The 144,179-nt window shown below is 39.5% G+C and overlaps 5 protein-coding genes and 1 pseudogene across 7 annotated transcripts in view; 2 read left to right on the top strand and 4 right to left on the bottom strand.

Moving 5' to 3' along the window:
- The window catches only part of LOC122752825 (olfactory receptor 1361), a 16,367-nt gene extending 9,979 nt beyond the window's left edge, over positions 1–6,388 (top strand). The window contains 1 exon segment of the mRNA XM_043999762.1: positions 6,180–6,388. Coding sequence (XP_043855697.1) covers positions 6,180–6,388 — 209 coding nt within the window.
- An 89-nt stretch (positions 6,389–6,477) lies between these two features.
- On the top strand, positions 6,478–8,383 carry LOC122735845 (gap junction gamma-1 protein-like). The gene is made up of 2 exons (XM_043977647.1): positions 6,478–7,376; positions 7,916–8,383. The coding sequence occupies exon 1, from the start codon at positions 6,478–6,480 to the stop codon at positions 7,285–7,287; it is 810 nt and encodes a 269-aa protein (XP_043833582.1). The 3' UTR covers positions 7,288–7,376; positions 7,916–8,383.
- A 17,415-nt stretch (positions 8,384–25,798) lies between these two features.
- LOC122735886 (gap junction gamma-1 protein-like) lies at positions 25,799–29,108 on the bottom strand. The gene is made up of 3 exons (XM_043977731.1): positions 28,976–29,108; positions 27,868–28,809; positions 25,799–26,055 (listed from the first exon to the last, which is right to left on the bottom strand). Exons 2-3 carry the CDS (start codon positions 28,778–28,780, stop codon positions 26,048–26,050), a joined length of 921 nt encoding a protein of 306 aa, XP_043833666.1. The 5' UTR covers positions 28,781–28,809; positions 28,976–29,108; the 3' UTR covers positions 25,799–26,047.
- A 15,724-nt stretch (positions 29,109–44,832) lies between these two features.
- Positions 44,833–86,023, bottom strand: ZNF200 (zinc finger protein 200). Of its 3 annotated transcripts, XM_043976969.1 has the most exons (6): positions 85,627–86,023; positions 81,449–81,916; positions 79,459–79,817; positions 77,478–77,569; positions 77,015–77,144; positions 44,833–52,760 (listed from the first exon to the last, which is right to left on the bottom strand). In XM_043976969.1, exons 3-6 carry the CDS (start codon positions 79,703–79,705, stop codon positions 52,012–52,014), a joined length of 1,218 nt encoding a protein of 405 aa, XP_043832904.1. In that variant the 5' UTR covers positions 79,706–79,817; positions 81,449–81,916; positions 85,627–86,023; the 3' UTR covers positions 44,833–52,011. The 3 variants fall into 3 exon arrangements, with proteins under 3 accessions (XP_043832904.1, XP_043832905.1, XP_043832906.1); XM_043976970.1 differs by lacking the exon at positions 81,449–81,916; XM_043976971.1 differs by lacking the exons at positions 81,449–81,916; positions 85,627–86,023 and adding an exon at positions 80,742–81,124.
- LOC122735427 lies at positions 44,839–45,636 on the bottom strand (annotated as a pseudogene).
- A 10,887-nt stretch (positions 86,024–96,910) lies between the features above and the next one.
- On the bottom strand, positions 96,911–130,875 carry MEFV (MEFV innate immuity regulator, pyrin). Its single transcript, XM_043978141.1, has 10 exons — positions 130,596–130,875; positions 121,637–122,449; positions 109,566–110,005; positions 103,828–103,923; positions 102,142–102,372; positions 100,946–100,968; positions 99,205–99,320; positions 98,971–99,003; positions 98,414–98,446; positions 96,911–97,688 (listed from the first exon to the last, which is right to left on the bottom strand). Exons 1-10 carry the CDS (start codon positions 130,873–130,875, stop codon positions 97,144–97,146), a joined length of 2,610 nt encoding a protein of 869 aa, XP_043834076.1. The 3' UTR covers positions 96,911–97,143.
- Positions 130,876–144,179: the final 13,304 nt, after the last annotated feature.

The raw sequence follows: 144,179 nt of genomic DNA, 5'->3' as shown, positions 1-144,179 counted from the left end.
AGAAGTTACTTCAATGTTTGCTTCCCATTATAGATGGCTCAGATTCTCCTCCCCACCCCTACTCTCACCCCCATCTTCATTACCTTCAGTTACTCTCTTTAGTTTGACTGTTTGGCCATGATGACTTTCCCCACTGATAAGCTCACCACCAGAAATCTTATCATTACAGAAATGGATAAAATTTTGATATTCAACCTTTTCAGCACTATCAGTTGCCCCTCTTCTCTGATTGGAGGGCTGGAGATTGGATCAATGAACTCCTTCTAAGGCCTCCTGTTATAGAGGGCTCAGACTTTTCTAGCTAACATCTTTTACTATCTCTGAATTCAACTTGATTATTTCAACTTGATTTCAATTCAATGAAAGTCATGTCTCCTTGCTGGGTGTCATCTGGTGGCCCCACTCCCCTCTTCCCCCCACCTTCTTCCTCTTTACCTCTTTCTCTCCTCTGACCAGGAGGGGGTATAGATTCTGGGATCCAAGAAGGAAGGATGTCAACACAAGTGGAGGATGACCCAATTCATTTGCTTGGCTTCTTTTCTCCAAATTGGAAAAATCAAATAATTCCAATTCCAGGAAGGAGCAAAAAAAAAAAAAAAGCACAATCTAGACTTCTAAATCCAATTGAAGTGACTGGTGAAGGCATAGATAACACTCTTCAATTCTGAAAGCAGCACAAAGAGTGATAACTAAGACTTGATGCTATTGAGTGCTAAAAATCTCTATGTAAAGATGAGACTCAGACTAGAGCTGACTTTGTTGATACCCCCATAGAGAGCAAAGCTGCAGATCACAGTTGCAACACATTAATATTTTATAAATGAATAGTTTTATTGAGAATTCATATTTTTATTTCAAGTTAATTTCTAAATATATCCTTTTTGCTCCTCAACCCATTAAGCCTTTTTTTTTTTTTTGGATCAGGGCAATGAGGGTTAACTGACTTGCCCAGGGTCACACAGCCAGTAAATGTCAAGTGTCCAAAGTCAGATTTGAACTCAGGTCCTCCTGAATCCAGGGCCCATGCTTTATCCACTGCGCCACCTAGCTGCCCCTAAGCCATATATTTTAACACAGATAACAATAATAATGATAATATCAATAAAACAAAATATACAAAATAGCACTTTTCATGATAATAAAGAATTAGAAGCAAAGTAGATGTCAAAGCTTAATCCTTATGATTCTGAGTAGTAGGCTGCCTAAGCCCAAACTCCCTAACCAGCACTCCCTGATTCTTTATACCTATCCATGTCAGTCCTACCCTTTCAATTCCCTATCCCTTTCTTCCCTACCCTTCTCTTTCACCCTTTGCAACCCCAGTTCTATTGTTAACAAATTATCTTCCATATTGGGCCTGTGCCTACACCCCTGGAATGCTAGCTCCTTGGGATAAGGACTTAAATTTTTTAGAATATATATACAGTATCTGACACAATATGCACCTCATCATTCAACTGAAACTGTTCTCTCTAAAGTTACCAATGATCTCCTTTTTTCCCAACAAAATATTTTATTGTTACAAGCTACATGCCAAGTGATAGAAATAACATAGTATTAATAATGCCTAGCATTTGAGATAAGTAGCTAGTATTTTTTCCATGCAGAAATATTTCTATATTAGCTATGTTGCCATAAAAAGAAAAAAAAAGGGGGGGCAGGCCAGAAAAATAAAGTGAAAAAAATACTTCAATATGCACAATATGTTCATTATTTCTCTCTCTGGAGGTGGATAGTACTTTCTATCTTGAGTCCTTTGGAATTGTCCTGAATCATTGTATTGATTAGAGTACCTAAGTCTTTCACTGTTATACTGTTACTGGTCTTTCATTGTAACAATATTTCTGTTACTCTGTACAATGCTCTCCTGGTTCTGCTCATCTTACTTTGCATCAGTTCATATAAGTCTTCCCAGGTTTTTCTGAAATGATCTCTTAATCATCAAATCTAATGACCTTTTCTCAATCCTCATCCTTCTTAACTTCCCTTTAACCTTCTTCCCCTTAATAATTTTTTTCTCTTTAGGTTTTTGAGTCACTGCTTTCATCTGCTTCTCCTAGCAATCTGACTATTCCTTCTCAGCCTCCCTTGAAGAATCTTCATCAATATCATGACAAAATCATGAGTATACTTCAAGACTGTCCTGGGTCCTCTTTTCTCCATCAACTATTTTACTTGGTGATCTCATCAGTTACTATGGATTCAATTATCATCTTTATGTTTATGATTCTCAGCTTTGACCTTTCTTCTAATTTCCAGTCTTGCATATACAATTGCCTCTTATACTGAACTGGATATCCTGTAGACATCTTAAACTCAACAAAATTATCTTCTCCCAACCCAACCATCCCCTTTTCTTAACTTTCCTAACACTGTTGAGGGAACCATTATTCCCCCAGTCATCCATGCTCTTGGTGTTATCCTTGAGTCCTCTCTCACTCTCTCTCATCCAATTTGTTGTCAAGTTCTGCCAGTTATACCTTTGCAACTTCTTTCTTCTTAAACTGCCATCTCCCTGGTACCAGTCATCCCTTTACACCTAGACTACAGTCATAAATTGCTAGAAAGTTTCCCTACCTCATTTCTCCCTACCCTAGTCCATCCTCCACTCAGTTGTCAAATTGATCTTCCTAAAGTACAGATCTGACTATATCAACCCTCCTAGTCAATAAACTCCAGTAGCTCCCTTTCACCTCAAATAAAATCCTCTGTTTGGCTTTTAAGGCCTTCATAACCTGGTACCTTCTTACCTTCCCAGTTTTCTTATACTTTATTGTTCAGTCATTCAGTCATGTCTCTTTTTTTTTTTGTTTTGTTTTGTTTTTTAGTGAGGCAATTGGGGTTAAGTGACTTGCCCAGGGTTACACAGCTAGTAAGTGTTAAGTGTCTGAGGCCGGATTTGAACTCAGGTACTCCTGACTCCAGGGCCGGTGCTCTATCCACTGTGCCATCTAGCTGCCCCCATGTCTGACTCTTAATGATCATGTGGCCCATGGGGTTTTTCTTGGCAAAGATATTGAAGTGGTTTGCCATTTAGTGGATTAAGTCAAACAGAGGTTAAGTGACTTGCTCAGGTTCACACACTTAGGAAGTGTCAGAAGCCAGATTTAAACTCAGGCCTTCCAAACTCCAGGCCCAGCTGAGCCATGTGAACTGCTTCATTATACCTACCTCATTATGGTTAGCTCTTATACCTCACTTCACTCCATATAGTTTGGGATCTAGGGACATGCTTCTTTCTTGTTGTTGTTCAGTTGTATCTAACTCTTCATGACTTCCAGCCAGGGGATTTTCTTGGCAAAAATACTGGCACAGTTTGCCTATTCCTTCTCTGGTGTGTCCACATTTTACAGTTGAGGAACTGAGGCAAATAGTGACTTGTCCAGGGTCACATATCTAGTAAGTGTCTAAGGCTGGATTTGAACTAAAAAAGTCCACTTCTCTATCTACTGTACCATCTAGCTGCTCAAGAACATGCACTTCCTTGCTATTCATCACACAAAACAATTCATCTCCCTACTCCAGACATTTTCACTGGCTGTACCCCATGTTTGGAATTCTCTCCCTCATCTCTTTCACCTGGCTTCTCTGGTTTCCTTCAAGTCCCAGCTAAAGTCCCATTTTCTTCAAGAAGCCTTTCTGAGGAGCAGCTAGGTGGCGCAGTCGATGGAGCACCGGCCCTGGATTCAGGAGTACCTGAGTTCAAATCCGGCCTCAGACACTTGACACTTACTAGCTGTGTGACCCTGGGCAAGTCACTTAACCCCTATAGCCCCGCAAAATTTAAAAAAAAAAAAGAAGCCTTCCTAATACCCCTGAAGACTAGTGCCTTCCCTCTAAAATAATCTCCGAGTTATCCTGACTACATCTGGTTTGTACACGGTTGTTTGTGTGTTCTCTCCCCCTCCCCCAACTTTTTGTTGTTGTTTTGTTTTTTTTAGTGAGGCAATTGGGGTTAAGTGACTTGCCCAGGGTCACACAGCTAGTAAATGTTAAGTGTCTGAGGCTGGATTTGAACTCAGGTACTCCTGACTCCAGGGCCTGTGCTCTATCCACTTTGCCATCTAGCTGCCCCCCTCCCCCAACTTTTTAAACCTTTCTTTGTATTCCCAGTGCTTGGCACAGTGACTGGAACATAGTAGGTGTGAGAAATGGGTAATTGTCTCCTCTCAATGTGGATATAACAGTCAGTCAGTCAGTCAGTCAATACTTGGCTGACCTGTTTGTAGGACAAAGGGCTCAGATCCCTGCCTCCCCCTCAGGTTAGCAAGGTCGCATGGTTCAAGGAGCCCTGGTCTCAATAAGGTCCGCTCCAGAGTTGTGTCCATATAAGGAAGTATAAGGTCCACTCCTGAGTTATGCCCACACAAGGAAGAGGGGTAGGAATACTTAGTTCTGATTAGTTTTTGCTAGTAGATTGTAACCCTTGAGTAATTGGACCATTGATGAAAAAGGGGAGGGTCCATTCGCATTAGGGACTAGGGTATAAAATGGCCTGTGAGCCCCCTTTCTGGGCACCCACTAGCTGCACACTAGGGTGCCTCCTTCTCATGAGAAGAAAATAAAGCCTTTGTCACTTCACTGCTGAGTTCCTGAGAATTATTGAGAAGAGGATGGATTTTTCCCTCATAGTAGGCATTTCATAAATGCTTGCTGACCGACTGACTCAATAAATCCTTGCTGAATCTAGTACAAATGAATCATGTGAATAAAATGGGAGCTCTGCAAAAGGAAAGAATATTTCCATCTGGGAAGATGACCAATGGCTTCATAGAAAATGAATGCCTAAGGGGGAGGATGAAGCCTGCTTCAAATTTCAAATATGAAACAGAAAATGGGGAGTCTAATTTATTACTTTATAAATCCTCATATTCTGTAGCCAAAGATTTTTGTATTTCCCCATCCTTCAGCTCAGGCTCTCCCAGCTTACTGTGCTCTGGGCTGTGAAAACTAAAAGAAAACTGAATTACTGTTTAATCCAGGATGGTTCCAGATACTTTCCCTAGGTCCAGGGGGTGGAGGGCCTTGTTATATGAAGAGTAATTTTGATCTACTAATTCACTATATGCACTCTGTGAATTTGAATGAAATTATAGATTTTTCCAAATGCCAGAGTAATTTCTGAGGAGGGAAAAAAAGCACGTAAGGGAAGAGGAGGAATAAGAAAGGGAAGGAGACAGTAGGGGAAGGGGGCAAAGGTGAGGGAGGAGGGAATGAAGACAGAAAGGGAGAGAAGAGAAAAGGGAAGGTGAATAGGAGAATAAGAGGGAGGAGAAATGCCTTCTTAACCTTCCAGCCTCAAGCATTTCAGCTGATCCTACCTTAATCATTCCAAAATCTCTTCAGGAGAGCAAACCAAGCTACTTATCTCAAGGTGTGAGATGAGAACTACATTTAGTCTCAGTCCTTTCCATAGCAGGATCTGAGCACGAGGCACCAGTGTGTAATAATCTATTGTTTGTACATAGTTGTTTCTATGTTATCTTCCCCATGAACTCCTTGAGAGTAGCCTTTCTTTCGTCTCCCTACTTCTTAGATTGCCTAGCACACACTATTCAATAAAAGCTGGCTCTTCCTCCAGCAACCCAAACCAAGCTTGGGAGGGAGGGGCAATGCGCAGGACCCTGCCCCAACCTCCTATCCTACAACCCCTAGCGCCTCTCAGCCCAGGATTTAAATTTTCCCGCGGATCAGAGCTAACTCTATTCTCTTGGTGTCTCTTTCGAATCTCGGATTCTAGGTGAGCCCGGGGGCAGGAAAGATCAGATTTAGGGTGAGAAAGGCAGGGAGAGAAGCTGTTCTGGGAAGATAGGAGTGGGAGAGAGAGGGGAAAAGGGAAAGAGGGAGGGAGCTGAGTGTATTCGAGGGGAGGGAGAATGTGGGAAGACGGAACCAGAAGAATGAGCTCTTCTTAAACAGTCTAGAAAATGGGCCACCGCACAGCTGTTGGGGTTCCTTGAGGAGGGCTGAGTTGACCTTATTGTTTTCTGACCACTACAATATTTATCTTTGCCCGTTGGGGAACTCATTGTTTGTCCACCTTCCCTGGAGTTGGATCACGCGGGCCGTGCCACCTCTACCCGGGTCGCCTCCAAACGCCTTCTAGAGGGAGGTGGAGGAGGAAGCCTCTGTCTATGGTTGCTGATGCTGGTCCACTCTGACCGCTTGTTTCGGCTAAGGACACCACAATCCCCGTCCCTTCTTTCCGGTTCAGCTTCAGCACAGCCCCCCAAATCCAAACCAGCCTGACTTGGAAACTCGGAGCAGAGGGCGCAGGGGGGCAGAGCAGATCCTGGGTTGGGGAAGAGGGACCGAATGCAGAGAACAAGTAAAGGTTGTGGATACGGGAAGGTCGGAAACTCGGGGTTTCGGGCCCCCGAAAATCTGAACGGTCTAAATCGGGGTCCCAGGACTCCCGTGCGTTCCTCACTCGCTCCTCCGCCCTCAGGTAGCGCAGAGTAATTAGGAAGATCCAAGATGAGCTGGGCGTTCCTGACGAAGTTGCTGGAGGCTGTGACCCAGCATTCCACCCTGGTGGGGAAACTCTGGCTGTCCGTGCTGGTTGTGTTCCGCCTGGTGCTGCTGGCCGTGGGCGGGGAGGCCATTTACCGGGATGAGCTAAGTGGTTTCTCCTGCAACACAGCTCAGCCGGGCTGCGAGAACGTCTGCTACGACGCCTTCGCGCCCCTCTCCCACGTTCGCTTCTGGGTGTTCCAGATCATCCTGGTCACTGCGCCCACTGTGTTCTACCTGGGCTATGCCGTGCACCATCTCTCCCGGCGCCAGACGACCCAGAAGCAAGAGGAGGAAGAGGAGGAGCCCATGATCCAAGAGAAGCCCCAGAAGTCCCCCGATGATGGAGCCCACGATGGTCGCGGGAGGATCCGCAGAGACGGGCTCCTGGGGGCCTATGTGGGGCAGTTGCTGGTGAGGTCTGCCTTAGAGGTGGGCTTCCTACTGGGCCAGTACCTGCTCTATGGCCTGGAGGTGCCTCCTTTCTACGTCTGCCGACGCAGCCCTTGCCCCCACACTGTGGACTGCTTTGTATCTCGTCCCACGGAGAAGACCATCTTCCTGTTGGTCATGTATGCAGTCAGTGGCCTCTGCCTCCTGCTCAATCTGATCGAGTTGCTGCATCTGGGCCTGGGTGGCATGAAGAAGGGTAAAAGCCCCCCTGCCCCACCTCCTCATTCTAAGCATCTCCAGCTGGAGCAAATGCAGAAACAGCTGCATCTGGTCCAGGAACGCCTGGACTTGGCTTTGCACACCTCTGGCTACAGGGCCTGACTATTCAGGCCAGTCTCCGTCCTACAGTGTATATGCTCAGCAAAACCTACATAACCAAGGCCAAAGAGAGGTTCCATTCTCTAACACAGGTATGTTTGAATTGAATCCCAATTTCCATTGAACTATTATTTCCCCCTTGCCTTCCTTTGTTCTTTCCTAATAATCTAAGCTCTTTTTAAAAATCCCCAACTCAGCCTATTCTTTTTTCCCTAAGGGGAGTTTTGCAGGCTTTGGGAAGGGAATGCAGGGGACCCGTAGAAGGGAGGGAAATAACAACTTTTCTTTTTATCATAAAAATATTTTATTTCCCAGTTACATGTAAAGACAGTTTCCAACATTTGTTTTCATAAGATTGTTCCAAATTTTTCTCCCTCCCTCTCCCCACCCCCAAAACCAAGACAGAAAGCAACCTGGAAATACCAACTATAGTATATGGCCAGAGCACTAGACCAGGAGTCCAAGCATCTTACTAAGAATCTATGTAACTTTTGGTAAATCACTTAACCTGAGAACTTCAGTTTCCCCTTGTAAATGAAAGCACTGTACCAAATGATTTCCAAAGTCCCTTCCAGCTCTTAATTTTATGATCTTTTTTCAATGTTATTGATGCTGGTTTTTCCCTTTGCAGATCTGTGAAAACTGGATTTACTATTGTTTACAGACTTTGATCTTAACTTGATTTTGGGAAGACAAGAGAACTTGGAATCTGAATTTTGGAAAAGGAGACCTAGAAATGTATCTAAAGGAAATGATGTTTTGTTTAGTTTTATTTTTAATTAGCTATTTTGTGACTGTCATCATAGGTGGTCCCTTCTATACTTCTCCAGGACCTGAAACCTGTCACAGTCCTCAAACACCACCAGATAAGTTACTGGGATAAATGAGCTATCTAGGATAATAGACCTAGAAATAATACTGAGAATTGGGCCCACAATGGTTACAGAAGAGTCTGCAGGGATGGGTTTAGGGGAAGGTGATTTGGGGCAGTTGCTGGTGCAACTTGTCCTATAACTGGATGTCTTTTGGTACTTAAGTCTGTAAGTTTTGTGGGCCAATAAACAGCTGTTTATATTAAATACTGTGCCTTGCCTTTGTTTTGGGCAGGAATGAATGTAAGTTGGAAAAAAAAAAGTCACAGAATTCCAAGCTGCCTTGTTGCTTCAGAGGTCCCTGCAAGGGTTTTAGAACCCAACTCAAAGCCCAGGTGACCATATCATTCTGTGCCTCATTTCCTTTTTTTTTTTCCTGATAAAAGTATTTTATTTTTTTCCAGTTACATGTAAAGATAGTTCTCAACATTTGTTTATACAAGCTTTCCAATTTCAGATTTTTTTCCCTCCCCCCACCCCTAGACAACAGGTAATCTGATATAGGTGTGTGTGTGTGTATATATATATATATATATATATATATATATATATATATATATATAAATAATTAAACCTATTTCTGCATTAGTCATGTTATAAGAGAAAAATCAGAGCAATGAGGAAAAACCTCAAAATAGGAAAACAATAGCACCAAAAACAAAAGAAATAGTATGTATCAATCAGCATCTATATTCCAGTTCTTTTTTTTTCCCTGGATTTGGAGATCCTCTTCCATCATGAGTCCACTGGAACTCTTCTGTACCATTGCATTGGTGAGAAGAATCTAGTCCATCACCGTAGATCAACACACAATGTTGATGATACTGTGTACAATGTTCTTCTGGTTCTGCTCATCTCACTCATCATCATCCCATGCAAGACCCTCCAGGTTTCTTTGAACTCCTTCTCATTGTTTCTTACAGCACAATAGAATTCCATTACATTCATATACCACAACTTGTCCAGCTATTCCCCAATTGATGGGCATCCCCTCAACTTCCAATTCCTTGCCACCACATAAAGAGCGGCTATAAATATTTTTGTACATGTTGGTCCTTTTCCCTTTTCCATGATTTCTTTGGGAAAAAGACCCAAAAGTGGTATTGCTGGGTCAAAGGGTATTGTGCCTCATTTCTTACCTAGCCTTAATCACTGAGGGCGGGTTGTTTCATGCAAACTGAGACCTGAGAGAAGCCTTAGCTTAAAAAGCAGAGCTCTCCCACTGCATCAGAGCCATGTCTGGTCTCATCTTGCCTCCAGAGGAGATAGACTGGTGACTTTGGGGAGATATGTCAGTGGTCCTCAAGTATTTGAGAGGCTGATTAAACACTGACTGACTCTTGCAGGCAAGTAGAAATTGCAAAAATGTAAAGTTAGTCCATATGAGAAAATGTTCCTAAGAACTAGTGCCTTCCAAAGGTTAAATGAGCTGGAGGAGGGGGGGGGGGTAATGTGAGGAGAGGTAGGAGAGGTTCCTTCCCCTTATTGGAAGACTCTAAACAAGTCAGGTGATCATTTATTTAGTATTCTGTAGAGGAAACATTTTCAAATGCAGGTTGGACTAGGTGGATGCTGGTATCACTTCGAACTCCAAAATTCTGAGGTTCTGTCATTGCCAAGTCTGCTTTTTGTCTCCTGAAACCTTTGTTTGGCTGCAGTGATAAAAACACTACAATTTCCCAAAGCCTTCAATTTCTGGCTTCAATTTCTTCATAATCTGCCTCCTGCCTTCTGAAAGTATCATTTCTACACACACACACACACACACACACACACACACACACACACACACACACACACACACACACACACGATTCACCAGAATGTAATGTCATTCAGTTGGAGTAGTCAGGAAGTTTCTCTGCCTAGTTTAGAAGTCCTAGGAAACTAGCTAAACCCTCCTATTATAAAATGAAATTTATTAAGCATTTATTTATTTATCTATCTATTTATTGCAGGGCAATGAGGGTTAAGTGACTTGCCCAGGGTCACACAGCTAATGAGTATCTGAGGACAGATTTGAATCCAGTTCTTCCTGACTCCAGACCCAGCACTCTATCAGCTGTATCACCTAGCATCGATTTAACTAAAATTTGTAGTGTTGAGGAAAGTAATGTGAAATAAACCTAGGAAGGTAGAAAGGAGTCAGGTTGTCAGTGACTTTCAATGGCAAGCTGAAGAATCTGTATTGCTTTGGGGAATAAAATGGCCAGGCTTGTGAATTAAAAAGATTATTTGGGGACTGAGTATCAATTGAAGTAATTAGGGTTAGGAATCAGGGAGTCCAATTAGGAGGTGGTTATAATAGTCTAGGAGAAAGAAGACAGGGGACAGAACTAGGGTGGGAGCCAAGTGAGTAGAGAGAAGGGAATGCTTGTGAGAAATGTAAGAAGATTTGACAATTGACTTTAGATGGGGTAGGAAAGGGTTAAAGATGACTCTATGATTGCCAACTCGGGCAACTGGAAGAATGATGGCACACTCGACAGAAATAGGGAAGTTGGGAGTGGGGCAGATTTAGGAGGAAAGATGAGTTCCATTTTGAATTTGAGATCTTTACGTGGCCACCGGGTAGAAATGTCCACCAGGGCTTAAACTCTGGAGAGAAATTTGAGCTGGATATGTAGTTGGGAGTCAAATGCATAGAAGTGATAACTTAAGCCATGCAAGATGACAAAGTTCCTGAGAGAGGATATAGAAAGAAAAGAGAAGGCCCCCAAAACAGCCTTATGGTTGGTTGGGACACTGAGGAAACAAATGAAACTAAGAATACTATCAGATCTGAATGAAAAGGAGCTGGAGAAAGTGATAAGGAAATTAAGGAATGTGTCTGGGAGGAGGGCCTAGTTGAAGGTCTCTTAATCCTGGGAGAGGTCAGGAAAGATAAGGAATCAGAAGATATCAAAATGTTATCTGGTACAACTGTGAATGACTTTAAGGATCCAAGATAATGCCAAAGGACTTGTGATAAAAAATGTAACCTACCTCCAGAAAAAAAGCTGATGGAGTCTGAATATAGATCTTCATATTTAAAAAAACACAACTTTCTTTATCTTGTAGGGGGTGGGGAATTCTGGTTTCTTTTGCAACATGGCTAATATAGAAATATGTTTTGTGTGGCTACACATTTATGCTCTATCTAATTGCTTACCTTCTCAAGGAGGAGGAAGGGGAAGGAGGGAGAGCATTTAGAAGTCAAAATTTAAAAAAGAAAAAACCTAAAGTTAAGATTTGTTTTGCATGTAATTTGAAAAAAATAATAAAATTTTTCACATAAAAAAGGTTAACAGATCTGCCAATCACTATTCATGATCTCTTCTTCTGTCCCTTACTAGGTATCTTCCCAGATAATACCTAATACCTACAGAGTATATCGAAGTTCCTGAAAGGATAAGCAGTTTCCTTTTTGCACCTAGTATCTGTCTCCTTCCAAAAAATCCTCCTACTATTTAGTTATAAATCTCCAGGGAACCTTCCCTTTCTCCTCTATATAACATTCTAGCTTCAACCCTCTTACTTCCTGAGGGTTCAGGGTTCCTTGTCCTCTTGAGATTTTTTTTCATCTAGGTAATGGGAAAAGAATCTCTTAAAAACCTTTTGCCACCTAGTCCCTACTTCTCTGGTCTCCCCTTCATTTTACTCCCCTTCATATGGGACCCTCTTGCTGTTCCTTGAACAAGACTCTGTCTACTGACGTCCAACCTTTTCCCTCAATGTTTTTCATCCCTAGGTACTCTCCCTTCTCACCTCTACCTCCTGTTTACCCAAGCTATCTTCCTGGTGAGAGAAATGAAGTCGTCATCATCCCCCCCTCCCGCATCCCCCCAGGAAAAACAAGATGGAAGAACTGAGGATTGTAGGAAGGGTCCTCAAGGCTAACAGAGAGGGAGTCTGGGTAAGAAAGGGAGATTGCAGGAAGGGGCCTTAAGGCTAAAAGATTGTCTTGCAGGTGCCCAAAAATAGATATAGAAGTAACTTCAAGGCTAGTAGTCTAGCTAGTCCAAGTGTGCCAAAGGTTAAAACTAGTCTGTACTGCACTTGTTTAATTAGCTCATGAATATTAAATGCCAACACCCTAAAGGTAGAGACTGCCACCATTTTCAAACATGCAATATATGTAATGGGAGAGGAGACATGTTTTTTGTTTGTTTTTGTGAGGCAAAGAGGGTTAAGTGACTTGCCCAGGGTCACACAGCTAGTAAGTGTCATGTGCCTGAGGCTGGATTTGAACTCAGGTCCTCCTGAATCCAGGGCTGGTGCTTTATCCACTTCACCACCTAGCTGCCCTTTTTTTGTTTGTTTTTTTGTGGAGGAGGGGAGACATGTTAAGGGGAAATATATAGAGACATTCTGGAAAGATTGTACACCTCTTAGTCCTCAACCAAAGAGGCAAAGAGGGGAGCGACCTTTGTGATAGGATTGGGAATTAAAAAGAGTAGTTTGCTGTGGCAAAGCTTGTCGTTTTTCTTTATAGTTCATGCCCATTCTTGCAAGAATGTAATGAAATTTTCATGTATTCACCAAAAAGGAAAAGTCCAGTATTTTTAATTTCTGACACTGGTTTCCAGATTCCTTCAAAGAACTCAAATTCTGACCTACTAGAGGCCTTTCCTTAACCCCCTTTAATGTTAGAATGTATGTGTGTGTCCCATACACATGTCCCATAATTACATAGTTGTTTGCAGGTTGTCTCCTTCATTTCTTTGCATTCCTCTTTGCTTAGTATAGTGCCTAGCACATAGCAGGCATTTAACAAATACTAATTGACTCGACTTCTTTCTATAAAATCTTCTGAATTTAGCAAATATCACACAAAACAAGTGTTTCCATAGATGTTGCAGAACTGTCAGGAAAATTTTTTAAGTCTGACAAAAGAACAAAAACAACCATGTTTCCAGGCTGAAGCAAATAGGTATATTGAGAGAGGGTTAGTCCCCCAACAAAGCCAATAGGTTTATTGAGAGAGTTTTAGTTTCCCAATAAATCTGGTCATCCAGGCGTTGGACCTGAAAGACCCAGAATTACAAAATCCATGGGTTTATATACGCTTCCAAAGTTACACTTGTACAGTATTTTATCATTAGTTGTGCTTCTAAAATTAAATCACATTCTTAGGAAATATGAGGAACTACCTAAATGACTATAAATGTCAGCATTATGATAACAACAGGGTGGCTCATTGTTAGGCCACTGGTCAGCAGCGTGAACTCTTTATAGGAAAGTATGCCACTCATGATTATTAAAATATAGCATTGCTGACTACTAGATCTTGTGATATTACCTAATGCTTGACATTGGAAAATTAGGAAATATGAGGAAAGACTTAACCTTTTGACCTCATGTAATCTAAATACAATAATATCTAAATATAATAAATCACAATTTGTAGTTAATATATTGATTATTATCTTAATCCAATCACTTATAACTATGGTAAATCTCTTATAATTAAGGGATGGGGAAAATCTCACTCACAGAACAGAAAGGATTGTACATTAAACAGTGATAATCATCATCAGAATTAGCATTTATATAGTACCTAGTATATGCCAGGTGTTTTGTAAATATGATCTCATTTGATCCTCTCAACAATTCCGGGAGGAAGGTGCTATTATTATCCCCATTTTACAATTGAGGAAACAGATTGTGATTTGCCCAGGGTTACACAACTAGTAAATGAATGGGAGCTGATTTGAACTCAAGTCTGACTCCAGGTTGGACACTTAGCTGACTACACCACTTAGCTGCCTACTTCAGAAATAGTAAATCTCCATTACCTAGAACTTGCTTTTTTTTGTGGGGGTGAAGCTATTGGGGTTAAGTGACTTGCCCAGGGTCACATAGCTAGTAAATGTCAAGTGTCTGAGGCTGGATTTGAACTCAGGTCCTCCTGGAAGTGCAGGGCCTTGATCTGTTCTGTCCTTTGCTGTCTATTCCTCTAGCTAGTCTATATTGCTGGATCCTTTAATGACAGATAAGGCATTTGGTTCTGCCTCTCTAGCATTTGGCCATATCCAGTGTGCAAAACACTAATTGCTGGGCTATCATTGAATTGTAGTCATGGAAGGAGTCATAGAGATTATCTTGTCCAATTGCCTGAGAATCATAGAGGAGAAATTGTTTATGGTCAAATAGCAAAATTTACTTTGGGGTTAAGAGTTAAGACCTCAGTTTCCAAATTCAGTGCTAATTCTGATGCAATATGGAGTCCACGGAAGAATTCTTTCTCCCAAGGCACCAGTAGCTAGTATCTCTGGAATTCTTAGCAGGAGCCAGAATATTAAAATGAGGACAAACTCTAGGAAGAATACAGTTTATCACTTGATCTTGATGCTTTAATCAGCCTATCTAAATCCTGTCCACTCCTTTTTATTCAATTCTAATCCCATTATTACTTGAAGCCCTCTTGGGCTTCCACTGATCTACTCTGATTTCCTAGGATATTTACAGTCTATAGCATATAATTTAGCGAACTTTTCTGGGTCTATTGTGGCTAAAATCACATACCTTACACTTAAAGTGTTAGTGTAGCTGGTTGTTGCTAACCCACATGTAACCATCCTACATGAATGAGACTCCACATGCAGGAATCACAATCTCATAGAATCTCAGAACTCGAAGGGCCCCCTAACTTGAGTCTCCCCAACTCGACAATCTGGCCTTTAAACAACTACCAGTTGATATACCTAAAGCATGGTTTTATCATGTCACTTGTTTGTTGAAGAAACTCAAATGACAAATAGTAGCCTCTAGGATAAAATGTAAACTCTTATGTTTGGCATTTAAAATCCTTAACAATTTCTCTCCAACCTACCTTTCCAGTCTTACTGAATTTTACTTTGCTTCACATATCCTATCTTCTAATCAAATTTCCCTACTAAGTGCTCCCAATGGCTGAGGTGGAACATTGATAGAATAGTAGACCTAGAATCCCAAAACCACACAAATCTGGGAGGAATAGCTAACATATTGGATGGTAGAGTAGGAATCCAAAACCATCTCAATATGCTAGGCCATTAGGTTGAATCTAATAAGATCAAATTCAGTAGCGATGAATTTAAAGTTTATACTTGGATACAAAAATAAACTTCACAAATACAAGATGGAGGAGGGGCATAGTGAAAGAGCGGTTGTTCCAAAAAATATCTGGGGTTCTTTGTGTACTGTATACTCAATATGAATCAGCAGTGTAAGGTAGCAACCAAAAAAAGTAGTGATCTTGAGTTACATTGAGGTCATATCTTCCAGGAATGGAGAGATAATAGTCTCACTGTACTTTGTCAGCATCAGACAGTTGGAGTATTATACTCAATTTTAGTTACCATAGTTGAAAAATAATGATGAAATGGAGTGTCATGAGAAAGGTAATCAGGGTGATGAGAGACTTTCCTAATCAGTCTACTGACTAACACAATAAAGTTTAATATAATTAGCTAGCTTAATACTGCACTTAGATCTCTTAGTCCACAAGTAAATTATTAAATAACAACACAACCATTTCTACAGAAAATAAATATCTAATGTAGAGAGATTTTATAGACCACATATTTAAATTCAATCCCAACAATCTAACCAAAAGAGAAAGCCAATAGAGCTCTTGCTGCCTAAAGAGTTGAGATACCACATAGTATTGTTGGAACTCCATTGTAAGTGTTCCATATGCTAAACAGGAGATCTTTCTTCAACTTGGATGAAATTGTTTGTCTCACATGAAGCAGATGAAATGGTGAATTGTGGGTTTAAAGATCAAATCTACATGATTTTCCATAAATGAAGTATATATATTCAGCTTGTCTTGTTTTCTGATGCAAATGACTAGAAGTCATGATTAAAGTTGCTTTGCTGTCAAAAATCTGTATTTCTGATTTGTTATGAGCATTAAGACAAGATTCAATATTTCCAAAGAAAGAAGCACAATGTATATCATGAATCACCTAGTTAAAGGGAGTGAATACTACATTCAAAACAAGCTCAACTCGGGGATATCTTCTTCAATAACAAAACTACCTCCTCAAACTACCACCTCTACTAAATCTGTGAATATAATTTTCATAGTTGGTAGGTATGTCATAACTTATAAACAGACAGTTTATAAACAGACAGTTGCTACATATTTTTTAAAATTTGAATAGAATTTTGTTTTCCAAAATATATGTAAAAACAGATTTTAATATCAATTAAAAAAAAAAACTTTGTGTTCCAACTTCTCTTCCTCCTCCATTCCCACCCCCCACCCACTAGAATTCAAGCATGTCAAAATAATTTATACATGAGTAGTCATGGAAAACATTAGGTTGTGAGAGAAAATAGTAAAAAAAAACCCCAAACTTCAGACTGAGGAATTGTCAAAGAGGAGAAAAATAAAATGGAAAAAGAATGTGTTTCCATCTGTTTTCAGAAACTATCAGTTCTTTCTCTGTAGATGGGTTGCCATTTTCTTTTTTTAATTAATAAAGTATTTTTTTTCCTGTTACATGTAAAGATAGTTCTCAACTTTTGTTTATACAGGCTTTCCAATTTCAGATTTGTCTCCCTTCCTCCCCTCCCTCTCCCCTCTCCTAGACAGCAGGTAATCTGATATAGGTTATATATATATATATATATATATATATATATATATATATATATATATATATATATATATATATATATATATGTATGTATGTATATATATGTATATGTATATATATATACACACACACACACACATAATAACATTAATCCTATTTCTGCATTAGTTATGTTATAAGAGAAGAATCAGAGCAATGATGAAAAACCTCAAAACAGAAAAAACAACAGCACCAAAAACAAAAGAAATAGTATGGTTCATTCAACGTCTATACTCCACAGTTTTTGGTTTTTTTTTTCTTGGATTTGGAGATCCTCTTCTATCATGAGTTCCCTGGAACTCTTCTGTACCATTGCACTGGTGAGAAGAATATAGTCCATCACAGTAGATCAACACTCAATGTTGATACTGTGTACAATGTTCTTCTGGTTCTGCTCATCTCACTCATCATCAGCCCACGCAAGACCCTCCAGGTTTCTCTGAACTCCTCCTGCTTATCATTTCTAATAGCACAATAGAATTCCATTACATTCATATACCACAACTTGTTCAGCCATTCCCCAGTTGATGGGTATCCCCTCAACTTCCAATTCCTTGACAGATGGGTTGCCATTTTCATAAGTCCCTCAGGGTTATATTGGATCATTGCCTTGCTGAAAATTACCACAAGTTTCCCAGCAGATCATCTTACACTATTGCTGCTATTTTGTATACACTACATTTCACTCTGCTTCAGTTCAAGTAGGTCTTTCCAGGTTTTTCTGATAGTATCCTGTTCATCATAACCTGTATATAGTACCTTAAACTTGACAGAAAATTTTCTTCATAATAGCCCAGCAAGGTAGGTACCATACATTTTGCCATTATAATCAATCATCATAACTATTTTCCTCCATCCTATTCCCTTCCCATGATATTTACTCTATTTTCTATCTTCTTTTTACCTATTCCTCCTCAAGTGTTTTACTTCTAACTGTCCCCTCCCTTGCTTTGCACTCCCTTTTTTTCACCCTTCCTTCCTTATCCTCTTCCCCTCCTACTTTCCTATAGGGTTAAATAGATTACTCTTCCCAATTGGGTGTGAATGTTATTCCCTGCATGAGCCCACTCTGATGAGATTAAGGTCTTTGAGCTGATTCTGTGTTCTAAATTTTCTTCCTTCCTCCCTCCCTCCTCAACTCTCCCTATGAAATCAGGCAATTCAATATGTCATACTTGTGCAGTAATGCAGAACATCTTCACCTTCCTTGAAAGTGTTTTGCTTTTTACTGCTCTCTCCCCCCAATCTGTCCTTCCCCCCCCTTATCTCCTTCCCCTCCCTCAGGGCAAAAATATATTACTATACCTACTTGAGTATGTATGTTAGTCCTTCTTTGAGCCAATTCTGATGATATTAAGGTTCATTCACTCCCTGATTCCTTCTCCCTCTTCCCCTCCCCTCCATAAGCTTTTTTCTTGTTTCCTTCATGTGAACTACCTCTCCCCAGACCATCTCTCCTCTTCCCCCTCCCCCAGTCTATTCCTCCTACATCTCAACCCTATTTTAAAGATTCATCATGGGTTAGTTAGGTGGCACAGTAGTCAATGCACTAGCCCTGGACCCAGGAGGCCCCAACCTTGAATCTGGCCTCAGACATGACACCCCACCCTGTCTGCCCCACAAAGAACAAAACATAAATGCTTTACAGATATCATCCCTTCATATTCAGTTCAGACCTGTGTCCTCTGTGAATTCCTTACTGAGATAGTTCTTATGAGTTGGAAGTATTATCTTCCCATATAGGAATATAGTTTGATCTTTTAATATTCCTCATGAAGTCTTTTTCCTGTTTACCTTTTTATGCTTCTCCAAGGTCTTGTATTTGAAAGTCAAATTTTCGATTCAATTCAGGTCTTTTCATAGCAAATGCCTGAAAGTCTTCTTTCTCATCGAAATTCCATTTTTGCCTCTGAAAGATTATACTTAGTTTTGCTGGGTACATGATTTTTGGTTGTAGTCCCAGTTCCTTTGCTCTCTGGAATATCATATTTCATGCCCTCCAGTCCTTTAATGTAGAAGCTGTTTTATCTTGCTTTATCCTTATTGGAGCTCCACAGTATTTGAATTCCTTTTTTCTAGCTGCTTGCAATATTCTCTCCTTGACCTGGGAGTTCTGGAATTTGGCTACAATATTCCTGGAGGTTTTCCTTTTAGGATCTCTTTCAGGAGGTGATCAGTGGATTCTTTCAATTTCTATTTTAGCTTCTGCTTCTAGAATATCAGGGCAATTTCCCCTCACAGTCTCTTGGAGGATGGTGTCTAAGCTTTTGTTTTGGTCATGGTTTTCAGGTAGTCCAATGATTTTCAAATGATCTCTCCTAGATTTATTTTCCAGGTCAGCTGTTTTTCCAAGGAGATATTTCACATTGCCCTCTATTTTTTTCATTTGATTGGATTTGCTTTACTGTGTCTTGGTTTCTCATAAGGTCACTAGCTTCCATTTGTTCAATCCTAATTCTTAGGCAGTTATTTTCATCAGACAGTTTTTTAATCTCCTTTTCCATTTGGCTTTTCTAACTGTTGACTTTTTTCTCATGACTCTCCTGCATTGCTCTCATTTCTCTTTCCATTCTTTCCTCTCTTTCTCTACATCTTCTTTCTATCTCTCCTACTTTCTCTTCAAAGTCCCTTTTGAGAGCTTCCATGGCCTGAGACCAGATCATATTTTTCTTGGAAGCTTTGGATGTTGGAGCTTTGACCCTGTTATTATCTTCTTCTTCTGAGGTTGTATTGTAGTCTATCTTTCCCCCAAAGAAGTTTTCAATGGTCTTCTGCTTTCTCTGCCTATTCATCTTGGTTTACTATTTCTTGGCTTTTAGTTCCTTCGTAAAATGTAGCGCTGCTTCCAGGACACATTGTTCGGGCTACAGTGCAGCCCAGGGGGTGATTGGGCTTCTTCTCAGCCTGCCTGGCCTATGAGTAATCAGGGCCACTTTCTCTTTGGCCTGGAAACAGAAGTCTGATTGAACTCTGATTCTCTATGGTCAGAAGCTTGGCATGCTTTTGCCCCTCCCCCACTGGCCACCACCACTCAATTCAGTCCACTGGTTCAGACCCAGGGCGCTTTGCCCCAACTCCAGTAGATAATGCCTCCACTTCACCCCTGCCTACCACCGAACCCCCTCACCAGTCCATGATAGGAGCCTCAGAAGCTGCTGGTGCTGAAGACTCTGATAGGCACTGGGAACACTCTCCCTGACTGGGTCCGGACTGCACGCTGAGCTGTTCAGCCTGATCAGTAGGTGATCAGAATTGCCCTCTTTTGCAGAGAAATAGTCTCACTCTGTTCTTATGTGCAAGTAGGCTGTTCTGGGTTTTGATTTTTTGCCGCATTATTTGGGCATGAGTGGATGGGTTTATCTGGAGCTTGTGGGAGTCACAGCCTCTCCTCCATCTTGGTTCCATCTCTCTCCAGTTGCTACATATTAATCTCATGAACCAAGTTCATAGTGATCAGGACTAGGCTTGACCCTGATCTTAACTCTCTCATGATAACATCTTGCTTCTTCTGGTCTGTGTCATCACACAGAGGGGCAGCTAGTGGTGCAGTGGATAGAGCACTGGTCCTGAAGTTGAAAGGACCTGAGTTCAACTATGACCTCAGACACTTAACCCCAATTGCCTTAAACATCCAAGGGCCATCTCTAGTTGTCCTGATGTATATCTTGTCAATGGACCCAGATGGTTTTGGAGGAGAGAGTGAGGTTGGTGACTTTGCATAGTCCTCCCTCACTTAAATCTCATTCAGTGCAAGCCATGATATTAGGGTGTCATGGTCCTCTTCATGAATGAAAGACAAACAATAACAACATCACACAGAACAGAAATTGAAATGCTGGCATACTTTTTTTTTTGTGGGGCAATGAGGGTTAAGTGACTTGCCCAGGGTCATACAGCTAGTAAGTGTCTGAGGCCAGACTTGAACTCAGGTCCTCCTGAATCCAGGGTTGGTGCTTTATCCATTGCGCCATCAAGCTGCCCCCCATACTTTTTTTTTATTCATGTAGAATCAATCATTTGATTTCTCCCCCTGCCCATAAAAGTCAATTCTTCCTTCTTTACTCAATTACAAGCAAGATGTCTTATAAACTTTTTGGTTAGTAATAAGACATCACTTGGCATTGTTATGAAAAGTAACACAACTTGAATATTTGTATTTCATTTCTAGAAAATTTCATAGATTTGAACCTTAAACTCACAGCTCATCATTTCATCTGCTCTATCCAAGTTGAACATCTTGATCCATTCTGGAGAAAGACATCTACTGTTTATAGCATAACAAACATTTACCCTGGTATTCTAACAACACTGTGTAGTTTCTCAGCCTGCAATTTTTGCATTTCATTTCTAACACTGAATCAAGCATGACATGTTGTTCCCATATAGTGTCCAAAAGTCAAAATTACCTTCTGGACTTGCATAAATTGATGATGAGTAAGATGAGCAGAACCAGGAGAACATTGTAAACAGTATCATCAACATTATGTGTTGATCAACTGTGATAGACTAGATTCTTCTCATCAATCCAATGGTACAAGAAAGTTCCAAAGGACTCATGATGGAAAAGGCTCTCCAAATCCAGAAAAAAACCACAAAAATGAACTGTGGAATATGGATGCTGATTGGACCATATTATTTCTTTTAGTTTTGGTGCTGTTGTTTTTATTTTTTGAGGTTTTTCCTTTTTGCTCTCATTCTTCTTGTATAACATGACTAATGCAGAAATATGTTTAAAGTTATTATATATATAAATATATATAACCTATATCAGATTACCTGCTGTCTAGGGGAGGGGGGGAGGGAGGAGAGGGAAGGGAGAAAAATTTGAAATTGGAAATATTTTTTTTGTTTTGTTTTGTTTTGTTTTTTTTTTGTGGGGCAATGGGGGTTAAGTGACTTGCCCAGGGTCACACAGCTAGCAAGTGTCAAGTGTCTGAGGCCGGATTTGAATTCAGGTACTCCTGAATCCAGGGCCGGTGCTTTATCCACTGCGCCACCCAGCCGCCCCCGGAAATATTTTCTAAACAAATGTTGAAAACTAAAACAAATAAATAAAATTTTAAAAAAGATACAAAAAAATTACCTTCTGGATCTTTAGTGGTAGCTTTCTGCTGAATGGTGGAAAGCTTCTCAAAACCACAAGCATGGATACTCTAAAGAAACACTTTTAGATTCATATCATCAAAGTTATTCACAGTCATTACAGTTGCTCTCAAAGATATCATCAATGTCTGTTCTGAAACCTACCACCATTCTTTAAGTTGAAACACTACTCCTAGGGACAAGTCCCCATCTCAGTGTTCCCTGGATTTAGGTAATGAAAGGAAAAAAAAATGCCACTTGGTACCTGTTACTGTATCATGCACAGGTTTTAGCTTCTCTGTGGGAGATCTGAGATCCCTTCTTGGTCAGGTATACAGATTTCTCCCTGCCCTGGAGTTCTCAGTAGTTGCTTTTTGCTGAATGCCATTCCCAGTGTCTATATATCTATCTCCCTATGCTGTGCTGGACTAGAAAAATGAGTTGTGATTTTGTTCCCTTAGATTTCCCAATCAGTATTCTGATTTTTCTAAAACTATTTGGAGAAGTTGTAGGGTTGGAGGAAGCTTAGTGTGTCTTTTCTACCCTACCATCTTGGCTAACTACTCCTGCCCTCAGAGATCTTTAAGTAAACCAACAAAAAGTGATAATTTTGTTTTCTCTTTGCCTGTGCTTATTCTCTCAATTTCATTTTTTTGTTTTATTGCTATAGCTAGCATTTCTAGCACTATATTAAATAGTATGGGTGTTAATGGACATCCTTGTTTTACCGCTGTTTTTATTGAAATATACTCTACCATATCCCCATTACAGATAATGTTGGCTCTTCGTTTTACATAGATACTACTTATCATATATAGAAAGATACACTTATTCCTATGCTTTCTAGGTTTAAAAAAACAACAACCCAGGAATGGACATTGTCTCATATTAAAAACTCTCCATTTATTGATATGATTTTTGTTGTTCTTAGTATTAGTATGGTCAATTACATTTATAGTTTTCCTAATATTGAACTAGCCCTGCATTCTTGGTACAAATCCAGCTCAGTCATTCTATATAATTTTTGTGATATTTTGTAATAGTCTCCTTGATATTATTTTATTTAAAATAAGGGATATTAGCATATAGTTTTTTTTTCTGTTTTGATTCTAAATTTTTTTTTTAAGTATATAGAATTAGTTCTCTCCTCTCAAATATATGATATATTTTGGTTTGTTTTTGCAGGACAATGGTTAAGTGACTTACCCAGGGTCACACAGCTAGTGTCAAGTGTCTGAGGCTGGATTTGAACTCGGGTCCTCCTGACTCCAGGGCCAGTGCTCAATCCATTGCACCACCTAGCTGCCCCCTCTCCTCTTTTCTGTGGCATTATTTTGAAAGTATGTGGACAGTTTGTGTCAGTAGCACCAAGGGTCACAGTCTTTCCTCTTCTTTCTTAAGGTACAGTCCTATATATCCATTCGACCATCCTGCTGACACAATTCAGCATTTTCCCTTCAAATCTAGCTCATCACATATTTCTCTCAGTCCAAGATACCATTGCCATCACTCAAGTTCACACCTTGGAGTCCTTGGTGACTCCTCCCTGTCCTTTAATCCCTTCTCACTTGGTGACTCATGAGTTCCTATAGGTTCAATGATCATCTCTATGAAGAACTCCAGCCCTGGATTCTCTTCTAAGCTCCAGTCCCACATCATCAACTGTCCATTGGACCTTTCAAACTGGGTATCTCATAGGCATCTCTCAACACATCCAAAATAGAACTCAATATCTTTTCCCCAAATTCACCACCAAACTTCTCTATGACTGTAGATTATACCCACTACCCTTTCAGTCACCCAGGTCTACAACCTTGTCATCTTCAATTCTGCATTCTCACTCCAAACCACCCCAAATATATGATCACTTTCCAAATCTTGCCATTCTTATTTCCAAAATAACTTTCTCACATATCCATCTCTCTCTACTCATAGGCACCATCCTAGTTCAAAACCATATCACCTCTCACATCCGTTATTGCAATAGCCTACTAACTCGCCTCTTTGCCTCAGGTCTCTCTGCCATTTACTCTATTTGCATCTTGTGCAGCTAGGTGATGAAGTGGACAAAGTACTGGGCCTGGAATCCAGAAGACTCATCTTCCTGAGTTCAAATCTGGCCTCAGACACCTACAAGTTCTGTGACCACGGGCAAGTCACTTAACCCTGTTTGCCTCAGTTCTTCATCTGTAAAATGAGCTGGAGATGGAAAGAAATGGCAAACCATTTCTGCTAAGAAAACCCCAAATGGGGTCACAAGGAATTGGAAGTGACTAAAAAAATGACTAAATGGGAAAACTAATGGGTCTCTCTGCCATCTGCTGTTTGTATCTTGTGCATGCCCATTTATGTACACATAAATATATGTGATTTCATAAATTTGTGTACATATAACTCCTCCACCACCATTAAAATGTTTTGTTGGGGTTTTTTTGTGTGTGGGGAAATGAGGGTTAAGTGATTTGCCCAGGGTCACACAGCTAGTAAGTGTCAAGTGTGAGACTGGATTTGAACCTGGTCCTCAAGAATCCAAGGCTAGTACTTTATCCACTGTGCCACCTAGCTGCCTCCCCCCCCCCCCATTAGAATGTAAGATTGCTGAGGGCAGATTTTTCCAATTTTCTCTTTGGTATCTTCAGCATTTAACACAATCCTTGGCACATGGTAAAGGCTAAAGAAATGTTTGATTTATCAATGGCCTCCATTCAATGAATTCTGAAGTCCTTATAAAATAGTCACCCTTGGTAAATGATAGGTGCCAATAATACATACCTTAGTTTGCATGAATTTAAACTGAGAAATAGATAGCCATAGGAAAGTTCAAGAACTAGGATCTGTGTTTACCAGCTTTGTCATCTTATGCAAGTCACTTATTCTGGGAGAATTCCTTATTTTAAAATGGGTAAGTGTATATAGGACATATTTTATCAAGTCAGATGAACTGAGATAACATATAAAAGGCATTTTGTCATTGTATAGTGATACAGAAATGTATGCCAATACTCCAAAGGATCTGTGGTCTTATCTATATGAGTAACTCCTTCCAAGGAGAAAGACAGAACTCCATGCATACCCACCTATCCTGTTAAAGATACACAAAAATATAGGTAATAATTATTTCTCCTGAGAAATTGATATTGGGCCTGTTCTGGAAAGAAAATATATTACTTACAATAATAGCTAATATGTGGTTTATAAAGCACTGTACACTCATTCTCATTTGATCATCATAGAAATGTTACAAAGTAAGCATGGCATACATAATTCCCATCATCTCTTACTTTACTGATGAGAAAACATGCTTGAGGTCACACATCTAGCAAGTGGTAAATGTGGAATTCAAATTCATAGCTTTCCCCCCCATTATTCATTCTAGTCTATTGTTCTTGCCAGGTTTGTGTGATGTCAGAGAACATCAGCACTACCTAAAGTGGACAGAATGGGAAAGAGCCCCACTTAGCAACCTTCTTCAGACTTCAGTGTTTCACACCCTACTTTATCACTCTATTCTGGCTTTTGTTTTTTTTTTTGTTGAGCAATGAGAGTTAAGTGACTTGCCCAAGGTCACACAGCTAGTAAGTGTCTGAGGCCGGATTTGAACTCAGGTCCTCCTGACTCCAGGGCCGTATGCTGGCTTTTGTTATGATTTAGTCATTCCCCAGCCACCCTTACACCTACTGATGGAAGAAACTGTGGACAGAACAAAATAAGTCTTTATTGGCATATAAGGTTTTCAGGCTTCAATGCCAAATGGCACCATATTTGGAGGGTAAGTCCCTGAGATGGTCAAAATTTCAAGTCTCCAGGTTTCAAGTTTCCAGGTCTATTGTCCAGTAAACTCAGTGTGTTCTGGGTGGTTATGGGGATGAGGTGGGAGGAGGAGGAGGGAGAGGAGTATCAAAATGAGGATGGAAAGAATGATCTCTAAGGAGAACTACAGTCAGAAGAAAGGTGGAAGGATAGGCCACCAAGGCCTTGTGACTGTGTTTGTGTATACATATGTACACACATACATGGGCATGTACATGTGAATACACATATATACACAAATATATGTATATGAAAGGATACAAAATGACTAAAAGATAAAGCTTTTATGGGTGGAGATTCTCAGGCCCTTAATCCTTGGGATTCCAAAACTCTCATTTCTCCCCATCGTGTGTGTCCAATAGCAGGTGAACAAGAAACATCTCCTGTAGGTCATAGATCTGTGGAAAATAAGATAACAGTAACAACACTGTGCCAGGAAGGGCTATCGATATATGACTTTGTCAAGGAGATTGAAGTTCCCCAATTGCTTTAAATATTTCATATTCAGTCTTAGAACATTAAACTTGGCCTTAGGAGACGTAGTTTCTATTTCCTTCTATCTTCAAACTCTTTGAGTCTGAATAAGTTATTTTATTCCTTCGAGGAACAGTAACCATCTGTAAAATGGCAACAGTAATCCTTGCATTACTTACTTCAGAGGTTCTTTAGAAGAAATTTTCTGTAATAATAGCAAATGATACCATATGGTTTTCAAAGCACTCTCCTCACAAAAACTCCATGGGAATATTACTATCTCCAATGCACAGGTGAGGAAATAGGTTCAGAAAGGAAGAAAGAATTGTTTAAGTTCACATTTTTTTTTTTTAGTGAGGCAATTGGGGTTAAGTGACTTCCCCAGGGTCACACAGCTAGTAAGTGTTAAGTGTCTGAGGCGGGATTTGAACCCAGGTACTCCTGACTCCAGGGCCGGTGCTCTATCCACTGCGACACCTAGCTGCCCCTAAGTTCACACTTGAAGTGAGGGTTAGGATTGAAATCCAGGTCTTCTGACATCAAGAAGAGTGGCTCTTCCACACTACCAAAATGTCATAATTGGACTACATAAATGTGAAATTTTAGTATTTCTATGTTCAGTGCAGAACATTAGGTGGTGGGGTTATGGAGGGTACACAAAAACCCCAAATCGCAGTCTTTAGGGAATTAGCATTGTATGAAAAAGAACAGATGGTGAGAGAAGTGGGAGTGGTGACAGGACGGGTAGGTGGAGCTATCTTTGGAAGTAGCAGCTAGGCGAAGTGACTGTCCTGGGGGCAAACTTGGAGGTCAGAAACACGGGATTTGAGTCACATCTCCGCTATTTACAAGTTACGTGCTAAATCTCAACTTCTCTGAGGTTAGTTATCTAGATAGTAGAATGACGGGGTCACAGATTTAGAACTGATAGGATCCTTGGAGGTCATCTAGTCCGTTGTTCCAGGTTCATTGTCCAGTAAACTCAGTGTTCTGGGGGATAGGGGAGCTTACACAATGGTCCAGTCCTCTCCTTTTGTAGGTGAGGAAATTGGGACCTAGGGAACCTAAATAACTTTTTTGGGGGGGCGGGGCAATGAGGGTTAAGTGACTTGCCCAGGGTCACACAGCTAGTAAGTGTCAAGTGTCTGAGGCCAGAATTGAACGTAGGTCCTCCTGAATCCAAGGCTAGTGCTTTATCCACTGCGCCATCTAGCTGTCCCGAACCTAGATAACTTGCAAGCAGTAGGTGAAAGAGAAGAGATTTAAATCTGTGAGTCCAAGCCAAGCCTTATTATACTCTTTTCATATAAGAAGCCAACCGAGGGTAGTTTCTTTTCCCCCCCAATTCAATTCAATTTGACAAGCATTTATTATGCGATGATATTTAAAAATGCACAGGGATACAAAAAACAGTCCCTGCCCATAGGGTGTTTACAACAAGAAGAATTTACTCCCTGGGATACTTTCAGACGGAAAGTAGAATGGCTTATTATGTCCGTTGGTGTTTATAAGAAACTTTCTAGCTAACTTTTCTTTTTCCCACCCCCCCCCAGGTAGTTTTAATAAAAGCACTTTGAATGACTTTAAGTCCTATGGGTTTGAGCACCAGAAGGGCCCCGAAAAAGGCAAGTAAGACCAAAACACACACACACACACAAAACCCCCAAAAAAGCCAACAACAAACCTCTTTGGCTTCACAAGAAGGGGGCCCTGGATTGAGATTCATCCCTACATACCTGTCTTGGAAATCCGGGCCTCTTTCTGGGCTTGGTTGTGCCGGTTTTGCTGAGTGGAGATAGCGTAAGTTGGAAGCTGATCTGAACAGTCAGGCGCTGTAGCCAGAGGTGTGCCCAGATGCAACGCCATGTCCATTTGCTTCTGGACCAGATGCAGCTGTTTGTGCATTTGCTCCAGGTCCAGTTTGAGACCCTTGGAATGGGGAGGTGGGGCAGAGCTGTATTCGCCGTTCTTCAAATTTCCCAGGCCCAGATGCAGCAACTCGATCAGATTGAGCAGGAGGCAGAGGCCACTGACTGCATACATGACCAGCAGGAAGATGGTCTTCTCCGTGGGACGAGATACAAAGCAGTCCACAGTGTGGGGGCAAGGGCTGCGTCGGCAGACGTAGAAAGGAGGCACCTCCAGGCCATAGAGTAGGTACTGGCCCAGTAGGAAGCCCACCTCTAAGGCAGACCTCACCAGCAACTGCCCCACATAGGCCCCCAGGAGCCCGTCTCTGCGGATCCTCCCGCGACCATCGTGGGCTCCATCATCGGGGGACTTCTGGGGCTTCTCTTGGATCATGGGCTCCTCTTCTTCCTCCTCTTGCTTCTGGGTCGTCTGGCGCCGGGAGAGATGGTGCACGGCATAGCCCAGGTAGAACACAGTGGGCGCAGTGACCAGGATGATCTGGAACACCCAGAAGCGAACGTGGGAGAGGGGCGCGAAGGCGTCGTAGCAGACGTTCTCGCAGCCTGGCTGCCGGGTGTTACACACGAATCCGCTCAGTTCGTCCCGGTAAATGGCCTCCCCGCCCACGGCCAGCAGCACCAGGCGGAACACAACCAGCACGGACAGCCAGAGTTTCCCCACCAGGGTGGAATGCTGGGTCACAGCCTCCAGCAACTTCGTCAGGAACGCCCAGCTCATCTTGGATTTTCCTAATTCCTTTCCACGACCTGTGGACCGAGGGGCAAGTGAGGACCCCCGTCTTCACCGCACTTATCCCCCTTCACCTTGTGCTGCTCCTCTTAGTACTATCCTCCCCCATCCCTTGGGGCCCCGACCCTCACGCTCCCAAGTCCTTCCCAGGATCCCAGGCCATTCCTTCGCTCCCTCGCTTACCTACAATCTCTTTTCTAGTTGCCCCGGGTGGTCAGAAGCCGGATTAACAGAAAGACGTGCAGGGAAAGCGGCAGGATTCGCGGGGGATTTCAGAGGGGTTCAGTGGCGGGAACAGATCCCCTTTCAAGCTGCGCCTTCCCTTTCACCACCCTCCCCCAACCCAGAGGCGGGCGCTGGGCGTCGGGGGCTAGGAGTCGGGAACAATACTGAGGCTTAGGAGTCCTGAGAAGGGGGCGTGGTGGAAGTGGCGTGTAGGGCTCGGGGCCAAAGGAGGCAGGGAAAAGAAGAGAGCAGAGGAGCCCGGGCGCTCGGCTCCCCATTGTCCCAGGCTCGGACGCCACTTTTGGAGCCTGGAGCCGGGAAGCTGCTTCAAGTTTCTCATCAGCCGCGGGGGCAAAAGAAATGCAGGAAAAAGATGGATTTGGGGGCGAGGCAATGAAAGAGTGTTCGCTCCACTCAGCAAGTTTTCACCCACCGACTCTCGATCCAGTCCCGCCTGCTCCCTCCGGCGCCCCTCCCTCTTCTCCCCCGGGCATGCACACCTCCTTTCTCCTTGAATTTTGTCCCAGTCCAGGAGCTCTCTAGGGTTGCTGCTGCGGCTGCCGCGGGTGGATAGATTCCTCCTTCAGATCCTCGGCCCCTCCCCTGGGGCTGGTTCCAAAAGGCGTCCACACCGCCCGGGTGGGCGGCCAGATTGGGTCCTGATTCGCCGAGGTCTGTTTTGGGTCCCTGGCCGAGATTCTGCAGAACCTTTGGATCCTACACTCAGAAATCAAGTACATCCCGGATTCTGGATGAATCGAAACCCACCCCAGATAATTAAAATTTGTGGAGCCAGGAACGTAGGGAAAGTGGAAAGAAATAAACCTTCGATCTGCAGACCAGGCTTTGAGTACGGTTGCTACCTACCACTCTTTTTTTTTTGTGTGAGTCAATTGGGGTTAAGTGACTTGCCCAAGGTCACACAACTAGTAAGTGTCAAGTGTCTGAGGGCAGATTTGAACTCCGGTCCTCCTGACTCCAGGGCCGGTGTTCTATCCACTGCACCACCTAGCCGCCCCTACTACCACTCTTTTTTTTTTTTTTTTTTTAGTTTGGCAATTGGGGTTGTGATTTGCCCAGGGTCACACAGCTAGTAAATGTTAAGTGTCTGAGGCCGAATTTGAACTCAGGTACTCCTGACTCCAGGGCCGGTGCTCTATCCACTGCGCCACCTAGCTGCCCCCGTACTACCACTCTTAAACTTACTTGTCCAATGCACTTCATATCCCTAGCCCCAGTTTCCTTCTCTGACATAAAGGATTGCTCTATAAGGTTCCTTCTAGCTCTACAATTCTTGTTAGCTCCTTGGCCTATGGTTTTAGGGGATGTGGGGCTCCCCTTCCCCTACCCACCACCTCAGGGAGATTCTAAGCAGGTAATGAGTTGCTATGTTTTATGATCTTTTTTTTTTTTTTTGCCTTTGTATGCATATAGAGCTGACTTCACCAATTTGTTTGACTTGACAAGGAAAAACCATTGCAGACTTTTCCATTTATTTGCCCACTCCTTGTTTTCTGGAATGTCAAATGGATATGATTCAGATTTTCCAACAGCATTGGTCCTTTCTATCTACTGTGATAGTGGCATAGTGGGATCTCACATCTAGACTATCAATAGCTATTAATTTACTGACAATTTAAAACAATGTGATTCTTAGTGTATTCTGCTAAGATACTAATGAAATATCCTACTCCTCCACCGTCCAGAAGGGGGCTGCACAGGACTGGAGCTATTTTGTATTTTCCTTTGTTTAACAGATTGCCATGGTAAAATAATTCATCATCATGTGGCCAGCCTACTTATAGTAAGCCTCTCTGCTGGTCCTTGGAAAGCAGAAATAGTTTTCTAAGGCCGTTAGCTGCATCCCATAAATGTTCATATATAGTATCATGGTTGTTCTCCTTAATACTTTTAAAATTTCTATGAAATAAAAATATTTAAGATATAACTTTGTTCTCTGTTAAAGACCAAAGTTTTTCTTCATACTTTATTCACTGATTACTATTTTTATTACATTATATTTTATAAACTAGTTAAGTTATATGCCTTTATGCATGTATAAGTTCCTTATACCCTGGAGCATGATCAATTTTTATTAAAGTCCTGCATATCTCATATATATCATATGCATATATGTGTAAAGAACACAATTTATTACTTTCTACAAAACTATATCATTTAAGTATTTTCTTTTTTTATTATCAACTTAAATATGGACATTTCAATATAAAAAGTCATGATTAAGATGGTACTTGAAATTGTACTTCCATTAGGTGTTTTTTAAAAAATGTATATTAAATTTCACATAATCTTAACAATGGTTCTGTTTGTGTGCATCCTTTTCTGAACTTCTGCATATTTTTTAAATGGCTCATTATTATTCTTTCTTATCTTGTAACACTATCACCATCCACAATTTCCTCCCAACCTCCTGCAAATAAAAGTTTGTGTTTTCTCATGGTCTCAGGCCTTCAGACCTACATTGTCATAAGAGGGAGGGCCAAGGCAAGAGTGAGTCCAGAGAGAGCCAAGCACCAGCCAAGAGAGCAGAGTCAAGAGAGCCAAGAGAATGACCCTGGCTAGGTCAAAGGTTTTATACTCTTTCCAAGGAGGTGGGTCATTATTATACATGGATTAAAGCTAATTGGTTAGTATCATTCAATTCCATTGGTTCACAAGACTTGAGGGTGGTCTAAATTAAAATGAACTCTACCGGTGATCTCTCAAGTTGCCTGAGGCAAAATCCATTATCTACATGAAGTCCTTCACTGAGCTAGACAAGAGTCTATCTCCATTTCTTTTGTTTGTCCCAGGCAAGAGCTAATCTTTCTGAAGTAGGGGGTGTGGGGGTGGGGTAGAAAGGACTGAAACTGATCTCTGGGTCCCCTCAAGAGATCCATAATTAATCATTATTTTTTCACAAGTTGTCCCTTGTAACAAATAAGTGCAGTCAAGTGAAACAGATCAGTGGTTGTGTTTAAAATGTATGTCTCATTCAGTACCTCTTTTCAATTTCTTCTCTCAAGAGGGCTTTCATGAGGATTATGAAATCATTATTAGTCATTGTATTGATCAGAATTCCAAAGTCTCATCTATTTATCTATTAATTAGTTTGCTCATTCATTTGTTTGTTCATTCATTCATTCATTTTTGGGCAATGGGGTTAAGTGACTTGCCCAGTGTGAAAAACGTTTTAAAGATTTTCTGAGACACAGCACTAAGATGTTATGGTCATTATGTAAAGTGTTCTCTTGATTATGCTCATGTCACTGATGCTGCATCAGTTCCTGCAAGTCTTTCCAAATTTCTCTGATTTATTTGAGGCATAATAAATTCTGCTCCAGTGCCTCATTTTAATTCTGCAAGAATCTATGTTCCAAGTGTGCTTCTCATAAATAACATTTTTATTTACTTTTTATCGTGAACTTAACAATGACCAACAAACAGATTTTTTAATATAAAAAGAACAAGAAAGAAGATTTATATGAAACTGTGAATTTGTTATGTAGGGCTAGGGGTTTTTGGTCTATTTTTACTTTAACCCTGCTTGTCTGTGTTCCCTTCTAAATTTCTAATCTCTCATTAAGTATTTTTTCTTTTTTGTTTTTAGTATCATCATTACCACCACCCCCCACCCCACCCCAAGAAATTTCTCCCTTATAATAAATAAGTTCAGTCACATAAACAAATTCATTTGTGTGTGCTCCATTGAGATGTGGGCAATTTTGCTGGTTGGGAGCAAAAACAAATGTGTGACTTATATACTAAAAACTCCAAGAATGCACCCTACTATGGACCTGGGGTACCTCATAAGTTTTCTGGGGGAAATCAAGGAACATTCTCCTTGAGAAGCTAAACCAAAGGACAGACACACCTAAAGAGATAGGCCCATTGGGTGCGGCTGCTGCTTTTGTGGTGTGAGGGTGACAGAGATGGCCCCAGAGATCGAAGCTGCATCTCTCTGAACTTCCCCCAACCACCACCAGTGGGGGACAGTCCTCCTCCAATAAGGGAACTTTCCACATTCAGATGATTACCCCATTAGACCGCCATCGGTCCTCTATAAAAATATTTGCCTGGGGGCAGCTAGGTGGCTCAGTGGATAGAGCAGCAGCCCTGGATTCTGGAGGACCTGAGTTCAAATCCAGCCTCAGACACTTAACACTTACCAGCTGTGTGACCCTGGGCAAGTCACTTAACCCCCATTGCCTCACTAAAAAAAAAAAAAAAGAGTACAATAGGGTTCCTTCACATTTATATATGTGAATTCCCCAATCGATGGACTCCTCAGATTCCCACTTTGCCACTTCAAAAAAGGTACATTTTTAAATATCCTTAGAGTTTGAGGACTCATCTTTCCTCTAATTTACCCTCCATCTAATTCCACCTTCTCCTGTCCCCCCTTTCCCTCTTATTTCCTTGTTGGATACAGGAGTACATTTCTCTTAAAGTATATTTCTCTACACAACTGTGTGTATTCTTCTCACCTCATTTCTCTTTGTGTAGACTTCAACTTGAGCATCCTAAGTGAGATAATTTCCCCTAATCTTCTTTTGTCTTACCCCCACAGAGATATATTTTTCTTCTCCTCTCCCAATTTATCAGGACATAGCAACTACTTCATGGCATTATTCTTGATTGTACATATTTCTGGTTCTGCTTATTCCATTTGCTATCAAGTCCTATTTCTCAGGATTCTCTGAAACTATCTCTTTCATAACTTCTTACAGGGCAAGACTACTCCACTACATTTATATACCATCATTTGTTTAGTAATTCCTCAATTTTCTAAGAAGTGATTTAAGACATCACCTTAGATTCTAATTCTTTGCTTTGTGTTTTGCTTTCCCCCTTTTAATCCTCTACTTCAGGATCAGGAAGTTTGTTTTGCTTCTATTTCCTCCCCAGTATTATCTTTCCTCTTAACTTTCTACCTTCCCATCCTCATTTGTTTCCCTGTTGAGTTTGGTGTATTTCTACACCAAACTTTGTGAGTGTGGGTGTGTTCAATCCTTTAATCTTTTCAGTGAAGAGTAAGGTTCATTTGGTATCCATTATCCCTACATCTTCCTCTATATTTGTATAATCTCACACACCGCAATTATGAAAAATATAAAGTTCCATCCTCTTCTTCTTTGCCCTTTCTGCCCTGATATATTACACCAACCCTCCTCTTACTTTCCATTCTTCAAACCATGAGAACAGAACCAACTTACCAGTTTTTGAAGAAATGAAGATTCTGAAGAATCTTGAAGAAATGTGTATTTCTTTTCCCCCTTTAGAATGTTAGCACTACATCACCTCACTCAATTAGTGAAGTATGGTTTTTTCTGTCTTTTTTTTTTTTTTGGTGAGGCAATTGGGGTTAAGTGACTTGCCCAGGGTCACACAGCTAGTAAGTGTCAAGTGTCTGAGGCCGGATTTGAACTCAGGTACTCCTGAATCCAGGGCTGGTGCTTTATCCACTGCGCCATCTAGCCGCCCCCCCTCAAATATGTTTTGAGAGAAACCTTCCTAGGTTTCTCTGTACTCCTGTGTTTGTATTTCAACATTCTTACTTAAGTCCTCTACTCCATTAAAGTTCCATCTTTAGGGGCAGCTAGGTGGCGCAGTGGATAAAGCACCGGCCCTGGATTCAAGAGTACCTGAGTTCAAATCCGGCCTCAGACACTTGACACTTACTAGCTGTGTGACCCTGGGCAAGTCACTTAACCCCCATTGTTCCACAAAGAAACAAAAAAACCAAACAAAGCTCCATCTTTTCCCCTGAAGGATTAGACTCCACTTCATGAAGTAAGTTGTTGGTTGTAAGCCTCTTTTCTTTCTTTCTTTCTTTTTTTTTAGTGAGGCAATTGGGGTTAAGTGACTTGCCCAGGGTCACACAGCTAGTAAGTGTTAAGCGTCTGAGGCTGGATTTGAACTCAGGTACTCCTGACTCCAGGGCCGGTGCTCTATCCACTGCGCCATCTAGCTGCCCTGTATGCCTCTTTTAATTTTTGAGATACTATATCCCAAGATCTCTCAGTTGTAGTGGAAGTTGACAAGTTTTCTGTGATCTTGACTGCGTTCCTTTTTTGTACTTAAACTGCTCCTTGAAATATATTTTTTCCCTTTAAAATGGCATTGATCGGGGCGGCTAGGTGGCGCAGTGGATAAAGCACCGGCCCTGGATTCAGGAGTACCTGAGTTCAAATCCGGCCTCAGACACTTGACACTTACTAGCTGTGTGACCCTGGGCAAGTCACTTAACCCTCATTGCCCCACCAAAAAAAAAAATGGCATTGATCCCTCTGTGGCATTGCTAAGACTTCATTTTGTGGCTCCTTTCAGGAAGTGATTAGTGCATTCTTTTTATCTTTATTTTGCCTTCAAGTTCCAATAGATCTGGCCAGTTTTTAGTGTAATTTCTTGACAAAATGTGCTCAGGCTTTTATTTCGTTTTTTAAAAGCATTTTATTATTTACTATTAAACATTTTTTCTTTTTTTAAAATTTAATTTCCAAATTCTCTCCTTCCCTTGCATCCCCTCTCACATTGAATGAAAAGGCAAGAAATATCAATTATACATGTGAAATCATACAAAATACATTTCCATATTAGTCATATTTTTAAAAAGAAAGCAAGAAAAAACACTGAGAAAATTATGCTTCAATTTGCACTCAGAGTTCAACAGCTTTCTTTTTTCATCATGAATCCTCTAGGATTGTCTTGGATCATTGCATTGATCAGAGTAGCCAAGTCTTTCACAGTTGATCATCATTACAACATTGCTGCTACTGTGCACAATGATCTTTCTCTCTTCATTTTGCATCAGTTCACATAGTTCTTGCCATTTTTTCCCCTGAAACCATTCCCTTGTCATTTTGGGGGTGGGGGGGAGCGGGGCTATGGGGGTTAAGTGACTTGCCTAGGGTCACGCAGCTAGTAAGTGTCAAGTGTCTGAGGTCAAATTTGAACTCAGGTACTCCTGAATCCAGGGCTGGTGCTTTATCCACTGCACCAATTAGCTGCCCCTCCTTGTCATTTCTTATACCACAATAGTATTTCATCATAATCATATGCCACAAATTATTCATCCATTCTCCAATTGATGAGCATCTCCTCAATTTCCAGTCTTTACCACTTGTAGAAAAAAGCTGCTATAAACATTCTTGTACATATAGGGCCTTTTTCTTTTTCCATGATCTTTTTGAGATACAGACCTAGCAGTAGTATTGCTGGGTCAAAGGGTATGCAGTTTTATAACAGTTTAGGCATAGTTCCAATTTTTTTCCCCAAAATGATTGGACAAGTTCACTATTCCACCAACAGTACATGAGTGTAACTATTTTTTCCCTGATCCCCTCCAGTATTTGTCATTTCTGATAGGTGTGAGGTGGTACCTCAGAGTTGTTTTAATTTGCATTTTCTAATCAAAAGTGATTTAGAATATTTTTTCAAATGACTACAGATGGCTTTAATTCTAAAAACTGCATGCTTGGTCAAAGGATATAAAGCATGCAGTTTTTAGAATTAAAGCTATCTGTGGTCATTTGAAAAAATGACACTCAGGTCCTCCTGAATCCAGGGCCAGTGCTTTATCCACTGCACCACCTAGCTGCCCCTAGGCATTTTTTTTTTAAAGAAAAATCATTGTGGGGGAGTCCAACAATTTTTAAATTATCTTTACTTGACTTACTTTCTAGGTCAGTTGGTTGTTTTTTATTATTATTAGATACTGTAAGATATAGAGTGCTACCAACCTGTTGAGAAAGATACTGCAGGGAAGCTCCACCATGTAAGGAAACCATGTGACTTTGGCATCCAGAAGTGAAGTTTGCTTGTGGGTCCTGTCAATCAGAGCTATCAGCCAATTAGCTTGGACCTGTGTGTGTGTGTGTGTGTGTGTGGACAGCCCTGTTTCTGGTTTCACAGGAGGCTTTGGGGAGAAGCTGAGGGGCGAACAGCCCTTTTCGGTTTGAGACTTGGGCTTGGCAGTAGGGATAGGTAGAATAGGGATACTTTATCCACATGTTTCTCTTTACTAACCCCTAATATACTTTAGTTAATTAATTAATTTTTTGGTGGGGCAATGAGGGTTAAATGACTTGCCCAGGGTCACACAGCTAGCAAGTATCGTGTCTGAGGCCAGATTTGAACTCAGATCCTCCTGAATCCAGGGCTAGTGCTTTATCCACTGAGCCACTTAGCTGCCCCCCAATATACTTTAATAAATACTTAATGCCCAAAGATTGGTGCTATATGTTTTCTAATTTAAGGCAACCACTCATTTGATTTTAGACATCATAGCTAGAATTTTAGGCCCTTAAAATACCTTACATTTTCTTCTATTTTTTCAATCTTTTGATTTTGTTCTAATATTTCTTGCTATCTCATAGGCATTATATTTTGTTTGATTTGTTCTAATTTTCAGGGAGTTCCTCTCTGGGGTAAAGCTTAGCACTTTTCTAAGCTACTTTTTCTCCTTCCAATTTTTTTCTCAGGAGTTTATTTCATTTTAAAATTCTTAAAATTTACAAATATAAAATTCAAGATAACATTTTTTCCCTTTGAGTTTGCAGTTATGAAGTTACTTTCTCCTACTTTGAAGGGGTCTAGATTTGCAATAATTGTTTTATGATGTCAATATTTTCATTCATCTTGAGCTATAGTTTCAAGTGGGGCTTTGTGATGAGGTCAGACTCCACCCCTTGCTACACTTTTCAGTGGGGATAGTCAGCCCTTCCTGGTCTCAACAAGGGACCCCTAGGCTTTTTCACTTACCTTCAACAGGATTAGTCCCCTCTGGATGTTAAAGGTTCAGAATTACGGAGCTTCAGAGCTCCCTCTGGTGCCTCAGGACAGTGTTAGTGACATCAGATCCCTTAGGCCTTTTTTGTCAGTGTAGGAGCACTGCCCTGATTACTGTCACTCCCTGAAGCTTCCAGAGTCTCCAACCCTGAGGATTTCTGGTCACCCTGGAGCTTTCTCAGGGGAGTTGTCCAATCTAGCTGGCTATTTGTCTTGTCTTGGTTTTATTGTGAAATATGCCTGTACTTTTGGCTTTGCTGGCACCTCCTTTCATAGGAAAAAAGTACACATTAAGCACTAATGCTGAATGCTAGAGATACAAATACAAGCAAAAAGTTACTGCCCTCAAGGGTTTCTATTCTAATGTGGGAAGACAATATGCAAAAGGGAACTAAAAAGGATATGGGGAAAGAATGAAAGCATCCCAGACAGGTTGTGGATCAGAAGTATAGAAAGTCAGAAACACAGCCAGGAAGGGATGAAGACTGGCTGGGAACCTAAAGGAACTCACCATGGTGAGAAGGGGGACTACACAGTAGAAGAAAGTTCCTTGGGGTCAGCTAGGTGGTGCAGTAGATAAAGCACTGGTCTTGGATTCTGGAGGACCTGAGTTAAAATCCGGTCTCAGACACTTGACACTTACTAGCTGTGTGACCTTGGGCAAGTCACTTGACCCCTACTGCCCTGGGAGGGGGGGGGAAGGGAAGTTTCAGGAAGAGACTGCAGATCTTCTGCATGGTATTAAAGTGCCTGGGAATCTCTGCTGACTTAAGGGGAGGAAATTCTGGGATGGAAATCAGAGTAGTTTCTAATTGAATTTCTTGATTATTAATTAGTAGGGTGAGACTAGCAGTCTTTTGCTATAACAAGAATGTAGGAATTGGGCAGCTAATGTGGGGAGTCCCATTTGTATTCCCTATATATCTTGGATATTGTGAGATGTTGATATAACATTAATTTCTGCCAAGCTGTTTTCCATTTTTCTGAGATTAAAAAAAAAATTTCTTATACAAGTACTTGGAGTCCTTAAGTCTTAATTATCACAATGATATGTGTTTAATTGCTTCTGAATCTTGTATACCTAATCTTTTCCACTGGTCATCAACTCTTCTATTTTTAAATAAGCAATCAATAATTCTGAGGACCATAATTTGGTATTGTAGTTTGAGATCTTGTCCTTCTAGGACTTCTTTCCCACTTTTTCCCCATTATTTTTCCAATTTGAGACACCCACACACAATGGAGGAGGAAGACATAGAAGGAATAAAAAATAAATGCTTGGTCATTAAAAAAAAAAGTTAATTTAAAAAAAGAAACAATGCACATGACTATAGAGAAGCATGTAAAGGCTTCTATGAACAGATGCAAAGTGAAGTAGAGCCAAGAAAATTATATAAACACTGATGACAACAACGTGTATGAAAATAACTGCAAAATAATCACAAATCAATGTTTCAAATTAAAATAAAAAAAAAACAAATAATATGTCTTCTACTGTTTTGGAGAGGTGGGAGAGAAAGATTTCATAGGTAAAGACCATTTCATTGCATATATGGTTAGGGTTTTTTTTTAATTAAGTGATCATTTTTACTGAATTTCCTTTTTTTTTTCTTTCTTTCTTTCTTTTTTTTTTGCAGGGCAATGGGGCTTAAGTGACTTGCCCAAGGTCACACAGCTAGTAAGTGTCAAGTGTCTGAGGCCAGATTTGAAATCAGGAACTCCTGAATCCAGGGCCAGTGCTTTATCCACTGCGCCACCTAGCCACCCCTTTTTTCTACTTTAAAAATAATTGTTATATTGAATGGCTGAAGAAGAGGGAGTAAGGTATATAGGAGGAAATTTGATCTATCTAAAAACAAAAGACATTTTTTTTTAAATTCACCTGGAGGAACAAAAGGTTTCAAATGGGAAAAATAATGGGGGAAGTGAGAAAGAAGTCCTAGAAGGACAAAATCTCAAACTACAAATAAGCACAGTGAAACAAAACAAATTCCTATATTGATCATATCCAAAAATGTGTTTCGTTCTGCTTATTAGCCTATTTCCTGTCTGTCAGAAGGTGAAAAACTTTCTTCATTTGTTTTCTGGAATAATGGTTGATCATTATCAGAATTCTTAAAACTTTCAAAATTGCCTTTTACAACATTAGTGTTACAGTATAAGTTGTTTTCCTGGTTCAGCTTACTCTGAAACAGCTTATACAAATTCTCCCCAGATTTCACTCAGTTTCTTCATATCATACACCATATTATATTTCATTTAAATACCAAAATTTGTCCAGCCACTCCTGAACTGATGGACCCATCCTTTATTTTCAATTCTTTGCTACTACAAAATGAGCTGCTTTTCTTTCCTTGATCTCCTTGGTCATAAAGGCAGTTAGGTAGAGTACTGGGTATGGCGTCAGGAAAACCTGTGTTCAAATCTGGCCTCAGACACCTACTAGCTATGTGACTCTGGGCAAGTCACCTAAGTCTGCTTCAATTTCGTTCACTATAAAATGGGAATAATAGCACCTGATTTAGAGTTGTGATAATCAAATGAGACATTTGTAAAGTGCTTAGCATAGTGTTCAATTCTTAGCTCTTTCTTTTATTATTTACTTTATTGATGAAAGTGTTTAGATCAGAGAAATCAAGCCTGTAAACTCTCAAGTGAGGCCTGAACCAGATTAAAATGTAATTGGGAAATGTTTAGCAAAACATTAAAATACAATAGAGGGGCAACTAGGTGGCACAGTGGATAAAGCACTGGCCCTGGATTCAGGAGGACCTGAGTTCAAATCCAGCCTCAAGACACTTGACACTTCCTAGCTGTGTGACCCTTAGCAAGTCACTTACCTCTCACCGTCCCACAAAATAAATGAATTAATCAATTAAAAAATACAATAGAATAGAGATAATATTAATTTGTGGTTTAGAGATATAAAGTACTTAAATAGTACTTTGGCTGCATAATAAGAATCCTGGTATATTGTAACACCGTCATCATCTTTGATGAAATTATTGTTTATGTTATTTATCCTTTGAATCACCCATTCTTTGGGATTATTTATTTCCAATTAATTTAAAAATTCATTTTCTGTTTCAAATTCTTTCCCTCCTTCCTATCCCTCTCCCATTGTTTGAAAAGGCAAGAAAAACAAGATCCACAGAAAAAGAAAGTGGGGAAGGGAGAGAAAAAAATGTTTTAATCTGCTCTCTGAGTAGATCTGCCCTCTATCTGATGGTGGAGAGCAGGTTAGGTCTTTCAAAGTTGTTGTTTTTAAATATTGGTATTACAGTATATATTGTTCTGATTCTGCCCACTTCAGTTTGCATCAATTTTTACCAGTCTTCCTGAGTTTCTCTGAAACCATCCCCTTTATCATTTCTTATAGCACAAGAAGATTCCATTACATTCATATGCCATAAATTGTTCAGCAATTCCCTAACTGATTGATGGGCATGCCCTCAGTTTTCAATTCTTTACCATCACAAAGAGTTGCTATAGTTTCGTACATATGGGTCCTTTCTCCTTTTCCTTGATCTCTTTGGGGCACAGGCCTAGTAATGGTATTGATGAGTCAAAGGGTATGCACAATTCAATGCTTTTTGGGGTATGGTTCCAACTTGCTTTCCAGAATGGTTAAAATTCATAGCTCCATCAAATGCACTAGTGGACCTGTTTTCCAACATGCTCTCCAGCATTTGTCATTTTCCATTTTTTGTCATTTTATCCAATCTGCGAGGTGTGAGGTGGTACCTTAGAGTTGTTTAAAGTTGTAATTTGCTAATCATTAGAGATTTAGAGCATTTTTTAATATGACTATTGATATCTTTGATTTCTTCCTCTGAAAACTGCCTTGTGTTTACCTTTTTATACCTCTTTTGACTCCTCTGTGTAACGATTGGAATGACGCCACCTGCTGGAGACTTACTGTAGAAGAGTTCCGCCCATGAAGCAAAGGTCTTTGAGGGCAAGACCAGGACTCTTTTCTTTGGCGTCAGGAAGTGATGTTGGCTAGTGGGAGGGGGAAGGAAGAGACTGGCGCTCTGTCTCACTCTTTTTCCTGGGGATGCTGGTGGAGAAGGGAGCAAGAAATGCGCTCTCCCTTTAATAGATAGGAATCTAGGCCTTTTCTTCTCTTTACCAAATTCTTATTCTCCTTAATAAATGCTTAAAAGTCTAACTCTTGCTAAAGCTTATAATTTATTGGTGACCACTCATTAGATATTTTAGACAGTTTAGCTAGAATTTTAGCCCTTAACAGTCTGTATGCCAGATTTTCTATTCAGCACTAACCTTTCCATCAGGAATGCTTGGAAATCCTCAATTTTAAAGGTCCATTTTTTTCTTTTATAGGATTATACTGTTTTGCTGGCTAATTTATACTTGGTTACAAGTCTAGATCTTTTGTCTCTCTTCGAATATCATTCCAAGCTCATTCCCCTTTATTATGGCGACTGCTAATCATGTGTAGTTCCTTGGTACTTGAATTTATTTCTGGCTACTTGTAGAGATTTTTCTTTGACCTGGAAGTTCTGAACTCTTAGCTATAATTTCTGGAAGTTTTTTATTTTGAGGTTTCTTTCAGGAGGCAATAGTACATTCTTTCAACTTACTTTACCCCCCCCCCCCCAGTTCTAAAAGTTCTAGTTCTTTATTTCTTCAAACATGGTATCTCTGCCTTGGGGAGGAGGGAGGGAAAGGTTATGGCTTTCCAATAGTTGAATGACTCAAAGTATCTTCTTCAGTGGAGTCTTGTTTTGCAAGGCAATGAGGGTTAAGTGACTTGCCTAGGGTCACACAGTGTCAAGAGTCTGAGGTCACATTTGAACTCAGATCCTCCTGAATCCAGGGCTGGCGCTTTATCCACTGTACCACCTAGCTGCCTCTCAAGTATCTTTTCTTAATCTATTTTTCAGATCAGTTGTTTTTGCTATGAGATAACTCACACTTTTTTCCCCCTCAGTCTTTTGATTTTATTTCTTGCTAAATTATGGAGCCATTAGCTTATATTTAGTCCATTTTTATCTTAAGGGAGTTATTTCCTTCAAGTTTTATACCTCTTGTTTCAAGCAATGAATTCTTTTTCATAACTCTCTTCCCTAGTCCTTTTTTAGTTTTGAAATAAGTTTTTGGCTTTTAAAAACTCTTGTTTGAATTCTTCCAGGAATTATTGTTGGACTTTTTGGTTCAAGCTGCATTTTTCTTGCAGCTTATATGTGTTTTTGAGTCACTTTCTTCCTCTGAGTTTGTGTCTTAAACTTCCTTGACACCATAATAGCTCTTTATGGTGAGATTATTTGTTTGCTCTTTCTTCCAGTCTACTGCTTTACTTTAGACTTTATGGTAGTGTTGATTTCTGCAGATTTTGGGGGATAGTGAATGCCTGGCCCAAGTTTCTGTCCTCCTATATCCTTCTGTTGCTTTCACAGCTACAGTTGGGGGTTTGTAGGCTTTCAGTGTTCCCAAATTGATGTCATCTGAAGCAAAGACTGTCTTCCTATTTTGAGCTTTGCAAGTTTCTGAGCTAGGTTTGGGTTTGCTGGCTCATCTCTGGTTGGGATTTCAGTAATCTATGGCTGGAGTCAGCCACTATTAGCCTTCTGGGAGGCTTTGAAAGTCTTGATTTACTAAACTACAGGTTTCCTTTAGGGTGGAACTCCTACCCTGGTCACACTTCTGTAAGCTTCCATTTTTAGCTGAAGTTCACAGTTGAGTGCCCACTTTGCTCCTGAGATCAGAGCCACAGAGCTGTTTGCTTCCAAACTTGTTCTTTGTTCCTGCTTCTTTCTACCACCCCTATTTGCAGATTGCCCCCTCAGTCTGACTCAGAACTGGGTCCTGGGCAATAGAACTTCCAAATGTCACTCACTCCTGCACTCTGCACTAGTTCAGGGATCCACTATTATCTCTTCCTACCCCAGTCAGTATAGTCTCAGCTTTCTTTTTCTATGTATTGCGATGCTCTGCATGCAATGGTGTGCTCCAGGTCAGATCCTGTCCCCAGTGTCTACAGACCATTATCCCATAACTAGCCTGGGCTAGACAAATGAGTCAATGTGACTTTTTCTTGGACTTCCCTATCAGAATTTGGTCTTATGCATTTTCTAGATCATTGTGGAGTATGATGAGGGAGGTGGGCAGTATTCCCTTTTATTCTGCCATCATGACTACATTTCTGTAATATGGTATCAAGGTTTTTCATTTAGGCATGAATTTCAGGGTGTTTTTTTCCTCTGCAACTTGTTATACTTTTGAGTCTTTTTACTTTGTTCTAATATTTTGTTTCATTGAATCATTTGCTCCATTCTATTTTTCAAAGTGTTCACACTAATTGTTTAAGTTTCTTCACCTTCTAAGTTGTTTCTTTTTTTATGTCCTCATATTTAATTTTATTCTTTTTTTTTTAAAGACTGAGATTCTTTTAAAACTATATATGAAGAGTTCACGGAAAACAAATTATGATCTAGATAGGGAGACCAAAAGGAATGCTTATAAATTAACTCATTTTACTCTATAAAATATAAAAGCTTTAACTCTGACAATATTTGGAAGCATAGCTATACATATTTTATTTATAATCTGTACTGTCCTAGCATACCAAAAGTACCTCTAATGAAATTAGAAATGAATTAACAAAATTTTTGTATCTCATTTCAAAATGTCCACAGATCCATCTCATCAAATATTAAAACAAAAACAAACATGCACACAATTGCAGTTTTCAAAAAGGTCTATTTTGTTATAGTTGGATAGCAATTTGATAGTTAAATACATTTAAATAAAGTATAAGTAACTGCAGTACTGTAGCATTGGTAACTAGATAACCAATTTAACTAGAAACCAACTAACAACAACTGTTTATAAAATACAGCTTTTGTTTGGCTCATCTTTTATTTCAAACATCCCTCTAGGAAAAAAAAAAAGCAAGCCACACTGGAAATATACTTTATGGCCATGTCTTCTGATATCTCTTCCCTAAAAGTTTCTTCGGATGTACTAAGCTTTCAACTCCAATGCAAGCCCAAGTTTGTGACCTCTATCTACTGAGGCAGTTTAAGTTTCATACTGGGCCCAAGGGTCTGAGTGTGGCCCACACACATTAAACTTTTGCAGAAATAGAAGCAATAGAATACAACTGATATTCATGGTAATATCAAAATGAATGTAAGTGGTACCTGATATCCAAGCTAGTTTTACAGAAATATCAAATTCATCATGTACTTTCTAATAAACTGAACCTTCAACTTCTGTTCTATCAATGACAATAGTGTGCAGCTGGAAGGCTCCAGTCTTATAACCCATTGCAGTCATTCCTTATTGACTATGATTTGGCACTAAGGTCGTTTAGTAACCAGCAAGCTGGCCTTTGTAACTATGTGAACTGTAGGTCCAGCAAAATCAAAGTCAATAATATAGTCAAAGTTTATATTTCCATTTGTGAGTAAATTTATTTATTTATTTTAACCACTTTTCTTAACTGGGGAAAGGTATTGTCAAATGTCAGCTCCAAAGCTTGACAAATCTAATCTTCGATTGCAATTTAAGTTCCCAAAATAATCAGTATTGCCTTTTTTTTTTTTTTTTTTTTTTTTGGTGAAAGACCGTGCTAACACCATTTATATTTGGTCTCTAACTTTAACTTTGGTCCCCTTAACTTTACTAGGTGAAACAGAAGATGAGAATTCCACTCCATTACATGACTTTGTTTTCACATCCAATTTTACCAACCAGAAACCAAATACTTAGTTGAAAATATCTCTGGCAACTTTCTCAAGGTCACAATGTAAAGGAGGAATACACATTGTCAGATGCTGACAAAATTGCTTATAAAATGGCATGGCAAGACTGCAGGAGGGGGTATTCCGTGCACTAGTGCTCTAGACAGCTGCTGAGGCTGGAAGGCAAAGTAAAGGAGATACCATTATTCTTTCTTCTGCCTACCAGAACACACCATCACCCCCTCCCCTCCAACCCTGCCTCATGGCTGCACTGTACTGGTCCAACCACAGCCACCCTCCAAGACACTCTTACCACTATGAGAATTCACCATTCATTTCCCTTCAGTAAGAATCTTCCTCCTGGATATCAAGAGGGCAGGAGACAGGTGAGGAAAGCAGGGATAGCAATCAGACAGTAGTTGAGAACAGCTGTGCTCAAAACGGTAGAGAATGGTGGGCATCCTAAGATGTTTCTTCCTTTTTTTTTTTTTTTCAATAGATCTAATTCCACTTTTTAAAATGTCTTGCTTTGTCTTGAATTGTTCTGGCCACATCATTTCTTTTTGTGAGGCATTACTTATATTTGTTGTGTACTCTATTTTTTGTGGACTTACTCAATTATTCTTTGGCTTCTCATAGCATCATATTCCTTTTGCTTCTATAGTTTGGGCCATTTGCAAATTGAATATCTTGCCTGTCTTACTTTTTTCCCTCCAGAAACTCCTTAAGTGCCCCTCTATTGTTCAGGTTTGCAAAGTATATTGCTTTGCATTTGGAGCTTGACTTCCTTTGCTTTTCAGAATATGGTATTCCATTCTCTCCTGCAATTTCTTGTGCCTATGGACTAATCTTGTCATCCAAATTTTCTTTCCTTTATAAATAAAGGTATTTCTTCAATTTGAAGGATTTGCTGTTAGTAATGGAAGTTATTAAATTTAATCATTGTGACTTGGAGTTTCAAGCACAAGTCTTTTTTTCTGAAGACAAGCTGATTCTTGAAATTGGTGTTTTTATTTTTGTCACGTTTTTTTGGGAGAGCTTTGATACCTAAGTTACCCCTATGCATCCTTTCTTCAAGGGTAAATTATATTAGTGTATATTTTACATGGCTGCCTTTTACTTCTTTTATGCCTGATTATCTTCCACTCTGGTTTTTTATTTTGTTTTAAACTGGTTAATCTCTTTCTCTTCTTTAGATTCCTAATCCTGGATTCAACTTTTTATAAATTGCTGAATATTAAAATTCTGCACTTAAAGCTATAAAGTCTGAACTACATTTACTCCTAATTTTTTAAGTGCTTTATTGATATCTCATCTTAACTTCATGATTCATTGAGTAGGTCCTATTATCATCCCTATTCCATAGTTGAGAAAACTGAAGTTAATAGAGGTTAAATGATTTGCCCAGGGTCATACTGCTAGTTAAGTGTCTGAGGCTGAATTTGAACTCAGGTCTTCCTGTCTCCAGGCCCAGCACTCTATCCATAGCACTGGTTTCTTCTTCTTGTTCCATGCTTTCATGGGAGTCCACAACATTTTGTATTTTGATAGACATCTGTTTACTTCTTTTTGAAGATTTAGTATTCATCCTTCCTTCTAACTTAGGATACTGTAAGTTGATTTATTTGCTTGTGCTCTCAAGCTTTTATTGACTAATTTTTTATAATACTTCATTCTTTTAAAAACTTATACCTTCCCCATTCTTAACTTTTTGAATCTTCCCTTTTGCAAGGTTACAAGGCTGCCTCAGTACCTAGATATCAGAGGATACAGGTTTTGCCAGCCTGTTTCCATACCCTGAGTATACCTTGGCAGGGCAGGACTGACTCCCCCAATTTCTCTCTGGCCTCTCCTTTTCTTCTTCAACTGGACTGTATCTACCTATCTTCTGATTTTTGTCAGATGTTGAAAAGGTGAAAAGGATGTTCAGGAAAGTCTTAGCAGTCTTACAGGTTCCCTTACCTAGGATTGGGGTCCAGTCAGAAACTCAAATTTTCAGCCCCTTCCTGCCATTTTCCCAAGCTGGGCAGAGTCCATCTGCCTCTTTATTTTAGAGTGAGAAGACAAAGAGAATTTGCTAATAGTCCCTGCAGTTGGAGAGGAGGAGAGTTCCTAATGAGTCCCCAATCCAAGCCTGCATGTTGGCCTGTCTCTACCACAAGTTTGGATGCTAGTAGGGAAAAGGTGTTATTGCTTTAAGTACTTGAATTCTCTAGTGTTAATTCATAAGTATTTTTATTTGGTCAGGTTTCTCTCTGTCCTGTTTATTCAACTATAATTGTTAGACATTTGTGCATAATTCTTTTTTGATGGGATTATTAAGACAGTTAAAGGGATCTGGAGAAAGTGACTAACCTGCTATCTTCCTCACTCTATAGTATTTCTTCACTGTAAAGTTTTCTTTTGTTTACTTACATCTCTAGCTTCAGTTCTTAAGATTGGGATTCAACATCAGGAGCAAGTTCTACCCTCACCCACATTCTTGGATGAAGTGAATGGGTCAAGGTGCTATGACACAGTGACAATACCACAGTCAATTGCCCTGCTATAGTTCTCCACAAGGTGGTGTCTGATTTCTGGTCTTCCTTCTACGATCCTGGCTTGGGACAAAGAGACAAGCCTATGGATAGGACCAAGCCCAGTCTTCAGCCTCAATCTCTGGCTTCTGCTTCCTGTTGGCCCAACGTGTATGCTGACCTCTATCTCATTTGTCTCCTTTCCCAGTCACCTACTAGGATCTCACTTTTCATCCTACACGACCCATTCCAAATCAGAGATCACTGCTTCAGACACCAAGAGTTCTGCCATAGAAGCTGTACATGTACATTTATCCTATTTAATCTCCTTAGGCAAGCACCAAAAGGGGTCTTTGTCCTCTCATGTAGATATAACAGGTCACTGGAGATGGATCTGGTTTCAGGTATCCTAGAGGACCCTGCAGCACATGCCTCCCATGTATCTCTGCCCCTTCTCCTAGGGGAGTCTTCTCAGCGTTGTCTTTGTCCTTGGCTGCAGCTGACAGGCCAGTAGTGAGATCCCATTGGCTTCGAGTTACCCAAAAGAATATCCATGGGCTTCTGTGCCATCTTCTTGTGTAGTCCTGGACTGGATGGAGGAGTTCACTAGTTTTTCTCTGGTTTTACTGAATCTTTGCTTTGTGACATTTTCTTTAATCTTTTCTAGGCTATTTCTCAGGGAAGGTGGGTTTGGCTGAAATCTTTCACACTGTTGTTTTTATCAGAAAATTAAGCAAGCTTTCCAACAATTTTGTTCAAGTCAGTAATTACCTTTATAGTTACCTGTTACATTCATCAAGTTATAAGAGTAATATTAATTCTCCTAATTTTTAGTGCAATGCTATCTTTTAAAAAATTGTTCACAAAAATCAATAAATAAGCATTTATTGATTACCTATAATGTACCAGGCACTAAGTGGTGGGGTTACAAAGAAAAAAGCAAAATAGTCCCTGTAGTTAAGGAGTTTTTTTATTCTAATGAGGGAATAGCATGTATAAGATAACCTTGAAAGGGAAGGCACTAGGAACTAGGGCAATCAGGAAAGGCCTTGCAGAGAAGTTAATATATGAGCTATGTCCTAAAGGAAACCAAAGACTCCAAGAGGAAGAGTTGAGGAGGGAAAGCATTCTATATAGTGGCCAATAGCAAGGCACAAACACAGGGGACAGAGCATTGTGAGGAAGAATATGGGTAGAACATAAGAATCCAAGAGGAAATAATTTGTAAGAAGACTGGTAGGGCAGAAGTAGTTTACATTTGATCCTGTAAGAAAAAAGGGAGCCAATGAAATTTATTGGGAAGGAGATATGACTTGGTTAGACCTTTATGATTATCATTAGCATTTGTGAAGAATGGATAGGATCAAGGCTTGAATTAGGGTCGTGGAGGATGGAGAAAAAGATTTGGCTGCTGGAGATGTTACAGACTTAAAAATGCAAAGATTTGGTAACTGACTGGATATGGATTGAGACTGACGACTTTGTGAATTTAGGTGATTGAAGGATGGTGATGACCTTAACAGCAAGAAGGAAGCTTGGAAGAGGAATGTGTTTGCTGACAGGAAGTGGGAAAATGAGATGTTTTGGAAATATTTAGTTTGAGATGCCTATGGGACATTCAGTTTGAAAAGTTTAATAGGTAGTTTGTGATGTGGAACTGGAGTGAAGGAAATTGGATAGGTTTAGAAAACAAAGATCTGAGATGAAATCCACAGGAATTGATTAGCTCATCAGATGAAATAGTATAGAAAGAAAATAGAAAGTCTAGGACAGAGCTTGGGAGAAACTCAGACTTAGTCTTGATATAGATGACAATCCAGGAAAGGAAATTGAGGAGTGGTAAGAAGAACCAAAGAGAGCCATGCCATGAAAAACTAGAGAGAAAAAAGTATCCAGTAGCTGTCAAGTGTCAAATGCAGAAGAAAGGTCAAGATGAATTGTGATTGAGAAAAGGCTATTAAATTTGGCAATTAAGAGATTATTCATGACTTTGGGGAGCAAAGTTTCAGTTGAGTGAAAAGGTTATAAGCCATATTACAAAGAAGAGAGGAAGTAGAAGCATTAAATATAGACTGTTTTTTCCAGGAAGTTTTGCTGAAAATGGAAGAAGATATAGAGAATGATATCTAGCAAAGATGGTGGGATAAAGTGAGGATTTTTTATTGATGGGGGAGATTTGAGTGTTTGTGAGCATCAGGGAAGAAAGACATAGACAAGAAGAAACTGAAGTTAAGCTAGATATAATCCAAGGTATGACCAAGACCCTATTTGCTTTTCTTTCATCTATTCAAATGATCCAAATGAGTATCTGACCTAATTTCTTTTTTGAAGTAGTGACATCAATTCCCACTTGGCCATATCCATCTAAACTTCTCGAATTCAAGTCCTAATCACCTCCCTTCCAAACTATTCGAAAAGTCTTTTAAGGCCTCCTGGCTCCTGTTTCTCCCCATCTATCATTCACAAATCTGCTCAAATAATTTTCCTAAAATAAGTTTGTCTATGTCGTTTCCCTTCTCAAAACCCTTTAATGGTTTCCTAATCACCTCTTGTGACAAAAATACAAGCTCCTCAACTTGGTGTTTAAGTCCCTTCACAGTATGGTCCCAACTGATCTTTCTATTATTATTTCAGATTACTTTCTTTCATGTAATTTCCATCAAACCAGATGACAAGTAGCTCTATCTTTTCTTTCTGTGCCTTTGCACAAACTCTACCCTATGTCAGGAAAGCACTCTTTCCTCAAATTTGCTTATTATATTGCTCATTTATCCTCAAAGCTCAGGTCAGTGGCCAATTCCTGCAGTCTTCCCTGATCATTCTCCAAATTTAGTGTTCTCTCTCTTCTCAAATTACTTTGTTTTTATATATTTATGTACATGCTGTATCCCCCAGTGGAATAAAGGTTCGGTGAGGGCAAAGACTGCCTTGTTTTTTTGTCTTTACATCCCCAGCACCTAGGACAGTGTCTTGCATGTAGTAGGTACTCAATAAATATCGACTGGATTGAACTGTATATACACTTACAATATCTCATACAAAGATAACACTAAAGACGAACCATCAGCGTTCCAAGTTGTTTTCCCATTGCACATTAACTTCATTTTGTATACTGGATTTCTTTGTATCATTATCAGCTCAACTTCCATAATGAAATACTGAAATGGGTGCTCATGGGAAAAGAAAAGACCTGTTGCAGACAAAAATAAGAATGCAGAAAACCTTTTTAATCGCGTAAGAGGAAAAAATGGCATTTTTCTGATAAAACATGAGTATTCAAAAGAAGTCACAGGATACAAATATTGTACTGAAATGGTAAAAGCTATACAGGACCAGAAACTGCACTTAGGTGTAATCCAGATGGAAGTGATCCACTTTGTAGACCCTTTACATTAATCCATGGTAGTTCCTTGTCTAAAATGAAAATTTCTTTTTAGAATTTTAAGCTTTTAGTCACTTATGTAACAGACCTAATAAGAGCTGTTGATTAACTCTATCCAAGACTCTGACAAGTATATAGTATGTGTCAGTTATACTTGATTCACTTTTAGGTTGCCACATTTTAATGCCAATTTTCATGTAGAGGAAAGCAGGATACAACTACATTAGTAATGGGTTAATACTGAGCCTTCACCCTGGTCACTCCTAAGAGAAGCCTATAGATAGACAGAAAAATACAGAGGAAGATTTTCTTTGAAAGAGAGATTTGGAGACTTTACAGTTCTCTTTGCATTGCTTTACATGGAAGTTATCCTTAGTACTTTGAACTACAAAGGCCTGGCCCATTCATATAGTTTTTTTTCTTATACATTCTTCAAAGAGTAAATAATGCCTGAGCTGTGATGGTTGGATATTTATTTCATTTGGACTATTAACAAAGTTTCACCATATGAGTTCAGAGTTTCAATAATTTTTCTTACATTCTTAGCATTTAGAGGGTCACCACAGGGAGAATCATGTCAAGGTAAACAAGGTCTGATTAACTTGACAACACCTGCTTTTGTGGTTTAGGTATGAAATGGGCCTTTTCATGTCTGGTACAGTTAGATTGTCGACTGAATCTTCTTCCACATCTACTACATCTATAGGGCCTCTCTTCTTCATGAGTTTCTTGATGAAGCAAGAATTCTTCATCTCCTAAGAAGCTTTTCCCACATTCTTGACATTTAAGGAGTTTTTCTTTTACATGAATTACTTCATGGCGACTCCGGTGAGAGTTCTGACGAAAGTTTTTTCCACATTGAGAGCATGTATAAGGTTTCTCTCCAGTGTGGATTCGTTCATGTTTATTAAGATTGGTTTTGTGATTGAAGCTTTTCCCACAGTGGATACAATCATAAGGTTTTTCTCCAGTATGTGTTCTTTGATGGGAAATAAGGTAAGAACTTTCAGTGAAGTGTTTTCCACACTGTGGACATGTATAGAATCTTCGTGTTCTTCGATTCTGAGAAAGTGCAAGAATACTCATATCCACATATTTTGAAAGGTCCTCTAATGGGGCATCATTTTCAACAGTAATTAAAAGACTTCTTAATCTCTTTTCTTGTGGGATTGAGGTATTTAGTCTTTTTCCTTCATGGCTATCTGGATGCTTCTCACAGCCTTTTGCCTGCTTAAAGATCTGGGAACTATCCCTTTCACAGTAACCTGATGACACTTCATGATGTTCTTCTATATCCTCTGGATTTTCTGGCTGCTGATCATCTTCCTTATTTTCATTGCAATCTACTGTTGAGATAAAGATAGAATTCATATAATATATCCTCTTAAGCTTAGTTAAAAAACATAGGAGAAAATACCATGTATGCCCTTGGTTATTACTGACTTGAAGACCACAAATCAAAGCCTCTATCAGAACTTGTGGGAAATTTGAGGGCTGAAAATAATAGCTAAATTTATTTAGCATTTCATTACTTAATTTAACTGGAAAACTAGAGAAAAAAATTACCCTAACCAAAATGGGAAAGGAACTGAGAGAATGTACAGGTTTATATAATCACTGAAAACTGCTATACTTTATGCACTGAAATTAAATCATTACTAAACCAGTTTAGTTGGGTGCATTGGTTAAACTTTTAATAAAACTTTTTTTATCCTTGAGGAACATACAATGTTAGTAATCTCTAGGTTGTGAGATCTGGAATCCATGTTGATCAATTAGGCAGAAGGAAAAGTTTTTTTTCCACATTGTACTAAATTGATGTTATCATTGATACACATGGTTTTTCTATCATTGTGATTGTCCCATTACTGTTTATTCCCAGTTCCCATCCTTGCTGAGAAGACAGTGGTTAAGGAATCCTGTAGGAAATTTCCCTATCTATATGGGATTCCCTAAATTTTTCTATTGTAAAACTTACCAAGACAAGCTGAACAAACATGGTCAATAGGTTGTTTGCTACAGTAGTTCACCAGGTAAACTGTCATAGGTGCAACCAAAAAAACAGACAAAAATTTTCACTTGCAACAAGTAGGAAGGGCAAAGGAAATTCTAAAGTGGTCTTGAGGTTATATGCCTTCTGCTAATGCCAAGGAATACATATGCACAAAGTACAAGGTGGTTTTTCATTTCACTTTCCAGGGTAATTAGATGAATTCATTAAAAGAATGAAATAAATACTTCAAAGTAAAATCAAAAAATAAAAAGAATATGAAGAAAAAGAGAATATTCCCAAACTGCATTAGGAGTTTAGAAGGCAAAAAATGTAACAAAGAGAAGAGAAAGAGGACTACTTTAATTTAATAGACATGAGGCTTTTCTCCTAGAGAAGAGAGCTGAACATTTTCAAAAGAGATTTTTTTGTGCTCCAAAAAATGTTCATATAGATCCAAAAGTTGCAAATGGAGATAACTCACCCAGGAAAAGTCAGAGGAAAAAGAAATATAAAGTTTGTGACTCTCTGCTTAGTGATATACTTAGGCAGCTATTTGATTTGACACTTAACAACAGAGAGGGCAGATATCTACTCAGAGAACATGTTCAGGACATGATAAAGATAAAGAATTTGCTGAGACTTGTCATCCAACTATGATAATTCATGTGGTGACACGTCACCAAAAGGAATCCTAGAATGCACTATAAGGACTTATAAAATTGTGGGCAAGAAAGTGAAGGCCTTAAACACAGATGTTTTCAACCAAGAAAATAATTTCAGTTTATTCTCCGCGCAGGCCCTCCTTCCTCCCTCCTGTCCCCTCCCAGAAAATGGGAGGCTCCTCAAGTTGATTGGCTGGTAGCCTTGATAGACAGTACCCATGAGCAAACGTCACTTCCTGATGCCAAGGAAAAGCCGCATGGCCTTGCCCTCAGAGGCATCCTCCTCATGGTGGAGCCTTCCCACAGCAAGTCTCCAGTAGGTGGTGTCATTCCAATCATTACATTATGTACAAGATAAAAAGAGAAATTCTATTAAGAATTCAATTAAGACTTTCCAAATTAAATCTGCATGGACATTCAATACAAAGTAACTTCAAAACAAAGGCATAGGGGAAGAAAATGAAAACTACATTGGAAAAACTTGTTTCAGGAGTTAAAACCACTTTGAAGAAAGCTTGTTTAAGATCCAAGTCAGAAAAACCTGGAAGAACCTACATGAGCTGATGCAGAGTGAAATGTACTGTATACAAAATAACAGCAATATTGTAAGATGATATGCCTTGGTTATTTTCAGCAATGCAAATGATCTAAGACAACTCTGAAAGACTCATGAAAAATACAATCCATCTACAAAGAACTGATGGTATCTGAATAGATTGAAGCATAATTTTTTTTTGTTAGTTTCTTTATCTGAAATTGTTTTTGTCTGTTTTCTTTCACAACCTGGCTAATGTGGAAATGTTTTGCATGACTACTCATGTATAATTTATATTGAATTGCTTGAGTTCTTGGGGGTGGAGAGATGGAGGGAAGAAGAGAATTTGGAACATGAAGTTGTTTTTTTGTTTTTTTGTTTTTTTGGTGGGGCAATGGGGGTTAAGTGACCTGCCCAGGGTCACACAGCTAGTAAGTGTCAAGTATCTGAGGCCAGATTTGAACTCAGGTCCTCCTGAATCAAGGGCTAGTGCTCTATCCACTGCGCCACCTAGCTGCCACTGGAACACGAAGTTCTTAAAAATTGATGTTAACCCTAAGAAAAAATCCCCAGGGCCAGATGGGTTTACGGGTGAATTTTACCAAACATTTAAAGAACAATTAATTCCAATATTATACAAATTATTTGGAAAAATAGGTGAAGAAGGAGTTCTACCAAATTCGTTTTATGACACAAATATGGTGGTGATACCAAAACCAGGCAAAGCAAAAACAAAGAAAATTACAGACCAATTTCCCTAATGAATATTGATGCTAAAATCTTAAACAAGATATTAGCAAGGAGATTGCAGCAAGTGATCACCAGGATAATACACTATGACCAGGTGGGATTTATACCAGGAATGCAGGGCTGGTTCAACATTAGGAAAACTATTAACATAATTAGCCACATCAATAAGAAAACCAACCAAAATCATATGATTATCTCAAGAGACGCAGAGAAAGCTTTTGACAAAATACAGCACCCATTCCTAATAAAAACACTAGAGAGTTTAGGAATAGGTGGAGCTTTCCTTAAAATAATAAACAGTATCTACCTAAAACCATCAGCAAGTATTATATGCAATGGAGATAAATTAGAAGCCTTCCCAATAAGATCAGGGGTGAAACAGGGATGTCCATTATCACCCTTATTATTTAAAATTGTCCTAGAAATGTTAGCTTTAGCAATCAGAGAAGAGAAAGGAATTAAAGGAATTAGAATAGGCAAGGAGGAAACAAAACTATCACTCTTTGCAGATGATATGAATCCTAGAGAATCAACTCAAAAATTACTTGAAACAATTAACAACTTTAGCAAAGTAGCAGGATATAAAATAAATCCACATAAATCATCAGCATTTCTATACATGACCAACAAAGTCCAGCAGTAAGAGATAGAAAGAGAAATTCCATTTAAAGTAACAGTAGATAATATAAAATACTTGGGAGTCTACTTGCCAAGACAAAGCCAGGAACTCTATGAAGACAACTACCAAACAATCTTCACACAAATCAAATCAGATCTAAATAACTGGAAAGATATCAATTACTCAGGGATAGGCAGAGCTAATATAGTAAAAATGACAATACTGCCTAAATTAATTTACTTATTCAGTGCCATACCAGACTACCTAAAAATTATTTTATAGAGCTAGAAAAAACAATAACAAAATTCATCTGGAAAAACAAAAAATCAAGAATATCCAGGGAAATAATGAAAAAAAATTCACAGGAAGGTGGGTTAGCGGTACCAAACCTGGAGTTTTAGTATAAAGCGGCAGTCATCAAAACTATCTGGTACTGGCTAAAAAAGAGAGTGGTAGATCAATGGAGTAGGCTAGGCACAGGAAATGCAGTAGCAAATGACACTAGTAATGTAGTGTTTGATAAACCCAAAGACTCCAGCTTCTGGGATAGGAACTCAGTATTTGACAAAAACTGCTGGGAAAACTGGAAGATAGTATGGCAGAAATTAGGCATAGACCAACATCTGACACCTTATACTAAAATAAGGTCAAAATGGATACATGACTTAGACATAAGAGGTGATACCATGGGTAAATTAGGAGAGAAAGGAATAGTCCTACCTATCAGATCTTTGGAAAGGAAAACAGTTTATGACCAAACAAGAGATAACAAACAGAAGCAATGCATCCAAAATTAGAAGGGAGGCAGAAAGCTGGGAAACAATTTTTGTGGCCAGTACTTCTGGTAAAGGCCTCATCTCTAAAATATATAGGGAACTAAATCAAATTAAGTCACTCCCCAATTGAGAAATAGTCAAAGGATATGAACAGGCAGTTTTCTGATGAAGAAACCAAAGCTATCTATTCCCATATGAAAAAATGCTCTAAATCTCTAAAGATTAGAGAGATACAAATTAAAACAACTCTGAGGTACCACCTAACACCTATCAGATTGGCTAAAATGACAAAAAAGGAAAATAATAAATGTTGGAGAAGCTGTGGGAAAATTGGAACACTAATGCATTGTTGGTGGAGCTGTGAACTGATCCAACCATTCTGGAGAGCAATTTGGAATTATGCCCAAAGGGCGATAAAGCTGTTCATACCCTTTGACCCAGCAATACCACTTTTGGGTCTTTTTCCCAAAGAAATCATGGAAAGGGGAAAGGGACCCACATGTACAAAAATATTTATAGCTGCTCTTTATGTGGTGGCAAGGAATTGGAAGTTGAGGAGATGCCCATCAATTGGGGAATGGCTGGACAAGTTGTGGTATATGAATACAATGGAATACTACTGTGCTGTAAGAAATGATGAGCAGGAAGAGTTCAGAGAAACCTGGAGGGTCTTACGTGAGCTGATGATGAGTGAGATGAGCAGAACCAGAAGAACATTGTACACAGTATCATCAACATTGAGTGTTGACCTACTGTGATGGACTATATTCTTCTCACCAATGCAATGGTACAGAAGAGTTCCAGGGAACTCATGATAGAAGAGGATCTCCAAATCCAAGAAAAAAAAAAAAAGAACTGTGGAGTATAGATGCTGAATGAACCATACTATTTCTTTTGGTTTTGGTGCTGTTGTTTCTTCTATTTTGAGGTTTTTCATCATTGCTCTGATTCTTCTCTTATAACATGACTAATGCAGAAATAGGATTAATTAGGGTTAGGGTTAGGGTTAGATTACCTGCTGTCTAGGGGAGGAGGAAGGGAGGGAGAAAAACTTGAAATTGGAAAGCTTGTATAAACAAAAGTTGAGAACTATCTGTACATGTAATGGGAAAAAAAATAAAATACTTTATTAATTAAAAAAAAATTGATGTCAAGGGCAGCTAGGTGGCACAGTGGATAGAGCACCAGCCCTTGATTCAGAAGGACCTGAGTTCAAATGCGGCCTCAGATACTTGACACTTACTAGCTGTGTGACCCTGGGCAAGTCACTTAACCCTCATTGCCCCGCCCCCCCCAATTTATGTCAAAATTTGTTTTTAACATGTAATTTGGGAAAATTTAAATTCTAAAAAAAAAAAAATCCAACTAAGTAGTTATCATAAGGACATTTAATGGAAAAATCAGACAACAATAAAAGAGATCTATAAAATCTGAGAGATCTGTAAAGGATAATGATATATGTAATGGATTATGACATGAAAAAGGGAAGGATACCAAAGACTTGGGAGAAAAATTCAATCCTTTTTATTACCCCTCTTAAAAGACAACATAATCACCAACCAATATACAGCAACTTTTTCATAATTATACAATTTCTCATAAGAATAATCTACACACTTTGAGGACATCTTTGATGAAAGTTTAAAAGATGAGGCAGGCCAGTTTTTGTACAAACAGAAGCAATGCATCAAAAATTAGAAGGGAGGCAGAAAGCTGGGAAACAAATTTTATATCCAGTATTTCTAATAAGGGCCTTGTTTCTAAAATATATCAGGAACTAAATCAAATTTATAAGAATGCAAGTCATTCCCCAATTGAGAAATGGTCAAAGGATATTAACAGGCAGTTTTCAGATGAAGAAATCAAAGCTTTCTATTGCCATATGAAAAAAATGCTCTAAATCACTATTGACTAGAGAAATGCAAATTAAAACAACTCTAAGGTACCACCTAACACCCATCAGATTGGCTAATATGACAAAAAAGGAAAATAACAAATGTTGGAGAAGCTGTGGAAAAATTGGAACACTAATGCATTGCTGATGGAGCTGTGAACTAATCCAACCACTCTGGAGAGCAATTTGGAACTATGGCCAAAGGGCTATAAAGCTGTGCATACCCTTTGATGCAGCAATACCACTATTAGGTCTTTTTCCCAAAGAGATCATAAAAAAGGGAAAAGAACCTACATGTACAAAAATATTTATAGCTGCTCTTTTCGTGGTGGCAAGGAATTGGAAATGGAGGGGATGCCTATCAATTGGGGAATGGCTGAACAAGTTGTGATATATGAATGTAACGGAATACTATTGTGCTGTAAGAAACAATGGGTAGACGGATTTCAGAGAAACCTGGAAGGACTTACATGAACTGATGCTGAGTGAGATGAGCAGAACCAGGAAAACACTGTACACAGTATCAACAACATTGTGTGTTGATCAATTGTGATAGACTTGACTCTTCTCAGCAAGTCCAAGATAGTTCCAAAGGACTCATGATGGAAAATGCTCTCCAAATCCAGAGAAAAGGAACTGTGGAATCTGGATGCAGATTGAACCATGCTATTTCTATTTTTTTTGTAGTTTTTCTTTTTTGAGGTTTTTCCTTTTTGCTCTGATTCTTCTTTCACAGCATGACTGATGCAGAAATGTGGTTAATGTGATTGTACATATAACTTATATCAAATTGTTTGCTGTCTTGGGAAGAGGGGGAGAAAAATTTGAAACCAGAAATCTTATAAAAACAAATGTTGAAAACTATTTCTACGTGTAACTGGAAAATAATAAAATACTTTTATGGGAAAAAAATAAAAGATGAGTCAGGCCTCTGTAAATCATTCCCTACGGTAAGCAAGATCACATCTCTAGTCTTCACCTACCAAAAACCTACCAAAAAGTTGAATGAATTTGAGATTGCATTGTGTTTATTGTTTGATTATTTTTAAAAAGCATTTGAGTGGGGCAGCTAGGTGGTGCAGTGGATAAAGCACTGGCCCTGGAGTCAGAAGGACCTGAGTTCAAATTCGACCTCAGACACTTAACACTTACTAGCTGTGTGACCCTGAGCAAGTCACTTAACCCCAATTGCCTCACCAAAAAAAAAAAACAAAAAAAACCCCCAACCTTAAAAAAAAGAAAAAAAAACACATTTGATTAAGGATAGCAAAGTATTTCCTTAAAAGATTCTCCTCTAATGAAGTATCTCCCCTGGAAATATAAATTTTATCCAAAATTTCTTTAAAGTTTTGATGATCCTATGATCATTAATGTCAAATGAAGAACACAGGAAGACATTCTAAACCAAAGGTTAGCCACTATTATGGAAAACATCTAGAATACAATCTAAAAGGAAGAGATGATTTCTCTACAGATCACAGATTTTAGAGTTGAAAGCAACCTTAGAAGTTACCTAATCTAACTTCCTCATTTAGTAAATTAGATAATAGTGGCCCAGAGAGGTTAAATGACATGCAAAAGGTCATCTAGGGAGAAAGCAGCAAAACCAGGATTTTAACTCTGGTCCTCTGACTCTAAATTTAGTTCTTTTCCACTGCACAAGTTGTGTGCAAAATATAAGATACCCCAATAACAGGACAAATATATCAATTTTCAGAAAGAGGGAAAATGAAATCTATAAGCAAAGAGCAATGAGCCTGACTTAATTCCTGACAAAATTCTAGAATGTATGATTAAAGGGATGGTTCTGAGTATTTAGAAAGTGATTCGTTAAGAGCCAAGATGAGCCCTTCAAGAATGGGTCATGTTGGGGACAGCTAGGTGGCACAGTGGATAAAGCACTGGCCCTGAATTCAGGAGGACCTTAGTTCAAATCGGACCTCAGACACTTGACACTTACTAGTTGTGTGACCCTGGGCAAGTTACTTAACCCTCATTGCCCCACAAAAAAGAAAAAGAAAAAAAAATTAATATCATAAAGAGATTCAGATCTACCAAGAATGGATCATGCCAGCTTAACTTCATTTTTTTTTCTGATAGTGTTATTAGTTTGGTAGGTCAGAGGAATACCATAAGCTAGAATACTTCAATTTCAGTAAAGTACCTCAAAAACTCTCATGCTATCCTTGTAGACAGGATGCAGAATCCAAAAAGCAGTCATAATGGATTCATGTCATTTTGGAATGGAGTTGCTAGATGCATATCCCAGAGATTTATACTTGGCTTTATACTATTCAACATTTTTAACAATTACTTGAATGAAGGTATAAGTGGTTTGTGTTATCAAATTTGCAAACAACATGAAGCTAGAAGGAAGGGCCAATGCAGTAGAAAACAGAATTAGTATCAAAAAGGACTTCCATGAGCCAAAACAATGCATTGGACCTCCTAAGCTGAAATTCAATAAAGATAAATTTAAAGTCTTAAATTTGGGTTAAAAAAAGTAAACTTCACAAGTGCAAAATATGGCAAATATGCCTAAATAATAGTTTTGCCTCAGAAAAAGATGGAGATTTTAGTGTAATGCTACCTCAGTGAGTCGACAGCATGATATGACAACTATACAAGCTAACACTATCATAGACTACATGAAGAAAAGGCAAAGCAATCAAAAAAGACTGCCGGTAGTAATAGAGTTGTCATATACCTGGTTGGACATTTGGAATATTGTATATAATTCTGACATTTTAGGAAAGGCATTAATATATAGGTATTTATTTCAAAATAGGAGATGAGGACAGTAAAAGATGCTATGCCTTAAAAGAATTGGTTTCATGAACTAGGAATGTTTAGCCAACAGATGATTAGTGGGGATTGGTTTTTGGGAGGGGCTTGACAGCTTCTTTCAAGTATTTAAAAGACTGTCATGAAAAAGAGGTATCAACTTGTTCTTCTTGGTCCCAGGGAACAGAACTAGTGACAGCAGATGAGTTACAAGGACAGACAGGGCTAATCTTTGGAGGAAGCCCCTAACAATCAGAAATAATTTAAGAGTGGAATGCACTACCACAGAAGGTGGATTCTTTCTCTAGACATTGACTACTTATCTGTGACATTATAAAGACAATTACTATTCAGATATAGGCCTAGATCGTCTCAGAAATCCCTTCCAAATCTGAAATTCTGCAAAAATGGCAGCATTTTCAGAGAGCATCCAGGATAGAGAAGGTAAGTAAAAACTGTGTTCTATACAAAACAATTAAAAACAATGTGGATTTTCACACATTGAAAATTGGGAGAAAATACTTAGGAGGAACATATTCTATTTAAATATATGAATGGTTGTTTTGTGAAAAAAGAAATTAAACTCATCTCTAGGAAAATGGATCAATGGGTGAAAGTTACAGGAGACATATATATACTCAATATATGGAAGAGCTTCCTAATAATTAGAGTTGATATATAACAAACAGCCCAATGAAGCAATCAATAAGCTTTTTTTTTTTTTTTGGGGGGGGTGGTGGGGGTGTCATTGAAGGTCTTGCAGGGATAGGCTAGATGACCTCTAGTTTGGGATGTTATAGAATGGATTCCTGCATTAGGCAACGGGTCAAGCTAGAAGACCTCAGCAACTTTTTCATACTCTCTATAAGATTCTTTGCTTCACATTGTGGTTTTACCATTTCATGATTTTGTGTCTTATCTCCTCAACTAAACTGTCTGTTTCTTTTTTGTTTTGGTTTTTTTGTGGGGCAATGAGGATCACACAGCTATTAAGTGTCAAGTGTCTGAGGCCGGATTTGAACTCAGGTCCTCCTGAATGCAGGACTGGTGCTTTATCCACTGTGCCACCTAGTTGCCCCATAACTGTTCTTGAAGAGGAAGTACCATTGTTAAACTCTTTTTTTATCTTCCTCCATGCCAAACATAATATTCTTCATGTTGCCAGCATTCAATAAATTCTTGTATGCTGAATGAATACAGGATCAAGTAACTTCAGGGAAAAAGAATGGAGTTTTGTGGTTTTAAAGAACTAATGGAAAGGTAAACTAATTCACAACTATAAGCTTTTGTGGCAAACAACAGGTTTTCAATAGTCAAATGGAATACTCTGACATGTAGAGAACAAGAAGGTCAAACACCCTCATTTTACAGATAAAGAAGCTAAGCCTTGGGGCAGCTAGATGGTGCAGTGGACAGAGCACTGGCCCTGGATTCATGAGTACCTGAGTTCAAATCCGGCCTCAGACACTTAACACTTACTAGCTGTGTGACCCTGGGCAAGTCACTTAACCCCAATTGCCTTACTAAAAACAAAACAAAACAAAACAAACAAACAAAAAAAGAAGCTAAGCCTCAAACATGTTAAATGACTTGCCTATGGTCAAACCAGTAACAAGTGGCAAAGCCAGGACCAGAATCAAATCAAGTATTCTTTCCATTGCACTATGAATCTTCCCTTTTAAAGTGTTGGTTCTTAAAGGGTGGTTGGGGGAAACCATCATTCTCTATAAGGGTCTCTCTAGGAAGAAGTTTCCTATGCTAATCTATTGTTTGTGTGAGGTGCACAGCTAACAGAAGGAGAAAAGATCACTATCAATGATTAAAAATTTCTCAACTGCAGTTTATGAGAATAGTTAACAGGAACCTGAAAAAGAAAGCCTGAAAGGAGAAAACCACCCAGTTAGTTTCTACTATCCCTTCACTCTAGACAAAAAGTAGAGAAAAAGAAACACAGAAAAGTCTGCTACAGAAAAATCCCACAACCTTTTGGGCTACTACATTTCCTCCATGAACAGACTACCCATTCAAGAGCCCTTTTATCTTTGACAGATGCCTCTGCCAAGACATCTACTGCCTGCTAACTAGAGTCATCTACCTGGGAAATATATTTCCCTGACCCCTTTCACAGTTAATGCTCTCTTCACAAGATCTCTCATACAGAGAAATCATTGAATTTCTCAGAAGTGTTAAGGAGTAGAAAGAACACTATGGTAAGAATTAGGCAACTCCAGCTTTAGTTTGGTTCCTGCCACTAATTTGTGGTATGACTCTGAGCTGCATAATCGTATAATGAGGAGAATGATACGCTCTCCTAGGTCCCTTCTAGCTCTGACACTGTATGACTTTATGATTAATATTTAAAGAGTAGTCTGTCTAGTGGAAGACACCATAAAAGAAAGTGAATGGAAGGAAGGACAAATAGTCATCACCCTAGGATACAGTTGCAGACAAATGTCACTATATACATATATTTAGAAAACTATAAATTAACATTATTTGTTTTATGCATATTTATAAACATTTTCCAATCTGCCTTGGGCCACACCTGGGAATTTTGTAGGCCATCAGTGGCCTCTGGTATAGAGCTAGGCCTCTTGTCAGGAAAAAGTGAATTCCAAATTGGCCTTAGACATTTACAAACTCTGTGACTCTGGGTAAGTCACAAACTCTATCTAGTTTAGTTTTCTCAGTAAAATGAGAGTAATAATACCTACTTCCCAAAGTTGTTGGGAGTATTAGATAAGATATTTGTGAAGTACTTAGCTCAGTGCCTGGCACATAGTAGGCATGTAATAAATAAGTTCTTTCTTTGTGGCTCACCCTGGAACCCACCTTCCCAATTACCAAGATGTGGAACAGAAGTCTCATTTTAAATATAGACTGAAAGGGGCAGCTAGGTGGCACAGTAGATAGAGCACTGGCCCTAGAGTCAGGAGGACCTGAGTTCAAATCCGGCCTCAGACACTTAACACTTACTAGCTGTGTGACCCTGGGCAAGTCACTTAACCCCAACTGCCTCACCAAAATAAATAAATAAATACAAATTTAAAAATAGAAGGCTGTAAATATAGACTGAAAGATGCCTTTCAATTCAAACGTGGAAGGCAAAGGTTTGTTCTCAGACCATTTAAAAGCAGCAATTACCAAAATGATTTGGCACCAGTTAAGAAAAAAAGGATGATCGATGGAATAGATTAGGTTATATAACATACGTAAGCAAATGAACACAGTGACTTAGTGTTTGATAAATCCAAAGACCCCAGTTATTAGGGTAAAAACTAATTATTTGACAAAAACTGCCGAAAAACTGGAAGGCAGATCAGCAGAAACTAGATATAAACCAACATCTCACACCATTTATCAACATAAATTCCAAATGAGTATGTGACTTAAATATAAAGAGTGATATCATTTTTAAAATTACAGGAGCAAGGGGAAAAAATTTCTCTTGGACCTATGGAGAGGTAAAGAATTCACAACTAAAGGGATAGAGAGGATCACATGAAATAAAATGGACAATGTGAATACACAAAATTTAAAAGTTTTTGCATAAATGATCCAATGAAGCTAGGATCTGAATAGAAACAGTTACCTGGGGAAAAATCTTTGCAAAAAGTTTCTCTCATAGGTGTCATTTCTAAGACATATGTATGCATGTATGTAACGAATTTAAATTTATATGAGCCATTGCCTCATTAAATGTTCAAAGGTTATAAGCAAGGAATTCTCAAGGGAAGAAATCCAAGCCATCAGCAGCCGTATTTTTTTTAAATGTTCCAAATCATTAATAATTAGGAAAAAGTAAATAAAAATGATTCTGAGGTTCACCTTCAGGCCCATCATATTGACAAAGACAACAACAAAGGAAAATGATAAACGTTGTAGGGGCTATAGGAAAATAGGCACACGGATGCACTGTTGGGGCTGCTTCCCACAGTCATTATAGAAAACAATTTGGAACAATGACCAAAAAGTTACTAAGTTGTGCACACCCTTTGATGCAGCAATACCACTACTGGAACTATACCCTCACAAGAGAACAAAGACCAAAAGGTCCTCTTTTTTTGGTAATAGCAAAGAACTGGAAAACTAAGGAAGTGCCCATCAGCTGGGGGGGGGGGGAAGAGGGTAGCTGAACAAATTAAATAGATGAATTAATGTATACTGTCGTAGTATGAGAAGAGACTGTTTCTGTGAAAACTGGGAAGAATTCTACGAACTGATGCAGAGTTAAAGAACAAAAAGCAGAGCAAAAAGAACAACTTATACTATTAGAACAAAATTATAAAAATGAACAATTTTTTGGAAGACTTAAATCTGATCAACCATGATTCCAGAGGACTAATAATGAAGAATGCCACTCACCTTCAGATACACAGGTAGATGGACTAATAAGTATCATGAAAAGAAGACATTTTTGGACATTTGGGAATTAGTTTTGTTGCCTAACTATGCTTACTTGTTACAATGGTTTTATTTTTATTGTTTTTTTCCCTAATGAGGGAGAAGAAAGTAGAAAAATAAATATTTTAAAAATGAAATTTAATTTTTTGAAAAGGAAGCAGGCAAATGGGAAAAATATTTGTAGCAAGTTTAAGGTCTCGTTTCCAAGATATATAAGGAACTGATGCCAATTTATAAGAGTCATTTGCTGATTGATGATGATCAAAGTGGGAGCCAAGATGGCAGAGGAAAGGCAGTGAGCTCCCCAACTCATGACATGATCGCTCCAAAAAACATCCAAATAAGGTCATAGGAAAATACCCTGAGCAGCAAAACTCACAGAAGAATGTGCTGAAATCATCTTCTAACCAAGAACGGCTTGGAAGGTCAGAAGGAGGGGGCTGCTGTGCTGATACAGGAGTCAGGCCCAAGCCCACAGTCACCCTGACACAGATCCAGTCTCAGGAAGTCCTCACCAGAGAAGGAGACCCCCCCAGAGCCTCTGAATCAGCTGAAGCACCAGTGTCATCTGGAACTAAGCTCACAGTCTGGTGAGTGGGCTGAGCCCTGGGCAGGGGAGAGACTACAGGGGTCTATGCTGGTGCTAAGGCAGAACTTGGAGTTTACACCCCTACTGAGAACCAGGTGGTAGGCTCCAGTAGAAGTGGCCCAGGTGGGGGAGGGGCACGGGCTCCTCAGAGCTAACAACCGCAACACACAAAGCTGGTTGATTGGCAAGTTGGTCTGGGGTCATCTAGGACCAGGAAACAGGCTGGGCAAGGGAAGAACCTGATTCTCCTTAAATCATACCACCTGGGACTTCTTAAGCTTGGGATACTGCAGCCTGGAAACAGTGCCCCACTTTAAGGAGCTAAAAGTCTAGTAAAAGAAAGGCAAGATGAGCTGACAGAGAAAGGTGAGGACCATAGAAAGTTTCTTCAGTAACAAGGAAGACCAAGGGGCACCCTCAGAGGAAGATGTCAACAGCAGGGCCCCTATATCTAAAGCTTTCAAGAAAAATACAAATTGGTCTCAGGCCATAGAGGTGCTCAAAAAGGACTTTGAAGATAAAATTAGAGAGGTAGAGGAAAAAATGGAAAGAGAAATGAGGGTGATGCAGGAAAGACATGAGAAAAAAGTCAACAGCTTGAAAAGTCAAATGGAAAAGCAGGTACAAAAGCTCTCTGATGAAAATAATTGCCTAAGAATTAGGATTGGACAAATGGAAGCCAGTGACTTTAGGAGAAACCAAGACACAATAAAGCAAATCCAAACAAATAAAAAAATAGAGGGCAATGTGAAATATCTTCTGGGAAAAACTGCTGACCTGGAAGAGAGGTCCAGGAGAGATCATTTGAAAATTATTGGTCTTCCTGAAAACCATGATCAAGGAAAGAGCTTAGACACCATCTTCCAAGATATTCTCAGGGAAAATTGCCCTGAAATTCTAGAAGAAGAAGCTAAGATAGAAATTGAAAGAATCCACTGATCACCTCCAGAAAGAGATCCCAAAAAGAAAACTCCTAGGAATATTATAGCCAAATTCCAGAGCTCTCAGGTCAAGGAGAAAATATTGCAAGCTGCCAAAAAGAAAGAATTCAAGTACTGTGGAGCCCCAGTCAGGATAGCACAAGATCTAGCAGCTTCTACATTAAAGGACTGGAGGGCATGGAATGTGATATTCCAAAGGGCAAAGGAAATGGGATTACAACCAAGAATCACCTACCCAGCAAAACTCGGCATTATCTTTCAGTGGAAAAAATGGGACTTTAATGAAAAAAAAAAATTTCAGATATTTGTGATGAAAAGACCTGAACTGAATGGCAAATTTGACTTTCAAATACAAGACACTAGAGAACCATAAAAAAAGAATTGGAGCTGGGGGACATACCTGGGGTCGTACAGTGGGCAACTGTCATGTGTCTGAGGCCAGGTTTTGACTGGGATCCCCCTGGGTCCAGGGGTGATGCTTTGTCCACTGTGTCACTTAGCTAGAGGATAACATCTTTAGGGTTAAATTGAGGGGTGAAGGGAATTCATTGGGGGAGGGGGAAGGGCAGAAGCGAAATCCTACATGAAAGTAACAGGAAAAGGTTTATGGAGTGGGGGAAGAGATGGGAGAGGAGCAGGGCAGTAAATGAATTTTACACTCATCAGAAAAGGCTCAAAAATCTTAAACTCATCAGAGCTGCCTCAAGGAGGGACCAATAGACACACCCAAGTGGGTGGAGTAATCTATTTAATCTGGGCAGTAAATGAGCCTAACACTCATCAGAATAGGCTGAAAGACCTCAATCTCATTAGAATTGGCTCAAGGAGGGAATAATTCACACACTCAACTGGGTGGAGTAATCTCTATAACCCTGCAGGAAAATAGGGGGGGGGGGGAAAGGGATAAAGAGAGAGAGGCAAAAGAAGGAAAGGCAGAGTGGGGGAGGGGACAGGCAGAAGCAAATCCCTTTTGAAGAGTGATAGGATGAAAGAAGATGGATAATAGAATAAATATCATGGGGATGGGAATAGGATGGAAGGGAAACAGTTAACAATAGTAATCATGAAAAAGAGAAAAGGGGGAAAAAATTGTACAAAAAATATTTATAGCAATTCTTGGTGGAGGCTAAGAATTGAGAATCAAGGGAATGTCCATCAATTGAGGAATGATGGAAAAAGCTGTGCTATATGATTGTAGTAGAATGGATTTGTGCTACAGGAAATGACAAACAGGATGATCCCCGAAAAACCTGGAAAGACTAATGAACATCGATGTATGGTGAAGTGAGCAGAGCTGAGAGGACATTGTGCATAGTGACAGCAGTATTGTTCAGTGAGTAACTGTGAATGACTTAACTACTCTCAGCAGTACAATGATCCAAGACAATCCCAAGGAACTGATGAGGAAGCTTACTATGCACCCCACAGAAAGAACTGATAAAAAGAACACTTGTGGATTGTACATATATAACCTGATTGCGATCTTGTGGAGGGGGGAGGAAAGGGAGGGAGAAAAATTTGGAACTCTAAATTTTAGGAAAATGAATGTTGAAAACTACCCTTACATGTAAATGGAAAAAAAAATAAATGTTTGTTGAAAGATAATGATCAAAGTATATGAACAGGCAGTTCTCAAAGGAAGAAATCCAATCTATCACAACTATATGATAAAATGATTCAGATCACTAATGATTAAAGGAATGAAAATTAAAGCAACTATGAGGACTTTCCCTCATATCCATCAAATTGGCTAAAACTGACAAAAAGGGAAAATTGGTGATATGGAAAGACAAAGCACATTAATACCCTGTTAGTTGAGCTATGAATTAGTCTAGCTCTTCTAGAAAGCAACTGAGAACTATACCCCAAAAGTCACTAATGTGTATATACTCCCCCCCCCTTTTTTTTGGTGAGGCAATCGGGTTAAGTGACTTGCCCAGGGTCACACAGCCAGCAAGTAGCAAGTGTCTGAGGCCGGATTCGAACTCAGGTACTCCTGAATCCAGAGCCAGTGCTCCATCCACTGTGCCACCTAGCTGCCACTATACTCTTTGACCTAGTAATAACACTAATAGGCTTATAACCCAAAGAAATAAGGGAAAAAAGGAAAAGGACCATATGTACAAAAATATTCAAAGAAACAACACTATAAAAACAAAAAACTGCAAAATAACTTAAGAATTCTGACCAACACAATGAGCAACCAATGACCAAAGGACCAATGATGAACCATGCTACCAATTCTCCTGAAAGAGAAGGAATGGTATAGAATGAGACATATGTATTTTTGGTCATGGCCAATTTGAGAGAAAAAATCAGTTGTTAATGAAAAAAAAAAACCTCTCTAGTTATACAAACTCTTTTCCCCCAAGCATTCTCGACATTAAATATACCCAGTTCTTTAGACTAGTGTTCATATGGCATTATTAACCAGACCACCCACTTCTTTTTTTTGTTTGTTTGTTTGTTTTTTGCAGGGCAATTAGGGTTAAGTGACCCACCCAGGGTCACACAGCTAGTTAAGTGTTAAGTGTCTGAGGCTGGATTTGAACTCAGGTCCTCCTGAATCCAAGGCCAGTGCTTTATCCACTTCGCCACCTAGCTGCCCCTCAGACCACCCACTTCTGAATGCACTGCAGTTTATGAATACTTGGTTGTTTTTTTTTCTTAAGTGAGGCAATTGGGATTAAGTGACTTGCCCAGGGTCACACAGCTAGTAAGTGTTAAGTGTCTGAGGACAGATTTGAACTCAGGTACTCCTGACTCCAGGGCCGGTGCTCTATCCACTGTACCACCTAGCTGCCCCATGAATACTTGTTAAATAGGGCAGCCAGAAATGAGCAGACTACGCCAGATGTGGTCTGACCAGGATCATCACCTCCCTCTTTCTGGACACCAAATTTCATTCATACAGCCTAAACTGCATTAGCCTTTATGGCTGTCCACATCATGTTGCTGACTCTCTAAAATTCATAATGAATCCATGAAAATCCTTAGGGGTTGTTTTCCACACATAATCTTGTAAGATCTCTCTCACATACTCTCCCTAACTATCTGCCTTCTAGTCTTGTGCCAGTTAGACATCTTACAACTTTCTGGATGTTTTGGAAAAAGAAACAGGAATGAAGTTGTAGAAGCTAACAGGCTTGATGTAAGAAAAAAGTTCTTAACAAGCAGAGATCCCCAAAAGGAGAACGGGTTGAGAAGTAGTTGACCTATCCTCACCAGGGGCCTTCAAGCAGAAGCTAGATGACTACTTATTAGATATTGTGGGGGAAGATTCTTGTTTAGGAAGAGGAGGCTGGATTAGATGGCTTCTAATGTTTATTCCAATTCTAAAATTCTATGATAAGAGTACAGTGAAGTTGTTTCTGGGGATGGCAGGCTGTAATGAGCCCAAGTACAAATGTTGCTTAGGGAGCCAGGAATTAATTTATTCTACCAATCACTCTTCAAAAGCCAAGATTAACTCAAGTTTCTATATTGCCTATCAAATAGCAACCTGAAGAAATGAACAAAAGCAAACTGTCTCCAAACAGAAGACTTCAGAAATGCTGCCCAAGGTAAACCTGAAGGGGGCAGCTAGGTGGCGCAGTGGATAGAGCACTGGCCCTGGATTCAGGAGTACCTGAGTTCAAATTTGGCCTCAGACACTTGACACTTACTAGCTGTGTGACCCTGGGCAAGTCACTTAACCCCCATTGCCCCGAAAAACAAACAAACAAACAAAAAACAAAACTCCAAACCAAACCAAAAAACAAAACAAAACCCACAAAGTAAACCTGAAACTTAAATAATATTTTCATCATCAACATTTAAACAGCACTTTAAGGTCTGCAAAGCACTTAACAAGTATTCTTATCAATTGATCCTCATCACAACTGTGAAGCTACTCTTCTTGAATACTAACTGAATTATATACTGCCCCTTGCCTCTAACACCTACTAAGTACTTAACTCTCAAACTAAATGTTACAAATATTCACTGCCAATTCATTAATTAGTTTAATGTTTTTATTCTGTCTATATGTCCTCAACATTTTAAGTCTAGGTCATCATGTTTATGTTAGAAGGCAGGAGCATTTGTACAAGCAACAGAGCATTCAAAAAATGGTTTGGATGACAGATATGACATCACAACACCTGCCAAGTCAGGACTGGAAGAAAATAATATAAATTCTTAGATTGTCTTTCTGTCTTAATTGGTTATTCTCCATCCTCTTCCTATCTCCTAAATGCCAGTACTTACTAACTCAGTTTCTAGCCTTTATTCTTTTCTCTACAGTTTCTTCTCCAACAATCTCACTGAGTTCTACCATTTCAACTACCACTTATACATGAATGAATACTAAAGTTACAACTCTAATTTTGACCTCACTACACAATTCCAGCTGTAGATATTCAAATGCACACTGAACATCCTGACCTGGATATTTAGCAATAATTTAAAATTAAATTTTTAACATGAATTAGGCTGCATATTAGTGCTTTATATTTTTTGGAGTTATTTAAGTTTTACTTTTCTGTGGATATATTTTATTTCTTAGTAGAATCTAAGTTTGAGAATAGGGGCTGGTTCATTCTTTGACTTTATAGCCCTAGTACCTTGACCTCAACATCATGAGGTCATTGGTACTAGTGGAATATAAAGAAAGAATAATCTTGCTAGTACCCAGAACATAGTGGGTGCCTAATAAATGTTAGTTGAATTGCTGGCTCCTCTTCTTAATTTCCATATTTTTGTCAAAGGTACCACTTTCCTACTTCAATCATAGTCAAACTTCAACTCATCTTTGATTTTTTAAAATTTACATCCAATCACCAAATTCTATTGTTTATTTTTCTTAATAACATCTTTCAAATCCATCCTTTCCATTTGTATCCTGTCACCATCCTAGTCCAGTTCTTTACCACCAAATTTCAAGATTATTTCAAGTCAACCAAACTAGTTTCCCTGCATCCAGTTTCTCTCCTCAATCATGCAAAATCCTGCCATACCATTTAAAAATATTGTAAAAATATTTTAACTAACTGGGCCTAATCTGTGGACTTTTGACTGGCTGGCTATCTGACTGCTATTAATTGCCTAAGCCAGTCTGTTAGGGTCCTTTAAAAATTCCCACAACCGCTTCTCCCAAATCGATAAGCAAACAGCCTCTTTCCATTTAACAGCAAAGGATTTATTTAGGTGAATAAATTTAGGGATAAAGGCAACAAAAGAAAAATATGACCTCTCAGCATCTCTGTAGCGTCCTCCTCCACTGTCTAACTGCAAGCCCTCTCTCTTTCTGTACGGTTTCTCTGGCGTCCTTCCTTGCGCCTCCTTGGCGTCCACCTCCTCTCCTTACCATTTCCTTAGTCCTCTCTGCATCTCCTTAGCCTCCTCTGTACCGACCAACCTTCTCCTAGCGGCCCCCCTCTGACCGTCTAACTTCCCCCGTATACAAAAGGCCTCTCTCCTTGGGGACCCCAGGGCCAAGCCCCCACACATATCATCAAGCTAATTGGTTAGCCACCCTAGGGTTGCGGCCAGGGTTCTCAAGGGGCCATGCATACCACGCCCAGGGCTTGAAGGGGCCTTCTGCAGGGCCGTGTCAGGGGCTGGCAGGGTCAAGCTTGGGATCTCTGGAGCAGATCCCCTCAGGGAGGAGGGAGCTGGGGCTTTTTTAAGCTGTCCAGCTGCTGGAGCCCCCTAAGGCTCCAAGGCCCATGGGGCTTCTCAGCTCTGCAGCTGAAGCCACTGAAGCAGAGGGGGAGGGGCCTAAGGCTTTTTAATCTCAGCTCAAAGGCAGGGTCCCCAAATCACAATAAATTCCCACAATACTACTGTTATCATTCAATTTTTTTGGGGGGGGGGGGTGAGGCAATTGGGGTTAAGTGACTTGCCCAGGGTCACACAGCTAGTAAGTGTTAAGTGTCTGACGCCGATTTGAACTCAGGTCTTCCTGAATCCAGGGCCAGTGCTTTAACCACTGCGCCATCTAGCTGCCCCCTCAGCCCACACTTCTTGAAGCCTATGTGCAAGATGTTGTAAAGGATATGAAGATGAAAACACAGTGATCTCTGTCCTTAAGAAGTTTACAAACTTGTGTGTGGGAAAAAAGTAAATACTTCATAGAGAAAATAATTGTGTTCCAAGGTCCCTTCTAGCTCTAAAATTCGATGACTTATACTCGAGCATCAAAGTTTAATGGGAGGGAAAACTCTATGAAGCTTCAAATGAGGAAGGAGATCAGTTTCAGGGAGGGGATTTTCATCCAAAGTGTCATAGGAGCATTCTCATCAAAGACAGATAAAATATCAAAAGGTAGAGATGTGGAGAAAGACACTGAATAAGAAGAACATGGAATGAACAAAGGTAGAGAGGTGGAAAAGTAGAAGATATTTTGGAGGAATCATAAGTTGAATGATTTGGTTAAGAACATACTGGTACAGGGACACCTAGGTGGCACAGTGGATAGAACACTGGCCCTGGATTCAGGAGGACCTGAGTTCAAATCCAGCCGCAGACCCTTGACACTTACTAGCTCTGTGACCCTGGGCAAGTCACTTAACCCCAATTGCCTCACTAAAAAAAACAAAAACAAAAACAAAAAAACAAGCAGCCATCTAATTTTTCCCTGAAACCTCTAGTGATGGGAACTCAAAATGTGTCCTGCAGCAGTTCCTATAAGTTTTTAACTTATTTAGAGTCACAATGTGTCTCTTAGCAACTTCCACTGGCTGCTTCAAATTCTGTCCTCTGGGATCAAATAAATTAAATACCTCTTTTCCATGACAGATACATGAAGAAAGCTAGTATGTCCCTCCAGAGTTCTTTCAATAATCTCTTAGGCATGGTTTCCAGTCTCCTTGCATTGCAAATATTTGGATCCTAGCTAATCAATATTCTTCTGAATATATAGTGCTCAAAAATGAACCTGTTACTCTAGATACAGTCTGACTAGGGTAGAGTACAACAGGATATACTATCCTTTCATTAATGTAGCTTAAGAACACATAGGGTTTTTTACCTATTGCATGATATTCAACTCATGTTGAATTTAATGGCCCACCAAAAACCTGAGATATCTCTTTCCATATGAAGTTTTAGTCATGTCTTTTCCATTCTGTACTTGGGTTAAAAAAATTCAACTGCACTTGCCTTTCCAAATTTTATATTCAGACTACTGTTCTAGAACAAAGGTTCTCAAAGTATACTCTACATTGGGGTCTTCAAAACCCTTTCAGGGTCCACAAAAATCAAAACTATTTTAATAATAATAGTACTAAGACACTTTAAATTTTAATATGGTAAATATCAATAGTTATAAGCACTTAAGCAAAAGTTATTTGGGGAGGGATAAACAATAATTTTTAAGAGTATATTCCTTTTTTTTTGTTTGTTTGGTGAGGCAACTGGGGTTAAATGACTTTCCCAGGGTCACACAGCTAGTAAGTGCCAAGTGTATGAGGCCAGATTTTAACTCAGTTCCTCCTGAATTCAGGGCTGGTGCTCTATTCATTGCGTCACCTAGCTGCCCACTTGACTAGGTTTCAATTCCCATTTGGGGCTTTTAGTTGACCACAAGTTGAATAAGAGCTAGCAGTTATGTTGTGCTAATACTTTTAAAAACACATTAACACAGATTACATTGGAATGCGGTAAATAACAATTCCATCATATCTTATAATAGTTAAACCAAATCTAGAACACTGTGGTTCACAGGCCTAGGTAACACAATAGAAGAATAGTGACAAACAAGAATATATTTGAAGAAAAGTGATTAGGAGTTCTAGAAACCATCTCATAAAAGAAACCTGAAGAAATCAGGGATGTTTAGCCAAGAGAACAGTAAGCAGAGGCAAAATATGTTGAAATAACTGAAGGGACACTATGCAGAAGTAATAAACCTGTTTTGTGTTGCTCCAAAAAGGACTACTGCCAAGAAATAGGCATTATAAAACAGGCATAACTAAGTTTAAGATAAAGATTTTTAAAAAATCAATTACAGGGGGCAGCTAGGTGGTACAGTGGATAAAGCACTGGTTCTGTATTCAGGAGGACCTGAGTTCAAATGTGACTCAGACACTTGACATTAGCTGTGTGACCCTGAGCAAGTCACTTAACCCTCATTGCTGCACCCCCCCAAAAGAAAAAAAATCAATTATAACTTTCCAACTACTAAAAAGGCTACTTTGTGAACAAATGATCTCCTTATCACTGGAGATATATAGAGAGAAACTGAATATCCACTTTCAAGAGATTCTTGCATAGGAACTTGCCCCAAAGTGTTCAGGCTGAGGGATGTGTGTTGATTCTCAACTTAGCCTGACCCTTTGACCATGGTTCATCTTATCCAGCTGAGGTATGTAGTCATTTGTCCTGCCACCATGTCAAAAAAAATCACCCCATTTCCCACCCATTTTTTACCTCTTGCCAAGGATATACAAATAGTATTCCACTGTTACTGGAAGCAGTTGCCTGCCCCATGGTTCTACTCACGATCTCTGTGACTGCCTAGGCCCTAAAGGTCTCTTTCCTGGCTACCAATCCCCAATATCTTCCAATAGGATTTAAGGTCAAAGATAAGGAATGCCTTGTTGTTTTTTAGTTTGTTTTTTTAAATCTGGCACCAAGGGCATTGTTTAATTAATTGATTAAAGTCTGGACTAAATAATCTGAGGTCTTTTCTTACTTGCCCAAATCCTACTCAGTCTCCAAAGCCTACCTTAAGAGAATCCTTCTTCAGGTCCAGTCAAATTTAATCTCTCCCTCTCTTTTAAGCAACTGTCACATTTAGCTCATTCTTCTCTGTGGGCACTTATCACACTCCAACTTGTATTAAATATATATTTTTGTCTTACGTTCATTACTAGCCCTGTAAACTCTCTGAGCCAAGGGCTGATCTTATATTCCCCCATAATAACTACAGCACTAAAGGCACATAGCAAGTCTTCAATGTTTATGGAGCATCAATAAATGAATCTATTTATATATCCATGAACTTGCAGATACCACAGGGTTCGCAAGTTGACATCTTTATTTTTTTTTGCAGGGCAAGGAGGGTTAAGTGACTTGCCCATGGTTATATAGCTAGTAAGTGTCAAGTATCTGAAGCCAGACTTGAACTCAGGTCCTCCTGAATCCAGGGCCAGAGCTTTATCCACTGCACTACCTAGCTGCCCATACAAGTTGATGTCTTTAGGACATTTCCATTAATTTTTGTTACCATTTGTATTTCTGATATGCAGTAAATATTAGTGAATGACTTCTATGTCTCTTCTAAACAACAAATTAAGCTCAATGTGATATCTAGGGGAATAGAGGGCAAAACAGGATGTGTGCACACATGTAAAGCAAGTACTCTCCCAGAGGCTTTAGTACTAAAGAAAGCTGATACTCTCACAAAACCATATAGTTGGACATGAAATTATTCAGGTGTCCTAGGAGTCAGGGAAGATGTGTTGTTCTAACAGGCACAGATTTGGGAGATCCAAATTCTAGTCTCAGCTCTAATATTAACAAGGGGACCTCAGGTAAGCCCTTTCATTTCTCTGGGTCTCAGTTTCAGTTTCTTCATGAAGGGTTTGGACAATATTGTCTCTAAAGTATCTTTCAGTTATGATACTCTGTAATATCCCACAGCTCCCCAAATTCAAGGGAATTCTTACCTTCTAAGACCATGTCACCAACATCCTCCTCTCCATGATTCCTGGAGAAGGGGGACCTCTGAGCAAGATCCAGGCCCACATACTCCTCTTGGGAGTGATACACATTTAGGTCCTCAAATACCACAGGCTCCTGAAACAATGACAGACTCCTCAATTAGTACTTATTTTCTCTGAGATGGTTCTAATTTCTTTGATGAGAAGCAGATATTAAGGTAAAGGGAAAAAGATATAATCGAGGTAAAATAAACTTTTGAGTATTATTACTAATATAGCATAGATGGAAAAATATCAGCAACATAAAGATAGTGGACAGGAGTGGGAGCAGTGAAGAAGCACCTACAAAGAAAATCTAGCATAAGGCCACCCAGTTTCCTCTCTCAAAGCTGAAGTTGTTAGAATCAGGTTTTCTAAGCAGGAAGGAGAGAGAAGGCTGCTTTCAAGACAAAGAAGAACTGCAGCTTACCTGAAGCTCAGATGGAAAGGTCTGGGGCACCATCTCCCGTTTATGGATACGCCTATCCTTGGGGAAAATAGTCACCCAAGAAGCAGGATGAGCTGAGAGAAGAGAAAGTAGCAAAGACAGCCAATATTGAGACTCCAACTTATCAGAGTTCAGACTCTCCCTTAGTCTCTAGGGCTAGGCTGCCCTCTTCCCTTCTGTATCAGATTTTGAAGCATCAACCTTTCTTAGAGACCAAGGCATAAATATTAAAATCATAGTGTCCTCAAAGGTCATTTAACCCAATCCTTACCTAAATTATGAATCTACTCTACAACATCCCCTGCCCTGTCCCCTCACTGAGGCCAAGTGATTATTCAGTTTCTGGTTAAATATCTCCAGCAAGGGAACTACCGCTACCACCAATGCTGCTCATTCCAATTTAGGCAACTCCAATGATTAGAAATGTAAGCCCAAACCTGCCTCCCTTCAACTTCTACCTGCTGATCCTAGTTAAGAATAAGTGTAATACCTATCAGTTTGGCTAACATGACAAAAAAGGAAAATAATAAATGTTGGAGCTGTGGAAAAATTGGAACACTAATGCATTGTTGGTGGAGCTGTGAACTGATCCAACCATTCTGGAGAGCAATTTGGAATTATGCCCAAAGGGCTATAAAGTTGTGCATACCCTTTGACCCAGCAATACCACTTTTGGGTCTTTTCCCCAAAGAGATCATAAAAAAGGGAAAAGGACCCACATGTACAAAAATATTTATAGTTGCTCTTTTTGTGGTGGCAAGGAATTGGAAATTGAGGGGCTGCTCATCAACTGGGGAATGGCCGAACAAGTTGTGGTATATGAATGTAATGGAATTCTATTGTGCTGTAAGAAACGATAAGCAGGAAAATTTCAGAGAAACATGGAAGGATGATGAGTGAGATGAACAGAACCAGGAGAACATTATACACAGTATCATCAACATTACATGTTGATCAATTATGATAGACTTGATTCTTCTCAGCAATATAACAGTACTAGATAGTTCCAAAGGACTCATGATGGAAAACGGTCTCCAAATCCAGGAAAAAAAAAAAATTGTGGAACATGGATGCAGATTGAACCATACTATTTCTTTTGGTTTTGGTGCTGTTTTTCTTTTTTGAGGTTTTCCTTTTTGCTCTGAGTCTTCTCTTATAACATGACTAATGCAGAAATGTGTTTAATGTTATTGTACATGTATAACGTATATCAGATTACTTGCTGTCTTGGGGAGGGGACAAGGGAGGAAAAAAAAATTTGAAACTAGAGATCTTATAAAAACAAATGTTGAAAACTAGCTCTACATGTAACTGGAAAATAATAAAATACTTTCATAATTAAAAAAAGAATGTTTTCAAATGAATAAAATAAAACAGAGTATTGAAAAAAAAATAAGTGTAATGACAAATTTTCATGTGTCATGGCATTGTTCCTTTACATCTACTTCCCTCTAGTGTAAATATCCTGTTCTTTCAACTCACCTTTATAAGAATTGACCTTAAATCTCCCGCCCTTCCCAATTAATCTCTACATTCACCACTCTAGATGATTTGACCAAAGCTGGGGACAGTGGGACTATCACCTTTATACCATCTTTTATGAAGATTCTTCTTCTTTTTTTTTTGGTGAGGCAACTGGGGTTAAGTGACTTGTCCAGGGTCACACAGCTATTAAGTGTCAAGTGACTGAGGCCAGATTTGAACTCAGGTCCTCCTGAATCCAGGACCAGTGCTCTATCCACTGCACCACCTAGCTGCCCCTATACTATCTTTTATGTTGAGGATATAATTACTCTCTTGATTACTGAGACTTGGTAGAAGGAGGAAAGGGAGAAAAATCAACTAAACAATATCCACTATCCTAGGCAAGAAATACCTATTGCTCCCTACCTCTCACCTTTTTTGGTGGGGAGAAAAGTGGTAAGATTCTCCCTTTCTCCCAAGTGAAATTGTTGTTTCTTACCTCTGTTCTGCAGAGTTGAGGTAACATCCTTCACTACGATTATGGTGTCCTCCTTGCCAGTCTTATGATTTTGGGACTGGTTCTTCTCTGGCAGAAAGGTAAAGAAGTGCTCCAGTACTAATTGGTGGATGGTCTTGGGAGGTACAGATTCTTGGAGAGCATCCTGACCCATTTTAGGGCCTGGTACTAGTTTCAGTATAAGGGATCCTGTTTGCTTTGGGGGTGTCAGGACCGCTTCTGCAGCCATTGTCAGTCTCAGATTTTCCACAATTTCAGCTATGTATTAAACCTCTTGTCTGAAGGGAGGCCCTTTCAAACAGGATCTGGACTTTTGCTAGATGACTATGTCACACAGAACCCTAAGGAAACAGAGAAGACAACATTACTATCTAAAGTAAACAAGAAAAAAAGCATTTAAGTACCTAATTGTACATGTTACAAATATTACTCCAGTTGATCCTCCTAACAACCCTAGAAAGTAAATACAATTTAACCCCACTTTACAGTAGAAGAAACTGAGGCAAACAGAAGTTAAGTGAATTCCCTGGGACCACATATCTCGTAAATGTCCAGGTTTAAATTCAGGTTTTCCTGATCCTAGCCCCAGCACTGAGCCACCTAGTGTTATACAGAACTTATTTACCCCCTTCCCCGACCTGTGAATCAAAATCCCATATCCCTTCATATCTTTAGAGTGAAGCTAAACAAAGAAACCAACAACAAGCGGCAAATTTGAATGTGGGGGGAGTCATGTGAATAGGAAGTTCTGAAACCAGCATAATTAAAAATATCAGAGATAAGTAAAACTTAAGAAACATCAACTTAACTTCATTTTCCTTCAAAAATCAGAGAAAAGATTTGAGGTTTAAGAACAGAGGCTAGACCTGTGATGGCTATTTCTTTGTGTTGATGTATTTATGTCTTGAGAGAAAAAACACTTTATCACTGCTCAATGTTTATCACAGTGCTACTTGAAATTCAACAAACATTTATTAAACTCCAGTATGTTTGACACATTGTGCTAGATGAAATACAGTCCTTATCCTCAAAGAACTTATAATCTTTTTCTCCCTTTTTTTTTTGCAGGTCAATGAGGGTTAAGTGACTTGCCTAGGGTCACACTGCTAGTAAGTGTCAAGTGTCTGAGACTGGATTTGAACTCAGGTCCTCCTGAATCCAGGGCTGGTGCTTTATCCACTGTGCCACCTAGCTGCCCCCAGAACTTAAAATCTTAGTGGGAGAGTCATGATACATGTAGATGATAATAAAATTAGATTACTGACCATCTCAAGTGTTTCTCCAAAATTTATATACTAATAGATTGGCTCAATGGGTTTTCCAACCAACTGCATAGTTTTTACCCTAAATAACAAGCAATCTTTATCCACTTGGTTTCTGTTTTCCTGTTAGGTCAAACTCTTTTGAATAATTATGAATCTTGTTTAGGAGGCTCTGCAATGTTCTGAGGCTTGGTAAAAATCAAAAACAAATGTTATTTGCAAACCGGAGCATTTGGAGGACTTCACCATTTGGATTCTAAACTAGATGTCTTCCATGATGGTGGCAAACAAATTTGGTGAATCTATTCCCCAGTTTTATGCCTTGCTTGATAAATGGAAAATAAAGCTTCTGTTGACTTCCTTTTTCTTTTTCCTTTTTTTTCCAGGGCAATGAGGGTTAAGTGACTTGCCCAGGGTCACACAGCTAGTAAGTGTGAAGTGTTTGAGACCACATTTGAACTCAGGTCCTCCTTAATTCAGGGCTGGTGCTTTATCCACTTTGCCACCTAGCTGCCCCGTTTCTAGGAAACATGATTTTATATGTGTATGGGAGACATCCTGTTGGAGAGCCTTTAAGTAGCATTTTTCTGAACTGAATCAAATGCTTTTTTACAGTAAGATGATAGAGATTTTCTATTTTTTCTACCTTTCAGTCAATTGTGTGACTATGAAGATGTGGTCACTAAAGAATATAATTTACAAAAGCTTACTTGCTTCTTCTTCCTCATATGTTCATGTCGGTTGTCCTCAATATTATTTACAAACTTTTCTCAAAGCTTTTGTAGGAGATTCCATCACTGTAGAAAATTGCCAGGGAAGAAATTCCCTCTATCAATGAAGATCAGTAACTGTTCTGCAATTTATGTCCTTAAAGAATTGCCTAGAGCATTGAGTTAACTTGCCCAGAGTCACATAACCACTATGTGATACATGTAGAACTTGAATCTAGGTCTTCCTGACTCTGAAGTAGGTTTTCTTATCCATCATGCCTGGTCTATTTTTGTTTTCTAGCATCTGTATACTCTCAGAGATCTTTAGAATCAATCCTTCAAAATCTTGTCATGTCTTAAATGGAAGTCTGGTCTTGGTCTTGCTATCTGTTTTCTTTAGTACTATTTCTGATTTTTCATGCAGCACCTGAGACATATTATCATCCAAACGCGATGATCCCAATGTTACTGAAAGAAAAAATAGTTTGTTGTAAAGAAATTGATGTATCTTATTCACCTTTTAATTTTCCTTCCAGAGCTGGTCTGATTGTTTCACCATGCATTTTGCACACTTATCTTCACTCCAGTACTATTTTAGATGATACTGCTCATAGTTTTCCATCACCCTTCTACACTATATTTTGTAAATGAATTTATGTTCTTTTTTGGGCAGGGAAATGAGGGTTAAGTGACTTGCCCAGGGTCACAAAGCTAGTAAGTATCAAGTGTCTGAGGTCAGATTTGAACTCAGGTACTCCTGAATCTAGGGCCGGTGCTTTATCCACTGCGCCACCTAGCTGCCCCATGAATTTATGTTCTTAATGAGTACTTCCCTTTACTGCCACATTATCACTAAAAGGAGAGCAAATATTTGCTTTTTAAGGTGGCTTCTTGGCTTTTTTTGTTTCCTAATTATGGTGACTGCTTTTTAGTTGCTATTTATCAATGTCAACAACTTGTTGGTCAGACTGAAACTCTTTTAGTGTTATTCTACATGTTCACATATAACACTGATTTTGATCAGTTTTAACAACTCAACGATCTTTTTTGTTGTTTGTTTTGTTTTTGTTTTTTGGTGAGGCAATTGGGGTTAAGTGACTTGCCCAAGGTTACACAGCTAGTAAGTATCAAGTGTCTGAGACTGGATTTGAACTCAGGTCCTCCTGACTCCAAGGCTAGTGCTCTATCCACTGCGCCACCTAGCTATCCCTCAATGATCTTATAGTACAAATATAGTACTGATTCTAAAATGATTTCCATATTACTAACTAGTTGTTTCCCGATATATAAAGTCAACTTCACTTTACTGTGATGTTACTTAGTGATCACTATGTACAACATCTTTTCTTGAGAAAAGTAACTCATGGGATAGCAGTGCTGAAGTATTTTACAAGCCTTTGACTTCTTTTGTTTTTTGTTCCTGAGTCATATTCTCCAACACATGGAAGCCTAGAATGTATAAAGTACTATGAGATTAGGTAAAGGAAATGTAAATATTTCCCCCCATCTTCAAGTGAATGGTTCAGAGATAGCATTTTTAAATTAAGCCCTGAACCATGAGTTAATGTCAAAATATGGAGATGGAGGGGAACAAGCAAAGATGTAGAGGTAGAAGTTCGGGAGGAATCTTGGAGGTTGCAATTAGTTCAGTATGACTCAAGTGTAGAATACATAATGGTAATGGCAGAATACATAGCACTTAGATAAAATTGGAAAGATAGACTAAAGCTCTACTATTGCCTTAAATGTAAGAATAAAGTTTTTTTGCTACTTTATTTGGTAGGCAATGAGGAACCATCAAAGTTTTTGAGCAGCAAAATGAACAGATCAGATTATCTGTGCTTTAGAAATGTTAATATGGAAGCATATGTAGGATACGTTGGCAAAAAAATGGTTAGAAGATCAGATAACTGCAATGGTTTAGACTAAGGATGAGCTTGTATTACAATAAATGATAAGAATGAATTCAAGAGTTATCTTGGAGTAAAGACAGGGCTTGGCAACTGAACAAAAGCAAGGCAGAAAAGGAGTCAAAGATACTCAGTGATTAGGATGAATGGTGGTATATTGACAGATACAGGAAATCAAGTAAAGGCTAAGGGAGAACAAAGTTTAGTTTGGGATTTATTGAGCTTGATGTACCAACAATACCGAAATGGATAAATCTAGAAGGTAGATAAAAAATATAAATATGGAACTCTGGAGAAAATTAAGAGCTGGAAATTGAAGCCACAGTGGGCCGCTAGGGGGCGCAGTGGATAAAACACTGGTCCTGGATTCAAGAGGACCTGTGGTCAAATGCAGTGTGACCTTGGACAAGTCACTTAACCCTCACTGCCCCACCAAAAAAAAAAAAAAAAAGGAAAAGGAGGCCACAAAAGTAGGTAAGATTAAAAAAAGTAGATAAGATTACTGAGGAGGCATAGAAAACACAAAAGAATTCAACAAGTACCAATTAAGTAGCTACTGTGTGCCTCAAAAAAGCAAAAGGCTCTATCCTAAGGAACTTATATTCTAATACAGGTAAAGAAAGCAAAGGACAGAACCCACTATAATAGTAAAAAAAAATAAAAAGGACATCAAAAGGTATAGAAAAGGGGGCAGCTAGGTGGAGCAGTGGATAGAGCACTGGCCCTGGAGTCAGGAGTACCTGAGTTCAAATCCAGCCTCAGACACTTAACACTTACTAGCTGTGTGACCCTGGGCAAGTCACTTAACCCCAATTGCCTCACTAAAAAACCAAAACCAACAAACAAAAAAAAGGTATAGAAAAGGAATGGCTGTAGAGATGAAGAAAACGATGAATGTGATGTCACAAAATCAAGGCAAAAAGAAAACATACAGTACAAATACTTAAGAAGGGTTCATAAAGATGAAGACCGAGAAATGTTGTTTAATAACAAGCAATGAGAATAAATTATAATGTTAAGAACACTGGTCTGTAAGTCAGAAGACCACTGTTCCAGTCTAAGTGTACTGGGAGCTAAGGTCTAATTCGTGGGTTTTGTTTGTTTTTAAGCCAAGGGTTCATAGATTTTAGCAATGAACTTGGATGAGGAGAGGGGGAGAATTGCATCTTTTTTTTTTTTTTTTGGTGAGGCAATTGGGGTTAAGTGACTTGCCCAGGGTCACACAGTTAGTGTTAAGTGTGTGAGGTCGGATTTGAACTCAGGTCCTCCTGACTCCAGGGCTGGTGCTCTATCCACTGCGCCACCTAGCTGCTCCTGAGAATTATATATTTATTTCCCCCCCACTAACCATGGTGATAATTTGGCATGACCTTCAATATTGAATTGTTAAAAAATTACCGAGGTAAGCTTCACCAGTTTGGTGAATCCATAGGAGAGCATGACACCTAAAAAGTTGATCCAGGAGTTATCGTCCCAGTTTTACCACAAACTTATTGAATGTTGTCTTTGGCAAGTCATTTCCTTGCTTTAGGGTTCAGTTCTCTCATCCCCAAAAACTAAAGGGCTGAACTACATGTATAATATCTAAGGTTTCATTGATCTCTACTGGTAGGCGCTCAGCATATCTTTAAATGGTAAAGAAAAGAAGATCTGCAAGCCATATCTCACAAGGAGACCACGGCGCTTAAGTCTATTTGGGCAAACGTTACTTCAGTTTTTGACCATCGGTGAGTCATAAGGCTTTTCCTGGCTTTAGGTGACCTATGAACCTTTTACTCTGGGGTAATTCCCACATAATTTCAAAGGTTGGCCCAACGTCTCCTCCCTCTCTTCACTTCCATTCGTGGTGTCCTGTAACCCAGGCCTTTTGTCTCCTTTTCTATCTCGACACTCCCGGGGTCCCGTGGGCTGAGAGGCGTGCGAACGCCGGGGTCTCCGGAGAGGCCGCCGAGGGGCTGCGTCGTACAGCGCATGTCAGTGCTCGGTATCGGCTCAGGGCGCAGGCCCGATTCCCGCGGTCCTCCCCGGTCTTCCCCCAGGCACTCCTGATACCCAATAAGACCGAGACTAGCCGGACCTCGCGCTCCATAGCCCTGGCCTGGCCCTGCCCAGCACTTCCCAGCTCAGCCCCGCCCAGCAGCTTCTCCCTCCCTGGGGATCACCTGGCCAGCAGTTTCCTCTACCCTAGCCAGCCTCAGGGTTCCACTACTCGGGCCAGGGGAGACCAGATGGAATGAGGGAGGGGCCGCAACCCACAAATCCACTCACCTCTAGGGTCGAGGGAATCCGGTATTCCAGAAGAGACCAGGAAATAGAACTAAATGGGAAAAGCCCACTGCTCCTTGCCTGTGATTGGTCCTGTTTCGCGCCCGCGCGGAAGAACCCTCTCCATCTATTGGTCGAGGCGACTGTACCCTGGTGATGGCGGCAGTGACGCGTGTTTTCTGGAACACAGTGAAGCCTTAGTTAGTCGTGGCGTCACTCCCGGTGCCTCGTTTCCACTTCGGATGTCTGGTCTCCCCGCTCGGAGCGGCGCTTGGAGCCAGGAACTCGAGTCAAGAAGCGGTGGAGCCGGCAAGGTCGTGAACGCAGGCGAGCTGATCAATAGACCCAAAATGCTGCTCCATCTACCAGCGACCTCTCGAAGGAGAGCCGGGAAACAACCGGAGTCCCATGAAGGGCTGAAGCTGCTGCATGCCGGGAGTTACAGGCTGCGGGCTCCCGTAAAGGCTTCCGGGAAATGGAGTTCCGGCTCTCTCCACCCACGCGTGGATGGTGTGGGGGCGGAGACAGGAGAGGAAATGAAATTTAACCTGTGACGTTAGTGCTTTGTCCCTCTGTTTCCAGAAAAGCCTGGAGCGGGGGAGGTTGTGGTGGGTGGTGTTTTCTACGATGTTAAAAGTGGAAGGGAAGAAGGGAGTTAGGCGCAGCCTCTGCGCAGTCTCCGTCTTGGATTTTAGTGACTTCCATTCTGGGCCGCAGGTTGACTCCCTCTCCCTCCTTCCGGTCCTTACCAGGCGGAGCAACCGAGAGTGCGAATGGATTCTTTTAAAATTATTCCTTCTACTGGAGAAATCATCCTGTCTGCATCCCCTCGCAATAACCATGGTGTAATAGTGGTAGCTCACGTTTCTTATACTGTCAGAATATAGTTTCTCTTTTCTACACGTTTTCCCCGAAGTCTGGATTGCAGAAAACTCTAGGGCATTGGGACTTTTTTCCCCCACAGTACAAGTCAATACATAAATGGATGAATGAATAGATAAGTCATATGCATATACACACATACTTTTACATACATATATGTGTGTGTGTATACATACATAAACACGCTTATGTAGAACAATGTAGGTATAAAGGCTTCCTGTGGCATGACTTTTATGACATAGTTTAAAGAACTGGTTGGGCAATGAGAGATTGAACGATTTCCCCATATCTGCTAGTTTTTTATGTCAGATAAAAGACTTGAACCCAACTCTTCAAGACGAGATTCAAGGCCATTCTCTAGCCAGTATGCCACAGTCTCCCATGTAGTTAAAGCCACTCTTGTTGCAGATGAGGACACTAAGACTCAGGAAAAAGTGTGTTCTAAAGAGACTAAAACCTGATTTAGGAATTTAATACTTTTCACAGAAGTTAATCTGAAATTAGTTAAAACAAAGTCTAATTTCCTTAGTTCTGGGGCAAAGAAAGCAGGGTGGTGAGAGTGTCCTTTTTTGTTTTGTTTTAAACAAAAGTCAGTGAATTCAGGGCTTTATAATTTATAGAATTCCTCCAAACCTTGTGAGTCAGGTAGTACCAATAGTATTTTTCCCCATTTTACAAAGAAAAAACTGAAGACATGAAATGATATGCTTTCCCATGTCTGTGATGAATCCTGTATTCAGACTTAAGTCTCCCAAATTCAATTCCTGTTCCTCTATCAGTACAACATGCTGACATTTCCTTTTAGGATGCTGCTTCTTCCAACTTTGCCACCATTTTGTGGTGTGCCCCTGCCATCTGATAACTAGTATTTCTCTTTTTACTCCTACCACTGTCAATCAATATTTATTAAGCTCTTAACGATGTGTCAGGTGCCATATATGCTAGGGACTTAGAATAGAAACACAAAAGTGAATATTTACCCTCTATGAGCTTAAAGTCTATTGGGGCTTGGGATGGAAAAAATGTGCACATATATCAGTATGTATAAAATAGATAAAAGATTTTTTTTAAGGGAGGCCACTAGCAGCTAGTGGGTGGAGAAATACAAAAAGGATTCATGTAGAACTAAGCTTTGAAAGAAATTAAGGATTCTAAGAAGCAGAGGTAAGGAGGGAATGCATAATGGGTATGGGGGAAATCCAGGGCAAAGGCTTAGTGCTGGGAGATGAAACATCATATATAAGTAATGGATGAAAAAACAAATATTAAATACTGTGTGCAATACACTGTTATAAGTGCTGGGGATAGAAACAAAAAAGAGTTTCTACTCTCCTGAGTTCACATCTTAATCAGAGAGACAACAAATATATAGGGTCAATTTCACCAGTTCCTCAGGTGGAAAAGTCCCCAGTCCTTAGGGTATAGTGGCAAAGCATATGGTAATGCTCCTTCTTTAGTATCATATGCAGGAGCAGTTATCAGGCTGTATCTCCATGGCAGTTGCTTTCCAGGGTGATGTCTGTAGGGACTAGACTGGAACCATTGCTGTTTCCAGGGCTTTTGGACCCAAAATATTGTACTATCTCCATTGGGGCCTATATGAAGGTGGTGTTGGTGGTTTGAGTTGCATGATGCATGCTGCCTCCCATTTCGCCCCCTTGATTCTTTACTCCCTCTACTAGGCTAGCCCATTTAACCTGTGAGTGGCAATTGCTTTGGGGATGGTTGGTCCCTTTTCCACAGGCATTGTTTCCCCAGATGATGACTGCAAGGGCTCGGCTGAAAGCAAGACTAATGATCTGGGTGGTACCACCATTCTCAGGACTGGATCTACCCATTGGTGGCAATTGGTCATAGGGGTTGGGCTGGAAGAAGGTCCAGCAGTTTGAGAAGCACTGCTATTCCAGGGCTCTTGGTTTCAGGGTCCTGGGCTGTCTCCAGAGGGAGGAGAAGAGAAGATGGTGATCAAGATGTTGGTGATAACAGTTAAGAAGACCAGTTTGACTTTACCATAGTATGAGTAGTAGAGAGTAAATTAATATAGTAAAGCAGAAAATGTAGGTTAAGACAAGGTTGTAATGAGTTTTAAATGTCAAACTAAGGAGTTTATATTCCATTTTATAGCTCAGAAGTCAGCAAACTTTTTCTGTAAAAGATAAGAGACTGTGAGTCAAGAGGAAAAGTTCAGGGTATATATAGATTTTTATATAATAAGAGAGAAAACATTTCCATAAATTGTTTATTGATGGATTTCAAATATAAAAATAAGTGAGTACAATTGTTTGTAATACAGATCTACTGATGAGAAGAATTGAATTCTTTTGAAAGGATGACATTTCATTAAATTGATCAAAATCAATTGCAAATGTTCATCTATTAAGGCTGATATGTAATGAGATTTTATACATTTCATCTGTAAAACTGTCTTTTCACACAGACACTGCTAAATATTTATATCATTCCATGAGCATATGACTTTATTGAGCAGATTCATCACTTGGAAGGCATTTATAGATTCTTCTTTTGATATTTGTCTTTTAGCATGTCATTCTAATTGCAAGAGGAAACCAATTGCAGCTGCGTCTAAAGGTTAAAATGCTAAGAACCCTAAAAATAGCAACCTGATAGATTTTTTTCATTAAATTTTTTCAAATTCAGTCAATTTTCAATTCATTAAAGTTTTTCTAAAATTTTTCCACATCTCCCTCCCACAATAAGAAAGGAAGAAAAACAAAAATATACATACATGTATATTCAAGCAAAACAAATTTCCATGTTGGCCATGCTGCCAACATATGCCTCAATCTAAACTTAGAGGCCCTCACCTTAGAGTCCCTCTGTCAGGAGGTGGGTAGTATGTTACATCATGATCCCTCAGAATTGTTTTTGGTCATTATGTTAGTCAGAGTTCCTGAGTCTGTCAAAGGGGTAGGAGTCAAGATGGCAAAATAAAAGCAAGGACTCACCTGTGCTCTCCCAAATTTCCCTCCAACTTTAAAATAATGCCTGGAGCAACAGAACCAACAAAATGACAGGGTGAAAAATGTTCCAGCCCAAGACAACTTAGAAGGTCAACAGGAAAGCTCTGTCTCAATAGAAAGAATGTAGTGCAGTACAGCACAAGTTGAGCCCTCACAAGCCAGCATCAGTACAGACCAGGTAAGTCAGCAGCTGGCGTTGGGGGTGACTGAATGTATGACAGTGACTTCTGAAGCTCTTAGCCAGTAGACAATAAGGGGGTTGGACAACTGGTCAGAAGGAGATTACAAGAACCTTTTGTGGGCACTGGGTGCAGGATTCTGTTTCATTGCCCATATAGAGATCTGGGACTCAGGCCCAAGTCACAGTCCCAGGGCAAGGAGGAGCACCAACATACTAGAGTATGTAGTCACAGGGAGGGGGTACCCTGATCCACATTTCAGGGTGGAAAAGAGTACTTGAGGTTCCTTACAGACCATAGTACAAACCAGGGGAGCAGTGACTGTGCCTCTCCTTGGATCATATCATCTTGGAATAACTGAAAATTTCCAGACCCCCCCCCCCAGAACTAGCTCTGAAAATAGCAGCACAAAAAAACCCTGAAGCTTGGGACAGTGCCCTCTCTATCCCAGGATCAGAGCCAACTTTAACATAAAGTTGGAGGTCAGAGGCAGAGCCTCTTTTGCTAGAAAAACCCAGGAAGTTGCCTGAGTTCTCCCCCATTTCTTCTGAAACAACTTTAAATCAAGCCTCAAAATGAATTCTGGAGTGACAGAACCCACAAAAGGACAAGCTCATGATAACTTAGAAGTACTACAGGAAAGGTCTGTCTCACTTGGGTTAAAGGGAAGTGCAGGCAAGCACAGGTGGTATCTGAAAAAGTTCATAGGTGGTCCCTAGCCCCAGGACAAATAAGCAATTGAGGTCCTATGGTCCCAGCTAAGCAGGCCAGCAACACAGTGGGCCAGCTGTGAGGCCTCCAGCCTCCAGGAATCAGGCTAGTAACTGCAGCTAGGCCAGGTAACCCCAACACAACAGGTGAGCCACCAGCCTGATGTCCTGACACCTGGAAACCAGTGACCAGGGCTCTGCCATGGGTGAAAGAAGTGTGGGATAGTGCCCTCTGTGCCCCAGGAGCAGAGCTCAACTTTGTTTTTGTTTTTTTGTTTTGTTTTTTTGGTGAGGCAATTGGAGTTAAGTGACTTGCCCAGGGTCACACAGCAAGTAAGTGTCAAGTGTCTGAGGCTGGATTTGAACTCAGGTCCTCCTGAGTCCAGGGTCAGTGCTCTATCCACTGTGCCACCTAACTGCCCCCAAATTCTCTCTCTTTTTTTTTTTTGAGGCAATTGGGCTTAAGTGACTTGCCCAGGGTCACACAGCTAGTAAGTATTAAGTGTCTGAGGCCAGATTTGAACTCAGGTCCTCCTGACTCCAGGGCCAGTGCTCTATCCACTGCTCCACCTAGCAGCCCCCTAAAATTTTATTTTATTTTATTTTACTTCATTTATTTATTTTATTTTTTTTAGTGAGGCAATTGGGCTTAAGTGACTTACCCAGGGTCACACAGCTAGTAAGTGTTAAGTGTTGGATTTGAATTCAGATCCTCCTGACTCTAGGGCCAGTGCTCTATCCACTGTGCCACCTAGCTGCCCCTAGAGCTCAACTTTAAAAGTTGTAAAATAGACTGGAAAATGAGGAAAGACCAAAATACAACAAAACAAAAAGTTCTGACCATAGGAAGCTACAATGGCAACAGTGAAGACCAAAATACAAATTCAGAAGAGAACAACAATGACAATATGCCTATGTGTAAAGCCTCAAAAAAAAAAAAAAAGAATTGGTCTGAGGCCCAAAAAGTCCTTCTAAAAGAACTTTAAAGTGATTCTAAAAATGAGAGGTAGAAGAAAAATTGGGAAAAGAAATGAGAGTTATATAAGAGATTTAGGGGAAAAGAGTCAACAACTTGGTAAAGGAAACACAAAAAAAGTGGGAAAGGATGTACACAAATTCAGAGAAGAAAACAAGTCCTTAAAAAGTAGAATTGGTCAAATGGAAAAGGTGGCTCAAAATAAAGTTGGCCAAATGGAAAAGGAGGTACAAAAATTCACTGAAGAAAACAACTCCTTAAAAAGTAGAATTGGCCAAATGGAAAAGGAGATATAAAAGTTAAATGAAGAAAATAATTTCTTAAAAATTAGAATGCAAGTGGTGTGCAGTGACAACTATATTGTTTGATGAAGAACTGTGAATGACTTAACTCTTCTCAGCAATATAATAATCCAAGACAATCCCAAAGGACTAATGGTGAAGCATAATATCCACCTCCAAAGAAAGAACTGATATTGATTGAACACAGACTGAAGCATCCTATTTTCACTTTCTTTCATTTTTTCCTTTTAAGTTTTTGTATATAAAATTACTAATATGGCAATGTTTTTACATAATTGCACATGTATAACTGATATCTGCTTACCACCTCAAGGATGTGGGAGGGGATAGAGGGAAGGGGAGATAAAATTTGGAGCTCAAAACTTTAAATAAAGGAGTATTTACTGAGGAAAAAAAAAAGATTTGGCCAAGTGGAAGCTAATAACTCCAAGACACATCAAGAATCAATCAAACAAAATCAAAAGAATGAAAAATTAGAAGAAAATGTAAACTACTTTATTGGAAAAACAACAGTTCCGGGGCGGAGCCAAGATGGCGGAGGAAAGGCAGTGAGTTCCTGAACTCATGACACGATCACTCCAAAAACCATCCAAATAAGGTCATAGGAAAATGCCCAGAGCAGCAAAACTCACAGAAGAATGTGCTGAAATCATCTTCTAACCAAGAATGGCTTGGAAGGTCAGAAGGGGGGAGCTGCTGTGCTGATACAGGAGTCAGGCCCAAGCCCACAGTCACCCTGACACAGATCCAGTCTCAGGAAGTCCTCACCAGAGAAGGAGACCCCCCAGAGCCTCTGAATCAGCTGAAGCACCAGTGTCATCTGGAACTAAGCTCACAGTCTGGTGAGTGGGCTGAGCCCTGGGCAGGGGAGAGACTACAGGGGTCTATGCTGGTGCTAAGGCAGAACTTGGAGTTTGCACCCCTACTGAGAACCAGGTGGTAGGCTCCAGTAGAAGTGGCCCAGGTGGGGGAGGGGCACGGGCTCCTCGGAGCTAACAACCGCAACACACAAAGCTGGTTGATTGGCAAGTTGGTCTGAGGTCATCTAGGACCAGGAAACAGGCTGGGCAAGGGAAGAACCTGATTCTCCTTAAATCATACCACCTGGGACTTCTTAAGCTTGGGATACTGCAGCCTGGAAACAGTGCCCTACTTTAAGGAGCTAAAAGTCTAGTAAAAGAAAGGCAAGATGAGCCGACAGAGAAAGGTGAGGACCATAGAAAGTTTCTTCAGTAACAAGGAAGACCAAGGGGCACCCTCAGAGGAAGATGTCAACAGCAGGGCCCCTGTATCTAAAGCTTCCAAGAAAAATACAAATTGGTCTCAGGCCATAGAGGTGCTCAAAAAGGACTTTGAAGATAAAATTAGAGAGGTAGAGGAAAAAATGGAAAGAGAAATGAGGGTGATGCAGGAAAGACATGAGAAAAAAGTCAACAGCTTGAAAAGTCAAATGGAAAAGCAGGTACAAAAGCTCTCTGATGAAAATAATTGCCTAAGAATTAGGATTGGACAAATGGAAGCCAGTGACTTTAGGAGAAACCAAGACACAATAAAGCAAATCCAAACAAATAAAAAAATAGAGGGCAATGTGAAATATCTTCTGGGAAAAACTGCTGACCTGGAAGAGAGGTCCAGGAGAGATCATTTGAAAATTATTGGTCTTCCTGAAAACCATGATCAAGGAAAGAGCTTAGACACCATCTTCCAAGATATTCTCAGGGAAAATTGCCCTGAAATTCTAGAAGAAGCTAAGATAGAAATTGAAAGAATCCACTGATCACCTCCAGAAAGAGATCCCAAAAAGAAAACTCCTAGGAATATTATAGCCAAATTCCAGAGCTCTCAGGTCAAGGAGAAAATATTGCAAGCTGCCAAAAAGAAAGAATTCAAGTACTGTGGAGCCCCAGTCAGGATAGCACAAGATCTAGCAGCTTCTACATTAAAGGACTGGAGGGCATGGAATGTGATATTCCAAAAGGCAAAGGAAATGGGATTACAACCAAGAATCACCTACCCAGCAAAACTCGGCATTATCTTTCAGTGGAAAAAATGGGACTTTAATGAAAAAGAAGAATTTCAGATATTTGTGATGAAAAGACCTGAACTGAATGGCAAATTTGACTTTCAAATACAAGACACTAGAGAACCATAAAAAAAGAATTGGAGCTGGGGGACATACCTGGGGTCGTACAGTGGGCGACTGTCATGTGTCTGAGGCCAGGTTTTGACTGGGATCCCCCTGGGTCCAGGGGTGATGCTTTGTCCACTGTGTCACTTAGTTAGAGGATAACATCTTTAGGGTTAAATTGAGGGGTGAAGGGAATTCATTGGGGGAGGGGGAAGGGCAGAAGCGAAATCCTACATGAAAGTAACAGGAAAAGGCTTATGGAGTGGGGGAAGAGATGGGAGAGGAGCAGGGCAGTAAATGAATTTTACACTCATCAGAAAAGGCTCAAAGATCTTAAACTCATCAGAGCTGCCTCTAGGAGGGACCAATAGACACACCCAACTGGGTGGAGTAATCTATTTAATCTGGGCAGTAAATGAGCCTAACACTCATCAGAATAGGCTGAAAGACCTCAATCTCATTAGAATTGGCTCAAGGAGGGAATAATTCACACACTCAATTGGATGGAGTAATCTCTATAACCCTGCAGGAAAATAGGGGAGGAAAGGGATAAAGAGAGAGGGGCAAAAGAAGGAAGGGCAGAGTGGGGGAGGGGACAGGCAGAAGCAAATCCCTTTTGAAGAGTGATAGGATGAAAGAAGATGGATAATAGAATAAATATCATGGGGATGGGAATAGGATGGAAGGGAAACAGTTAACGATAGTAATTATGAAAAAGAAAAGGGGGGAAAATTGTACGAAAAATATTTATAGCAACTCTTGGTGGAGGCTAAGAATTGAGAATCAAGGGAATGTCCATCAATTGAGGAATGATGGAAAAAGCTGTGTTATATGACTGTAGTGGAATGGACTTGTGCTACAGGAAATGACAAACAGGATGATCCCCGAAAAACCTGGAAAGACTAATGAACATCGATGTATGGTGAAGTGAGCAGAGCTGAGAGGACATTGTGCATAGTGACAGCAGTATTGTTCAATGAGTATTTGTGAATGACTTAACTAATCTCAGCAGTACAATGATCCAAGACAATCCCAAGGAACTGATGAGGAAGCATACTATGCACCCCTATAGAAAGAACTGATAGAAAGAACACTTGTGGATTGTACATATATAACCTGATTGCGATCTTGTGGAGGGGGGAGGAAAAGGAGGGAGGGAGGGAGAAAAATTTGGAACTCTAAATCTTAGGAAAATGAATGTTGAAAACTACCCTTACATGTAAATGGAAAATAAAATAAATGTTTGTTGAAAGAGGAAAAACAACGGACCTGGAAAATAGACCTAGGAGATAACAATTTAAGAATTACTGGACTATCTGAAAGCCAAAATCGAAAAAAGAGCTTAGACAGCATCTTTCAAGAAATTATCAAGGAAAATTGCCCTGATATTCCAAAACCAGAGGGTAAAATAGAAATTGAAAGAATCGGGGCAGCTAAGTGGCACAGTGGATAAAGCACCAGCCCTGGATCTGAGTTCAAATCCATCCTCATACACTTGACACTTAGTAGCTGTGTGACCCTGGGCAAGTTACTTAACCCTCATTGCCCCGCAAAAAAAAAAAAAAAAAAAAGAAATTGAAAGAATCTACCAATCTCCTGAAAGAGATTCCAAAATGAAAACTCTTAGGACTGTTATAGCCAAATTCCAGAGCTCTCAGGTCAAGGAGATAATAGTGCAAGCAGTCAGAAAGAAACAATTCAAATATGGAGACAAAGTCAGGATAACATAGGATTTAGCAACTTCTACATTAAAGGATTAAAGGACTTGGAATGTGATGTTCTAGAGGTTAAAGAAGCTAGGATTACAACCAAGAATCACCTTCCCAGCAAAACTGTGTACTCAGAATTTAATGAAATAGATTTGGGAGGGGGGGAGGGAGGCAGGGCAATGAGGGTTAAATGACTTGCTCTGGGTCACACAGCTAGTAAGTATCATGTGTCTGAGACCAGATTTGAACTCAGGACCTCCTGAATCCAGGGCTGGTGCTTTATCCACTGTGCCACCTAGCTGTCCCATGAAATAAAGTTTTAAGCATTCCTAATGAAAAGACCAGAGCTGAAGTCAAGATGACCTTCTCAAGATGGTGCCAGAGTGGGATCATGAGAGTTGTGCTCTCTCCTACTCCTAGGTCCAGAGGCTTCTCCCATTACTTTTTTTTAAACTTCCATTACTGTTATTCAACCTTGTGAGATGGGTAACATGTAGATTATAATACCCATTTTACAACTGAGGAAACTGAGTCTTTGAGAGGTGGAGAATTACATGCCAAGAAATATCTATCTCTGTTTTAGGTGCCAGCAGCAGAAGTCTAGGATGAATGGAGAACATTTTCAAATGTAAAAGGGAAGATGACTACAGAGGCTCAGTGTAAGCCCAAAACCAAAATATACTTACCAGGTAGACTCCTGGATAGCTTGGGCACTAAGATAAAGCCAAGAACATAACTATAAAACACTTTTCACACAAATAAAATCAGATTGAAACAACTATTAAAAATTATTTTATAGATCTAGAAAAAATAGTAACAAAATTCATCTGGAAGAACAAATGCTCTAGGATATCAAGAGAATCAATGGGAAAAAAATACTAAAGAAGGTGTTCTAGCAGTACCAGATCTCAAACTGTATTACAAAGTGGTAATTATAAAACAATCTGGTACAGGCTAAGAAATAGAGTGGTGGATCAGTGGAACAAAATTGGTACGAATTACACTATAGTAAATGAGTATAGTAATCTAGTAGATGTTAAACCCAAAGATCCAATCTTTTGGAGCAAAACGTTATTTGGTTTTTTTGTTGTTGGGGGTGGGTTTTTTTTGGTGGGGCAATGAGGGTTAAGTGACTTGCCCAAGGTCACACAGTTAGTAAGTGTCAAGTGTCTGGATTTGAACTCAGGTCCTCTTGAATCCAGGGCTGGTGCTTTATCCACTGTACCACCTAGCTGCCCCTCATGGCTCCTTATGACCCAGAGATGGAAGGTTGAATTAAGGAATACATCTTCTTGGGATATGTATCTGGCACACTGGACCATAAAAATATGTTCTCAGAATAAATGAAGGAGTTGTCCCAGTGAGAAGAAACTGAAGCTGGTCATTCATTGAACAAAAATTTATTTAGCACCTACTATTTACAAGTCTTTATTCATAGGGCTATAAGGAATACAGAGATGAATAGGACAGCATTCCTACCAGGAAAGAGTTTATGGTCTAATAGAAAGGTTAAAAGCAAGCACAGGGATAAAATATAATACAGAGTAAGATATGTCTATTTACTCCATTAATGAAGTATAAAATGTTACAGAGAGCACGAGATCTCCAGAATTGGTTCATGTTCCATAGCATGGATACTAGACTTTTTTATTTCTACCTACTCACTGGACAGATGGTCAGAGGATCTGTGTTTTTGCCTTTATCATGCATTCCAGGGCTGAAGACAGGTCGGAGAGCATCAGAGGAAGAACTGGAGAAAGGGAAGGTGTAGATGTGGGACTTGGCAGTCACATTGTAAAAGGAAATATCTCCAGCTTCATAGTCCAGGAAAATTCCCACACATCTGGGGGGCTCCCCAAGAGAAAGAGGGGTTGGTGGAATGGTGGAGGCACTGTACTCATTCTTTTTCGTCATCATTACCAACCAGTACCCATTTCCTGGTGAAAAGGCTGTGCTCCCCTTTCTGTTCACAGAATTTTTGCAAACTCCCAATGTCCACATGGTCTTGTCTCCCACATATACCTGCCAATACCGTTTCCCTGAGACAAAACTTGGAGATCCCAGAACGATGACAGAATCATCAAATCTTTGTGGGCCATTAGGCAACTTTTGACATTTCTTTCCAAGACTCACACTTTTCTGATCATCAGATATGATAAGCTTGGGATGAGCTGTTTCTGGGTCCAGAGTCACATTAGCTGTAATGAAAATCCAAATAACCAATGAGAAGTTAATGGTATCTTCACTCCCTATCCAATAAGCTCTGGGCAAAGGTAAGACTAGGGGAGGCAAAATTGGGAGCTCCCCAGGATACATCAATGTATTGGGGAATATGTGGAACAATTTTATATAAATACATGATATATGTATATATATTAGAAAATTCTTTTCTCTATGGCCCACAGGTATTTATTTTGTGCTATTATGTATGTATGTATATATATATATATTAGTGTAGGCTCAGAGAATTTAGTGGCCTGGTTACTGTGTTAACATAAAGACTATATATGACATTTTCTAGCAGCTTTTTTTTTTTTTTAGTGAGGCAATTGGGGTTAAGTGACTTGCCCAGGGTCACACAGCTAGTAAATATTAAGTGTCTGAGGCCGAATTTGAACTCAGGTACTCCTGAGTCCAGGGCCGGTGCTCTATCCACTGCGCCACCTAGCCGCCCCTTTTCTTTTCTTTTTTAAGGCAATGCCCAGGGTCACACAGCTAGTGTCAAGTATCTGTGGTCAAATTTGAACTCAGGTCCTCCTGACTCCTGGGCTGGTGCTTTTATCCACTGTACCACCAAGCTGTCCAGATATGCCTTTTCCAGGCTCTGAAACTGGTATCTATTCTGAGGCCTCAGAGTAAAGAACAGGGGGACCCTGGGTTAGGTTTTCTGTCTCTCTGAAGATCCCTGATCTTAGCCACTTACCTGCATGTAACTGGACGTCTCTCAGCTGTAAAACTGAACAGAAAGAAAATATGAGAAACAATCAGAATGTATAAGCTAAGATCTAACTCTCTCTTTTAACTTCTACAATGACGTATGAAACTTGATGAATTTTAGGAAGCTACTCAGGATTTTTATAAATCCCCACAATAGATATATGCTTTTTTCTTTCCCCGATTTAGTCTGACTTTTGATCTGGGCCTAGGATGGAAACAACCTAAGGGAGGGAAAGCTTTGGGGGAAAACTCACAGAACCTAACCAAAGAAATTGGGAGGAAGAGATTCATGGCTCAAGGTCAGGCTGATTGCTAGATAATATGCCTGGTTCATTTAGGAAACTCCAAGGCTACCTTGCAGTAGCAACATAGCCAAAAGGGAACAAAAAGAGAGACATCCAGGTGAGTTTTTGAGGATTTCCACTGGGAAACAGTCCATTCACCTCTCAGTTTCTTTCTCTAGATAACTCCGAGCAATTAGCATTCTTGGAACAATATGAAACTATCCCCTCCTTCCCTGGGTAAGCAGACCTGGACACTCACTTTTGAATGTTTCCATTTCTGATTGCAGACTCTCTAGGAGAAAAAGGAAATGAGATAAGTTCTTATGACCCTTTGTAAGGGAGATTTCAGGTGAAATTAATAGTGTTTTTAAAAGATGGAAGAAAAAAAAAGGGCCCAAGATAAAGATACTGAATTCTGCTGTCTGATCCTAGGATGAGACAGCTATGCTCTGTTTCCAACTTCTCTAAGTACCAAACAATTTTATATACAAACCTATGAACCGCCTCATGCTCTTCTGCACACACTCTGATTTCCAGAAGAGAGTGTGGATTTTCTCTTTCAACTCAGGAGACACAGTCCACTCCTTAGGGAGACTCACCCATTCTGCCCTACAGATTCAACGAACAAAAAATGGTGAATGTCACAGTGAAGACAGTGCTGGGGAGAAAGCTCTAGTCTCACTTCACAGATTTCCTATAGGAGTGGAGACCAAGGAAACTCCCAGATGACCTTGATGTAGGGACTTCGACCAGTGCTACTTCTCAATCCACCTAGTACATTAGTCAAATGCCACATTATCTTTTGGCCTCATTCCAGTCTCAATTAGAGGACTCTCTTCTTTCTAGATGGGATTCTTAGAGAAAGGGAAATAATCTTCCCTGTCCCTTATGAAATCCTACCCTTCCTGATCAGCCCCCAAGTCCTTGAACCCCATTCATCTTCCACAAATTCTGATCTTATAATCAAGGCTTAACGCAGCAGCAGTAGCCATATAGTCCAACCCCCCACCAAATCCCTTTGATAACATGTCCAGTAAGCAGTCATTCTATTTTTTTTTTGGTGGGGCAATGAGGGTTAAGTGACTTGCCCAGGGTCACACAGGGTCATTCAATTTTTGCTGGAAGATCTCCAGTGAGGGAAATCCACTGCTTCCAATTGCAGCCCATTTCAAACAACATCCCAACTTGTTGAAAAGTTTTTCCTTAAGTCAAACTTAAATTTATGTCTTTGTAACTTCTACCCATTGCTCCAACTTATTCACTCTGTGGCCAAACTGAGCAACGTTAATGCATATGCCATACAACAGCCCTAAAAATGCCTTAAAACAGCTACCAGTATTCTCTACTTCCACTCCAATCTTCTCTTCTCCAAGTTAAACATGTCAAGTTCCTTCAGTGGAACCTCCTATGGTATAAACTTGATGCTTTTGATTATCATGGCTTAATTTCTCTGGACCCTTTCTAGCTTGTTGATGGCTTTTCTCTGTCTTGTTAGCCCCAAGTTCCTTAGGGATCTTCCCCTCTAAGCATCCTATCTACCTTTCAAGGCCAAGTTAAAAAATTAACTACTTTGTAAAACCTTCCCTGATACTCTATTCAGAAGCCATCTTTCCTGATTTAACAATACTTGCTACTTCTCCTGTGTACTTACTTTGTATAGTTATTTGTGTACATGTTTCATCTCCACTACCAGATGATAAGTTCCCTGAGGGAAAGGATCATGTCTTATTTATTCTTCCATTTTCTCCAACACCCAATATCATACTAACACACAGTCAATATTTCATTGGATGTTTGTGGAACAAACAACTGAAGCACCAGGATCAGGGCCGGTTGGTCATATGGCACATTGGTCTGGAACTTCTACCTCCATGGATTAGGAAGGACGCAGCTATGAGTGCATGTTCCTAAGAACCAGCCTGAGACCAAGAAACTGATTGGAAAGGGTGCTGCTTCAGAGTGTCCCAGAGGGAAACCTGTCATGGATGGATACTGTGGTCTCCTTTCATAAGCTAGAGGCATCTTGCTTCGTCTGGGAGGAGGAACTACTTAGAACAAACTGGAAATTCAAGGAAATACCTACCCATTTGGAAAGAAGGGAAAATAAGAAACCCCCAAAGCAACTGGGATCCAGAATAGAAAGTTCTATGCTACAAAGCCTGGGGAGCCAGGTCTTCTAAATGCTCCGTACCAGTTGTGTGTGCGTCTGTGCATGTGTTGAGCTGTATAATTACCTCATCAGGGTGACTTTGATGTCCTAGGAGAGAAAAAAAGAAACAGTTGGTCAGTCTTGCTCTGGAGCTACTCCTTACTCCTAGTAAACTTTGGGGGGGGGGCAATGGGGGTTAAGTGACTTACCCAGGGTCACTCAGCTAGTAAGTGTCAAGTGTCTGAGGCCAGATTTGAACTCAGGTCCTTCTGAATCCAGGGCCAGTGCTTTATCCACTGTGTCACCTAGATGCCCCTTCCTAGTAAACTCTTGATTTCATCTGCTCAACTACAGGATGGGAATCCTTAGTTCTCACACCTGCCACCACCCTCTTTAACTTCAGCAACCCTTCCTACCAGTGCTGCTGGCTCTAGCCTGTTACCAAGGCTTTTGGCCCATCCCACTGTTTTGCTATAAAAGTTCTAGCATGAGGGGCAGCTAGGTGATGCAGTGGATAGAGCACCAGTCCTGGAGTCAGGAGGACCTGAGTCCAAATCCGGCCTCAGACACTTAACACTTACTAGCTGTGTGACCCTAGGCAAGTCACTTAACCCCAATTGCCTCACCAAAAACCCAAACAAACCCAAAACCTCTAGCATGAGATACTTGGGGCAATTTAAAAACTTTATACCTTACATTAATCTAACCTTAGACATTAGTTGGAATATGTAGAAATTGGCAAAGAAGATCATTTGATGGCCCTTGGGGGGAGTTTTCAGATGTTTTCTTCCCACTGCTAGGTTTCTTCCCCCCCAAAACAAAACAAAACAAAAGTTGGTTGGTTCCTTGAAACTGCTGTCAGATTGAATACAAAATTTTAAAGGGCCATATGGGTATAAGTTATTAATAAAATAGGAAGGAAGAGGTCATGTTGAATAACCATTTCACTTGGGCCTTAAGACCTCCTTCTTTAAGGAAATCTGAATATCATGGGAAATCCCTGGAAAATGATCTGAACTCCCAAGAAGTCTCACAGACAACTGAAGCCATTCAAGGGTTTTACCAGAACTTGTCAAGTGGCACAGTTATGCTGATTTTTTCTCTACCCACATGCTAAGGGGGAATTGCCTAGGCTTCAGGACAGCACAGGAACTCAGGGGCACAGAATGAGCCTAGGACGCTGATACTCTAGCTTGAGCACAGCATACATTGGAATGATGAGTGCATTGGGCCTCCAGTCTGATGGGGCACTTCTCTAGGCAACGGGTCACTGGTTTTCACCTGCAGGAGTTCCCATGCTGGCTGTTTCTGTTTTTCTTCCAGCTTCCCCATCAACTCTTCAAGAAGGGAGATTTCCTTGGATGCTTTCATGACGTACTCTTCCTTGCTCCTGAAGATGGTTCCGGATAGTTCTTCCAACCAGACCAGAAAGAGTTGCTCTTGTTCCACTAAAAACTGATGCACCTGCTCCAGTCGGGACATAATCTGCTCCTTCTGAGTTTCTGTCTTACTCTGGAAGAAAGAGGATTAGGAGGACAGGGGGTCAAGTGTGTTAGGGATAGCTTAGGGACATTACCCACTTGAGGCTTTCAGTATGAGGGTGGCCACTGGATTCATTTTTCCATCACTATGGCTTAAAGGAAGCCCATAAAGGTTAGAGGAACTCTGGATATGTGCTAAGAATTCCCATTCCTCAGGATGTGCCTAAGGGATGTTACTGTGTCTTCAGGATCTTTTTGGACACGGATGATATGGGAGTTTGTTTTATTTGACTATACATATTTGTTACAAGAATTTTCTTTTTCTTTTTTTCTCCTTCTTAAGTGGAGATGAGTCTGAGAAAATAAATGCTTGTTAATTGAAAAATTAAATGAAAAAGCAAAAGAAAATATACAGCAGTTGCTGCAGCTGGCTCATTTTGTGTGAGCATTTACATCTCAGAAATCAATGAACACTACAAATCGGGGCTTGATTTATTAATCTGTTGATTGTGTCAACTTAAGAAAGAGAAAATGTGGAATATGCAAATTAAACTTGTGTCATGTGTACATCTCTTTTTCAAAGAGCCAGTTGTTAAACATTTATCAGAACAGCTTGCCTTCTCTATAGCTGCAGGAAGTGCCCTGGGTAAAGCTAAGGCAGACCACATGGGTGTAGTGACACCATGAACTTCCTAATTATTAAGGAATAGAGTTCTCATGGCTCACTCCACCCTTCTGAATGATCTATCCACTTGATGATAATATTCAACTATCCCTTCTACATCATGACTTTCCCCAATGAGGTTTTGATATATCTCAGGGTCAGCATAAGAAATTAATGGAAATTTGGGGAGAGTTTTGTGGAAGCTGGAGACAACACTCCAGGACCAGCAAATGACACAATACTTAACCTATGACCAGATACTTAACCCAAATTTTACAATAAGGGACTGTAAACACCCCAAAAAAGAAAAAGAAAAAAATTTAGACTTCTTCTCTGGTACAAAAGAAGGGTGAAAAACTTTTGCTCAGATTTTCCAGATCAAGGAGGTGCCTCACCCTTACTCCCCTGAGATGTGGAAGGCATAACTGCTGTCAAAAGAAAACAACCTTTTTTTTTAAGCCATTTTCCCCACCCTTCTTTTTTTTTTTATTTAACTTTTTTTTTTTGGTAGGGCAATGAGGGTTAAGTGACTTGCCCAGGGTCACACAGCTAGTAAGTGTTAAGTGTCTGAGGCCGGATTTGAACTCAGGTCCTCCTGAATCCAGGGCCAATGCTCTATCCACTATGCCACCTAGCTGCCCCATTCCCCACCCTTCTTGACCACCAATAAAAGTCATCTAAATTTCTAAGGTCTCTCCATTTCCCCAGGAATCAGGAAAGAGTCTCAGGTGGGCTCAGGCCCTAGTCCTACTCTGATCCAGGAGCAAACTTCTCTTCATAGGTTCCCAGAGAGGAGGGTCTGCAGAATGTCACTAGTCTTACCAGGAAGGCTGCCATCGTCTCATTTCCTTGTGATTTCTTCTCTTCAGCTGTTTCTCTTACTTTCTTAAGTTGCTCCAGACGACTCTGAATTTGTTCCTGGTTTAAAATTTTTTTAAATGTCAAGGATCAGAATAAAGGTCTCACTCTTTAACTTGCTATAATATAAATGCCACTTAAATGAGCAGGGATAGAGAGATATCTTCAATATGTTGACCCTTAGCAAATAAATGCTAAAGCAATCATTTCATATAATGTATTAGTTGGGCAAAGATTAAGTCTCCCAAGCCCACAATGGCCTGAGGCCCACTAGACCCAAGTGCCGTAGAACAAAACATATGCCATGATAGGGGAGTAGAGTGAGTGGGAATGACCATGAATGATAAAGATGAAGACAAAAGTTTTTATAGAAAGGGACAAGATGAGGAACTAGGAGCCAAAGAGAAGGATGATAGGTTAGGAAGGGATATTAGAGGTTATCCAGTACAGGCCCTTTATTTTTCATATAAGGAAACAGGCCCAAAAAGGTTAAGTGATTTGCCCATGGTTACATAGGCATTGACTGGCAGAGTCAGAATAAGATCCCAGCTCTTCTTGCCTCAGATCTAGCTCTTTTCCCACCAGGTCATCCTGAGGGAACAAGAGGCTGGGAAGAAGATTCAGCAATAATAAGGATTCAGTTTTTAAAATTATGTTTTAAGAAGTAAGGAGAAGTTATATTGAGAAGTTGTGTGATCTGGTAAAAAAAAAAAATGTGGTACGTTAGTAACAATCAGGAAACACTGCTCTATCTAGTTCATTCCTCTGCCTCCAAGCCCGACTACACTGAACTGAAGTTCTCTTCTTAGAAATATTCAGGGGTGAGGGATCGCTAGGTGGCGTAGTGGATAAAGTACCGGCCCTGGATTCAGGAAGACCTGAGTTTAAATGTGGCCTCAGACACTTGACACTAGCTGTGCGACCCTGGGCAAGTCACTTAACCCTCATTGCCCCACAAAAAAGAAAAAGAAATATTCAGGGATGAAATTTTGGATAATTTAAGGGCAATGGTATAGGATTCATAACCAATACAGATCATATTTCACAGAACTTCCTCATTTTTCTAGTACATAAGTCACAACACTTCCTCAATCAAAACCTTTTAGTGTGTTTTAATTGTTTACCAAATAAAACTACAAACTCCTTAGCCTGCTATTAAATGCCCTCTAGAATTTGACTCAAGACTCCTGTTTCAGTATTATCTCATACCAGTCTCCTTTATTCTTGTTTGTTCCTACCAAAGCAGACTCACTGTTTTCCAATCTTGTCCCTCCTGTTTCCACCTTCTTGCCTTTGATCACTGTTCCAAATGCCTGGAATTGTTCCTCATCCCCACTTTATTTCCACCAATTAAAACCTTTTTCTAGGAGCAGCTAGGTGGTGCAGTGGATAGAACACTGGCCCTGGAGTCAGGAGGACCTGAGTTCAAATCTGGCCTCAGACGATTGACACTTACTAGCTGTGTGATCCTGGGCAAGTCACTTAACCCCAATTGCCTCACAAACCCCGCCCCCCCAAAACTCTTTTGCTTCCTTCAAAGTCCATCTCTAGTGTCAAGCTCCTACATGAAGCCTTTCCTGATCTCCCAAAGTAGAAGTCATCTCTTTCCTCCTTCAATTTTCTCATAGCACTTGATAGGAACCTCTCCCATGCACTTATCATATTAGAATTTTTATTGTGGTTATTTATATATTGATTTTAGCCTCTTTACTAAACTATGTAAGGACTGCATCTTGTTTCATCTGGACATTGTGCATGGTAGGCACTTTATATATATATATATATATGTTGAATTGAAAGATTTGTTGAATTGACTGTTTCCATGCTGCTTTACTAAGTACAAAGTACTTCCAGCATCACTATAAGATGGGAGGCACAAGTATTATGCCTATTTAATAGATGAGAAAATTGAGGCTCAGAAAGATCAGGTGAATTGTCCAAAATCATATGGCTAATAAGTGGCAAAGCCAGGACTCAAAACCTAGGTCTTCTGACTATCAATCCAGGCTTCTTTCTACCATACCACACCACCACTATAGTCCTACCCTAGGAACAGTCTATACTGTTTCCTCTAGATGAAACCCTTGAGGATATGATACAAATTTTCAAAGATCCCCAGAGGTCTTATATATTCAGGGTAGATCTACCCTGACAGGGAAAGGGCATTTGCTCACTTATCTGTGGGAAGGGATAATCTTAGGTAAAGGAAGGGTGGGCAGTCACTAATGGGCTATGATTTAAGCGGCAGCCAGAAGGCTTTTATGGCAAATAATCTGTCCCTCTAACCTGTTCTGACACACAATGTGTCACTGCTTTGTTCTTTTTTTTTTTTTTTTGCGGGGCAATGGGGGTTAAGTGACTTGCCCAGGGTCACACAGCTAGTAAGTGTCAAGTGTCTATGGGTGGATTTGAACTCAGGTACTCTTGAATCCAGGGCCAGTGTTTTATCCACTGCGCCACCTAGCTGTCCCCTACTGCTTTGTTCTTAGACCTTGCTGGCCAAGGGAAGAGTGGCACATCAAGTTGTTGTCAGTCATTAGGATTTGAGTGTGAATTCGTTCATTTCATGTTCCCCACTACTTATTCATCAAATCTAAAGTTCTATGCCTGTCTTTTAAGACCTATAATATATAATTGAGTCCCAGTCTGTTCTAAGCTTAGCTACATCGGTCTTATTTGTGCAAAAATCTTTTAATTTTATGTAATCAAAATGTCCATTTTATCTTCTAGGATCCTCTTTATTCCTTATTTGGTCATGAATTATTCTTGTATCCATAGATCTGACAGGTTATTTCCTCTTTGCTTCTCTATTTTATGATGTCTCCCTTCATGTCTAAGTCATGTATCCATTTAGAATTTATGCTGGTATGTGGCATGAGATGTTGGTCCATACCTAGTTTCTGTCAGACTGCTTTCCAATTTTCCAATAATTTTTGGTGAAAAGTGGGTTCCTGCCCCAATAGCTAGAATCTTTGAGTATATAAACACTAGGCCATTTGCTTCTATATATTACGCACCTGATCTTTCCCACTCATTGACCTCTATTTCTTAACCAGTACCAAATGATTTGATGACTGCTGATTTGCAGAATACAGTTTAAAACCTGGTACTGTTAGGACCCCTTCTTTCCCATTTTTTCATTATCTCCCTTTTAGATTTTTGACCTTTTGTTTCTCCAGATAAGTTTCATTATTTTTTTCTATCTCTATAAAGTAATCCTTTGGTAGTTTGACTGGAATGGCATGGAATAAGTACGTTACTAAGTCAGTATTGTTGTTTTTCTTCTATTGGCTCAGCCTACCCATAAGCAATTAATATTTTTCCAGTTATTTAGAGCTGTCTTTATTTGTGTAAGGCATGTTATGTAGCTATATTCATGCATTTGTTATAAACTTGCCCAACCTGATTTCCCACTGCTTCTCAATATACCCTGCTTCAGTCAGATGGGTCTCCTCACTGCCCTCAGCACAGGTCATACTTATTCCCATCTCTCTGCCCTTGTTTACTCTACTGCTAAGGCATGGGATATATTTCTCTTTCCACCACAACACTCTCTACCAATATAAATCCTCATTCTATTTATCACCTCAAGTAAATCTGCATACTCTGACATTTTCCGATCTATCACATTTATAGTCTACATTTATACATCTTGGTATTTAATTATAGAACTTCCTGCATTGTCCTCTAATCATTTTGTGTTTGCCAGTTTTGTCTCCTAGTTGAAACTGTGAGCTCCATGAGGGAAAAGACTATATCCCATATTTTGCTTACATATCTCACTGCTCACTTACATATCTCATATGCTCACATATAGTAGAAATTCCATAAATCTTTTCTAATTAATTTCTTAGTGATAGCCATCTAGCATTTAAATTAGGGGATGTATCAAAGTTTGCAAGGGAGAATAGGCTTGGAGAATGTGACACTTCTAGATATGTATGGGGGTGCCCAAACCATGTGATCTAGGTAGCTATGGGGAAGTTAGGAGATGCAGAGTGTTGCAACAGAATAACCACAAAAATAAAGAGAGAGAGAGAAAATATGGTGTAATAGGATGAGCTTTGGGCTAAAAGCTAGGGGACATAGGATCTAGTACTGGTTCTATCACTCATTAGCCTTCTTACCTTGGGCAAACCAGTAATCTTCTCTGGGCTTCATTTTCCTTGAATATATAATGACAGGGCTATACTAAGGGAATGCTAAGTTCCCATCTAATTTTTTTTTTTTTGTGAGGCAATTGGGGTTAAGTGATTTGCCCAGGGTCACACAGCTAGTAAGTGTCAAGTGTCCCAAGGCCAGATTTGAACTCGGGTCCTCCTGAATCCAGGGCCAGTACTCTATCCACTGTGCCACCTAGCTGCCCCCCCCCAATCTAATATTAACATTCTATGTCCTAATATTCTAAGTTCTAAGCTCCCTTCTAATTTTAACATTCTACTTTTCCCATTGTAAATTCCCTTCCGGTTTGGAACATTTTATGTTCTATGATTCTAAAGGAAAATAATATGTTAATGTAATGTAATACTATTGCTTACACACACACACACACACACACACACACACACACACACACATACACAAAATACTATTGCTCTATAAGAAATAATGAAAGGGGTGGTTTCAGAGAAACCTGGGAAGACTTATATGAAATGATACAGAGTAAAGTCAACAAAACCATGAAAACAAGTTATATTATAACAATATTGTAAAAAGAAATAATTGTGAAAGACTTAAGAACTCTGATCAGTGTAATAATCAGCAATGACCCCAGGAAACTAATGATGAAGAATGCTTTTTACCTTCTGACAGAGAAATAATAGACTAAAAAGAAGAATAAAATGAGACACACTTTTTGGATGTGGCTGGTATGGGATGTATACTTGTTATAAGAGTTTTTTCAGGGTGGGAAGAATGCAAAATAATTTCTTGATAAATTTTTTTTTAAAAAAAGGTCTTTGAAGAAAGAATTAAAAAATAATTGGAGGAGCAGCTAGGTGGCACAGTGGATAAAGCACTGGCCCTGGATTCAGGAGTACCTGAGTTCAAATTAGACCTCAGTCACTTGACACTTACTAGCTGTGTGACCCTGGGCAAGTCACTTAACCCCCATTGCCCTGCAAAAATACCCACAAAACCAAAACCCACAAAAAATAATTGGAGACTAAATAACTTAACTCCTAAAGAACTGGTGGGTCAAAGTATAGATCATATATCAAGAATTTTTTGGAAGAAGGGAGGTAGGAGGGAGACAAAACAAATACTTATTAATTTTAAAAAACAAAATAGGGAGCAGCTAGGTGGCACAGTGGATAAAGCACCGGCCCTGGACTCAGGAGTACCTGAGTTCAAATCCGGCCTCCGACACTTGACACTTACTAGTTGTGTGACCCTGGGCAAGTCACTTAACCCCCATTGCCCTGCCAAAAAAAAAAATAAATTAAAATAAAATAAAATAAATATAAAAAAGGAAGGTAGGAGAGCACTAAAGACAATCTTGACCTATTCCTCAAATTTGCTGAGGGTCAGCTCTATTAATATATTAAAGTGAATGATTAGGACCTTTTCCAAAGTGGTTGCAGAGAAGAAATGATGAATATCCACCTCCCATGCACAAACTCATTCCAGGAATATCTATCTAGTGGGTATTGAGGACCCAGCGGGCTATGTGGAAGGAGATCCAGCCTTCTAGAGGCTCCTACCTTGTAGCTCTGAGCAGCCTCCTCTATGGGAAGTATTCGGTGACCTCTGTGCTCCGGGGACATACTGCAGTTGAAACAAATGGTTTTTCCGTGCTCCTTGCAGAACATCAGTTGCAGCTGCTTTGGGTGGTGTTCACAATGAGGCAGGAAACGAGGGTTTAGCATTGGCTCCTGGAAGTCAGTGGGTATGTTTCCTAGGCTCTTGCTGTGTTGGAAATTCTTAGGAAACATGGCCTGGCATTTGAGACAGACATTATACCCAGCATTGTGATGGTATCTGATGTGGTGCATACAGGAATTCCTCGATGGTTCTCTCACCATGTCCTGACAAATAGAACATGACTCCTGCACTCTCCTCAGGGACACTGCTCTGACAGGGGCTCCTGAGATCTTCAGCATGCTGAAGGCTTTAATGGGTGTCTTGCTCAGCATCAGCTCATCTGAAAGAATTAGACCAAGGGGCTGTTGTTTTCTCCTTAAGCTTTCTTTTAGCTCTAATATTCCATGGCCTGTGTTTATAGAATCATGGGATTTGGAACTAGGAAATGCCCTTAGAGATCATTTATCTCAGAGGTTCTTAAAACACTTTTGTTTTATGGACCCCTTTAGCAATCTGGTGAGGTCTCTGGAATAATATTTTAAAATGCATAAAATAAGGGGCCGCTAGGTGGTAGAGTGGATAAAGCACTGGTCTTGGATTCAAGAGAACCTGAGTTCAAATGTGACCTCAGACACTTAACACTTACTAGCTGTGTGACCCTGGGCAAGTCACTTAACTCCCATTGCCCTACCCCAAAAAACAACAACAAAGCAAAAAATAAAATAAAAAATTACAAAGGAAACCAATTATATTTAAATACAATAATCAAAATATTTAATCCCAGGTTAAGAACACCTTATCTAGGCCAACTTCATAAGGGCCAATGAAGTAACTTGTCCAAAGTCAAACAGGTAGCAAAAGAGCCAGGATTTGAACTCAGGTTGTCTGACTTGAAGTATAGTCCTTTTTTACTATGTTCTAAAGTCCCTTACAGCTCTGACACCTGTAGTCTATATTCTGAAGTCCCTTTCCTTGAAGCTCTAACTTTTTACTTGTTATGCTCTACCTTTCCAGATCTCACATTCTGAGTTCTTAAGGTTCCTTCTAACTGACTTCTATTGTCTATGATTCTATAGGGTATGAGGCCAGAGGAAAAAGATAAGATGTTTAAAAACTAGAAACGTGAAAGCTCAAAGAAGAGATGAGGTCACAAGGTTTAGGTAAAATAATTGAACAGTCACAATAACAACCACAGCCACAGCCACCACCACCATAACAGCAGGTGCTGACTCTGCAGCTAACTTGCTTGTACCAATGTGCAAGAAGTGCAAGCTACCCCTGTCTAGGCCTGAGTTTACTAAATCTGCTAAAAAACCAAATGGTTTGGCTTAACCAGGGGTTATCCTTTTTTATTTCATGGGTCCCTTTGGCAGTCTGGTAAAACTCATGACCTCTTCCCAAAATTGTCACCTACATACATAATTAAAGGAAGTGCTAGATTTGTTAGAGGTTAGTAAAAATAAAGATGGATTTTTTTTCCCTATCCAAGTTCACAAATACCTTGAAATCTCTAAAGGTTCTATCTCTTTCTGTCTGTCTCTGTCTCTCTCTTACAAGTCTGAGAATCTTCTTTTGAGTCAAGAGAGAGACAGCATGATGTCATGGGTAGAAAGTTAGCATCTGTGTCATGAAGACCTAGGTACAAGTCCCCCCTACTAGCCGTGTGGCCCTTGGAAAAATCATTTAAACTCTCAAAGATCTAGGCAACTTTCTAAGACTATAAGTTGCAGAACAATCATTCATCTGCATTGATAGAAGGAGCTTTCTCACCAGGAATTTCCCTATAATAATAATGTCACAAGTCTGGACCAAAAAAAAAAATCAAATAAAATTATGAAAGTTATGAATAAGGTCAAATATAGACTTGCTTGCCAAATATAGACTTCCTACTCCACAAATCAAGTCTATATTTGACCTTATTCATAACTTTCATAATTTTATTTGATTTTTTTTTTGGTCCAGACTTGTGACATTATTATTATAGGGAAACTTTGTTTAAAATGGTATTCACTTAACTAGAACACAGATGAGTAACTTCAATTTTGGGTTTTCCTCATTTTAAGCCAGCTATCAGAATCCCCAGAAAGGGCTTCACAAAATGCCAGAGGAGGAAGCCTGAAATTTCAGAAAGCAGCAGTGCTAGCTGAAGAGTTTTAGACAATATTGAGATAAGAGGATAGCAAGATTGCCATGCATGTAAAACTGTGAAACTCCATCTAAAGAAATGCTTGTTTCTTCCTCAGAGTTGGAGCTAATTTTTGCTATTGATTTCTTTCTTTCTTTTTTTTTTGGTGAGGCAATTGGGGTTAAGTAACCTGCCCAGGGTCACACAGCTAGTAAGTGTTAAGTGCCTGAGGCCAAATTTGAACTTGGGTTCTCCTGACTCCAGGGTCGGTGCTCTATCCACTGTGCCACCTAGCTGCCCCATTTGCTATTGATTTCCAAGGCTGATTTTGCAGATTTAGGAATTCTTATTCATATGGAAATGTAGCTGGAATCATGTAGCAAGTTTTAACATTGAGCAATTTTTTTTTTTGGTGGGGCAATGAGGGTTAAGTAACTTGCCCAGGGTCATACAACTAGTGTCAAGTGTCTGAGGCCAAATTCGAACTCAGGTCCTCCTGAATTCAAGACTAGTGCTTTAACACTGAGCAATTTAAAATTCGGATTTATTGTATTGGATAATTTGGAATAGTTATTATTCACAGCATAGTTTATCTGTATGCTGAATAGTAGGTGCTGCTGCCACACCTTTGTAGCTATGAGAGCAAAAATGATAAATACCCTATACTGGTTTCTGGAAGCAACTAGTATAGAATGTCAAAATTTATAGGTAAATGGAAGGGTCTTTTCATATGGCTGATTCAGAGGTACATTCATTTGGAATATTAGATTGGCAATAGAATTTGTGTTTATATTTTAAGTCCATGAGATCATTTTATGCTGGTGGTAAGTCTTTAAGTTTTTAACATTATGATTTTGGAAATTATTGAATAGAAATACCTTTTCTTTTGGAATTATATGTAGTATTATTTATCTGTAAAATTAGGTTAGACTTCCTTATCAGAATGATGTGACTGATTTATGAATTAGTAATATTTTGTAGTCAGAAACTTTGGAATACAGTGTGCACTTCTGGTTAACGAGTATCCTAGGTATTCCAATGTGTATATTCTGGTCTGTCAATATGTCCATTTGAATTTGGTAAACAGTAAGGCTGATTTGAAAAGTTAGAAATGCTTGTCAATAAGATGATCCCTTCCTGAGTGAATATCAACCTGTTCCCAGGAGATAGTTCAGGAGAGTTAAAAATAATGATAATAATAATAAGCAGAACAGAAAAAGTAGGCCACGAACTATCTTTGGCCTCTGTGAAGACTGCACAAAGAATATGCAGAGGGATTTTTTTTCAGAAGTACAATCTAGGGGCAGCTAGGTGGCGCAGTGGATAGAGCACCAGCCCTGGATTCAGGAGGACCTGAGTTCAAATCTGGCCTCAGACACTTAATACTTACTAGCTGTGTGACCCTAGGCAAGTCACTTAACCCCAATTGCCTTAAAAAAAAAGAAAGAAAGAAAAAGAAATACAATCTAAAGCCATCCTGGAAATGGCTATGCAATTTAGAAAAAGGAAGACTCCACAGCTAAAATCTGTAGTCTTTTCACCCCTAAGGCAGAGCAATTATGACTTACTTTTACTTCTCAGCTTCTGTTAGCCAGTCTCAGAAAATGAGTCTCACTTTGTTCCAGTGATGGACATCATGCATTTGAGCAAAGAGGGAAGTTGGTGTTAATTGGTATTGTTGTTGCAGCACAAATTTTGGTCGAAAAAAAAAAATGGTTGAAATTTTTCTATAAAAGTTCAACAGTTACTGCATCTGCTTCACTCACCAGGTACATAATATTGGGAATTCAGACTGAGACAAAGAGGCAGCAGAGTGGTTCAGTAGATAAAACACTTGGACTTTGAGACTAAGTACAGATCCTGTCACAGGAACATACTAGCACTGTGATCCTGTCAATGCTTAGTTATTCTAAGCCTCTGTTTTCTTATCTGTGAAATATGGGTAATAATAGTGGCCTTCACTTCTCAAGGTTGTTAGAAGGATAAAGTGTTTTTAAAACCTCAAAAGTGGGGGACAGCTAGGTGGTGCAGTGGATAAAGCAGCGGCCCTGGATTCAGGAGGACCTGAGTTCAAATCCCAGACACTTGACTAGCTGTGTGACCCTAGGCAAGTCACTTAACCATCATTGCTCTGCCCCAAAACAAAAACAAACAAAACCCCCCAAAATAAAGAGATCAGAATATATAATGGTCTTTTTCTTTTGTTTCATATAAATTGAGTTTATCCAAAAGACTAAATGCTATGATGATGAATACATTCTTGTCATAGCATATGTTTTCAGGATAAATTGAAGTTGCCCTACTGTAGGGCAGTTGCAATGAAAACTATTGAAAAACTTTTGCAACCAGATAGCTATTAACATCCAAACAGCTGCATAAAGTCAAGATCTTCAGTACTGAGTTCTTACATATCCCAGTGTAAATTAATATTTCCTGCTGTGCAGTTGGAGACAAAGGAATAGGGTGACTACTCCAGTAACTTTTCCCTTGTCCAAAGAACACAATGTGCCATTCTAGAGCAAAGAGACTGTATCTTCTGATAGAATGTCTGTCATCTCCAGCACAAAATGGTATACATCAATTCCTAATGAATGCCTTTCTGGAAAGAACTTTAACTTTAACTGGGACAACTTTACCTGGAAGTGTAAAATATATTGTATGGAACAACTAGCTGCATTTATTGATGCTTCCTACTTCCTGGGGCCAGAAATGTATTCTTTAAGAAGGTATTTGTTGGGGGCAGCTTGGCACAGTGGATAAAGCACCATCCCTAGATTCAGGAGGACCTGAGTTCAAATCTGACCTTAGACACTTGACACTTGCTAACTGTGTGACCCTGGGCAAGTCACTTAACTCCCATTGTCCTGCCAAAAAAAAAAGGTATTTGTTAAGTATGCATAGTGACATATAACATGTCTATACAGCTAGGTCTGATGAATGTGAACAATGAATTTCATGAGATGATCACATTATTTCTGATTCACACTGCATATTTCCATTGGATTAGAATCACTTACCATATTTTACATAATTATAACTTTGAATAGTGATTACTTCATGGAATTAATTTTTCTTACTAATAGAGCTCTTGCAGTCATGTTTGACAAACAAATTGTTAACATTGATGATCATGCTGTTGCTCATAATGATAGCTGTGAATTTTGTAAGGTAATTTATACAGCCAGGGTTCTTGGTTCTTGTGTTCTGAGAATAAGATCATTTCACTATGTTATTATAGGCTCTAAATTAATAAAGAAAGTAAAAGTGCTTTATTAGTGATTTTAAAATGACCATTTCTTTAACAATAATTACTTCTCAATATTAATATTCTTATTGCTCTAAAACTATAACTATCTTATTTATATGACTTGATTAGACCTGACTAGTACCTGAGTGCCTTTACCACCAAGGAGAGGTAATCCAATTTTTTTTTTTAATGAGGCAATTGGGGTTAAGTGACTTGCCCAGGGTCACACAGCTAGTAAGTTTTAAGTGTCTGAGGCCAGATTTGAACTCAGGTCCTCCTGACTCCAGGGCCAGTGCTCTATCCACTGCTGCCTAGCTGCCCCGGTAATCCAATTTTAATTGGATAATTCTGAATAAAATTAACACCAAAATTTCAGTACAGAAAGCATACAAAGGCGCAGAAAGAGATGACTAATTGGCACAATTAGAAAAGCCATTGTTGTTATGACAGGAGCCTAACTGAATCAGCTCTAGGCCAGTTTGGGGAAATACACCAGTCAGTCAGTTAATAAATATCTATTAAACACCTGCTATGTGCCAGGCACTGTGCCAAATAGTAGGGCTACAAAAAAAGGGGAAAAAAATAGTCCCATCTCTCAAGAAGCTAACAGTCTCACAGGGGGAGATAACACGCAAATAGCTATGTACAAACAAGATATATACAGAGCAAATTAGAGATAATCAACAGAGAGAAGGCCCCAGCATCAAGGGTATCAAGAAAGGCTTCTTATAGAAGATGGGACTTGAAAGAAGCCAGAGGAACTAGGAGGGAGAGATGAGAGTGGGGAGTTCCAAACAGGGGGGATAGCCAGGAAAAATGCCTGGAACTGAGAGATGGAATGTCTTTTACAAAGAATCTCTAGAAACCTGAGTCCTTTGCTGTTACTTGGGGGTGAGTAAGTTGTAACAAGACTGAAAAGGTAGGAAGGGCCCAGGTTATGAAGGGCTTTGAACACCAAACAGAGAGTTTTATATTTAATCCTGGAACAGATAAAGAGCCACTGAAATTTGAGTAGGAAAACCACATGGAAACTCTCCTTTCCTCATGAGTGAGACTGTCTAATAGGCAGAGATACTCTGATGGGATGGAGCAATGCTGTAAGGCCCAGAATTTCTTGAATGACCAGATATGGGTCATATATTGTGACCTCACTCATCAAGACTGACTGGGCTGTTTAAGGAATCAAAAATCTCTTCTGACCTATAGCTATGGGGTTATGACTGTAGAATTTCAGTTTCAGAATGCAGCCACTAATATTGTATTTTCTGTAACTATGGTTTCCTGAAGAGAATCTGAGGCGTAACTCAGAGACCTTGGAAGTTTGAAACCCCTCAGGGCAGTCTTGTTGGTTCATAGTAATTGGTCCTGGAATAATGCAATAAGCGGATTTTGGGACCTTTACAACCATCTATTTACAGTGTGTACAAAATTCTGAAATGAGGATGTAGTTTCAGTCCTTGGTAAGATTCATTGAATTCAACAAATAGCAAATACATTGTCTGGAGGGGAGTTAGAACTATATGAAAAGTTTAAGACTGAGAATATCTCTTCTGGAATAGCTATGACTAAGGAGATCAGACTATCTACTGTACAGTTAAGCTTAAGAATGAAGTTCCAAATGCCTTTAAATTGGATTACCTTGATCCTAGAGAGCACTGTTAATCTGCAGAGCTATCTGGTTACTGTTCAAAAAATTAAAGGGCTAGTTAGAAACACAAGTATGTCTCTACCTACTAAAGTGCTTTCTGTATCTCAGTTTGAAGCAATGAGCCAACCCTATTATGTCACTATACTATATAATATACTATATTATAGCATTAAAAAGAGTCTTTGTCATCTTTTATTTTGCCGCATTCAAAAAAAGCAAAACACAGAAAACTCTATATTTTTGACTAGTTAGAATAGTGTATTTTACTATTGATTAATAGGTATGAAGTTGAGATTCTAGAATAAATATAGATTATGCTTCAAATAAAGTATGCAAGAAGCACAAATGGGAAATTGTGAAGGCATATTAAAAACTTCATTTTGAGTTTCTTTAGAAATATTAAAAAATGTTTTTCTCTAAATCTCTTTCCAGACATCTAGGGAAAAACCCTTTGGAGGTGAGTCAAGACAAAAAAAAATGGAGGGGGGTCCTTAAGGAATAAATTAAGGTTTGTACTAAACTTTAAACAAAGAGCTTTTGTCTTATTTACATCGCTTTCTCCAGTCCTGACCCATAAAAGAGAAATCCCTTTTGTTCTTGCCATTGAATTGTTTCAGTGTTATTCAACTCTTCTTGATCTTATTTGGGATTTTTTTTTTTTTTGGCAAAGACATTGGAATGGTTTGTCATTTCCTTCGCCAGCTCATTTTACAGAAGAGGAACTGAGGCAAACAGGGTTAAGTGATTTGCCCAGGATCACACAGCTAGTAAGTGTTTTGGTAGACTTTTTTCACTGAGAAAAGATTAATATATCAATGGAGAGAGGAAGTCCCTTTATTCAACTCTAGGAGTAAGGTGCAGGAGGAATGAGATAGTAGCTTGGTTACTCAATTCTGGAACGTTAACCCAAACCGTATTTTTAGATATCTTCTTGTTCAAGTTTCCTGTAAATTTTATCTGAAATTTTGGACAGAGAGTCATGTCAGAGAACAGAGGGCTCTATGTTAGTTTGGATGTATCTCCAAATTAGAAATAGCTTGGCTGTAGATTAATATTAAATAAATAAAATTATTTCTTGCAAATTATTTTTTGGTGCCTAAATGCAGGGTACAGTATTAACTTTTATTTAAAGAATATATTCTTGTAGGCAACAGCTAAAAGTATCTATTGTTTAGATTTAGGTGTTGGTAAGTCTAATGCACCTGGCAAGAAAAGACGTGAAAATCCTAGGAAAAAGTAGGAAAGTTTACTATTTAAAAAAACACTAAAAGAAAACTTTGATTTAGAAGACTCTGGAGATAGAGCCTCCCAATATAGTGGATTACCATGGCAAAATAGGACATTTCCCACACAAGTCTACAATGAAATTTAGCAGTGAGAGTGGAATGGAGGGCAAGGGGAATATTCAAGCAACCTTTAAAGATATTGCTATTTCTGCCAGAACAACAGCAACAACAACAAAATAACTATGTTCAAAATGCAGCTTCATTCCCCTGCTGAAAGAGAAGATGAAAGGCTTAGAAAAATAACTCTCTACTCTTCTGATTATCAGGGATGATTCAATGTTTTTCTTGGGGGAAAAAGTGCTTTGATGGGGAAAGAAAGAGAGGAAGGAATCTAAAGAAGTGAAAGGGAATCCAAACCTATATAATAAGGAAGTTCCAGAGTGGAAGAAGCAACACAGAGAAGGAAAGATCAAAGAAATTTCAGAGTTATCTTGTAGGTTTGAAGCTCTAATAGTGAAGAGAGAGCTAGTTGTCTTGAAGAAGAAACAGCTTCTCATTTTCTTTTGTTGTTGTCTGTTGTTTTGTGTGTGTGTGTGAGGCAATTGGGGTTAAGTGACTTGCCCAAAGTCACACAGCTAGTAAGTATTAAGTGTCTGAGGTCATATTTGAACTCAGATCCTCCTGAATCCAGGGCTGGTGCTCTATTCACTGCGCCACCTAGGTGCCCCAAATTATTTTTATTTTTATTTTTGCGGGACAATGAGGGTTAAGTAACTTGCCCGGGGTCACACAGCTAGTAAGTAAGTGTCACGTGTCTGAGGTTGGATTTGAACTCAGTTCCTCCTGAATCCAGGGCTGGTGCGTTATCCACTGCACCACCTAGCTGCCCAGCTTCTCATTTTCTTTCTTTCTTTCTTTCTTTCTTTCTTTCTTTCTTTCTTTCTTTCTTTCTTTCTTTCTTTCTTTCTTTCTTTCTTTCTTTCTTTCTTTCTTTCTTTCTTTCTTTCTTTCTTTCTTTCTTTCTTTCTTCCTTCCTTCCTTCCTTCCTTCCTTCCTTCCTTCCTTCCTTCCTTCCTTCCTTCCTTCCTTCCTTCCTTTCTTTCTTTCTTTCTTTCTTTCTTTCTTTCTTTCTTTTTTTTTTTTTTGCAGGGCAATTGGGGTTAAATGACTTGCCCAGGGTCACACAGCTAGTAAGTGTCAAGTGTCTGAAGCCAGATTTGAACTCAGGTCCTCCTGACTCCAGGGCCGGTGCTTTATCCCCGGCTTCTCATTTTCAATGGAATGATAATAAGGATCTATAGGTTTTATCCCAGGGAGAAGGACATCTGGTACTGGTCATAGCTGTGGCCTATGCAAGGGTAGTCTTATGCCAGGGTAGTCTTATGCCAGCTTGACATGAATAATCAGGACATAACTATATTCTTGGAGCACGTATCCATGACATAATTTAGAGCCCCCTGAGTATCATCTAACCTGATGACCATTACCCAATCTGGTAATTTTGGGGAAAAACATGATGAGAAGCATTTAGATATCAGTAGAGAAAGAAACTGAAGTGACATCATTATGGAAAGGAGGAGGTTGGACTAGTTGATGTTAACACCCACCTTACAAAGCTGTTGTGAGGATCAATTGAAATAACATCTGTAAAGCACAAACCTTGAAGTGATATATAAATGCTAGATATTATTTTCATCATTATTGGGATCCTTTCCATCTTAAGAGTTGGTAATGGTAGTAATAGTGATGGTTATGGAGCATACTAGATATCAGCCAGACAGAAGAACAAAATAGACAGTAAGTTCTGGAAACATCAAAACCCTAACATAGTGGTACAATATAGTAGTATGTGGGTATTTCACTGATTTATGTTTTTTATTTTGCTTTAGGTTTTTTTTTCCTTTTGGTGAGGCAATTGGGATTAAGTGACTTGCCCAGGGTCACACAGCTAGTAAGTGTCAAGGATCTGAGGCAGGATTTGAACTCAGTTCCTCCTGAATCCAGGGCCAGTGTTCTGTCCACTGCACCACCTAGCTGCCCCTATTTCACCTATTTAAACAATCTTCTATGGGGCAGCTAGGTGATGCAGTGGATAAAACACCAGCCCTGGATTCAGGAGGACCTGGGTACAAATCTGGTCTCAGACACTTGACACTTACTAGCTGTGTGACCTTGGGCAAGTCACTTAACCCTCATTTCCCTGCAAACTCTCCCTTTCCCCCCCAAAAACAAAACAAAACAATCTTCTAGAGTTTTATTTTGGTTAACAGCAGAACAGTTTGTAAATTACTGACCTGCCTTAATTTTATTTCATTCTTGAAAACATAGAGAAAGCAGTGAGAGGAACTATTCTGAGCAATAAGAACTGATTGCTGAAATAAAAATGACAGTCTTGGGAAGAAGTTACTACCCCATCTTATCATTTATGATAGATAAGAAAGAAAAGTCAATGTATGTCCTATATTTTGGCAAAGTGGGTTTCAAGGAGTCCAGAAAAAGAATATATTGGGTCCCATGGACTCAAATTCTACCAGGGAAGTTGGCAGAAGAGGGGTGGGATACTCCTGAAAACAAAATTATGACAGTACAAACAAATAATTTTGATGAAGATAGAAGAGGAGGTGATCTAAAGAGAACTGTATGGTTGCATAGCAAAATAATCAACCAACTTATAAAGGAAAGAGACAGATGCAGATAATAAGTAGTTTTTGGGGTTTTTTTGGTGGGGCAATGAGGGTTAAATGACTTGTCCAGGGTTACACAGCTAGTAAGTGTCTGAGGCTGGATTTGAACTCAGGTCTTCCCTGAATCCAGGGCCAGTGTTCTATACACTGCACCACCTAACTGCCCCCTCATTATGTCTTTATAGACAAAATGGAGAAATGTGGGCTGGATGGATATAATATTTGAAAGTGGCTGAATGAACTCAGAGTGATGTCAGTCTAGAAGAAATTCTCTAGGGGAAAGCCCAACGACCTCCCTTTTGTTCTATTCCACTCAGTATTTTTATCATTGACTTGGATGAAGATAAAGATATTATCAGATTTGTGGCTGAATGATCATTTGGTAGGGATGGTGTAGAGAGCTTCACTGTTTGGTTATAGATTGGGCTCCATGACCTTCTAGCTCAACAACTTTTTCTCTTTTATTATTTCTTTTTTCTTTTTGTTTCTTTTTTGGGCAGGGCAATGAGGATTAAGTGACTTGCCCAGAGTCACACAGCTAGTAAGTGTCAAGTGTCTGAGTCTGGATTTGAACTCAGGTCCTCCTGAATCCAGGGCCAGTGCTTTATCCACTGTGCCACCTAGGGGCCCCACCAAGAGATTTCTTAAAGAAAAACATTTGGGTAGCTAGGTGGTACAGTGGATGAAGCACCGGCCTTGGATTCAGGAGGACCTGAGTTCAAATCCCATCTCAGACACTTGACACTTGCTAGCTGTGTGACCCTGGGCAAGTCACTTAAGCCTCATTGCCCTGCCCCCCCAAAAAGAGTAGTACTCTACCCATTATGCCAAGCTGCCTCTCTATACCTAGTCTCTATTGTACATAGTAAATATATCATCTAAGAATAACATTCAAGTACCATGATTTAAAAGCATAAGATTACTGCATTAGAAGAGAATTTTTTTTTTTTACAAAGCATTCCACTAAGGATATGAAGAGATGTTAAGAGAAAATAACAATATAGTCCTTATGGGATTAAAAATAAATGCTGGGAAAAATACCTTCACAATCTTCTTTTAAATACTGGTTTCCAGGATTCTGAGGTTCTTTCTTTCCTGAAGACATGGAAGTATACATATGACCAGGTATCTCTTCCTCCTGGGACCCAGGGACTTGGCAGTTAGAAAGTGTCACATTCTTGCCCAAGGACACAGAAACTTCTGGATTCCCAGGTCCATTATTTACTGATTTTTCATTTGGGTGGTTTTGCTCTCCTAAAGATACACCAAATCCTTGCTTCGGTATTCCCCTTTCTCCCAAGTAAAAGAAGAGCTTTGGATTCCCGTTTGTTTTTTGCTCTAAAGTGCCAGCAACTTCTGAATTCTCATACTGGTGGCTCTCCAGAAGTTGAGCTGCATTTGAATTTCTAGCTTCCACTTTCTTTAAATTAATAGCTGTTTCTAGAATCCCATCTATTTTGTTCTCTAAAGTCACAGCACTTTCTGGAGATGAAGGTTCTTTGTCTCCTGAAGAAACAGGACGGAATGTTAGCTGAGTCCCTTTGGGACGTATGTTCACAGTCTGGCTCCTTGGTCTCTGCTGAACCTCTGTCAGATGTGAGCCCTTGAAAGTCCTCTGATCTTCCCAGTTCCTCTGGAATTTCTTCTGACATTCTTGCTCAACATACATCTGGCTGGATGAAATTGGCACCTGAAGCCCAGCTGTGCTGACTTCATCTGGGCTCTGCAAATCAGCATCTGGATTCTCTATTATCCTTTTCAAAGGAACAGTTGTTTCCAGTCTCTTAGATCCTGTTTCCCTTGAGAAAACAGAGGCTTCCAAGGTTTCTGTGACATACTCTTGAGGAAAACATTCTGAAAAGACACACAGATAGCAAATCATTAAACACTCATAAATCCAAGATGAAGATTTGGGGGTAAAAGGAGGAGATAGGAGGGAACCATTTGTCAAAATTAGCTAAAGTGCAAATTATAAAATACTTGAGGAATTTAAGTTTAAATTTTACTTTTAAGTTAGGGCTATGGATACATTCAATTTATTTGCTTTATTTTCTACCTTTAATGAGTGGAATAACTTGTAATCAGCACCCTAATTTTTGGTATGCAAGGAATTTTGGTTAAAATAACTCTTAAAGTGCTTTAAACAATATGCCTATACTTTGGGAGGGGGTGGGGCAATGAGGGTTAAGTGACTTGCCCAGGGTCACACAGCTAGTGTCAAGTGTTTGAGGCTGGATTTGAACTCAGGTCCTGCTGACTCCAGGGCTGTTGCTCTATCCACTGCATCACCTAGCTGCCCTTATACTTTGTTGTTGTTGTTGTTGTTGTTTTGTGGGTGCTCTTATACTTTCATTTAAACTAAAACAACAACAACAACAAGAAACCTGGAGTGGGAATCAGAAACCCTGGAATTCAGCTCTGACTTACTAGCTATGTAGTTAAATCATTTGACATCTTGAAACCTCAGTTTTCTCATATATAAAACAGGGATAATAATACTTTCACTGCCACCCCAGTCTTTTTCAGACGTCCTTGGTACATTGAATTTATTTTCACATTTTTTCCATATATTAATCAATTTTGTTGATTTTTTTATCCCCTGTTCTTTTAAAAATGTTATTTATTACACAGGGTGGCTCTCTGGAACAAGAAAGGGAATACTGGGGGCAGCTACATGGTACAGTAGATAAAGCACTGGCCCTGGATTCAGGAGGACCTGAGTTCAAATCCAGCCTCAGACACCTGATACTTACTAGCTGTGTGACCCTGGGCAAGTCACTTAACCCTCATTGCCCTGGAAAAAAGAAAGAAAGAAAGAAAGAAAGAAAGGGAATACTGGGATAAATTCTGGTGATGTAAAAAGCAAACAATATCAACAACATGTATTTTTAAAAAATAATATTTTCACTGCCTGTCTCAAAGGGGTGTTCTGAGGATAGAAGTGCTTTATAGGGGGCAGCTAGGTGGCACAGTAGATAAAGCATTGGCCCTGGCTGGATTCAGGAGGACCTGAGTTCAAATCTGGCCTCAGCCACTTGACACTTACTAGCTGTGTGACCCTGGGCAAGTCACTTAATCCTCATTGCCCTGAAAGAAAAAGTGCTTTCTAGACATTAAATAAGGATCTGTCATTTGGAAGGTGGGCACTCCTTCCATCAACTCATATTGCAATCTCTTGAGAATCCCTTCTATTTGTAACGTACTTTATGTACGTTATTTCATTTGATCCTCTGATCAGCCATGTGAGGTTAAGTAGGATACCTATTATTATAACTCCTTAAATGCCCCTCACCCCTATCCCCAACTTCCAAGTTATGAGGTGGATACTACCTCCTTCACAAGCCCTTCCTTGACTCCCTCAGCTGAAAGGGAATTTTCCCTTCTCAAATTTCTCAATGCACTTGTCCTCTCCTTTGCACCCATGATAGTCTATAATACTCTGCCTCTTATCATGGTTTTCCACTGGAAAGAAAGGAAGCAAAGAACAAGGAGAGAGATCTGTATTTCTTCCAGGAAGGAAACTCCCCAAACTCCTCTTCTAGACTGAAGACTTATATGAGCAAGCACCAAACATGGTTAAGATGCTTAAAGATACTTGCAGAGGCAGGGGGTAGGAAACTGATCAAAGAGGCAAATGCCTGGAGAAACCAGGACATGTGATCAAGGGCACATGTATAAGGGCAAAGAAAAAGGCTACTGCTTTCTCAGACTTGATCAAGTGAGGAGAATGGGGAATGATGTTGAGGGGATTTGAGACATGGATTAGGGGAGAGGTAGTTCATAATGGATGACCTCAATTTGCCCAGTGAAGTAAGACGTGAGTTCCTCTGTTAAAAAGGAGAAAGGAAGAGTGGTATAGGTGTTTTGAAAAGAAAAAGTTTTCCTTGCAGGAAATGATAATACTAATTTTTAATATTCAATATAATATTCAATTTTATTTATATTTGATATTATAATATTTAATAAGCTAAGGAATTGCTTTAGCATTGCCAAGGAGATCAGGATGCTGGAGGTTTTGTACAGAGGTCTGTCCTTATTCCCCACTCTTCCTCAATCTCCCTGGGGAATTTGTCCTAACCTGGAGATTGGTGGATGAGGGTTGATATGCCCCCCAGACTCCCAATTAAAGGGATTGTGGGTAGTTGAAGTTATTCTGGAGCACACTGACATTAGCAGTAGAAGGGGGGGGGCAGTGCTCTGGAAGTAGAAGAGCTGGGGTCAAGAGACCAGAAGCTACAAAGGGAAACAGTGCTGGCTGTAATATCCTCAGTATGAGACTCCAGACCCAGGGCTGTCCGGGCCTGTCATGTACAAGATGTGTCAGGATTGATGCTGTGTCACTGAGACCTACCTAATACTGTGGGGGTAGCTAGATGGCACAGTGGATAGAGCACTGGACCTGGAGTCAAAAGGACCAGAGTTCAAATTTCACCTCAGATACTTACTAACTGTGTGACCCTGGGCAATTTACTTAACTCCAATTGCTTTAAATATCTAATCTATATCTTGCCACTGGACCCAGATGGCTCTGGAGGAGAGTGAGGTTGGTGACCTTATACAGCTCTCCTTCACTTAAATCCAATTCACTGCAAGTCATGACATCACCTTCCTGATGTGTCATGGTCCTCTTCGAGTAAGAAGGACAAACAACAACAACTCAGCACCGCAGAACTGACACAAAGTGTTCTGTCCTTCCCTTTCTTGCCTTTCTTCCTCCCTGGCTTCTGATAAGGTGTATGCCTGCTTCCCAAAACTTATCTTTCCTTCTTAAAAGTTTGTTTACCTTTCTGCTTCACTCAGTCTTTCAAACTGGCCATTGTGACATGTGCTTTTACCCATTTCGTTGCAAATCTATGTGTCTCCTTGATCAAATATAACAGGGAGGACCACAAAGGAGCAAATGGAAGGGAAAGAAAGAAAATGACAATTGAGTTATTTTGCCAGATCAATGCTCTGAGGGCTTGGAGTCGAAAGGAAAAAAAAATTCTTTTTTTTTTCTTCAATTTCCCAAGGTAGAGGGAACAATTATATCAGAATCTCTCTAAGCAACGAGTCGGTAATATGGCTGGGAGGCTGGAAGGTGATAGATTGGGAAAATATTGAAGGGCCATTTTCTTGGCCATTTTCTTTCCAGTTTTCTGAAAGAAGAAAACACCCCCATGCTGGTGAAGCTGTCCAGTCCACATAAGGGTAGGGGCAAGTAAAATGCAGTGACTCACAGAAATGGAAGGATAAATGGACTGGTGTACAGCCATGAGCAGCCAGCTCATATTAGATAACATACGTTTGTTGTGAATCCAGCTAGTTGAATAACTTTCTTTTTTCTTCTTCCTTCCTTCCTTCCTTCCTTCCTTCCTTCCTTCCTTCCTTCCTTCCTTCCTTCCTTCCTTCCTTCCTTCCTTCCTTCCTTCCTCTCTCTCTTTCTTTCTCTCTCTCTCTTTCTTTCTTTCTTTCTCTCTCTCTTTCTTTCTTTCTTTTTTTTGGTGGGGCAATGAGGGTTAAGTGACTTGCCCAGGGTCACACAGCTAGTAAGTGTCAAGTGTCTGAGGCTGATTTTGTACTCAGGTCCTCCTGAATCCAGGGCTGGTGCTTGAATAACTTTTTCTAGCAGCATCCAGCAGTATGCAAGGACGGGGAGAGAAGGGAGGTAGTAGAAATAATCCAGGCCTGGAGAAGGACAAGGCATGAGCAGTGACAAAAAGGAGCATGGGATTCCCTATATAATGGAATGTGTAGCTAGAAGGCTACAGTTTCTACCAAAGATCTTTTTTTTTTGTTTGGTTGTTTTGTTTTGTTTTTGGTGAGGCAATTGGGGTTAAGTGACTTGCCCAGGGTCACACACCTAGTAAGCATGTAAAGCTGAGGACAGATTTGAACTCAGGTCCTCCTGAATCCAGGGCCGGTGCTCTATCCACTGTGCCACCTAGCTGCCTCCACCAAAGAGCTTTTTGAGACCAGGGGAAAGTTGAGGTAAAAGAGCAGGAGAAAGTCATGCAAAATTCCAGCTATCTTTGTTGGCTGCTCAGTCTTTAGGAATGGGAGCTCTAGATTTGGTGGACAAATACAGTACCCCTAGCTGGGCTCTGGAGTGTGTGCATGTCTGTCTGATGCATGGGGTTGTTCTCAGAAAAAGGGAAAGGAAGATACTGATGGGAAATAGGGTGGTGTTGTCATGTCTGACTCTTCATGACCCCATTTGGAGTTTTCTTGACAAAGATACTAGAGCAGTTTGCCATTTCCTTCTTCAGCTCATTTTATAGGTGAAGAAACTGAGGCAAACAGGGTGAAGTGACTTGCCCAGGTTGACACAACTAGTAAGTGTCTGAGGCTGGATTTAAACTCAGAAAAAAGAGTTTTCTGACTTCAAGCCTGCTACTCTATCCACTGGGCCAGCTAGGTGCCCTAGGGTGGTATATAGGAAAAAAAGGAGAAAATGAGAAACCAAAGAAGAAGTGAAACTAAGAGTTTCCTGAAATATTATGATCTGGGCCCGAGACTTTCCACACAGTCAGAGGTCATCCTCCTGCCTCTGAGAAGAAGAAACACTTGAAGACTACCCACCTATGACAAAACTCAAGAGAAAACCACTAGCATTGTGCTCTCTTTTTTTTTCTTCCTTTTTTTTTGGTGGGTCAATGAGAGTTAAGTGACTTGCCCAGGATTACACAGCTAGTGTCAAGTGTCTGAGGCCAGATTTGAACTCAGGTCCTCTTGAATCCAGGGCCAGTGCTTTATCCACTGTGCCACCTAGCTGCCCCTAGCCTTGTGTTCTAATGGAAAGAGCCTGGGCTTGTGAATTAGGTTTTCATTCTGATTTGGTTATTAACCAATTGAATATCTCAGTTTTACCATCTATCAATTAGGCTGATTATTAGTAACTTGCTCTAACGGCCTTAAAGGGCCAGTGTGAGGTACATTCTGTAGTACAAAGAATATTGGATTGGGAGTCAGGAGAACTAGCACTAACTACTAATTAGTTGTGTAAACTTAAACAAATAAATCACTTTACCGGTTTCCTCCTTTGTAAAATGTTCTCATGTCCCTTCCATCTCTGCCATTTGATGGTCTTTGTTCTGATGTCTCTTCTAGTATTTTAGGTTCTGTATTTCAATTTCCCTTCCACTTCAAACATATGTTCTAGAGCAGGAATTCTTAACTATTTTGTGTATCAGGGACTTCTAACACTGTCACTACCCATTCTTTTTTTTTTTTGTAATCTTTGAATAGAATTTTATTTTCCAAAATATATGTAAAAACAGATTTTAGTATCAATTTTTAAAAAATCATTGTGTTCCAACTTCTCTTCCTCCTCCATTCCCACCCCACACCCACTAGAATTCAAGCATTTCAAAATAAGTTATACATGAGTAGTCATGGAAAACAATCCCACATTAGCTAGGTTGTGAGAGAAAACAGTCAAAAAACCCCAAAACTTCAGATTAAGGAATTATCAAAGAGGAGGAAAAAAAAAGTGTTTCCATTTGTTTTCAGATACTCTCAGGTCTTTCTCTGTAGATGGGTTGCCATTTTCATAAGTCCTTCAGGGTTATATTAGATCATTGCCTTGCTGAAAATTACCACAAGCTTCCCAGCAGATCATCTTACACTATTGCTGCTATTTTGTATACACTACATTTCACTCTGCTTCAGTTCATGTAGGTCTTTCCAGGTTTTTCTGATAGTATCCTGTTCATCATAACCTGTATATAGTACCTTAAACTTGACAGAAAAATTTCTTCATAATAGCCCAGCAAGGTAGGTACCATACATTTTGCCATTGTAATCAATCATCATAACTATTTCCCTCCATCCTATTCCCTTCCCATGATATTTACTCTATTTTCTATTTTCTTTTAACCTATTCCTCCTCAAAAGTGTTTTACTTCTAACTGTCCCCTCCCCTGCTCTGCACTCCCTTTTTTTCACCCTTTCTTCCTTATCCTCTTCCCCTCCTACTTTCCTATAGGGTTAAATAGATTAATCCTCCCAATTGGGTGTGAATGTTATTCCCTCCATGAGCCCACTCTGACAAGATTAAGGTCTTTGAGCTAATTCTGTGTTCTAAATTTTCTTCCTCCCTCCCTCCCTCCTCAACTCTCCCTATGAAATCAGGCAATTCAATATGTCATACTTGTGCAGTAATGCAGAACATCTTCACCTTCCTTGAAAGTGTTTTGCTTTTTACTGCTCTCTCCCCCCAATCTGCCCTTCCCCCCCTCATCTCCTTCCCCTCCCTCAGGGCAAAAATATATTACTATACCTACTTGAGTATGTATATTAGTCCTTCTTTGAGCCAATTCTGATGATATTGAGGTTCACTCACTCCCCGATTCCTTCCCCCTCTTCCCCTCCCCTCCATAAGCTTTTTTCTTGTTTCCTTCATGTGAACTACCTCTCCCCAGACCATCTTTCCCCTTCTCCCTCCCCCAGTCTATTCCTCCTACACCTCAATTCTATTTTATGGATGTCATCATGGGTTAGTTAGGTGGCACAGTGGACAATGCACCAGCCCTGGACCCAGGAGGCCCCAAGCCCAAATCTGGCCCCAGACATAAGACATCCCACCCTGTCTGCCTCACAAAGAACAAAACATAAATGCTTTATAGATACCATCCCTTCATATTCAGTTCAGACCTGTGTCCTCTGTGAATTCCTTACTGAGATAGTTCTTATGATTTCGAAGTATCATCTTCCCATATAGGAATATAGTTTGATCTTTCAATATCCCTCATGAAGTCTTTTTCCTGTTTACCTTTTTATGCTTCTCCAGGGTCTTGTATTTGAAAGTCAAATTTTCGATTCAATTCAGGTCTTTTCATAGCAAATGCCTGAAAATCTTCTTTCTCATTGAAATTCCATTTTGCCTCTGAAAGATTATGCTTAGTTTTGCTGGGTACATGATTTTTGGTTGTAGTCCCAGTTCCTTTGCCCTCTGGAATATCATATTTCATGCCCTCCAGTCCTTTAATGTAGAAGCTGCTTTATCTTGCTTTATCCTTATTGGAGCTCCACAGTATTTGAATTCCTTTTTTCTAGCTGCTTGCAATATTTTCTCCTTGACCTGGGAGTTCTGGAATTTGGCTACAATATTCCTGGAGGTTTTCCTTTTGGGATCTCTTTCAGGAGGTAATCAGTGGATTCTTTCAATTTCTATTTTAGCTTCTGCTACTAGAATATCAGGGCAATTTTCCCTCATAATCTCTTGGAGGATGGTGTCTAAGCTCTTGTTTTGGTCATGGTTTTCAGGTAGTCCAATGATTTTCAAATGATCTCTCCTAGATTTATTTTCCAGGTCAGCTGTTTTTCCAAGGAGATATTTCACATTGCCCTCTATTTTTCATTCAATTGGATTTGCTTTACTGTGTCTTGGTTTCTCATAAGGTCACTAGCTTCCATTTGTTCAATCCTAATTCTTAGGCAATTATTTTCATCAGACAGTTTTTTAATCTCCTTTTCCATTTGGCTTTTCAAACTGTTGACTTTTTTCTCATGACTCTCCTGCATTGCTCTCATTTCTCTTTCCATTCTTTCCTCCCTTTCTCTACATCTTCTTTCTATCTCTCCTACTTTCTCTTCAAAGTCCCTTTTGAGAGCTTCCATGGCCTGAGACCAGATCATATTTTTCTTGGAAGCTTTGGATGTTGGAGCTTTGACTCTGTTATTATCTTCTTCTTCTGAGGTCTACCTTTCCCCCAAAGAAGTTTTTGATGGTCTTCTGCTTTTTTTGCCTTTTCATCTTGGCTTACTATTACTTGGCTTTTAGCTCCTTCTTAAAGTGCTGCTTCCAGGACACACTGTTCCTGCTGTAGCACGGCACAGGAGGTGATTGCCACTACCCATTCTAAACTCTAAATATTCAGCCCTTTCCAGTTCCTACCTTTTAGATAACAGAGGTGAGGGTGCTTTGAAAGTCTGAAGAACAATACAAATGTAAAGAGGTATGAGTGTCATTTGCAAAGGGAAAAAAAGATAGGCTGCTGGTCATGGCTGCCAGACTTACCTGGGCTAGTTGCTTTGCTGAGCTCCTCCGCCAGGAGATGTTGGTTGATAGCTCGCAACACTTGTAGGGTCAACTTCACAGCATATTTTTCCCCATAAGAGTTGACCAGAAGAGTAGCAAGCTTCACTGGTCCAGCAGCATTTTGAAGCCTGCCTTGAGGAATGGGATCTAGGTCTTTATCCAAGTTGGCATTCTGCAGTTTGAACTTGAATTTCTCCAGATCATAGGCCACCAGGCTCTCCAAGGTGTGCAGCAGGTGGTCACTCAGGTTCTTTGCCATAAGACCAGTTCAATGTTTCTAGAGCCAACCAGCCAGGTATCAATAAGGGTCAGAAAATTCCAGCCCTGGGGCTGTGAAAGAGATATAGAGAAGTGACAGGTTGTGAAATAAAGGAAGGAGAACAGGAAGCAGAGGGAGGAACAAGTGGAGTATCAGACTCCTCCCACTCCCATCAACATGGGAGCTCATTTATTATTCCAGATGTCTTGCCACCTCTCCCAACTACCAGCTGATCAAATACAGCTCAGGAGGCATCAAAATATCACGAAGGATTTTAGAGAAGGGTGACCTCCAGTCATCTTAATGTGAAAGAAACAAACAAATGTGAGGGAGACCACTACCTTAGCTATTTTAGCCAACCAGTTGTAGATAGGGCCAAAAAATAATGATAAGAACAGGTAACATTGAAATGATACTTTTCAGTCCACAAAGTGCTTTACACACTGTGAGGCAGGTAGTGTAGATTTTATTACAGCATGCCATTTAGAAATGATAAATAGATGATCAGAGAAGAAAAGCAACATTCCCAAGGTCACACAGCTAGTCTAAGGGCCAGGATTCAGAGGATTATATGTTTAGAGCTGGAAGAGGCATAATAGAGCATCTAGAGCAATGATAACATCTTGCAGAAGAGGAATCTGAAGCCTAGAGGGTTTAAGTGGTTTTCCCAAGGTCACATGAGTACTAGATGATCCCCTTCCCCAAGAAGGCCTTTGAACCCACATCTTCCAACTCCATAGTCTGTACTCTTTGTATTGTACCACACTGTCTCATAAATCTGCCTCTCCTCATTTAGATCTAATGTTCTTTCTATCATACCATAAAGCCTTTCCCAGAACAGATCTTAAGAAATGTATTTTTTGGATTAGTATTCTAAGCTGGACATTGAGAAATTCTACATATCTGTACTGTTTGGAACAAAAAAATAAATCTGTTATAGGCCACTTACTTTCTCCCTGAAAGAGATGAAAGTTGAGGGAGAAGAACAAAAGCTCATTCCTCACTTTTCTTCTGGCAGGATTGGTAGAGTTTTGGTGGGTCAAGGTTTAGAATAGTGGCAGCCTGAGTAGACTAAGGGTCTTAGGAATGGTTCCCACCAATTGGAAAAAAGTATATTCTCCACTAATTTGGCTAAATGAAGATTCATTTTGGATAAATGATTTGCAATTTCAAAAGATAAATGTCCTGGGAGTGTTGGATTAACTAATAACTCATTTATACTTCACTTTTCTTTTAAAACCTAGCTATGATGAACCCCACGGAGAGGATGGGAGTTTTGGCTGAGGGTAGAAGAGAGAATAATTCTAGTGCCTGGTGCCTTTCTCAGGAGGGCAGATCTGGTTAGAGTGCTAAAGTATGTATCTAGGGTGGGGAGATAGAATTAGACAACCAGAAAGCATCCTGAGGGCACTGGGAACATAAGGGGCCAATGACAGGCCCTAGGATGTAGGCAGGAATAACATTTGCCTAGGGATTTGATAACAATTCTGATCTGTTAAGTTACCATTGCCTGTGCTTCAGGCTGCCACAATGAGATACCATGACCACTAGAATTGACTCAATGAGTATTTTGGGGGTAGAATTTCAATTCAACAACTACCCCAAACCTACTATTTTCCCAGCCCTAGGTTAGGGCCGACAGAAGTAAATGACAATGTTCATGCCTTCAAGGAACATAGTATCTCATAAAAAATGATTACACACTAATCATTTGAGTACAAATACAAAACAGTGAATGATTAATTCTATTCCACAGAGCAGTTTTAGGAGTTCAAAGAAGAAAGAAAACTCAGTAGATTTTTTTTTAAAAAATCGTGAAAGTATTTTATTGTTTTCCAGTTACATGTAAAGATAATTTTCGACATTTGCTTTCCTGAGATTTTTAGATCCAAATTTTTCTCCCTCCTTCCCTTCCCTCCCCCTTCCCCAAGACAGCAAGCAATCTGATATAGGTTATATATGGACAATCACATTAAACATAATTCTGCATTAGTCATATTGTGAAAGAAGAATCACAACAAAAGGGAAAAACCTCAAAAAAGAAAAAAACAAAAGTAGAAACAGTATGGTTCAATCTGCATTCAGAATCCACAGTTCTTTTTTCTGGATGTGGAGAACATTTTGCATCATGAGTCCTTTGGAATTGTCTTGGATCATTGATTGCTGAGAAGAGCTAAGTCTATCACAACTGGTCATCACACAATGTTGTTGTTACTGGAGAACACAGTAGACTTAACTGGTCAGGAAATTTTTCATGGAGGAGGCAGACCTGGAGTTGTACCCTAAATGTAGATCTGGCTGCAACATGTTGTACAGGAAGGCACACTAGTCATGGAAGCTCCAACTAGTTCAGGTTCCAATATTTACTGCTTGTGTACCCATAGGCACCTCAATTTGCCTTAGTTTCCTCATCTGTAAAATGAAAATAGCCTTTGTGATAGTTTTCTCTCTCTCTCTCTCTCTCTTCCTCACTGCTAATTCATATCTTTTTACCATTTACCAATTGGGAAACAGAGTTTATTTTTATAAATTTCAATCAATCCCATATATATGTGTATATATATATATACATTACACACACACACACACACACACACATATATATATTTACAAAAGAAATAAGGTCTATTATAGGGTCTCCCCCCCTCCCATTTACCTGTTCCCTCCTAATTTTAGCTGCATTGGTTTTCTTTGTATAAAATTTTTTGAATTTTATGCGATCAAAATTACCTGTTTTATCATCTGCAATCTTCTCTGTCCCTTGAAATCTTACCCTGACTATAGATTTGCAAGGAAATTTCTTACTTGTTTCTCTAATTTGTTTATAATATGACCTTTTATATCTAAGTCATAGATTTAGGCTAATTTTGGTGTATAGTGTGATTTATTGATCCAACTCTAATTTCAAACAAACTGCTTTCCAATTTTTCCAGCAGTTTTTGTGAAATAATGAATTTTTTACCCCTAGATGCTGGAGTTGGAGGGGCACTATCAAACAGCAGATTAATTTGCTTTTATATAATATGTACCTGGGGCAGCTAGATGGTGCAGTGGATAAAGCACAGGCCCTGGATTCAGGAGGACCTGAGTTCAAATCGGCGTCAGACACTTAACACTTACTAGCTGTGTGACCCTGGGTAAGTCACTTAACCCCAGTTGCCTCACTTTAAAAAAAAATTGTACCTAATGTGTTCCACTGATAAACCTCTCTATTTCTTTTTTTTTTCTTTGGCAAGGCAATTGGGGTCATTTCTTAACCAGTCTCAAATTATCTTAATGGTTACCGCTATGTAGTATAGATTAAGAGTTGGTGCTGCTAAGCCCCACTTCCTTCCCACTTTTTGGATTAATTCCGTTGAGATGTTTGACCTTTTGTTCCTTCAGATGAATTTTGTCACTCTATAAAGCAGTCCTTTGATAATTTGATTGATGTGGCATTGAATAAATAAATTAACTTGGGTAGTATTGCCACTTTTATTATATTGACCTGGCCTACTCATGAGCAACTAATATTCCTCCAGTTATTTAGGTCTGTCTTTATTTCTGTAAACAGAGTTTTATAGTTCTATTCACATAGCTACTGTGAGTATCTTGGTAGGTAGACTCTCAAATATTATATTCATTCTTCTTTTAAACAGAATTTCTCTTCTATCTCATTCTGCTGGGTTTTGTCATAATATATAGAAGTTCTGATAATTAATATGGATTTATTTTTCTATCCTGCAACTTTGGTGAAGTTTTTGTTTCAATTAATTTTTGTTCAGTTTTCTAGGATCCCCTCTAGGAAGGTTTCTCTTCTACTTACTTCCTAACTTCTTTTTACCTCCCCAAAACAAATAAGAATGGTTTATGACTAAAGTTTTTCCCCTTTTCCACACATTCACTAAAGCACCAAATACTCTCACACATACTCACTTGTCCTTTACAAAAAGTGGATGAGGGCTGAGCATATTAAATGCAGATACTTGAGGGAAATTCCTAAATTTCCTTTCTCATGGAGCTTCAATAATGACATCTTGCCTTGGTCATCAAGTAGTCACCAAAAGGATTTTCCCAAAGTGAGACGAAATATTTCTGTCATACATGCAACTTCCTCTTTCTTTTATTTACAAACCTGGACATTTCTCTTCTTTTCAGGTAAGAGCCCTGAAATTTGAGAGCAGGACCTTTCCAAAACCATTCCCCCTACTTTGTGTCAGGGGCCTTCTACTCAAATATAAGCAGGAGCTTAGAGGAAAGGATGGAGAACTGATTACTAAATGAGATCACAGAAGTGAATCTGAAAGGAGAGGAAGAAGAGAGAGACCACATCTACAAGAGGAAATTGGTTCACTGATTTTATGACAGTTATTTGATGAGCAAAGAGAAGTTATTTGAGGAACACTACAGGTGAGGCAGAGAGAAAAAAGCAACAGTGGCTAGGAGGCAGAAAGAAGGGGTCAAAAGAGAAGACAGAGAAGCTGAGGATTGTCAGAGAAGCCATTACTCTACTAATCTGACAGGTGTGGCTCATCTTCACAACCTCATTTTCTATTAATTCTTTTTTTTTCCTTGCAGGGCAATGAGGGTTAAGTTACTTCCCCAGAGTCACACAGCTAGTAAGTGTCAAGTGTCTGAGGCTGGATTTGAACTCAAGTCCTCCTGAATCTAGGACTGGTGCTTTATCCACTGTGCCACCTAGCTGCCCCACAACCTCATTTTGAACTAACCTGAGAGTCTACCCAAAAAGAAGGTTTCTAAGAGTAGATGAAAAGACAGAGCAGAAAATGAATCTAGAAGGTGGTGGAGAAGTCTGAGGAAAAAAGAATAAGGACTGGAACAGAAGGTGCAGGAATGAAGAACTCCAGATGTGCCACTGGGAGAGAGATTCTGTGCGAGAGAGGGCTTTATCATGAAGTCAGTAAAATTAGTCCCAGAAATTTACATTCTAGGGCCCCTAAAAGACAATCAACTCTTCTAGGATTCTAGGTCACACCAATGCTCCATCCCACCTCAGATTTTTAATCTGATGGTGCTACCAAGGGTCAATCCATGGGAGTCTATGGACCGGGTGCATGATTCTTTGGCATGAGCACTCAGTGTAGAGAGATCTACAAGTTCTGGCTCAAGACACTTACTGAAAGATGGATGTTAGCAAGGCATGTCACCTCTGAGTATGATCTATCAGAGGGGAATAATATTTGCCTTACTACCTAACTCCAAGATGAAGTAAGTACTTTGTAAACCACACAGCCCTATAGAAACTTGGACTATTATTTCACATAATATTATATACTGGGTAATTATAAAGTTTTTTTAAAGTATACAGTTCAGGGGCAGCTAGGTGGCACAGTGGATAGAACACCAGCCCTGGAGTCAGGAGGACCTGAGTTCAAATCCAGCCTCAGACACTTGACACTTACTAGCTGTGTGACCCTGGGCAAGTCACTTAACCCCAATTGCCTCACACACACACACACACACACACACACACACACACACACACACACACACACACAAAGTATACATTTCCACTGGCTGAGATTAGTTTATAGATTAGTGTTTGATAACTAAGAAAGAAGAAAGTCAGCAGGAGAGGTCTGTATCATTCAGGTAAAAGGAAAACACAGTACAGGATAGAAAGCATCCTGTAAGCCAGTGGAAGGCCCTGCCTCAACAAGCCAGAAGGAATTCCTGAGGCCCAGTACAGCCAAGTAGGCAAATGCCAACATCAGGAGCCCCCATGTGCTTCATAGCCCTGGGCAGCACCAGGCACAAGTGTTTCAGCAGGAAAACAGCCAGGACCTGCAGTCCCCAGCACAAGTAGCTTGGGACAGTGCTCCTTCTACCCCAGGAGCAGAGCTCAGATTTAAAAATAAGGAAAAAGGCTGGAAAAAATGAACAAAACAAAACAAGAATCTGACCATAAAGGTTATTATGGTGATGGGAAATATCAAGACACTGGCTCAGAGGAGGACAACAATGTCAAAACACCTACAGGCAAAACCCCCAAAGAAAAATGTGAATTGGTCACAAGCCCAGAAAGATCTCATGGAAGAACTCAAAAAGGAGTTTAAAAATCAAATATGAAAGGTAGAAGAAAAATTGGAAAAAGAAATGAGAGTGATGTAAAAGAATCATGAAAAAAGAGCCAACAGCTTGGAAAAAGGAAAGCGACTCCTTAAAAAGTAGCATTGGCTCAATGGAAAAGGAGGTACAAAAGCTAATTGAGGAAAAATTTCTTAAAACTTGGAATCGGCCAAGTAAAAGCTAATGATTCAATGAGACATCAAGAATCAATCAAACAAAATTAAAAGAATAAAAAAAATGGAAAAAAAATGGAAAATACCTCACTGTAAAAACAACTGACCTGGAAAATAGATCCAGGTAAGAATCACTGGACGACCTGAAAGTCATAATCAAAAGGAGGACATGGACATCATACTTCAAGAAATTATCAAAGAAAACTGCCCTGATATCCTAGAACCAGAGGGTTAAATAGACATTGAAAGAATCCACTGATCACTTCTAGAAAGAGATACCAAAGTGAAAACTCCAAGGAACATCACAGCCAAATTCCAGAACTCCCAGGACAAGAAAAACATATTACAAGCAGCCAGAAATAAACAATTCAAACACTGGGGAGCCACAATTAGGATTACACATGATTTTGCAGCTGTAATATTTAAAATTTGGAGATTTTTCTTTTTAGTGAGGCAATTGGGGTTAAGTGACTTGCCCAGGGTCACACAGCTAGTAAGTGTTAAGTGTCTGAGGTCAGATTTGAACTCAGGTCCTCCTGAATCCAGGGCTGGTGCTCTTTCTACTGCGCCACCTAGCTGCCTCTGAGAATTTTTAAATTAAAAAAATTTTTTTTTGTTGGGCAATGAGGATTAAGTGACTTGCCCAGGGTCACACAGCTAGTAAGTGTCAAGTATCTGAGTCTGGATTTGAACTCAGGTTCTCCTGAATCCAGGGCCAGTGCTTCATCCACTTTGCCACCTAGCTGCCCCCTAAATTAAAAATTTTTAAAAACCAAGAATCACCTACCAGAAGAAATTGAGCATGAGCCTTCAAGGGAAAAAAATCATCATTCAATTATATAGAAGGCTTTCAAGCTTTCATAAGGAGAAGACCAGAACTGAACAAAAAAAATTGATTTCCAATATCAAAACTAAAGAGAAGCATAAAAACATATAGAGGAAAGAGAAGACATAAGGGATTCAATAGGGTTAAACTATTCCCTAAATGAGAAAATGATACTTGTAATTCTTAAGAACTGTGTCACTAAAATAGTGCAATTAAAAGAAGTATACAGAGACAGAGGGTACAAATATAAGGTGAATTCGAGAGAATGACATAAAAGAATAAAAGGGTAAGAAAGAGGATTACACTGGGAGCAGAAAGAAGAGGAAGGTAGAGTGGGGGTAAATTATTCCAGATAAAGAGATGTGTAGAGGGGGAAATGGGACTGTGGGTGGTAGGCATCGCTTGAAACTTACTCTCATCAAAATTGACTCAAATGGAGCAGCTAGGTGGCACAGTGGATAGAGCACTGGCCCTGGAGTCAGGAGGACCTGAGTTCAAATCCGGCCTCAGACACTTGACACTTACTAGCTGTGTGACCCTGGGCAAGTCACTTAACCCCAACTGCCTCACCAAAAAAAGGAAAAAAAATTGACTCAAAGAGGAAACAATTTAATAATCTGTTGAGTATAGAAATCTATCTTACCCTGCAGGGAAGTAGGAGATTAAGTAAGGGTTTGGGGAGGACTGACAGAATGGAGGACAGATTGGGGAAGGTGGTAGACAGAAGCGAAACACTTGCGAGGAGGAAAAGGGTGAAAGGAGCGAGAAGACAAACAGGAGGAAAAATAGGATGGAGAGAAATACATAGTTCATAATCATAACTATGAATATGAATGGGATTAATTCTCCCATAAAATATAAGCAGATAGCAAAGTGGACCAAAAACCAGAATCCTACACGATGTTGTTTACAAGAAACACACTTGAAGCAGAGAGATGCACACAGAATAAAGGTAAGAGGCTGTATTGTTAAGAGTAATGTTCGGATTCGCTCCTACAAAAATGACACTCCAGCACCAGGTGAAGAAAATTAGATTTAATTAATCTTATAGTACAGGAAAAGAGATATTAGTTTTGCAGCAGCAATAGAGTAAACAGCCTAACAATGTAACTATTAAAGCAAAGGTGACTACTATGTAAATATTTAGAGGGAAATACATCACCAAATCAGGGAAGCACCAACTCCTGGGTCCATTGGCTGGGAGTCTGTGTATAGCCTCCCAGAGTCCTGATTGGGAATATTCCGGGAAGAGTGTCCTCTCCACGGGTGAGATTCCAAAGAGGCTGAGACTTTACTCTAACTTATTGAGGACTTTAAACAAAAATGGCTTGAAGCCACCAATAGCAGCTTGTATGATGAGCTAATTTTATGACTGACACCAAGTGAGTTCATGCAGGATCATCACTGCCAGAGAAGTTGGAATAAACATTAGTTTCTCAGGACATACTCCTGAGGGGGAGCCAACCCCCCAGGACTATTCCTAGAATTGTTTATAGTCCCTGGAAATGGCTAGTTCCTGGGACCCTTAGGGAGTTAATCAGTGAGATATGCCCAAGAGGGATCTGGCCAGGATCCCAGCAGGGTATCCTCCTTCATGGTCCCATGAAGTCAGTCAAAACAGGGGCAATTTCCTATTCCCTATAGCTAGAGTTAGTAGAAAACATCTGGGAGTTCATAGAGGGGGCAAATACAGGCTTGTGAGCTAAGCCTATGCCTGGATGATCTCCAATATTCATTTACCTTTCAGAGGCAGAATACATTATGTTTCAGGTGAAGTAATTTCAGACAGAGCAAAAGCAAAAATAGATCTAATTAAAATAAATAAGGAAGGAAACTACATCTTGCTAAAAGGTACCATAGACAATGAAGTATCATAAATACTAAACACATATGCACCAAGTGAGTTACAGGATGAAATAACAAAACTATACTTGGGGAGGTGGGGAACCTCAACTGTCCCCTCTCAGAACTTGATAAATCCAACCAAAAAAGAAACAAAGAAACTAAGGAGGTGAATAGAAATTTAGAAAAGTTACATATGACAGAACTTTGGAGAAAATTGAATGGGAATAGAACAGAATATATCATTTTTTCAGTAGTAGATGGTACCTACACAAAAACTGACCCTGTATTAAGGCATAAAACCCTCAAAACCAAGTGTAGAAAGGCAGAAATATAAAATGCATCCCTTTTGAATTATAATGTAATAAAAATTACATTCAACAAAAGGCAATGGAAAGATAGATCAAAAAGTAATTGGAAACTAGGGGCAGCTAGATGGCGCAGTGGATAGAGTACCGGCCCTGGAGTCAGGAGTACCTGAGTTCAAATCCGGCCTTAGACACTTAACACTTACTAGCTGTGTGACCCTGGGCGAGTCACTTAACCCCAATTGCCTCACTTAAAAAAAAAAAAGTAATTGGAAACTAAATAATCTAATCCTAAAGTTGTTGTTGTCCTTCATTCTTGAAGAGAACCATGATATCAGGATGATGTCATGATTTACAGTGAATTGGATTTAAGTAAGAGAGGATTATGTAAAGTCATTAACCTTGCTCTTTCCTCCAGAGTCATCTGGGTCTAGTGGCAAGATATATATCAGGATGACTGGAGATGACCCTGAATATTTTTTAAACTATTTTATTACTTTCCAGTTACATATAAGGATAGTTTTCAACATTTGTTTTAACAGGATTTTTAGTTCCAAATTTTTTTCTCCCATCTTCTCTTCCCTCCCTCCTCCCTAAGACAGAAAGCAGTATGATATAGGTTGTATATGTACAATCACATTAAACATATTTCTACATTAGTCATCTTGTGAAAGAAGAATCAGAGCACAAGGGAAAAACCTCAAAAAAGAAGGGAAAAAAACAGTGCATTCATAATTCACAGTTCTTTTTTTCTGGATGTTGAGAACATTTTCTATCATGAGTTCTTTGAAACTGTTTTGGATCATTGCACTGCTGAGAAGAGCCAAGTCTATCTCCATTGTTCATCACACAATGTTGCTGTTATTGTGTACAATGTTCTCCTGGTTCTGCTCCTCTCAGTCAGCATCAGTTCAAGTAAGTCCTTCCAGGTTTCTCTGAACTCCTCCTGCTCATCATTTCTTACAGCACAATAGTATTCCATTACATTCATATACCACAACTTGTTTAGCCATTCCCCAATTGATGGGCATCCCCTCAATTTCCAATTCTTTGCCACTACAAAGAGAGATGCTATGAATATTTTTGTACATGTGGGTCCTTTTCCCTCTTCTACGATCTCTTTGGGATACAGACCTAATAGAAGTATTGCTGAGTCAAAGGGTATGTATAGTCCCATAGTCCTTTGGGCATAGTACCAAATTGCTCTCCAGAATGGTTGGATCAGTTCACAGCTCCACCAACAATGCATTAGCGTTCCAATTTTTCCACAGCTTTTCCAACATTTATTATTTTCCTTTTTTTGTCATATTAGCCAATCTGATAGGTGTCAGGTGGTACCTTAGAGTTGTTTTAATTTGCATTTCTCTGGTCAATGGTGATTTAGAGAATTTTTCGTATGGCAATAGATAGCTTTGACTTCTTCATCAGAAAACTGCCTGTTCATATCCTTTGACCATTTCTCAATTGGGGAATGACCTTCATTCTTATCAATTTTATTTAGTTCTCAATATATTTTAGAAATGAGGCCTTTATCAGAAATTCTGGCAGTAAAAATTGTTTCCCCGTTTTCTTCCTCACTTCTAATTTTGGCTGCATTGCTTCTGTTTGTACAAAACCTTTTTAATTTAATATAATCAAAGTCTTCCATCTTTTATTCATGATATTCTCTATCTCTTGTTTGGACATAAATTGTTTTCCTTTCTATAGATCTTAGAGGTAAACTATTCCTTCCCCTCCTAATTTATATCTAAATCTTGAACCCATTTTGACCTTATTTTTGTATAAGGTGTAAGATGTTGGTCTATGCCTAGTTTCTGCCATACTATCTTCCAGTTTTCCCAGAAATTTTTGTCAAATACTGAGTTCCTATCCTAGAAGCTGGAATCTTTGGGTTTATCAAACAGGAGATTATTATAGTCACTTACTACTGTGTCTCCTGTGCCTAACCTATTCAATTGATCCACTACTCTATTTCTTAGCCAGTACCAAATAGTTTTGATGACTGCCACTTTATAGTACAACTTCAAATTTGGTATGGCTAGGCCACCTTCCTGTACATTTTTTTTTCATTAGTGCCCTTGATATTCTTGACTTTTTGTTTTTCCAGATGAATTTCATTATTATTTTTTCTAACTCTATAAAATAATTTTTAGGTAGCCTGCTTGGTATTGCACTGAAAAGGTAAATTAAATTAGGTAGAATTGTCATTTTTATTATATTAGCTTGGCCTATCCATGAGCAATTGATATTTTTCCAATTACATAGATCTGATTTTATTTGTGTGAAAAGTGTTTTGTAATTGTGTTCATAGAATTCCTGAGTTTGTCTTGGCAGGTAGATTCCCAAGTATTTTATATTATCTACCGTTACTTTAAATGGAATTTCTCTATTTCTTGCTGCTGGACTTTGTTGGTCATATATAGAAATGCTGATGATTTATCTGGGTTTATTTTATATCCTCCAACTTTGCTAAAGTTGTTAATTGTTTCAAGCAGTTTTTAGTTGATTCTTTAGGATTCTCTAAGCATACCATCATATCATCTGCAAAGAGTGAAAGTTTTGTTTCTTCCTTGCCTATTCTAATTCCTTTAATTCCTTTTTCTTCTCTTATTGCTAGAACTAACATTTCTAGTACAATATTAAATAATAGAGGTGATAATGGACATCCCTGTTTCACCCCTGATCTTATTGGGAATTCCTCTAACTTATCCCCATTACATATAATGTTTGCTGATGGTTTTAGGTAGATACTGCTTATTATTTTAAGGAAAGCTCCACCTATTCCTATGCTCTCTAGTGTTTTTAATAGGAATGAGTGTTGTATTTTGTCAAAAGCTTTCTCTGCATCAAGATAATCATATGATTTTGGTTAGTTTTGTTATTGATGTGGTTGATTATATTAATAGTTTTTCTAACTTTGAACCAGCCTTTCATTCCTGGCATAAATCTTACCTGGTCACAGTGTATTATCCTGGTGATCACTTACTGTAATCTCCTTGCTAATATTTTATTTAAGATTTTTGCATCGATATTCATTAGGGAAATTGGTCTGTAATTTTTTTCTCTGTTTTGGCTCTGCCTGGTTTAGGTATCAATACCATATTTGTGTCATAAAAGGAATTTGGTAGAACTCCTTCTTCACCTATTTATCCAAATAGCTTGTATAGTATTGGAATTAATTGTTCTTTAAATGTTTGGTAAAATTCACCCGTAAACCCATCTGGCCCTGGGGATTTTTTCTTAGGGAGTTCATTAATGGCTTGTTCAATTTCTTTTTCTAAAATGGGACTATTTAAGGATTTTATTTCCTCTTCAGTTAACCTGGGCAATTTTTGTTTTTGTAAATATTCATCCATTTCATTTAGATTGTCAAATTTATTGGCATACAGTTGAGCAAAATATCTCATAATTATTGCTTTAATATCCACTTCATTGGTGGTGAAATCACCCCTTTCATTTTTTTTTTTAGTGAGGCAATTGGGGTTAAGTGACTTGCCCAGGGTCACACAGCTAGTAAATGTTAAGTGTCTGAGGCCGGATTTGAACTCAGGTACTCCTGAATCCAGGGCCGGTGCTCTATCCACTGCTCCACCTAGCTGCCCCACCCCTTTCATTTTTGATACTGATAATTTGGTTTTCTTCTTTCTTTTTTTAAATCAAATTAACCAAAGGTTTATCTATTTTATTGGTTTTTTCATAAAACCAGCTCTTAATTTTATTTATTAATTCTGTAGCATATGACTTAGACATAAAAGGTGATACCTTAGGTAAATTAGGAGAGGAAGAAATAGTTTACCTCTCAGATTTATGGAAAGGTGAACAGTTTATGACCAAACAAGAGATAGAGAATATTATGAAATACAAAATGGATGATTTTGATTACATTCAATTAAAAAGTTTTTGTACAAACAGAAGCAATGCATCCAAAATCAGAAGAGAGGCAGAAAGCTGGGAAACAAATTTTTTTGGGGGGAAACAATTTTTATAGCCAGTATTTCTGATAAAGGCCTCATTTCTAGAATATATTGGGAACTAAATCAAATTTATAAGAATTCAAGTCATTTCCCAATTGAGAAATGGTCAAAG

Source organism: Dromiciops gliroides, chromosome 1, assembly GCF_019393635.1.
Source record: "Dromiciops gliroides isolate mDroGli1 chromosome 1, mDroGli1.pri, whole genome shotgun sequence".
Taxonomy (NCBI): Eukaryota; Metazoa; Chordata; class Mammalia; order Microbiotheria; family Microbiotheriidae; genus Dromiciops; species Dromiciops gliroides.
The sequence above is the reverse complement of the archived record's forward strand: the minus strand, read 5'-3'. Positions and strand labels throughout refer to the sequence as shown.

Bases quoted from the DNA above. Each gene is read 5' to 3' on its own strand.
- LOC122735845 (XM_043977647.1), top strand. From the start codon at position 6,478: ATGAGCTGGGCGTTCCTGACGAAGTTGCTGGAGGCTGTGACCCAGCAT.
- LOC122735886 (XM_043977731.1), bottom strand. From the start codon at position 28,780: ATGAGCTGGGCGTTCCTGACGAAGTTGCTGGAGGCTGTGACCCAGCAT.
- ZNF200 (XM_043976969.1), bottom strand. From the start codon at position 79,705: ATGGCTGCAGAAGCGGTCCTGACACCCCCAAAGCAAACAGGATCCCTT. The intron at 77,570-79,458 runs GTAAGAAACAAC...CTCTTCTCTCAG, and splicing joins CTCAACTCTGCAGAACAGAG to CTCATCCTGCTTCTTGGGTG. The intron at 52,761-77,014 runs GTAAGAATTCCC...TTATCTCAACAG, and splicing joins TGGTGACATGGTCTTAGAAG to TAGATTGCAATGAAAATAAG.
- MEFV (XM_043978141.1), bottom strand. From the start codon at position 130,875: ATGGCAAAGAACCTGAGTGACCACCTGCTGCACACCTTGGAGAGCCTG. The intron at 99,004-99,204 runs GTTTGTATATAA...TTTTTCTCCTAG, and splicing joins GAGCATGAGGCGGTTCATAG to AGAGTCTGCAATCAGAAATG. The intron at 97,689-98,413 runs GTAAGTGGCTAA...TTTTCATTACAG, and splicing joins AGACGTCCAGTTACATGCAG to CTAATGTGACTCTGGACCCA.